At 38.6% G+C, this 101235-nt stretch overlaps 4 protein-coding genes across 13 annotated transcripts; 2 read left to right on the forward strand and 2 right to left on the reverse strand.

Moving 5' to 3' along the window:
• The first annotated feature begins 675 nt into the window (after window positions 1-675).
• Window positions 676-1617, forward strand: LOC114158756 (C-C motif chemokine 4-like). The gene is made up of 3 exons (XM_028040591.1): window positions 676-854; window positions 1054-1165; window positions 1337-1617. Exons 1-3 carry the CDS (start codon window positions 776-778, stop codon window positions 1464-1466), a joined length of 321 nt encoding a protein of 106 aa, XP_027896392.1. The 5' UTR covers window positions 676-775; the 3' UTR covers window positions 1467-1617.
• A 5216-nt stretch (window positions 1618-6833) lies between these two features.
• On the forward strand, window positions 6834-31511 carry stum (stum, mechanosensory transduction mediator homolog). Of its 2 annotated transcripts, XR_003598490.1 has the most exons (5): window positions 6834-7806; window positions 23086-23268; window positions 24818-24923; window positions 25802-25810; window positions 28394-31511. XR_003598490.1 is itself a non-coding variant. In XM_028040787.1 (4 exons), the coding sequence occupies exons 1-4, from the start codon at window positions 7596-7598 to the stop codon at window positions 28426-28428; spliced, it is 438 nt and encodes a 145-aa protein (XP_027896588.1). In that variant the 5' UTR covers window positions 6839-7595; the 3' UTR covers window positions 28429-31511. The 2 variants fall into 2 exon arrangements, 1 of the variants encoding a protein (XP_027896588.1); XM_028040787.1 differs by lacking the exon at window positions 24818-24923 and having other exon boundaries at window positions 6839-7806.
• A 3720-nt stretch (window positions 31512-35231) lies between these two features.
• coq8aa (coenzyme Q8A, genome duplicate a) lies at window positions 35232-54218 on the reverse strand. 5 transcript variants are annotated; one of them, XM_028040425.1, is made up of 18 exons: window positions 54080-54215; window positions 53746-53848; window positions 48855-48955; window positions 47554-47636; window positions 47216-47460; window positions 46932-47124; window positions 46754-46820; window positions 43104-43178; window positions 41854-41982; window positions 40637-40722; window positions 39670-39810; window positions 39314-39395; window positions 38969-39062; window positions 37979-38120; window positions 37697-37804; window positions 36998-37063; window positions 36794-36880; window positions 35232-36684 (listed from the first exon to the last, which is right to left on the reverse strand). In XM_028040425.1, the coding sequence occupies exons 3-18, from the start codon at window positions 48946-48948 to the stop codon at window positions 36394-36396; spliced, it is 1983 nt and encodes a 660-aa protein (XP_027896226.1). In that variant the 5' UTR covers window positions 48949-48955; window positions 53746-53848; window positions 54080-54215; the 3' UTR covers window positions 35232-36393. The 5 variants fall into 5 exon arrangements, with proteins under 5 accessions (XP_027896226.1, XP_027896227.1, XP_027896229.1 ...); XM_028040426.1 differs by lacking the exon at window positions 53746-53848 and having other exon boundaries at window positions 54080-54218; XM_028040428.1 differs by lacking the exons at window positions 53746-53848; window positions 54080-54215 and adding an exon at window positions 53314-53578.
• A 2983-nt stretch (window positions 54219-57201) lies between these two features.
• On the reverse strand, window positions 57202-91151 carry itpkb (inositol-trisphosphate 3-kinase B). Of its 5 annotated transcripts, none has more exons than XM_028040369.1 (12): window positions 91129-91151; window positions 83847-84048; window positions 83504-83654; window positions 81914-82192; window positions 80141-81124; window positions 65427-65526; window positions 65123-65160; window positions 64853-65028; window positions 63723-63927; window positions 61704-61805; window positions 60474-60545; window positions 57202-59821 (listed from the first exon to the last, which is right to left on the reverse strand). In XM_028040369.1, exons 2-12 carry the CDS (start codon window positions 83891-83893, stop codon window positions 59612-59614), a joined length of 2364 nt encoding a protein of 787 aa, XP_027896170.1. In that variant the 5' UTR covers window positions 83894-84048; window positions 91129-91151; the 3' UTR covers window positions 57202-59611. The 5 variants fall into 5 exon arrangements, with proteins under 5 accessions (XP_027896170.1, XP_027896171.1, XP_027896169.1 ...); XM_028040370.1 differs by lacking the exon at window positions 91129-91151 and adding an exon at window positions 88476-88970 and having other exon boundaries at window positions 83504-83651; XM_028040368.1 differs by lacking the exon at window positions 91129-91151 and adding an exon at window positions 88694-88969.
• Between the last annotated feature and the right edge of the window lie 10084 nt (window positions 91152-101235).

Here is a 101235-nt window from a genome sequence, read left to right on the forward strand (position 1 = left end):
TGAGAGAAATCACATCAAACTAGCAGTCAGGTGGTAGTAGTACGGTGGTCTGGGGTTGTCCTGCTGCTTCAGAATCTGGATAACTTACATGAGGTAATCCTGAAGGAGATCATCTGGACAGTAAGACAATGATTCAAAGCACACCAGAAGCCCCATATATGAACGGCCGATTTAAAATTAAAGTAATCTTTCCATCTGACCAGCATGTTTCGCTTGCTTTGGACTGGTCCACCCAGACCAAAGAAACTTTTATTACTGAATATTAGCATTTTCTGTTCAAATTGACCTTTGTTTTTCTTTCTTTGACATTGAAGTTCACCGTGGGCGAAAGCAAACAATTAACGTGAGTAGTAACAGGTGGGGAAGCCACCGTGCATCTGCACACGCTGCACAGACATGCAAATGCTAAAGCATAAATATATTCACCCTTACAGGCGCATAAATGTCTGCATACCCGAAACTGAGATGATGCGGCGTTCTCAGTTTCAAAGAACTTGCCTGAAACCCACAGCACATCGCCCTTCCACCTCCCTTTTCTTTTTTTACCCCGGTGCTTTTTCCCTCTTGAGAAATATTGACCACATGACCGCAGGTTGTTTTTTTTTTTGTTGTTGCTTTTTTTTGCAGGTAAGGTTTTGTCATGGAACCTGTTCTTCTGCAAATACACATGCATGTGAGGTGCAACGCAATAAAAAGGGACTCTGAGTGGAGCAGACACACAGACAACTCAGCCGGACCTGCAAGCACACCTGAGAGACACCAGACGACAGACAACATGGTGATGATGAAGAACTCCGTAATCATGGCGACCTGCCTTCTGCTTCTGTCATCCCTCGCTCTTCAGTCTTATGCCAGTAAGATCGCCAGTTTCTTAACTAAACTATGTTATCATTTAACATCTTTGTGACGAGAGAACTTAATCTTTATTCTAGTTGAATTATTTTTGTCCCAATGAGTCTCGACGATGATGGCATTACTTTTCCAGGTGGAATTATTGTTCTAGGTTTTATTTTTGCATGCAAAGTAAATTTTTATTTACACCAATCTTTTTAGATTCCTTCGGCCCAGATGAATGCTGTTTCAAGTTCTTTCCGAAGCGGCTGCAAAAGTCAGCTGTGGTGAACTTCAGATACACAGATGCTCTTTGTCCCATGGAGGGTGTGCTGTAAGTATCTTTAGATATCAGGAAACACTTTTAAGTTGAATCCAAGTAGTTCATTATTACTTTTTTTTATGTGCCTAATGAAAAACAAATGCATGTTTTTATTGTTTTCAGCATTCACATGGTTTTCAACAATGAGAAACTAATCAGCCTCTTTCCTCGTCTCTGTTGCAGTTTTACAATGAAAGCTGGTAGAGAGGTCTGTGTCGACGCAACTCAGCAGTGGGTGAAGAACATCATCAAAACCAAGGAGCTTAACCGGACCAAAAAAGTGACCAACTCCACCACCACGCCGTCCCAGTAGCCCTACCGACCCCGACCTCTCAATGTTCCCTCAGCCAAGTCAAAGTGCTGGTGGAAATATTTATCTTAAGCTCTCTCTACCTGTGCACTGACAACATTCTATTAATATCTATATCTATATTTTTTTCAATAAATGCAAAAATCCCCCCTGAGAAGACTTGTGTTTTTGTTGTGTTAACTCATTGGCTTCATTTCTGTCAAACCAATTGCTAAGTTACATTTTTAAATGAGGAATTAGGAACTGACAAGCAAAGAAACACAAACAATCTATTTTTATAAACTTTGTTTTATGGCAAAACTACTGAAATGATCTTAAACCGACAAACCAAAGGGTCATGAAGGTCATCCACTTCAATTCATTTGAATTCAGTTGGCTTATTTGTTTCTGATTTACAACAAATATCATGTCAAGAACTTCGTGAGACGTTCAGGAGCAATTTATGCCATTTATATTTAAATTAATCCTGTAAAATGCACCACATCACAATTAATTGCACACTTTTCAGTTCTATCCACTGCTCAGTTATATTCAGTTTATATTGCCAATCGGGAAAAAGTTATCTCCAATAACATCCGGCCTTATGGAAGATTAACCCTTCCTGAACCAAACTGTAAGCATTTGTTTAATAACAAATACACCAATATACATGAGATGTATAATTCGTTTTATGTTCAGAAAGAGAGAAACTCTACCTTGCTCTGATTCACACCATAAAGCATCAAAGTTCCTGTGGTTTCTGGTTGATGAAACCAGAGGAAGTTGTTATCTAAACCACAAAGATTTGACCCAAAAAACTGTTTCTTTTTTTGTTTGTTTGTTTTTTTGTTGTATGTTTTTTTTTTTTTTTTTTTTTTTTACAAAAAATGAGAATTCCAAACCAAACAAGTTGAGTTCTTTGGGAAAACGTGCATGAGTGGATATTATTTAGTTCTCTGTGTTTTATTATGCTTGTGACTCATCATTACTTTTAGCAACTCTGCGTGTGTTTGCAGTATCTTTCCAGCAGGGGTCGCTCTTTTGTCTTGTACTGAAATGTTTCAAATCAGTCGCCACTAGCACGTTTATATTGATCAGAGTGGACAGCATCATAATTAGATTTGCTTAAAATCTCATTTCCAAGCACACTGCCGTCAGCAGAAGCTCAGTAGGGTAATTTTATGAGCATTCTTATCAGACAGGACTGTAATAAAACACATGTGCACAGTCAGTGCTGCATGCAACTCACTGCTAACAATTATTCTCATTTAATTTAAAAATGAAAAACTTACCCATTTCAAAAATCATTTTGTTTGATTTATTCAATAAATTGAAGATAAATAAATACAATATAAGCAACAACAACAAAAAAATCTCTTTTAAGCCCTAGATGTCAGCACAGTGGACATCAACTGATCGTGGACCCAGAGTTTTATTTTTATGCTACACTGATTCCTCCATGCAAGCTATGGAGAGAAGCTTTACTGGCTCCACATGTGACCTATCAGAGGAGATGCTCTGATTAGACTTTGGAGGACCTGCTGCATGGATTTACATAGTAATTAGATTGAAAACAAGAGAGAGACGGAGTGGCTTGAGTGCCTCTTGTTTGCAGTTGTGATGATTCTTTTCTAAACACAAAGAGTACGAAACAGAACAATAAATGCATGACGTATTAGGAAGGACGTTCACAAACCTTATATTAAAGTCAAAGCTAACATAACTCATGTTTCAATGGATTTATTTTGTTCAGAAAGCTCCATTGTGAAGATTTTGTAGAGGTGTCTTATTAAATTTACATAAAACTGAGCAGCTGCGTGACCTACCTGTGGCAGAAGAAAATTAGGACAAGCAGAAGCCGACTGCCTGAGGTTTTTATTTTATTTTCACAGCCGCTGTTGTTGGTCAGAAAATGTCAGCAGAGTAAGAACAAATCTGTGTAAAATGGTCTCCAGTCATGTTGCTTACTGAGAAAAGATTTAGTGGTTAAAGTAACTGGAATGGGAATTTCCATTTGCTTTTCAATTCAGTTTAGCCATTAAGAAATCCAGCATTTCGTAAGCTAATACAGACAAACCCACAGGAAAATAGTTTTTCAAATTGTATTTCCTTTCATTTGTGTCATTTAATGACAGAATTTACTTCAACTGATGGTGTTAATGCTCGTTAGAAATGAAGAGAGAGACTGACTTTTCAAGCAAAGGACAAAATACTGAAATGAGTTAATGAGAATAAATGTTTTTTGCTTTTTCTGCCATTTGTTTATATCCCACTGTGGTGTGAACTCTAGAAATTGCAGTTTAAATTAAAAAAATATATCAGTAAGACAATGTGGTTCTTATTGATCAACTGATCATCTGACTTTAGTCAAATGACTTAGTAATTCAGCAACTTGAACTGAGAAAACTGCACATATTTCATACGTGCCTTTCCTGAAGGTTTGTGCTGCTTCATCCTCTGAGTAAAAGAATGAATGTTCATTATAGCAGAAGCAGAACGAAAACCAATTTCCTGTATTACCCTCGAAGAGGGAATTCATGTGGTGTTGTGGGCAAGTAGAAGACATGAAGGAAGCAAGGAAACAGCAAGTCAAAAATGGTAAAAGAGAGAATTTGTGATGGCTACAGTTTCTGAGACACACACATGTAAAAATAACCAGAATGTGATGTCATCTTTTCCTGACAGATGGGATCAACATAAATTAGGTCTCCTGTGAACCAAACATTGCTGGGGGAGCGGGGAGAGACGTTGTCTGTGAGTTCTCAGCAGTAAAAGGAGGAAGTCAAAACGGACAGCAGAAACAGACACACACACACATATGCATGTACTCTGAATTAACTGCTTGTTATGATGCTTGCAGGGTAATTACACCATAAATCACTGTGGTCACGTCTTGGTTTCTCAAATGTTATGAGCAGAACTTTAATGTAACTTTAATGCAGATTATTGTATGACTTTCTCCAACCCATTCCCATAATAATATGCACAGGAAGCCTATAGCTCGGCAATCGCACAGAGTTTGAGTCCAGATAGTTTAGAGCCCTGTGCTTATTTGCATAATAACAGCAAAACCTCTTTGTGTTCCATATTTTATAGCGATTAAGCAAAATTCAGAGTGGGATTCAAAGGGAAATTATAGGAGAAAGAGAGAGAAGGGATAACCAAAAACTCAAGATCGATATCTTCTGTATAATTACCTACAGCTTCGTCGTTGCTTGGAAACCAAACAGAGAAGAGAGAGGGGGAAGGAGATGAAGATGATGAGAAGGACAGAGACACTATTACAAAGCCTGAAACTAATTCCTGGGTTGAGATGATTTCCACTCTCTCTGCTACTTGTGTTTAAATAGAGCTTTGGATGACAGATGAGGAGGTGAAAAAGTGGGGGAGTCGAAATGAAAGTCGAACATGGAGTTAAAAGGAGTTACAGGGTGAAGAAACGGAGACGTGTCTTATATGTGGGAGAGTGGATGCATGAATAATTACTGAGATATTGACATTGGACGTCTCTTCGTCTTTCACTTTGGCACATTTTTGCGTCATACTTTGTTCTGACTGTCAAGTCATCTCTCATCTTCTTTCTCTACTCTTTCATACTTTATCTCATAGTTTTAATCCTCCTGTCTATTTTGCATCACTCATATGGGCCGTATGGGCGACAGCCCAGGGCGGCATTACAAAGGGAGAGCACAAACCCGGCACAAAATATAACATATATCTGGGGTGCCTTGAAAAAGTTTTCTATTGCTTTAATTTACATCCAGTCAATAATTAGTTAGTACCACCTACCCAACCTAACATCGTTTAGATCAAAAATGTTGAGCTGATATAAATATTAGTCTGCTATGCCCAAAAAGTGAAGAAGGATTTCAAATTTTTTTAGACTCACAGTGGGTCCAGTACAACTAAAGAAAAGCTTCACCAGAAAAAAATAATAATTTTGATTAACCTCAGAAAGGTTCAGAACTAAATCTGACCCATAATGTGTGCAATTCCCTACAGAGAACTCTAGAAATGTCCACAAAAGTCTTATGGGCAGTGTGGCGTATTTGTCAGTGGCAGCTGATGCGGTTTTGCTTCAGGAATAAAAGCTCTGTAAGCCGGACTTCAGTTGAGTATATTGATTTGTATTCAATCAAACTGCAACCCAAATCTAGGCCTAATCATATGAAATTCCCTGTAGAAATCTGGACTCCATCCCTTTCAAAGGGCTCTGAACAACACATCTACCATTCTACAATGTGTGGATTTTACAAAATTATTATCACATGCACACTTTCCACACCAGATCCCCTTCAGCTCCCGATACCAACTACCTCCCCATGTGCTAAAATCCATACATCCATTGTTTGATCAGACTCAGTGTCTCCTCCTCAATGTTTCCTCTGTGTGGTCAGACGCTGTAGCAGTCTTTTTAAGGCAGCGGGCAACTATCACTATATCAATCTGTAGGAGCTGATATATTCCTGCTGAAGAAGAACTGAATGCTGAAATCAGATCAGATGGTGCTTCGGTGAAGTATTTAGTTTAGAGGTGTGTGAACCTCCAAACTAACACAAACAGTTTCTTGCGTCTTTAACTGATTAGTTAGGTTTTCACTTGAATTATACATAATCAATGTCTTGCTGAAAGTGGAAAGTGTCAAGAAGAAATTAGTCATCATGGCCTCAAATATTTAAGTTTCAAAAAGCTAGGATATGTAATGGAGTGTGTACCCCTAATTAGACCAGTTGTTTAAAAAAATAAAGAACATAATGATTAGGTTTAATAATGATAAGTATAACAATTTCGAACCACTGTATGAACTGTGAGCTGTTCAATAGTTCAGCTGGTACCACTGTTGTCTTACATCACAAAAATCCTGGGTTCAAATCCCAGCATGGGGTCTTTTTTTATGTTTGCATGTTTTCCTTGTGCTTGCATGTGTTCTTTCCAGGTACTCCAGATTCCTCCCTCTGTCCAGGAACATGTTAGGTTAACCCAAACTGTCCTTAGGCATGAGTGTGTGCATGTATGAGACTGACCTCTCCACGGTGTGTCTGCTTCTTGCCCAAAGGTTGCATTATATGCTTTTATGATCATTGATTTTTATGATCCTATAGATCAACCTGAGAGCATTTGCATCCTATCCTTCCATTATCTTTCACTTATTTTTGGAAACTCTCTTGTCTCTGTGAACAAATAAACAAACAACATGTAAATATTTTAACATTAAGATAAATAAAACATAAAACAATAGGCACATTAGCTTCATCGACCGGATACGCCTAACTGCTTGATGCATGTGACCTCATTGATGTGAAACACTGGATGGGTGTACTGTTTCTTTAAATGGAGGAAAGACAAGGGAGGAGCAGAGTGAGAGGAGAGAGTGAGAGAGTGAGAAGGAGATGTAGTAAAATAAGCAGAGCTGTATTCATGGTTTCCTCTCCGTAAGAGAAGTGCATTTAGATAAGACAAAAGGATTTTACAGAAAGAAAGAAACAGAAAGAAAGAAGCAAAGGAAGAAAAACGAAGGAAAGAAAAGAGAGGGAGAGAGAAAGAGGCTATACACATTTAGCAGGACTTTTCTAAAAGCATTCCAACAATCTGAGGAGGAGTTATCTCAGATCAGCATCTTGCAAGATGTTTTACAAGGACTCAGCTCACTGACCTCTGATGAAGAGATGGCTTAACATGGAATATTTTTGCTGTTTTAGAGCAAAATTCTTTCTTCCTTTAAGACAGTTTTTTTCCTGATTGAAATAATTTTAAAGTCACTTTTCAAAGAGATTTCAGCACCTCCTTTGCAGGATATGTGAATTTCAAAGATATTTCTTTAATCCTGAAAATCTTTAAGGCAAAGTGCTGAATGTTTTTAAAGTTCACTGGATGTAAACAAACCTCAGAAAAGCATTAACCCTTTACTTTAAATTATAAATGCTTTTGGGCAACTAATTTATCCTTTAATTTATTAAGCTTTGAAAAGACAGCTGTTCACGCTAGCTGTTGAATTTGAAGTTGATCCTGTGTAAATTGAACTTCTGGTCAATGAACAGTTTTTAGGCTTCAGCTGAATTTTCCCACAGATTTGACAAGCTGCTGTTGTACAGTTTGCACATATATTTACCATTTTAGCATCTGGGTGGAAGAGAGAAAAAGAAGGAAAGACAGATGACTCAGAAAGAAGGAGGAACAGAGCAGGGGCGCCTTAAAACTGAGGACAGCCTAGGGACCAAAACCATGGCTGGGGCCCCCATGGCTGGTGGAGGAGTGGTGGTGGAGGTTCGGGAGAAGAAGGGAACTCTCCGGGCTGCAATACCCACAATGCCTTTCCCCGTGGCTGTCATTTGTCTTTTCCTAAACACCTTCATACCTGGGCTTGGTGAGTTCAAAATCGCTCCTACTGTCTTACCGCTATCTGACATTAATGCTACAAGAGTTAGCACCAAAGTTGAAGTTGATCATTGTCTCCCACTGAAATGACTAAATGAAGGTATCATGCATGTGATGTTGTTGTTCATGTGTACAGCCACACCTATAAACTGTATGGTTTACCTTAAACCCTGGGGTTAAGAGCATAAACTTTATGTTCATGCCCATAAACTATCTGGTTACACCTGTAGACCACATCGTTATAGCCACTGAATCAACTGTGGCTCAGTGGGTAGTTGTCTTGCAATTGGAAGGTTGTAGGTTCGATTCCAGCTTCTTCCTGTCACATGTTGATGTAAGCCTGGGGTTAGACTACAGTTGCATTCACACCAGGCCTGTTTAGTCCACTTTAGTTGGCATCTAGTTTGTTTGCTTAAAAAGCCAGGTTTGTTTGGGGAGGTATGCATCAATGTGTCAATGGTCCAAAAGCAAGAAGCAAACTATAGTGCAGAGTTTTCTGGGTAAATGCAACCAAAACAAAGATGTGAGTCTAGGAGAAATGGCTCATTTACCCAAAACCAAAGAGAAATCCTACAACTGCTAAAATCCAATGCCTCTCCATTTTTGTGTACATTTTGCAAAAAGGAAGACGCGTTCGTGTCTTGTTCAGAGGTTTCCATGTCAATTCTTTCATTAGTTCTTGGTGCAGCGCCACCACAGGCGAGGAGGTGAACAGGTTTTTCAAAGAGTTTGGATTGTTTGACTGAATGCAGTGTGAAAGCAAACAGCATCAGCTGAAAATACAACTAACGTAGCAGTTCTGGTCCCCAATCAAACCGAGTCTACTGAGCCATCTGGAGTGAAAACACCCTATGTGTCACATCAACCTTAATTCCACATAAAGTGGGTATTCATTCTTCAACAGAACAATGTCTGTTATAACAAGAAAAAAAAAGTACTCAGTTGAAGCGTTTAGGTAAAAGTGTAATTAGGTTTAGACTGAAATTATAATGGCACTCATAAAACTTTTATTTTATATACATTAGTCTACACCACAAGTTGAATACTTGAATGCTAATGGAAATGTATGACCTCTATTATTAAACACATCTGAAAAAAAAAACCTTTTCGAGTGGTTGAGACCTGGCTAATTATCTGAATAATCCAAAATGGACTCTTTTTGCAGCTAGAATACTTCAAATTTTATATTTGCAAAACCAGGACACTAGACATATTGGACGATGCTTTCACAAAGTTCTCCTTTTTCTCCTGACTTACAAGTTCAAAAACTTGCCAGAGTGTGTCTCTCTCTGTGAAACACCCGTAAGAAAAGGCAAATAAAGGCAGTGAGAGCTCTTTTTCACACCTCTTGAAAAGGGTAAGGTGTTTAAAAACACAACCTGGCTTTGCCAGGTGCTAATGCACTGCAACTAGAAAATGTCACAATCTGGGTGAAGCAGAAATGTCACTCGTGTCATCATTATGGCAGCAATATTCTCACAATGGATGGATAAATCAAGTCAAGTGTGGGCAACATTTGTGTAGGCAGACTCGTCATTTGTTATCAAGACAACAAACCGTGGCACTGTTTGGAGGAATGAACTCTTTATCAGGCTCTTAACCCAGATTAGTCACTAACTCATGCAACGCTGTAAGTTTTACTCTGTGACTGCCGGCTGGCAGGCTAGCAGACAATTGTTTCCATTTTTACAATTTAACAAACCAAACATTTTATGAAATATTTAAATCAAATTATTTTCTCTTTGTGATGACATAAACAATATAAAGAGAATATATGTTTATTTATCACTATTTCATTTCCACCATTTTCAGGCCAATGGAAATAAGTAATAATAGAAAACATGACATGTGAAAGTCCCCCATTTAGAAAAACATTATTTCAGGTCAGGTAGGTGTCTTTTTATGCCTTTCATGCTGTTTATAGCATGTTGCATAGATTCAACAGAAACCATGTATGAAACTTTGATATTTGCAACAGGCTTTAATGATGATATACCAATAAATAATAAAAATCAATTATTGTTATAATCAATTATTGTCTGTTATGTGTAGCTGAGGAAACATTAAGACTCCATAATGCAGTCAGTCTGATTCACTTGCAGTATAAACCCTTTGTACGCTCTGAAGTCCGTCTGATCCTTCATCCATCACTCTGCTGGGCGTCTAGGTTTTTGTGTCACGGTATGCAGCAACATCTGGCCCCTTATGACACACAAACAAATATATGCACGGTCTCAGCAGGCGGCATCATCCACACAAAATGTGTGTCGATCCACATTTTGCTTAGAGCAAAGCTCGGTGAGCTAGAATAATTCTTTTATAAGAAATTTGTAATAAAAAAACTCCCCTGAAATTAGCAGTTATTCAAAGTAAAAAAACAGAAAGAGAACGGAGAAAAATATGGAGAATTTTCATGTGTTTTACTTCAAATTGCTCTGTTTTCACTGAATATTATTCAGCTCTAATATACAATTGTTGTTCTTTTATAATTCTCATTCTGCTCTGAAAGTCACTTTTTGACATAAATATTGACTGACTCTGTCCTAGATGCCTTCTGAAAGCATCAAGGCGACGCTTCACCTCAGTGTGTCTAAGCTTCTTGCTCACACAGTGCGAGTGCGTGCAGGGATTTATTTATTTTTTTTGCCTCAATGCTTTGACATTTCATTGAATAGCTGTGGCTAGTTGCCATGACAACGATGACTAAAATGGCGTGCGCGTGCGCGTGCGTGGGTGTCCGTGTGTGTGTGTGTGGGGGGGGGGGGGGGGGGGGGGGGGGGGGGGGGGTGCGTGTGTGTACATGGCCGTTTGGCTCTAATTGACTTTGACTGAAAACAGCGTATCGTTCTCTATTCAATTTGCGGCCGAAATAATAATAATAAAATGGAACAGTGTGATTGAATTTGGACGATAACCGGAGCCGGGCGCCACCCCCTGGAGGAATTCGTGCACAGGTGCAACAAATTAGGATAAATTTGTGGGGCAACATCCGGAACGCCGGTATTGTTTTGTGGAAAACACAGGCTGAAATTTTAAGGTCAGTCAAAGGTAAACATAAAAAAACAGAATCAAATTTATCCAAAGGTTACTAATTAAATGTAAATTAATTATGAGGGATGAGAAGCCGTATGAAGTTGTGAATCAGCTTGATGTACGGGGGTGAAGAACAGTTGAACCAGAAACACAGGATATAAAGACACACCTTGTTCCCTCACTGTTTTACATTTAATTAAACAAAACACTCTGGTAATAGATAAGTGAGGATTTCTGAAATTATTTCCATTTACTAAATGCAAGATACATGATGGGAACAGAAGCAGTGTGTTTCAGGTGTTTTTAAAAAATGTTTGCCCCCTTTGAAAACACATGTTGTAAGTCGACCTATGAGAAGCTCACAAAGCCATGACGTCATCATCTAGGCTTCACTAAGTTGTTTAAAGGAATAATAATCTTGGTTCATTTTAATTTCTGACTCCCTATTTTGATACTCAGAAAAAAATGAAATAATTTGGTTATTCTATGTGACCTAAAATCAAAACGGTCGAATCAGATTTATTGTCTTTAATTGAGTAAAATGTGTTGTTGGTCTTTTTATACAGGCTCGTAAATCTGCTTCACCTGCATGCAATGCAGACTTGTGCTTTGCAAAGTAGTTCCTAATATTGCTTCCAGTATTTTTTCCTTTTGAAAATAATCTCATTTATCTATTAGGTTCACTATAAATGTTTTAGTCAAGATTTCTACCGTCTTGAACTTCTGGTCTGTGTTGAGTTTCCTACCCTTAGCGTCTCTTACCAGCTTCTCCTTCTTATCCAGACTTGCATGCAGCAGAAAAGGCACAGCAGATTAGAAACACTACTTTCACATATCATGAAAATATTTGGAATTTTTTTATGGTCATTTTGTGTTTTGTTGTGAGGTTTCCCAGTTTGCTCAACTCTTTATTCTTTTTCTCTGTGCCTTGTTATCCTTGACTCTTTATAAGCGGCCTGCCCTGTCCTCTTTAGAAATAAAACTGAACACTCTATTCCAAGGATTATCCCATTCTTCCTCTAGAGCGGTTCTGCCCATACTTGGTGCGGGAACAAAACTCGTACTGTTTCCATGAACTGCCAGGTTGTTGTTTTTTTTTTTAACCAACATAAGAAGGAGGCAGATGCAATTATCAAAACATACTTTCAATACACATGATCCAGTTAATTATCACGTCCTTACTACTGTCTATCCTTGATAAATAAACAATAATCAACATTCTTTGCAAACTGATTCAATAGGACTGCACTCAAAAACTGGTCTCCACTTCATACCTTGCACATGTACAGAGCTAAATAACTTATATTTTACTGTCAATCCTGCACTTTATATTTTATATTCATATTTATATTCATATTTTATACTGTATTTTATTTTATTCTGGAGTAACCTCACAACATTGGAACCTCAAAACATTGTCCTGAGCCGTATGCAACGAAATTTCGTTCTGTATACACCCTGTGCATGCAAAATGACAATAAAGTCAGTCTAAGTCTAAGTCTAAGTCTATCCCTTTCAGCTAATGACAGTTTGAAAAAAAAAAAAGAAAATTAGATAAACAGATTATTTCCTGAAAGTTTTTGGGAAATGGAACCAAATATCAAATTTCTGAGAAATCCAAACAGCAACAGTCCCAGTGTTTCCCTCTCGTTGATATGATAGATATTACACAACAGGATTCTTGGTGACTAATTTAATTCTCATTCAGTTGCCTCTCTTCTGCTCCGAAAACAGGAAGCAGCAGAGGGCAGAAATTAACACGGTTATTAGCACAGTTTTTAACACATTAATAACCAACAACAAAGCCGAGCAGAGACTCTCACTCTGGTCAGAATTAACAAGTGTTTCTGAGTTGATAATTACACTTTCGTTCTCTGTTAATTGAATCTTGAGGCATTAACAGACCAGAACTCGTGTGTGTTTGGCTAAAGAGTGCTTGCTTTTTTTGTAGAGAATTTGAAAGCGTTTATTTTCGGTCTAGCAGGAGCTATGCTAGGCGTTGCAACGCAGGGGATATGCTGTTCAACAGGAACCCATCTGTGCGTATCAGTCACTTCACGTTGGCTTCTGGAGGAGGAAACGACGACTTGCTCTCGCTTGCTGTCGTCTAAGCCATAATTTCCAGGAAGCAATTGAGACATTTTGAAGAGAAAGTTGATGAAAAGTAAATTAATTACTGGTTTTTGACAACTGAAGTGGGCTCAGCTAATGTCAAACAGAGTGGTGTGGTTAAAAGCTCAGATTCGGACGGTTGGGTTGGTATGGTTAATCTCCAATAACGTTAAATCATCCTTCCGCTGTGTGTTTGAGTGTATGGGGGTGAAGGGTATATGGTAGTGTTGATGTCACTCAGTACCTCCAGAACCCCAGCATCTCATCTGCAATTCAGTTTTTCTTGTAATTAGAACCATGTGCTTGTACACAAGAGCCTGCCTTCTTAGACCAATCATGCCGTCACACTTGATGGACAGAGGACTTGCATTTAAGAATTTTACTGAGTATGTTGGCTTCCTAAAACACACTCACTTGAACCAGATCAGAAATGAACCAACCAGCATCAAGCTGTGCAGCTCCTCGGGGTTATTTTAAACCGTCTGCTCTTGCATTTCTTTGTCACCTCAGGAGTGGCCATCAAATGACAAATGTTCAGCTATTTTTACCATGTGCTGATTAGCTCCTTGCACTCTCAATATTGGCAGCACACGCTGAAATCAAGAAACATGTTGAATTAGTTTATTTCAAGCAAGCATGTTCTGAGTTTTAGAGAGGCAGTTAATCACAGCGGCTAATAGCTTTTATTGTCTTAATTTTTCAAGCTGTGACTTTAGAATCAAGGACAAGTGTGAGATGTAACATCCTGACAACCGAAACGGAAAAGAAAGACCGCTTTTATTTTCTTGTGTATTTTTCCTAGATTGTCACCTATTGTGTTTTGTTTGTATGAAAAGGAGAAAAATTCATTCCCACAACAAAATAACCTGCTGCAACATTAGCGCCCAATTAGTGAAAAACATGCAACTTGCACAGCAGGAGTTCTTTGTTCAGCAGCAGGCGAAGGGCAGCTTTTTGTTCCATCAGACTTTTAATGACGTGAAGCTCCGGCAGCTGCATGTGTACCTCACCAGATCCACAGAGTGTGCTTTCAATCGGCAAACATAACGAATGGTGAATATTACACAAATTGGTAGAATTGGAGCTGTAAGCTGAATAAAGCTCTGCTGAGATTTACCTGGCCAGAAACTACCCAGTGCTCTTTCTAATACTATAGTGATATCAGAGAGGTAAATTGGACTCATGTGGGACGCAGCACTCACATGTTTTTGCATCCATGCCTGCAGGGGTGTGTGCGTGTGTGTGTGTGTGTGTGCGTGACTGATGTCATGTGATTACCGCATTGAGGTACTGACTCATGTTGACATTTCACCATGACAGAGTTTGCTCTCACATTGTAGGAAGTTGGTGCCGTTCAATGACTGAAATGACCCTTCTTTGTCAATCATGCACACAAGCAGAGAGCTGACATATTTCCCAAAAACTGAGTTTGCTTTTGCAGCAACATGTTGTGTTGCTGAGTAGCTGTATAAGACCTCTTAACAGATTTGGTGAGCTTGTACTCCATACATAAAAATAAAAAAAAACACTTAACTGTTTTACCTGCATAATTAGAAGTTACCTAAAACAATCTCCCCTTTGGAAATAAGTTTAGATTTCTTATGTCTTTGTCGTCTTCCTCTCCCTTTAAGTCTTCTTCTCTTTTTGTCCTTGACACGCTCACACTCTGTCATTAGCCTCCCACACTGGCAGTGGGTGCCTTGTAGAGCTCTCTGTGTAATTATAGTAATAAGTCTGGCTAATATCTAGGCGCACACATTCAAACTCTCACAATTTTCCTACATGGTACATACAAAAGGAGCTAAGAGCACAGGCGGGACGGCTCAAGGAGATCCCTCTGGAGAAAAAATATGGAAGATTTTTTTTTGGAGTCTATCAATGTCTAGTTCAAGGATTTGTTAAGTTTAAAAGAGATCCCACAAGATAAGCTGTTTTCACAACACAGTCGAATTCAGCCATTGCACAGCATTACGGAACAACTCAAGCATGCTGTGTTTCTCTGCGTTTCATACAAGCAGCACCAGTTTCACACAACCTGTCATTGTCTTTTGCCTAGAAAATACAGCATTTTTAATTATTTTTTTTGCAACACAACAGCTATAGGGACAGAGAGAGAAAGAGCAAACCAAGCGAAGCCAGTAACTAACTGTTGTCATCAAGCAGCAGCTTGGATGTGTCACAGACAGCAAAGGGATTGTTCTGAGTTGAGGAGGCGGTGGTGAAGCTCCAGGAGACGAAAGTCAGTCGTCGCCTGTTGAAGCAAATTAGTGCTGCTTTCTCAAGTTTGGTGTAGATTATCAAATGTCATCCATCACGTTCGCCTCACTGGTTATGAAAGACTTTTTTTTTTCTAAAATGAAAAGCCATTCTTTAAACGTTTTATCTACTGTACTTCCCTAGCCAGACGTAGACTGACTTTAATGAGGAAGTAGTAGGAACAGATAATAAGGAAATCATAACTAAATAACATAAACGTTTAGCAGTCTTTCGGTCAAAACTAAATGAGTTCAAATACGTGGTTTGTGAATATAAACCAGACGTTTCTGTCTGGAGCAGAACTTTATTTAACTGAATTAATGCACAAATATTTTGTTTCCAAATTGATTCCTTGCAAGCATTTATTATGTAAATTAACTGTCTGGTTGAAGTGAGGATGAATCCTTTTATATGAGCAAAACAGAAAATGTTAAGAAAACTACAGCAGAAAAGGTTGCAGTATTCATTAAGTAGACAATTTGCAAAACTTTTTACTTGCACCAAATGTACGTATATCTCCTTAACTTTTAGGATCCTTAAAGATTTAGAATTTTTGGGGGTGTTTTGATCATGTTCCAGTTGTGTATTTATGCTCAGCAGGTCACACCTCATTTCTCTGTGTTCGTTATTGCCAGTGAGGTGTTGCCATATTGGTTTATATTCTGTATATTATGTTTGAATTTACTTCTGCCACATTTGCATTAGTCCTTTCCCCTTGATTTTGTGGATCCTTTTTTTTTTTGTTATGATGAGTTTCTACAAGATATATTGCTTTGTAAATTTCCCCATACGTTTTCCCTGCAATCAAGCTGAAAAGGTACATATGTTAATCCGAGAAAATGAAACAAATGAGTCGATAGGTTTAAAATAGCAGCATGAGTATGAAACTTATTTTATGTAGTTATTCTGTTTTAGTGTTACTGTATAGTTGCTAATAATATGACACAACCTTTAGAGTCTCTAGTGTTTCAAGTTCTGACCTCCACCTCTAATGTGCTGATTTATCACCTTGGCAGCAAATTCAATCATTAATATCATTATTTTTTGTTGTCATGCCAACACACTCAAATGTGCAGCATTCCTGTTTTGTTCCCCTGCTCTTGCTATGTTGTCTTAGGCCTCAACATGAAGCTATTTCTGGCTTTAAAAAATCCAGTGGCCATGAGCCTGTCTCAAAGTAACCGGCTGAGAAAATTCTTCTTGTTTATTGACTTTTTTTGTATTTATAAAGGCAAGAAAGAAATAGCTAAAAATAAATAAATAAATTCTATAGGCAATATGTCCGATTTTAGATTTCAAGAAAACAGAAAAGTCTTTTCCTCATAACTTCCTTTGCCTAGTGGACATAATAGATGATAAACACGTTAACACCAGCTGCTCTGTGAAGGCGACACGTGTTACCTCACAGAGTGAGCAGAAGCTGGAAACCAGACAGGAAAAGTGAAAGTAGCCCGACCGTATAAATCCTGTTCTGGATGCCAAAGCTCAGATGGAAGTGATGCGTAACCATGCAGCTCGCTGTCAGTCACGTCTGAAAGTGGGCGGCTCCGCCAGGCAGCCAGAGCATCTGTTGGTGGGCGAGGCCTCGACGACATGAAGATCCGATCTGAGCGGTTTCTGTTCCTGCTGCTCTTTTATGTGAGAGGCTTTGAAGTGAGTTTGAGGTGAAAGATTGAGCACTTCAAATGCAAGAGGTCAAGGGTGTTTTTCTACATCTTTTAGTCATTTAAGGGTGAAAGCGTGCCGTCCAAGATATGATTTCCCTGCACTTGTTTAAAAGACTGACCTATTTATTTTTCTAGCTTCAAATGAAACACAGAAATAATCTGTGATCAAACTAACTGGAACATGATCAATCTTTGGCATTTCCTTATTTCCAACGAGCAAGATTCAGCTGGAAGCCGGGCCGTTCTCACTCCTCCTTCCTTCCACCTGTTCGGCTTTTTCCTCCTGGTATTTGAATTTCTCCGAAGTGACAAGAACTGAAGCTTGCAGAGAGGAAAGGGCCAAAGTTGCGATGCACATGGCGCCCAGTGGCACTTCTAGTGTGGCTGTCGGCGTTCGCAGAAATCAGTTCAGATTTTGCAAAAGCAGGAAAACAGAAAAGCCCGTAGAGACGATAGCCAGACATCAGCTGACTGTCAGAATGGAAATGTTGATTTGACTTCAAGAAAAGAGTTGCATGGACTGTTTGGTATTTTTAAAATGGTGGTTCAACTTTCTTTTAAAGCTATTTTTCAAATAAAAGATCAATAATTTGCTTCTCTTTATATGAAAAAAAAACGGTCAAAAATTGTATGATTCTCCCTACAAACATGAAGTTATTTTCTTTCCTTTCCTTTTAGTTTGTTACCATTAAAAAAAGAGTTTTCCGTGCTTAAAGAAAACAGCATTGATTAGCAATCTAAACTGCCGAGATTACATTTGTTTTTTCTTTTTCTTCTTTTCTTTTACAGGTACTTTTCACCAAATATATCTAACTAAAGTACACCTGCATAATTCCTGTTGAGCTGCTAACCTCCAACAAACAATAAGATGCTGCCTTGTTCCTTAACGTTTTTGATCAACGAACTCACAAAGTGCACCAGATTTGCATTTTTAGTAAACGTCTTCTGATGCTTTCCTGAACTCAAATCAGGAACTTGGAAAACCACAGAACAGTAATTCTTTTGGAGAAAAGCACTAATTATGTATGACTAAATGTGACTACATGAATAAATAAATGGAAATTGTTGATTCACAATTATAATACCCTGATGTAGCAGGATACACCGAGTGGAAAGCATAACAAGACACATCTTCTCATATGGATGTGCTACATGTTCAGTGTGTTTTTCTCTGCAAGTACCAGAGAAAGGTCATTTAACATTTCTACCTTTGGAGCCCAGAGATGGGTCGACCGACCTGAAGGATTTTAGCTAGCAGGTGCTTTTGTTCTGTAAATAAGGCCATTACTTTATAAGTACCCTGGTAATGGCCTCAACGCATCTCACAGTTGCACAATTGTTCCTTAGACTTAGACTTAGACTGACTTTGTTGTCATTTTGCATTCACAGGGTGTATACAGAATGAAATTTCGTTGCATACGGCTCAGGACAATGTTTGAGGTTCCAATGTTGTGAGGTTACTCCAGAGTAAAATAAAATAGAAGTTATTTAGCTCTGTACATGTGCAAGGTATAAAGGGGAGACCAGTTTTTGAGTGCAGTCCAGTTAAGAGTTCAGCAGTCTGATGGCAAGTGGGAAAAAGCTGTTTCAGAACCAGGTGGACCTGCACCGGATGCTGCGGAACCTCTTTCCAGAGGGCAGCAGGGAGAACAGTCCATGGTGGGGGTGTGAGGGGTCACTGATGATGTTTCAGCCTCAGGACACGCATCCTGCATCGATGGTTGACCTGACACTTCGCCCTTTTGCCTGAGCTGGGTGTGGAAGGTTGTTGCCGAAGCAGTTTCTCCTTGTGTGCCTTCTTCTCACTCACATGAGAGTTACCGAACTCTTTTGCAAGCTCAACCAGGAAGTCCACCCGTCTCTCCTGCACCCCAATGCATGCCTGATAAAGCACATGTGCATTCAGTGCTGCCATGTCAATCATGTTTGCCAGGTTGGCTGACCAGCTGTCACATAGTGATGGAACCTTGGTCACCCCCCGCAAGATAATGACTGAAATAAATGCCATTAGTTCTTGTGAACTAAATAGGTGAAGCAGTCACCTATTTATCCTCCACAGCACAAAAGGCTGCATGCAAATTTGCATGTGCAAAGTCTCCCAGATTTCTTTTGCTTACACTTTTTGCATGATTTTTTGGAGGTGGATCAACACAATTAATTTGGTTAGTTTATTTCTAAACTGTCATTTTAAACCCAATTAGCTTTATTTAAAAGAAAATCATTACTAATTTCTTTTAGAAAAACCTTTGCATATTTCTTGAAACAGATTGTATGTTTTGCAAACTCTGTGTACATTTGGCAAAATGACCTGGATAATGCAGCACAACATCATGGATCAGCTGCAAAAGGTCACATCTCTCCAAAAACACTTCATGTATGCTTCAAAACTAAACTGAAGAGCATTACCTACAGGAGATCTGATCTCATATCATAGATACCATCATAGATCGCACCCACCCCCAACATGGACTATTCACACTCCTACCTTCTGGCCTGACGGTCAACGGCCACATTTACAATTGAAGAAGGGATGTGATAGGTATTTTCCTTTCGAACCTAAATAAAAGAAAGAACCACAGACAACGTATATGAGGATGCTAATTTGAGCCATCAGAGTCGTCAGTTTGGACTCAGGGTCTTTTCACCATGTTTCAGTACGTCAAGGGAGAGGTCGAAAACCCTGGTACTCCCAGTGTTAAGAAATCTTTGTTTTCATTTATTATGTATTTTTAGTTAAAGCTGATTATCTGAACTTAACAATGTGAATCTTTTAAGAATTAGTACAATTCTGACAAGAGAAATTGTGGTTAATGTCATAAGCTCTTGAGCATAACAGCAAGTTTGGACTCAGTATGGGTAGTGGTTTACTCAGATACAAAAGGACAGCTTTAAATTCAGATCTATTAAGGTGTTCTACATGAAAACCTATCCACACAACGGTTTTTATCCGCAAAATTTTAAATAATCTCTTGAACAAGCAACATTTTCTGGGGAAAAAAAATGTTTTCAGCCTTGCAAGAAGACAACAAATTGAGATGAAAGGCTTGTTTGTCCTGCTGTAACGCTGCCACTGATGGGTTCGGAGTTTGATCACATCTGATCGTCGTTTTCAAAAAATGTAACAGTATTTCTTTTCTTTATGGTTTTGAGGCTCCTATTTGTGACCCAAAAAAACACACAGACACACAAGCACACTTATACATTTGTGTGTTCACATAACACCATGTGTCTGCGTGTACAAAACTGAAACCTGAGTTGGCTAATCCAATATCCAATGTATCAGGGCATGTAATATTAATAAGACAGGCCTGTTTAATATGTAGTGTTTCTGTGTAATGATATTCCTGTGTTGTCAGCTAATTAGAAAGAGTGGAGTCTCACTGTATGTTCACACCTGCCATACAAGATAGTTTTCAACACAACAAAAGCTAAAAAGCTACAGAAAGACAGATGAGAGACAGAGGACTAAATTAAATGTGGATTTATCGCAGCTGACGCCGTGTTGTTGTCACAATTTAACAATAACATCACAAGGTCTTCTGAGATTGTCTCTTCCTACTTTAAATGCAGATGAATACGTAGCAACATCACAGCATCGTAGGCCGTCACTCAAGTAGGAAACAGTAACCACATCTACTGACGTTTCAGTAAAATCATCCATGAATTAGTTTTTATTAACATAAGCCACCCTGTTCAAAGCAGTAAACGTCAAGACAGCACACTGACAGGCTGTCAGCTGATTGGTGCGTCACTTCTAAGAAGCAATGATACATCGAACTCCTTAGATTCCTAGTTTTGTGTGTTTATTTTGTCACACCGTTTTAAATCATCCAGGCAAACATGACCCAAGTAAATATAAAATGCCACTTTAGATTAGGATTTTCTTTACAAAGGGAAAAAAATATTTAAGCCAACCTGCTCCAATGGAAAAAGTACCAAGAAAACAACTCGGATACATAAAGTACACACAAGTATAGATTATGTTTATTAGAAAACCCAGTGTTCAGTAGTTTAATACAGTTTACACTAAAACACAAACATACTCTAAGACATAGCCAACTTAGTCTAAACCCCATTCATGACTATAAATGGATGAATAAACACAAGAAGGCGAAATCCAATGCAGTTCATCGCTGGTAAGATAATCCAAAAGAAAAACATGGAGGCTATACAAGAATTATCCATTAACTTCAGATCGAAGAGCAACAGTCATGCCTTTATGCTCAGAAAATGCTATTGATGAGCATCTGTTGTCATGGAAACACAGTGATACAATAATGTGGTTTGTGCGCGCAGACAATGTGACACACATTCACACAGAACGTTTATGGTAACAATAAGTGTGCAGAGGTGTTCTGGGTGAGGAGTGATGGTGCATTCAGGAAAATGACAATTGTCCAGAGAGATGACCCCTTATTTCAGCTCATGCAGTCAGTGGTGGGTTAATATGGCAGTGGGCTTCCAGGGAATGAAGACATGATGCCACAGTGGCTGCAAGCTGAGTGGATGTACTACAGAGACTGTAAAATCCCAGTTAAAACTGGGTGCATATCTACCAGTGGTTTATAATCAATGCAGTTTATGTGGCGACTTGGTCTACAATCACTCTATATGTTTATGATAAATACAGTTTTAACTGGGGTCTGTGCAGTGTTTTGTTTAAATATTCAGACATCTTAAACTTTTTTAAAAATTTGATCTAGTTTCAGCCCCAGACTTCAATGTATTTTATACAATATACCATCAAAAGGCACATGAGGCTGAACAATATCTAGATTTTCCATTTTTTTACAAATAGAAAATATTATAAAGGAGTGGAAGTTTGCTGTGTCCAAATGTTATTTTTGAAGTCTTACCGAAATGAGTTAAGTTTAGACTTTAACTAGGCCGTTGTAAGACGACTGTGCTTTAATTTAAACCATGTTCAGTCCTCATAGAAGGCGAAGCTCTGCAGGGTTTTTACAGCCTTCAACAGGTTCTCCTCCAGGATTGTCCGGTATTTGTTCAGTCCATCCTCCCATCCACTCTGATCGGCTTCTCTGTACCTGCTGAAGAAGTTCATTCGCACAGCATGAATTAGCTGTGCGAATACTCACAGCAGGCTTCCTGCCTGCTGTGAGTATTCTTGAATCATTGTTCTGCACTAATCAGTCCAACTTTGCACAACTGCACTGTGGCACACTTGCTGTACATATATTTACATATACATACTGTATCTGCATTTTTTGAATCTTTGCAAGGACTGCTCTAAGCTGCTTTTTATATTGACAGCATGTTATATTTTATTTTTATTTTATCTTGTCTACAATTGCTACTCAGTGGTGGTTGTTGTGTGTCTTGTCTCTATGCTGCTGTAACTGTGAAATAATTTCCCTGCTGGGATGAATAAAGTAATTCTATTCTATTCTATTCTATTATATTATATGATGCTGCCATTCCACATGCATTCGATTCCAGAAGAAGGAAAACCATGAAAATCATTTTAATCTGAATTGGCCTATCGCATAAAGACCCAATGAAGCATGTTGAACTTTGTGTTTATAACCAGGCCAAGTCTAAAGGGTATAAATACTTTTACAAGGCTTCTTACTCTAAGCAGAAGAAGTGTAGCAGCCTCAAGCAGAGTACTATATGTGTTTGCATTAACTTGTGTGTGTGGTGATCTTGTCTGATAGCTCGGAGTCAGAAGAGTCGGGGGACTGTGAGATATCCTTGAAATTTTATGAGCTTCATAAATCTGAAATTTGTGTCAAGAAGATGAATGCTAACACATTAGATCATACACCAAATGTTAAAACAAAAACTAATTACATTTTCATTGCTTATTGTTTTTTTTTTTTTTATCTTGTAGTAATTATGCTAGATGAGTCTGGAGAAGACTTCCTGCCTGTTTTCCAGCAGCTCCAGGCCCTGCTGTGAGTTTGACTTCAGACTAAATGGTGAATTGTTTTCATCAGAGTGCTCTGGTCTATTTCTCAGGGAAGACAGTTGTTTGATATAACTCACCGGAGATGAACCAGAGGGAGAAACTACTTTAAAAGGCTTTAATCACGCCAGTCTACAAATATCGCAGAGCCAAATACAGGGCAGTGATAAGTGCGGCTGCTTCGGAGACTTCTCAGCGGTGATTACCTTCGTTTTTTTCTTTTTGATAAACTGTGCAGCTCAGGACTTTCTCTTTGCCTCTGTTTCTGTCGCAGGAACCTTCGTCTCAGCGTTCACCGTGCTGTGCGGCGCACGCAGCGAGCTGATCTCAGAGAGAGGCGTGTGCTGCGTGTTCTGGCTCAACGTGGCAGCTGCCCTCATCCAGATCCTGACAGCCGTCATAATGGTTGGATGGATCATGAGCATCTTCTGGGGAATGGACATGGTCATCCTGGCGAGTCAGTGGCTGCATTTATCTCCCCTCTGCTCGCTCTTCTACAGTTTCCCTTTGACGGATTTTAGTGTTAACTTTTCACCTCTTCGTCATTTCACACTTCCTCTGTAATCAAATGCAGCCTGTTTGAATTTAAAGCAGAATTTAAAAGAATTTAAACAGTGTAAATTGGTGCTATGTTGTTATAGTGTGCAGTGATGTCACCCATGAGGCCTAAACGCAGTTCATGTGCATGCGTCTAATAAGTTAAACATGTTTCCTTTTAGGTAAAATGTTGACTCGGGACCTGATTTGGTGGTTTGTACCGTCCTATGTCGTCTTGTCCAAAATGTTTAGCATTTCTAACACTAGCTAGGTTTTAGATTGGTGCTTTGTTTTCATGTTTTTCCTGTTTCACAGTCAGTCCCCCTCCCAGCCTTTATGCCAGTCTGAAAATGATCAATCATTCATTGATATTTATTTTTACAATTCGCTTAAATTCGTAACAAAAGCACAAAAAGGCCAATTTATTCTACTACCCTTATTCTAACTCATTTATTTAACTAAATGCAACAAGTTCTAATATTTTCACCTGAAGCCCCTCAGGGGAGCTGATGAAGGTGACGAAGGTGATGAAGGTGACACAGAGTTTTAGAGTGAAGGGTACACGCTCCTGTCATGGTGTGCTATTTTGGGATTTACCTCCCTCTGGATCGTGCCAGCTCTTCAGATATATATGCAGGCATCGCGTCTCCATTTTCCTGAGTCTGACTACTTGACAGACGTGTCGACCACTCGCAGTGACGGACGTGGAGATGAGCTGCTGCCTTGTGCTCAGGGTCAAACTCCACGTCTTTAAAAGGGAAAAAAAAATAAATAAATCTTTAGGTGAGCAACCAAAATGAGCTGGACACAATGTTATTTAAATAGAATAGTATCCAGACTTGAGCAGTTTCTTTGTGAATATTCTTTGTGAATATTCCTCTACAGATTCGTAGAGGAATACGTGTTTACGTCAGCGGTTGTGATTTGGAGCAATATGGTTTCCGGGTTATTCCACTGTGACACAGTGACGCATATCTTCACTCTGCAATCATCTCGCGTGTTTTAGCTTTCTAATGAGATCAAGATTAGAAATGATGCTGTTGCAGCTTGAAAGATAAACCCACTTTTTTTGAGCAAGAAGGAGTCATACTGGACAGGAGGCTGGAAAAAAATAGGAATCACAAGCAATTCAAAAATGCTAAAATGAATAGCAAACAACATGCTAAATAATTGATTGAAATGCTCACTTTTATGATTGATGCGATGAATACTTGTTTTGATCACTGGGATTTATTCATAGCAACAACAACAAATCTGATTTACACCACTCCTGTTCTTTGGTAGCAATATTACCAAAATAATATAAATCCACTTAAAAACCCACATGTATTCAAGATCTCTTGTATTATTTATAAACATCAGATGCAAGAGCGTGTAGAACAGAGATGGGAAGGTGGGCAAATTTCACCTCCTTCTTCCCTGTCATGAAATGTATTCTTCTTCTTCTTCTTCTTCTCCTTCTTCTTCAGGAGTGACGCCTGAACTGGCTCCAGCACAGAGAAAGAGTCTCTATCCCCCCCAGTGAGCCGAGGCAGCCTTTGAATTAGTGCAGAACTGCCTCCTTTGTGAACATGTGTGAGTGTGCACATGTGAGGTGGTTGCTGCCTGTGTGCGATCAAAGCGCATCAGTTCACACACACACGCCTGGAAGACGGTGTGTGTGCTTGCAGTGCTGTGAACGTTGAGTGTCTGTTCGGAGCCAGCACCCCCGCTGTGGTTTTGTGAACATATCCCGGCTGGTTTTCGGGCCTCCGGGCTCTTGTCTTCCTCGACCATCACTGCTAAAAATTTCTGCTTTCTGCTGGCTGCAGCAGCGCTGGGTGTTTCTGTTGTGTTTTCTGGTTAGCAGGGCTTTTCGAGCCGAACTCGTTCACGCATGTTGGGGTAGAGGATTAATTGTTAGATCATTATTACAGCACACAAGTCTCTGCGGCTTTGGGAGTTAATGCTCCTTTTCAACTGCACTCTTTTTCTTCCTTTCATTCCCCTCCAGCAATTCAATCGGAAATATTGGATTTTTTTTTATCAGTTTTCCTGTTCTCTTGATCAGCCTCCATATCTCTTTTCATGTTCTCTCTCTCTCCATATATGTAATGATTTCGGTGATCCTTTTTCGTCCTTATCTAAAAAATGTGTCTATTTGATCTCTCCACTTTCTTACTTCCCCTCTTTTTTTCTGCCTCTTCACTTCTATTCCCCAGTCTCAGTCTCCCTCTTTCAGTCATTGATCCAGCAAACTAGAGTTGTGTTCCTGTAAATCCTTTCAGTAGCTCATGTAATATATCTGGATTAAGAGATGAGATGATTATATATATATATATATATATATATATATATATATATAAAGGACCAATTTTTTGTGGTATAAGAATGCAGCAATCGGTGTTCTAAAAAATCATTGGCTAACCTTGTCTTTGTCTCTTTTTTCCTTCCTCTGCTCTCCTTTTGGAAAGTTTCTGACGGTAAGTGCATTTGTTGTTTTTCTTCGCTCACTGTCCAAAGTCCCACCAGTTCACAAATACTATGCAAATGATGACAAACGCTTTGCAACAAAACTCCGCTTGCTAGCCATGAATCGGCTTTTAATGATGTTCCATAAGCTGTAAGAATTCCTCAAAGAAAAGCTCACGTTGTCAAATTGCAAGGCTTTGTTGTCATGAAGCTTTTCAGATTACGTTTTCACTTGCAGTCACTTCTCAAACAGGACACCATTGCCCTCCTTATACACAAAGGCTGACAAAATCTGTGAATTTGTGAATAAAAAACATACGTATGTCTTTTCATATATGCTGATCATTTGGTTCTTCACCTGTAATTTGATCTGATAGAAAAATCAGGAGTGTAGAAGTGTGAAAGAGCAGCTTTTTTCAAGTCTTATGCTCCCCTTATATTCCATGAATAAACAATAAACACATGTTAATTTGTTAGTCCTTATGGATAGGACGTTAGCCTTTAGTTTATTTTTGAGTTAGGTAACCTCTGTTGTCCAAACACCTGGAGAAAACAATGGTTTCTGTGGAACCTTTTCTTGTATCTCATCAAAAAGGACTCTAAACCGTAGAATCTAATGAAATTTCAATTTTAGCAGTTCTAAAGCAGTTGTTGTAATCTTCTTTGGACCTTATTATATAAAAGTAGTCACTACATTCACAGTAGAAATGATAATGTGAGGCAGAATCGAACCCACAATTCATTTTAGTGTGAGTTTTTGCTGGTCATGCAAAAGATCTGCTTTAGATTATAATCAAATATTTTTTCCTCAAGTCTGGATGAAAATTTACCATTCATCACTTGATACCATCTACATACTGACAATATATATTTAATAGATTAAAAATGCTAATGTTGCAGCAATGTTGTATCATAGCAACACAGTGAAACACTCGGCATTCATATAGCAAAACATAATTTATCTCTTTCTCTGACAAGAAACATGCAGTTATACAAGATCTGAGATTTACAGTGGAATAATTTTGCAATGTAAACAGTCTAAGCTTTTGTTCCCTCAGTCAGATTAAATCAGATCCCTATTTGTTTGCTGTGTGCAGCTCCAAAAACCGTGTTCGATGTCACCAAAATTTACAATTTAAGATTTCAAAAGCAGTATTGCTCTCACCAGTATGTGTGTCTTTATTGCAACATTCCAACAATTCTGGCCTCTCAGTTTGTTTGTTTGAACCTTCGTGACAACTAGTCAAATGTAACAGAAAATAATATGAATGGATTTAGTCGGATGTTTCCCACACTGATTAAAGCACTAAATAAAGCAAAGCTCCCTCAGCAAGCCCAGCTCGACTCTGCCAACAAAACAACTTCTTGGGCGCAAACTCGGTTCCAAAACTCCCTTTTATGTCACTCTTGTGGATGTGCAGAAGTTGTCGGCACGTTGCTTATTTTTGTGTTACATGCTTGTACCCGCTGCTCACCAAAAACTAAGTTGGAGTCTGCTGTCACTGCTGCTTCTGCAATATTTCACACATCCAACCACCCACTATCTTCACAACCTTTTCTCTGTTTGGCACTTCGAATAAGATACATTTTTTGTGTTGAGTCTGAATGTGTATTAGATTTTTTTTGTTTTTTGTTTCATTTTTTACTGATAGTTCTGGTCAGAGGTTTGTCATGTGATTGAATTTGTTTCATTTGCAATAAAATTTGATTTAATATCCCTGGAAAGTTGCAGTACAACCACATGCTTTTCGTACCAATCGACACGTTTCTGGCATCATTCTGGTTAGATATTTTTACCAATGTTATTGGCAGAATCAGCTTAATTCATATATTTTTTGTCCATTTCTTGCCATTAAGTATGGTCCATGACATTTCAGTTGTCACTCGAAAGGCTTAATGTTAACCAGCTTCATTGTTTCCAAAACCTGCTTTGATGTTTGTCCTCATTGTCCAGTTGGATCCCCATATTGTGTCCAATTCTCAGTCACTTGACCCAAACTGTCCATATCAGATAAAAGCAAACTGTTTAGGATGTTCAAGAACAATCCAAACCACCTCAGCTCCAAACTTAACATCTTCAAGGTCAGCTGAAAGTAGAGGCTCAAATGCCCACGAGTCAAATACCTTTGTGAGAGAAGTTTCTTGATCGGCTGAGGCACAGAGTTAGTTATTTGATCACAGTGGTGTCATGAGTAAATTGAGAAATCAAGCTGAGGCTTTCAAACCTCAGAATACTTTGCCAGCTGTCAAGCATGGTGGTGTTAGCATCCAGCTTGGGGTCTTTTAAGGGGTCAGTGGTAGAGGGATTGCTCATAGTTGATGAAATTAAGAAGGCAGAGGAAAGCCTTCAAACCCTTCAACTTCACCTTATCTTAAAAGTTAGTGACAATAAGCTTCCAGAATGAGCTCAGAAATATATTCTGATTATGATTGTATGCAAACTTTTTACCAGAACTGTAAGCAAATCTAAGAAACCTGATTAGTATTCATGAGCTACTAATCCGCTGAGTGATAACAAGTCTCTGCTTTTTGTCTCTTGTAATGTTTGCATATCAAAATATAAAGTTTTTTTTGTGTGTTTCTTGATTCCTCAGGCTGTAGAGACCAAGGTATCCCTCAAGATGTTTGAGATATGTCTCTCTCACATTCACTGACGGATCGTATGAAGCTGGCCCAACAAAACCACGATGAAGGAAAACTTTTAACGACTTTTAACTTGATATTGAGTTGACAACAGCGTATGGCAGCGACGTGTAAAAAAAATGAATGGATATGAATTGACTGAGGCTGGCTGCTGATTTGGTCGACACCAGACTGCATTTGTGTTTATATTTAAAAAGAATTTGGACATTTAAAAAAAAAAAGATCATTGTGTTTTATCTAAGTGAGAAATGTTTTTCTTGGCTTTTGTTTTTGTCAAAAAGGAATAACTGCTAGTGCTTCAGCATTAGCTTGAAAAAATTGCGAAAATCCAGTGAAATTGTAAATCCAACAACAACAAAACATTACTTCATATGATCATACGCTGTTTGTGAAATTTGACAGGAGGCCAAATTGTTGTTTCCACTGCTCAACTGGAAGCTGAGCAGCTATGTGCTACATTATCTTTGGTTTCTCTTACGAGGTTTACTCTCCGCTTGTAGAGCTTTAGATTAGCACAGGCTAGGGCATTAGCATCTTCTACATGTACATTTTGCAATATTTTTAACCTCCCCATTAAATTTCACCACTGCTTAAAAATCTCTTAGTGCTTTTATTGTTATCATGATTAAAAGAAACAAGCCATTCAGTGGCAAACTAACAGCCAGTGCTAACTTTGTTAGCACAAGCTAATGCTAGCACTTCACAGAAAGTGCTAGCATGGATTCAGTGCATTACCAAACAAACACATCTTTCTCAAATGTGTTTTTTTAAATTTAAAACTATACTCTTTTTTATTTTATTTTAATAAATTCATTACAAAAATGTTTGCTAAGCTGACCTTGGTAGTTCAAATATGCTTGTTTAAGTTTTCTTTCCAAAAGGATTCATCTTTCCTCATTATTTGATTTGAATTTTCACACATCCTAAATGTGTAAATCTGTGCCAATGGGATTTTACACATTATTCAAGCTTCAAATCTAATTAGCAAGTCTTAAAATAGCAGCTCATTGCGCTTGACGAGGCCACAACCCCGTCTGTCACTTTAAAGAAAAGACTAAGCCTGAGAGATTGTGGTTGGTTACAGGTCTGCACTGTCATAAATACAACACTCCCAATGTTGGAGACTGAAGGTGGAACGGTAACCACCAAAGGAATCTGAGAGGGCATTGGGTTAAAAGTGAGAAAAGTCTATAAACTATTCTCAATCATCCACCAGAAGGTTCCCTTGGAATCGTTGCTCTGAACAAGAGCTTTCTCATGGTCGCCAGATAGTGGCCTGCGTTGTTGGCTTGTTTCCAGGAACTTTATCAGAGGTCAAAGAGCATTCTGAAACCAAATAGCTTCACCAAACTTGAGCAGTAAAAACTCCAGGGTCCGGAGCCAGATCAGGGTCAAAAGCTAATAACGTCTGGATCTGCCTCATATTCATACTGTCTTGCTTATTATTTTTGAGTAAGTGAGCCACTGGGTCACTGTGGCTTGACTGCGATCAAAAGGAATGCAACAAATCAAAACCTCTGTGAGCTTGTTTGCTAAAAATGTTTTAAAAGTACATAAAGTGTGCTCAGAGAAGGTCAAGCATGAGCTGACTCGAGCCAAGTGAAAGTTTGGGTTTTGAGTTTACTTAGCAAATTTATTCTAGATAATAGCCTGTTTTTCTTTTTAAATCTATACACAAGCTGAGAATAATGTGATGCACCGTGGACACAGATTATCACAGTTTGCTGCTTTCCAACTCATAGGATCTGATGAAGTTGTAACTACTCCAATTAACACATAGTAACAGTGTGAATGTATTGAAATTTGCTAGTGTTTTATTCAAAATATATTTGTATACTGAACTCAGAGTTCCTTCATTTGGTCAAAGCATAGTGTAATTTTAAAACTGGCTAATAATCCTGGCATTAACAGATATTGCTACATAGTATGTTAAGTAGTGGGGTATTATGCAGGACAGACAAAACGGCTATAAAACATAATGATTAAATTAGTAATTGTGTCAGCTGCATCAAACCTAATGTGAATATTTCAGGTTTAGTTCCTGTACATTTTATGTGCTGTCTGCATTTTTAACCAAATGCCTTTTCAATTATACTGCCGTGTTTTGTATATAAAACAAAACAAAACCGTGTTTTTATGTCTTTTTATGTTGTACAGTGTTTTTATGCAAGAAAATGATAATGACAATAACGATGAATGATGTCTGTGAAGGTGATATTATTCTATGCCTTACAATTGATCCATGTTCTCTTAAGTGAGTGTTACTGACGTGTCTTCATTTTATTTAGATTTAGAAGCAGTTTAAGCATCCAGATCAAACATAACACTGTAAGTATATATTTAGTAACTTCTGGTATGTGTCATGGGAGTTCTTGTATTGTTGTTTAATATTGATGTGCTAGAGTTTTTGGCCATGTAGTGCTGTGAAAAAGTATTTGGCTCCCTCTATCTTTGCTTTTCGGTTACGTTTAAATATTTTAGATGAGCAAATTTTCTATTTTTTTTTTTTTTTGTCAGACAAAGCTAACCTGAGTAATTACAAAATCTTGTTTTTAAATTATTATTTTGTGTTTCAATGGAAGAAAGCTACACAAAACAAGCTGTTGGATTGGACAGCTTTGGTCACTTGGCTCCATAGAATATTTTCTTTATGAGTGGACTTTTTTTTTTTTTGCCATCAAATGAATGCATATAATGATGTGTGCTTGCAAATACAAATGGAGATTTCAGAACTTTAAGTCAGAGTTTCAGCTTATTTCTGTGGCACTAGGATAAACATAAGCAGCTTGAGGAATCATGCAATAAATAGTCACCCTAATATTGAACTTTCGTCATTTGCAGCTCAGTGTGTGTGGACATTAATTACTGAATTATGCATGTTTTTTTTTTCTATTGAAATCACAAATGTATTTGTTTTTCCTGCTCGTAAATTCAACCGCGGTGGGGACGAGAGCGTTTCTGTTTTTCCTGCAGCAACCATGTGGTCAGCCTTAGCTTCATTTGTATGTCCAGTTTTTTATGATTGCAAATAAAGTGTGAGTTTATCTCCGACTCATGAATAAACCTACACGTCTGAACATGCTTGCTCTACAAATGCTTGCCAAAACATTTAAACACCAAATGTGTTGCGCTAAAGCAGTTTCTCAAACAAATTGCCAACCAATTTTTGGTCAAATTTCCAACAGCAAGTCAAACTTATTCTCATGGGCGCAGTTCCACAATTACTCCAAACTACAGAAAGATTATTTCTGTTTTCATGGCAAAAAACAAAACGTAAGAATAGCCTGACTAACGATCTCTACCGCGATCGTGGTTGTGAGGGTATAAAAATAGTACCAAACCACACTGAAGCAAACTGTTGAGGCCTTATTTCTGAGCTGTTTGTCTGAAATGATTGCACTAAGACTCGCTGACTGTCCTGTCTCACCAAATAAGGATTTGTTACTGCCTGCTCTTTGCTACCAGACAGCTCAGAGTGCAACATCCTCCCAACGCTCCCGCTGAGCTCTTAGTCTTGTAAACACAGCCGGATTCAGAAATGCCTTCCAGCTACTTGACTCTGGAAGCATCTCAAAACCCCTTCAATGTCACAAAATACACACACGACTGAAGACATGATAAAAAGAAATATTTGTTAAAAAATAAAATAAAATAGTTTCCACCGCTGTGGATTAAGCACCATGACTCAGGAAGATGTTGGATTTACTACAGGGTTCAAATTACAAGCCACTTTTGCATCTTTTTATCATATGTCTTGTTTAAAATACACATTTACGGTAAGTATTTCCAGTTAATGATTTCATCCATCCATCCATCCATCCATCTTCTTCCGCTTATCCGAGGTCGGGTCGCGGGGGTAGCAGCTTCAGAAGGGAGGCCCAGACTTCCCTCTCCCCAGCCACTTCTTCTAGCTCCTCCGGGGGAATCCCGAGGCGTTCCCAGGCCAGCCGAGAGACATAGTCCCTCCAGCGTGTCCTGGGTCTTCCCCGGGGCCTCCTCCCGGTGGGACGTGCCCGGAACACCTCACCAGGGAGGCGTCCAGGAGGCATCCTGACCAGATGCCCAAGCCACCTCAACTGGCTCCTCTCGATGTGAAGGAGCAGCGGCTCTACTCTGAGTCCCTCCCGGATGACTGAGCTTCTCACCCTATCTCTAAGGGAGAGCCCAGCCACCCTACGGAGAAAACCCATTTCGGCCGCTTGTATCCGCGATCTCGTTCTTTCGGTCATGACCCAAAGCTCATGACCATAGATGAGGGTGGGAACGTAGATCGACCGGTAAATCGAGAGCTTCGCTTTTTGGCTCAGCTCTCTCTTCACCACGACGGACCGGTACAGCGCCCGCTTGACAGCAGACGCTGCGCCAATCCGCCTGTCGATCTCCCGCTCCCTTCTTCCCCCATTCGTGAACAAGATCCCGAGATACTTAAACTCCTCCACTTGGGGCAGGACACCCCCCCTGACCCGGAGAAGGCACTCTACCCTTTTCCGGCTCAAGACCATGGCCTCGGATTTGGAGGCACTGATCCCCATCCCGGCCGCTTCACACTCGGCTGCGAACCGATCCAGCGAGAGCTGCAGATCACGATCTGATGAAGCCAAAAGGACCACATCGTCTGCGAAAAGCAGAGATGAGATCCTAAGGCCACCAAATCGGATCCCCTCAACACCTTGGCTGCGCCTAGAAATTCTGTCCATGAAAGTGATGAACAGAATCGGTGACAAAGGGCAGCCCTGGCGGAGTCCAACTCTCACCGGAAACGAGCCCGACTTACTGCCGCAATGCGACTTACTGCCGGCAATGCGGACCAGACTCTGACACCGGTCATACAGGGACCTGACAGCCCGTATCAAAGGGCCCGGTACCCCATACTCCCGGAGAACCCCCCACAGGGCTCCCCGAGGGACACGGTCGAACGCCTTCTCCAAGTCCACAAAACACATGTAGACTGGTTGGGCGAACTCCCATGCACCCTCCAGGACCCTGCTGAGGGTGTAGAGCTGGTCCAGTGTTCCACGACCAGGACGAAAACCACACTGCTCTTTCCTCGGATTCAGGAAGAGCAATGATTTCATGCTTCAGCTTAATTTTTCTTAATTAAATGACAAAGACAACCCACTATGGAGTGGTTTACCGTTGATTAAAACATTCCCACATGTTAGAATGGCCTAGTTAAAGTCCAAAGGCAAATCAAGCAGTGAAGTGGCAGCTGGTCAAAACATCTCAAGAGGCTTGTGGATGTAATTGCAATGGAAGGCAGTTCAAAGTAGTACCAACTCAAATGCACAGCACTCATTTCTAATTTTTGTTGTAAAAAAAAATAAAGCAAACAAGCTAAACATAAACATACATTTCCTTCCACTCCACAATTAAGACATTTTTTTGTTGTTTTTGTCCCATTAAAACACATTGAGGTTTGTGGTCATAGTGTGACTCTTTTTTAAAATTATATTTAGAGGATGAATACTTTTGGAGGCGACTGTGTAAGAGATTGCTTTCACATTATATTGAACTGGGGAATATTTTCTTTCTCAAAACTGCACCATAATAAAGTTACCAGAATTTGTCTGGATATGCAAAAAGTGTTTGAAATATATAGAAGTTTCAGTCTCTCTCTTTGTGTGTCTCTCTCTCCTTCTTGCTCTCTTTCTCCAGAAATGTTCAACAAATGAGTTTGATGTTAAAGGGCTCCGGTGGATCGTATATGAATCTAATCATGTTTTTTTGTTGTTGTTTTTTTTACCTTCTAAAGCCTCACAGCTCCGACAACAGCATATTGTTTTATAACCAAAAATTTACATATTAAACCTCTTAACGTGCAACTAGCCAGCTGTGCTCCAGATAACCCATCTGGCTGCTTGTGTCTTCTCCAGTCTTGGGGATGCACTTCCATTTAGCTCGTCGTATTCATAAACTTATTCATCATTGCTGCTGTTTGTAAAACATATGGTTGAAAATATAAGTGAAACAAACATCAAAATACACTGCTACATTTCCATCTCACTCCAATACTGCAATAAGATCTGAAATGTTGCTTGAGGCTTCTCATGCAGGTGATAGTGAGACCACAGCGCCCCATGCTGGACAACGATGTGAATTGCAACTAGCTTTGAACGTTTAGGTTTGTAAAAATAAAACTTGCGTTGCCATAAATGTTTCCATTGTGGATGTACTTACATCCAGAGTGAATTTGCAGCAGTGATTTGCCCTAAATGATTGAGTTTCTCTGTTCTTAGTCTGTCTAGTTTATCATTGACATTATCCTAGAGCTTAGTCATCCTGCAGGTTTTTAGCTCATGACATTTTTAATTTCAAAAAGCTAAACTTTCATTCTCCCATACAAACACAGAATTGGAAAATTGTCAAATTAAAATCCAGACTCTGAAGGATTAAAAATCGTGGATTGTAAAAATCATGGATGTATACAAATGGAAAGATCAACAGATGAATCCAATGGTGAGTGGAATGATTATCATGTTGACAATAGGACATGAAACATTTAGAAATAAACATTGTGTTCTATATTTTAATTTGTTTTCGCTTAGTCTTCTTTACTCTGCAAGACTGTAGCAACCACAGTGAAAGGAGATACTACAAGTACCTATAACTGTGGCATCTAAAACTAAAAAAACGAACAAAAAAAAAAAACAGGAAAATAAAATAAATATTTCCTGATTTTGAATTGTCTTCCATTTCAAAATTTAAGGTTGGATTTTTCAGATGTAAACTTTAGCACATCTCTACCGAGCGGAGGCTGCTTTATCTGATAATACCACGCAGACACAAGGCTAGGGCTTAAACATTTAATCTCTCTATACAATATATTGTTCTAACTTTCAGTTGCATTTTGATTATAAAATTGGAAACGGTCATTAGAAACAAAAATCGACATTTTCAGGCTAAAAGCCTTCTGCGGAGAATGACAGGCACATTACCCTTTGCTCCCCCCCCACTTTTTTTCACACCAGGTAGCATTAAAACTGCATTCACACATCAAAACGTTGAGAACGTTTACAGTCACATGGCCGCCAGGTGACGGAGGAGTCTGTCCCCGAGGAGGCGTGGAAAGATCGCCGGCGTGTGGGAAGCAATTTCAGCCCACGGGCGAGTGGATGACGAGCCTCCTGCCCGCCGCGTCGTCTCACGAACATTCATGACTAACCGCAGGAAGGATCTTTCGTTTTGTGTTAGCTACACATACATTTTGTTTTTAGACTTGTAACCGACTGGAATACAACGAAAAGTATGGCTGAAAATCAGAACCAGGACAGAATGTCAATATCAGCTGGTTTAAACAAAATCATGCCTCAAAACAAAACGTTTTGTTTTTTTTTGTTGTGTTTTTTTTTAAATGCGACAAACTATTTTCATCAATGTTAGTCCCATTGAAATTGAAGCAGCTACAGAGTTATAAACCGAGCGAAATATGACCGGTGAGCTAATAATACACTGCGAGTCAGAGCTTGTGCGTAAAAGCTGACGAAACCTCTCGACTTCAACAACAAAACGGTCGCTAAACTATTCTTAATCATCCTTATATTCATAAATCAAAATTACTCACTGTTTCCGACGCAGACAAATTGGTCAAAAGTGAGACCCGAAAAGTCAACAAAGTCTTATTAATGCCATGATTTCTTTCTTTTGTTTTTTACTTTTAGGTGTTTCGAGTTTCTAAAAGTTGAACAACAAAACGAAAACACAGCAACACAAAATGAGAAAATGTTCATAACGAAAATAGCAGAGATTACTCCAACTTTTCTACATTCATCTCCTTCAGATGTTCCTTTGAAACTGTATAATAGCTCCTTGAAACGTCAAACAGGAAACGCATTGTCCTCATATCCTCCACTCTGCAGTTCGTCTAAACTCAACCCCTTCCCCCTCCCGCCCAATCGATCGGCACTTTGCTGTTGGCCCCAGGACGAGTCCGTCGAATCCACACCGGACCAGCTCAGACAGTGGGAGGCGTGCGGCCCTCCCAGTACTTCTCGTATGCCTTCTGGAACATATCCTTGCACTGCAGCTTGGCGTTGAGCCGGGAGCAGATGAGGAAGGAGCCGCCCATCTTGCGGTGCAGCGAGTACGTCTCCTCCGGAGGTGGGGTGAGCCGGTGCTTCAGCATCACCGGGATCAGGTTGTGGATCCTCTCGGTGGTGGACTGGGCGCCGAAGTTGAAGGTCTCGGACGACGCGAACGCCTCGCCGAGGATCATCACCGCGTCCACGTGGGCGTTTATCATCGCCTGATGAAGAAGGCAGTGTAAGGGTGCGTCTCCACATTTTGAGCTATCTCCGGTAATCAGAAGATGTTAAGCTTTAGGAGGTGAAACAGGTGAAGAAAAACATCATTACCTTGGACTCGTATCCTGTCAGGAACTTCATATCAATAGATCTCTTCAGCACTCCCTCTCTGTCGCCTTCGGCGGCGGCACGGATAATCTAGTCGCGTGGGAAAATTAAGAAATGTGGAGAAAATATTTAGCCTCCTAAATGAATTCCTGCCGGAATAACATACCAATAAACACAACTACGAAGAGAAAAAAGTAATGACCTTACCTCTACGTAGACATCTGTGAAACTTTGATCAAAACCCCTAGTAGCGCCAAAGTCCAACAGCGCCACCTAGCGATACATAATGAAACAGTCATTCATTTATTTTACCGTAATCCTCTCCATCTCATCTGCAAATTGCGGAATAAACTTTTCTGCATTGATTATTCAGCAAAACAACCATAAACCTTCATGTATTTTACCGACATTTTATGCGATCGACCAGCACACAAGTAGTGTAGGAGTAAGAAGTGGAAAAAAAACAACCTTTCGAAATAAAACTCGGAAAAGTGTGACGTCTGATATCCCTAAATAAAAACCCAGCGCTTATAATTAATAAATATAAGTCCATAGATGTTTGTTAGCAACATTACAGAACAAACAAGAGAATGAAGCCAGATGACTAATCAGAGAAGAACTGGAGCGCTAAATGAAAATATACACATACCTGCCACACTTTTCAGATTTTTATTTTTAATAAAAATGCTGAGAATGATTTATAATTTTCTTTCACTGCAAATTCATGCATAAGTTCTTTGTGTTGGTCTGTCAGAAACAAGCCCATCAAAACACACTGAGGCCTGTTGCTGGACCAGGACAAAACAGGGCAAAAGTTCGAGGGGGATGAATATTTTTTGCAAGGCACATCATCTCTGGAGACAGTATTATAACTAACTGGCTTATTTAGGCTGTGAGCAGACTCACCCTGTGCGTGTTTGGATCGTAGAAGAAGTTGGACCAGTTTGGATCCGTCTGCATGTACCTGAACTCAAACAGCTCTCTGAGGCACAGGAACAAGATGTTCTGGCAGATCTGAGGGAAGAAACAAACACGTCCTGTGTCTGGTTTGGCTGATTGTTAACACCAAATGCAACGTGTTTATATTTACTTATAGCACACAGATTGTGGTGTTACTGAAATGGGATCAAGTGGAACATAGAAAGCCAGAATGCTCCAGCGGGTCGGGGTGTAAATCATTAGTCTCACCTCGTTCTTCAGCTCCTGCGAGAGGCTCTCTGCCTTGTCCAGGGGAAATCCAGGAACCAGTTCAGTAGTCAGGACGTGGCTGCTGCTCAGCTCGTCGATCACCTCCGGCACGTAGAAGAACGGGTCGTCCTTCAGCAACTCCCTACGCCAGAGGAGGGAGATACAAGCATCCATGAGCCCCAACGAAGCATACAGGCAGTTCGTATTATAAATCTGCATATCACAATTAAATTGTATTGTACTGAGCAAGGTGATTGAGTGCAATCCCATACAAGATTCAATAAATTAGAACATTTAGAAAGCAATGAGAAAAACACATTTATATTTAAGAAAATTTTGTCTGCTAAAGAGATATGATTTATTTGCTATTTGTGCTCATATTTGTTTTTTATTATATATATATATAAACACAACTCACTCCAGAGAAAAGATGTAAAAAAAAATCCAAAAGCAAAACACAGCAGGGGCAACAAATACACACAGAATGACTTAAAAATAGGCCATCTGATATATTTAAGTTGTTTTCTACTGACTAAAGTTTTAGGGCAAACATTAGAGGACAAAAGTGCATAAAGTTTTAAAATAATTTTTCCACAATCCATTTTCAATTTTCTGTACTTATCCAGACATGGAAAATTATCAAATCAAACTTCATACTCTTAAACAGAGCTCTGTGGCATGTTTCCAACTACACCACAAGGTGGCGGTAATGCACCAATCTGAACACAGCAACTACTGTTAATTTCAAAACAAGGGTGCTGTTTTTCTGACTAACCACCTACAACTACCCAAAACTAAAAAAAAAAGAAAGAAAATGGACTGTCCATCCAAAACGCTGCTCTAATGCAGGAGAATTAAGCAGCAGCTGTTATAATATCCACACAGGAAGGCTTGTAAATGTAAAACTACCAAAAGGCAACATGAAGGGGTTTCTGCAGATTAAAATAATAATAATAATAAAATAAAAAATCACATTTTGTTCTGAAGTACCTGAACTTTTTTGCACACTGAGCTTCTCTGATGTAGTCACACTCCAGGGCCAGCTCTCTTCTCATTACATCTATCAGATGCTCTGGAAACAGACCTAAAGACGAGCAAAGAAAAAAACTAATTTAAGAAGAAAAAAAACATTTACCAAATGTCTTAAGTGTGTGTTGATAGCTAGATTTCTTTCCCCTTAACCAAGATGGACTAAGAGTCAAAGAAGTCTCCAACTTGCAATGATACAACGGCTCTCTCAGAGGCCCAGAGGAGATGAAATAAAACAGAAAGGAGGGGAGCAGATTGGAGGAGGTGACCGGCCTGCGTGTTGGGATGGGTTCGGTGAGTGCGTACCCTCAGGCAGAGCGTTGCTCATGTTCAGCACAGTCATCAAGTTGTTGACGTCACTGTTGATGCTCTGAGCCACACCGGGATACTGAGGACAGAAACATACAAAAAAAAAAAGTACCTTTATTTATTTCAACTCAGCAATTTCATTTCTTAAACTCAATCTCTTTAATATAGAGTAGTTCTACTACAATTAGTCCTCCCTCATGTTAGTTGGACTTGTTCTACAGAGACTCTGACCTGTCTGCAAACAGATCAGAGGGATCAGATTATGGATGGTGTACACACTCTCTCTCCAGTAATCCTGTTGGTCCTAATAACATGGGAATATCCTGTGTCCACACACATGTTTACGTCCTAACCTGTATCTTCATGGCCACCTCCCTGCCGTCCTCCATCCTCGCCAGGTGCACCTGCCCGATGGAGGCGGCTGCGAACGGACGATCCTCGAACGATGCCAGCTTGTCCCTCCAGTTTGGACCCAAGTCGCTGTTCAGCGCCTTCTGCAGATGGAGAAAAACAAATGTCTTTTGCTTTTTTCTTCCCTCACTGTACCTTTTTAAGTAATTTTAAATGAATAGTACAAGTACTATTACTTCATCAGGCAATTGAAATTTAAAATCAGATCCCAGATTAAAGAAACAAACTTTGTTTAGGACTTTTTTTAATGTAATACTCAATCTTCTTCTGAGACCTTTACACTTTAACACAGTTCCCATATGAATTAAAATGTCCACTTGGGAATTAGGGATTGATGAATAACTCAGTCAGAAGATAAGCTCAGGTCCCTTGCCATGCTAGCCTATGAGGATTTAGCATGGCGAGTTGAGCAATTCTTCATGAGCGCAGGCAGAGCGTCTAGCACAGATAATGGAATTAAAGTTATCACGTTTTTTTCTGGTAGAAAAGGCAAATACGTGCTACAAGGAAAATTTATTTGCATTTTAACACAAAGATACAATGTTGGAAATGTATATCCATCTTAATAGTAAATGGAAAAAGTCTCATCAATTACAGAAATAAAATCCTTCTTACAATTGCTGAGCGACTTTTAGCTTCTTTCCACTGATATTTTAACTCTTAATCTTAGGGCTCCTTGTCATCGCCCTAATCTTTATGTCCCTACACAGATTCTCCATCCGATTCAAGTCGAGACTCTGGTTCCACCACTTCAAAATGCCAATATTATTTTCAATCATTAGAAACATGATGGTGAATGTAAAAAACTGATTTAAATCTAAATCTTTACGTTTCATGCAAAGCTGGGCGTATGACTAATTTACATTCATCAGGAAATATGTAGGTTTTTGTTGGAGAGACGACACTTACTGTCATTTGTTTGATTGGCATGAAGTCAGCGCTCTGCCTGACACGCTCAAAGATCTTGGCGAGTTGAGGATTGATAAACGCATCATCTGAAACACACAGAAACACAAAATGTTTCTCAGCAAGACATAGAAGCTGAACTAAAAATTTGCAAAGGAAACATTTTTTCAAAAGAGTATTGGACCTAAGGTTTTTTTTAAGATTATTCTTTAAAAAATCCTTATTATATTAAGACAGGCCCACAGAACAACACAAAATCTCATGTCTCTACTGGGAAATAAATCCTGATGTGCAGATTAACTGCGCAGGTAGAGGAGCTCCAGACCTTTTGGTGAAAACTACGATTATTATTAACCTTTGAAACAGTTGGGTCCTCTGAGGGTGAGCACTATTTTGGACTTGTGGTGAAAGGGAACAACGGTTGAACAATCCAAGAGCACCATTCCCGCTGTGACAGATAAATGTCAGCAGAGGGCAGTGAAGCCTGCAGAGATTTTTATTATTTCACTCAGCTTATCTGCACCATTCAGAGTATCTGAGGCTACAGACCTCCTCTGTCATCATTTAGGAATCGCCTTGTTGCCGATTTAAAGATAGGCGTCCCAGCTCTGCCATCCATGACGCACCTGTGCACCAGGTCTAACCTGACTGGAAAACAGTGGGAAGATTATGTCCTTTACTTGAGTACGTAGAGCTATGTTTACTCATTCCCTGAATTGCGCTTTCCAAGTTTGGACCAGCATGTTTATGGTGAACATGAATACCAGAGGAGGGAGCTAACCAGGACAAGGTCAAGCTGTGGGACCGGCAAGAGGTGGTAAACAAATTCAGGATGAGGTGTTTATTGTCGTTACCTGAGCTGGGCTCATAACTTCGCCACTAGCATGTCTGCTGCGGTTAGCGGTGCACTTTAATTACCTGAAGATTGCTTGAAAGCAAATAAAGCGTAATCCACAGGCAGGTCAGTGTCAGTGTAAAAGATCTGACAGAGAAATTATGCAGACATGGCCATAAAACATCTGTGTTTTCTTTCCTTTTGCGCAATCAGTTCAAAAGGAATGCCTCCCGTTGACGAAAAATTATTTTACACACATTTAGGATGGTCTTAGAAAGATATCAAAATCTTCTAAAACACTTTGCGAATCACAAACATTGTCTTGAGGTTTTGAGAATAAAGTTTCCAAGAATAAACGTTATTGATTTAATGTTCTGTAGCTCACCTTGAATACTTAGAGCTTGTCCAAGTTTAAGAGCGGCTCCTCTGACTTTGCACAAGGTCCTGACGATGCGCTCAGCGTTGGCCTCGGACAGGAAGGGGCTGGAGTCCAGAACAGATTTCTTACTTTCACCTGAGAAAAAAAACAACAACAAAAAAAACACCAAACATTTTATTTGGGTTTCATAAACATAGGCTTGAAACAGTAGAGGATTCTGTTTCACATCTGGCAGGTTTTCATTAAAAACAGATGTAATGCAATTGGTTAAATGCACAAAGCGTAACTTTTTTTCGATACGTTTAAGAGCGATTAAACATGTTTTAATCTGAGACCTTCTGAGAAGGTCTCAGATTTTGTTAGAGAACATCAGTGAACAAACAGCGTCATGAAGAGCAAGAAACACAGCTGAGGAGTGAAGGAGAAATCAGTGGAGATGTTTATAGCAGAGTTGTCTTATAAAATAATATCTTTAACCTTCGAACATCTCACAGTTCAATTTCCAGTTTTCCACAAACTACGTAGCAGACACGGTGAACACCCAGGAAACATTGTTGCAAAATGACGCAAAGCTCTGAATGGTCTGATAACTTGGTTGGGCCACAGACAAAATAAGCCAGAGCCTGACAAGATAGATTCTCTAATATTTCTGTAAAAGTAAACAAGGAATGTCCTCAGTTGAAAAAAAAGTGTCTGAACCCAACCAAACATTATAGGTATTTCAAAAGGAGGCGCTTTCTCGCTTCCAACCTCGTCCAGAACAGAACATGACCTGTTGTAGTGTACAACTGTGGGGACAACAGACTGCCGGGTGTTGTTTACAAGACGCGCTGAGGTGGGGGAGTGTTTGTGTGTTTTTATGTCAGTGGGCCGTCAGGTAGACACCTTCGGAGGCTTTAACAAAGATTTACCCGTCGCTCGCTCATGAGTATGTTCGGAGCGTTCTCGCTGGGATTAGAGAATAAATGAAGACAAAAATAGCGGCCAGCATTTGCACAAAAGCCTGGGATTGGTGCCTGGGAGCTCTGTTTCAGCTTAGGATTAGTAGGTCATTGGAACAGAGAAGCAATGCTTGCTTAAGAGGCGAGCTCATCAGGGAGGCGGTTTTTGAAATGTGCGTAACATGTGACAACATGCATGAGAGAAGATGAGATGTTTTCTTCTGGAGTGGAGAAGAATACATAACATACAATACATGCCTAAATACAGACATTCAAAACATTAATATTCACACCAGAATAATTATTTTACTATACCTGCAGCTCCGTTCATTCCGATGCTCTTCTTTGCGACTTCTGCTAGGGCTCCAATACCTAAACCTACAGCTAAACCTGTGTAGAAACAGAGACACACACACACACAGATTTTCCATTAAATTCATTTATAAAGAAGTTAAACATCAATGCATTTTTACACATAGGTAAAGACACACTCAAAGTAGCAGTGTCACTCAAAAACGCCACCATGCAGTGACCTAAAAGAGCATTTCAGTCAACCTGCAAGCATATAAACATTGAGTGTTTCTGTGTGTGCAATGTGCGGCGTTTAACTCTTCAGTAAATGAAAGCTCCGCCGTGGAGCAGAGCAAGGCTAACCGAGCCGCTTCCATTGAGGAGCCTGTCTGTTGATAATAAAAACACGAAGCAGAGGATTGTTTGTGAACAAGTTCCTCCATGTCGAGCTTTCACCTTACGCAACCTCGCATTACATAATCTGTTAGTCAGCGGCTTGCGCGAACAACAAATCTGAGCCGTATCGCTGCGTGGATGAAAAGGAGGACGCTCTGCGTCTTTACTGCCTTACATACAGCCTGATGTCCTCAGCAGTGATCACAGCCTAATTGTACGGAGTCTGAATACATGAATCCAGCAAAATTCTGTTCTTGTAATGCTGAAGTTAAATGCGCAGAGGCAAAACAAACGACGGACTCCTAATCGTGCGATTAGAGGTGAGTATGAATACATCTCTCTAAAGTCAGTGTGTCCTCATCCCTGACTGACAGGTACTTTTCCAACGCGAGCACAAGCGCCTGTCCATCATTTGATCCAACGGAGCAGCAATGTGTTTACAAAAATACTGCTCTATATATGTGCACTGCCAAATGCTGTCAATTGACTATTATTTACACATGCCATTTTAGAATACAGCTGGAAATAAATGAATACATCTATAATTATTTAAACACGGCTACAACTTATGAAACACATTATACAGTAACGTTTTAAATATCTCAATTAAAAATTTTAAATCATACCTTAATAGCACATACAATTATTTCAATATTTATTTTGCATTATTTATTTTGCTGAATTGTGATGAGCTGAAGGTATACTCTTATATCCTCTCATCCATTAGGCTGGAAAAACACTTTTTTTTTGCCCTGGATTATGAAACAATTAGAAACTTGAAATTAAGGGAAGGAACAAGGACACATGCCACAGCTGCAGATAACCAATCAGCTTCTTACGAGCACAAGAAAGAATATGGGCAGGTTTTATTTTAATTATTGTATTTCAAATGAGTTCCCTGTAAGCTAAATAGCTTCATATGTGGGTCTTTTTTTTATCAGTGTAGGCTATTTTGGTGACACCTTGAAATAAACATCAAACTTTTATACCCCAGTCGGGGTTCCTGTTTGCTAGGTTTCCAAGCTACTGAACTCAGACATCACGTAGCGTAATTTCTTTCTCATCACTGGCTTAAGAATCATACAAATCTTCACTTGTGCACTCAGAATTAAGCTGGAGACATGCTGCAACTTTTGTCTTAAACTTACCAAACAATTTCATAATTCTGTTTTTTTGCTTTTAAAATATATTTTGTAGTACATTATTGTATAAATTATACATTTGCTTTCCACAGTGCACAGCTTATGCACTCATTCTCCTGCTGTAAGATGATTTTCTCACCCAAAAAGTCCTCAAAACCCTCAGCAAAATCTTTGGAAGCAGTGAGAATCACGGCAAAGACAAGAAGACATCGGAGCTAGGTTGTAGCCAAGGAAACAAGCCAACCGAGTCATGACTGCAAACCTTGATGCTTCTCCCGATACTAAAATGTGTACAATTTCCACACACAGCTGTGTGAAAGGTAATGAACTTGCTGACGTTTCTTACCGACTGTTACAGGAGAGCGAAGGACGAGCAGAGGCCACGTTTCTAAACCTGCTCTGCCCACACTTTTCAGCACCTTCTAAATGTTACTTAAGACCGTCAACATGCTGAATCGTCGCTCAGCTACCTGCTGCTTCGCGCTGTGGCCCCAGTAGATCCTGCTGGACTGGAAACGAGCTGCGGCTAAATTCTGACGGACGTGTTTGTGTTGGCCGTCCTCTCCCGATTTATCCCAGAACGCTCTGGGTTTACTTTTGTTCGCTGTACAGTCGCTTTCAAAGTTCCAGTTTAAAGTTCACAACACATGGTCAGCATCTTAAATTAAGCTCTCAGCTACAGACTGGATGAGCTGCAATCTGAGATTTTCTCCATTCGACTCTGATTAGTCTGAACGAAATGATCATGTGTAGATAAACTACAGGGTCTTGAGGATTCTCTAACTTTCGCAGCATTTACCCTGGAAGTGATGAGATTAAGAACCGCCATTACAGGACCGTTTTAGACTTGAAGACAAAAAGTTTTTGAACATTAATTTCTATAAATTATCTAGTTTGGCAGCTGACTGGAATATCTCTTGTAACACCGTGACCCCGTCAAGTTATGGTTGTGAAGCCAGTGGCCCAATCTTAAAGGAGTGAAAGACCAACTCAAGTAATAAAATTACTCAGGTGAAGCTTAACCAACGTTTACACAGCCTGTTCAAGACAAAAAGGACCCCATCCTACTGGGTCTAGCAGCCATGACCCAGTTATCGGTATCAGGAAGGAAGGAAATAAGGAAAAAGGAGCAATAGGGCAGAAGGGAGTAAAGACAGAAGGATCCAACAATTACAAGAAAGACAAAGTCTGACATTTGAAAATATTTCGACATGAAGTCATGACGCGGCAACTAAAATTCATCTCCCAGCTCCTCTTCTTACGGTAAAGGCATTTCAAAACTACAGCTGGTGAGCGCCAAACAGCACATTTGTTATTCCAGCCAGCTACCAGCAGGCATGTCGCCTCAGTAATCAACCAGTTAATATCTGCTTGTAGTTCTCATAAACCGAGATCTCAAACTCCAGCCCTCAAGGGCTTGTTAACGGCAACTTTTACATGCGTCTCTGCTTCAGCACGCCTCGTTCTAATAATTGGGCCGTCAGCGGGAGTCCGCAGAACAAACAGGAGGCATGCAGAGTCGGTAATTCGGCCGTTTGTTTTGAGGCTCCATGGACTGCGGTTTGGTGCTCAAAGAGAGGAAGACATCAAAAAGAGATTATTATATTCTTTATTGAAAATTTTTAATTGGGTCTTCTGTCTTCTGAATGTTAAACTCATATACAGAGTAGACTCCAATATACCTGTAATTACCAGTATGTTACATTGTTTCTGTTTGATTAGGAATAATTGTTGCTTTGAAAATAAAAATTTATTAGATTGCCTGCACACTTTTTGTTCAAAATTTCTCCTTAAATACCAGATGTATGAGCCATTTAGTCATGGTTATGACACCTCAAAGGAGTCCACTGATAATAGTTTTATTTTTATTAGTAGATCATTGTGGTTGTGGTACTAATTGTGGTTGTAAACTGCAGAGATTAAATAGTGGGATGGATGCATGTTTGTGGCAGCTGTGAAGCAGGAAAGGACTCAAGCAGTAATATAATCTAGCTCACTTATTGGGTTTTTTGTCATGGTTACAGTCTGCTGCTGATGTACGTGCACACTAGCAGGAGGGCAACCATGACTGCAGATGTAGTCAGACTAACAGCGGATGAATCACCCACAGACTCAGACGCAGTAATGTGGTCGTACCTCCGAAGTTGGCCAATCTGCTGAGCCGGGTCACAGGCACCTTCCTCTCTCTGGCTCGTTCGCTCAGCTGCGGATGACAAAGTGACGAAACCTTCGCATCACGTTGTTAAACCGGGAGCGCAAAGCTGATGTCTACAGGGGGACGAGCGCCAGCTGTTGTTATGGGAACAGGAATTACCATCTGTTTGTGCGGCTTCGAGTCAGCCCTCTTGCTCTGGCTGGTTTTCTCTATGTCCTCAGCTGTCAGTCCTCCCACTGAGGACTGGTCCTGATGGTAGGTCCTGAACCGGCCGACCTGGTGTGGATAATTAACCTCCTGCAACACGTGCCTGCACAGGCTGTGGTTATACCACTGATGTCCAAGGAAATGCCTGTAAAACACGAGGGGACACATCATTACCGTTAAATACGCAATCCGACAGAAATGCCGCTTAAAAATATAAACTGTTAACAGAAACAGACCTGGCATCTTGGTGGTAGGATCTTGTGTGGCCGCTAAACTGGTTGCTTGGATCTTTGTATCCCTCAAACATTGACTTTTTCCCACTCGTGTTGCTAGTCCCTGCTGTTCCGTCAGTACCAGTCTCTGTGTGATCAGCTGTAAAGTCCACGTGCTCTTCCCTGAACGCTGATGCTGTGAACGGCGTCTCTTCCTGAGGAAAATCAAACTCCGACTCCGAGGTGCTTTGCTGTTGGCCGGACAGCTCCTGGAAACAAACGGTAGATGTACACGGGTTACAAATCAACCAGCGAGATGCCGCTCTGCCGCAGATTAACTAATTGATAAAACGGAAACTTGCCTGTATTTTCGACATGGCTACAGACAGGCCTTGCTCTGCGGCTGATTGGGCGCTCTGGACAGCAGCACCAACGCCTGCAACTCCTGAGTAAAAAAAAACACAAAAAAACCCCACAAAGTACAACATTTCATTAGGAATTTAAAGGTGTGTATTTATCCTAAGTTGCTTACAGTTTGGCCTGATATGAATATATATTTTTCCCATCTGCCATAAGCCAAAACAATACTCTCGACTGTGCGGTTTGTTGACTTGCCTGAGCTCCAGGTGTAAAACAGCAGCAGACGCATATTGGCAATTTAACAACTGTCCACCAAATCAAGCACAGATCCCGTGAAAGCTGATCTGACACCATGCATATTTTATACATCATCCAAGCCATATGTTAAGCGTAGCACAAGAGATAGATTTGTACTGATGCAACACAAAAAGGAACCTTTTTAACATAAAAAAAAACATGAACTACATGAATTTTAAACATAATTTTGTACAAAGCTTTGGGTTAAGACGTCCTGTGTGACCCCGAGACATCTTTCTAGTGCGGCTGTTATAAGCTTATGTTGCTAGGGGACTTTCAAAGCTGTAGTGTTTCCTTTCCATTTACCCAATACCTTCAACTAATACCGCCAATAACTATGTGTTGAATTTTTTTTTAAAGTACAGAAATCAGTGAAGAGAAAAGAAGAACCCACTGCTAAGGTACTTGTAAAAGATCAATTTTTTTCCCTCAGATTATCGTGTTATGAATAACAAATTTTTATGCAATCTAGTGAAAACAAAACGTAGCGCATAAATGAAGAGGAAAGCTATGTTCTGGAAAACATAGCTATGCAAATGTTTTCCAGAAGAAAATTGGTGATGGCAGCATAATGCTGAAAGGATATTTTTATTTAGAAGAGTCAGTGGATGGGGAGAAATAATGGAGGCTGGGTTAAAGGTGAACCAGCAGGAACAGAAATCCAATGTCACAATTTCAATGGATTAGATCAAAGCATATTTACATTGTGTTAGAATGTCCCAGTCAAGTCCAGACCTAAACACCAGCTATGAATCTGTGAGAAAACCTGAGAATCACAATTCACAGATGATCTCTGTCCAGTCAAACTAAAACTGGAGCTTTTTTCCAGCCAGCTAACCAACATGGCTAGCGAAGTAGCATCTCAATTCCCCACAATGTTCAATATCTAATATTTGGTTCCAGGTCCACATATGCTCCATAGTTGGCCGTATAAACTGCTAAATAATTAGCAAATTTTAAAAAAAAGTGGGAAAGGTGTTAGAAAGCTGTCACATAGTGTACATACCGGTTCCACTGCGCATGGTGTTGCTCTGGGTCTCCACCACAGCCTGGCTCAACTTGGCCAAGCCTCGCATAAGCAACATCATATCACCCGCCATGATGGTGCTGGACACAGAAAGAACAACAGAGATCAATGCTACTTTATACATTCAGGGAAATATAATAAATTAATATAAAAAAAAAAATTTAAAAAAAAACGCATTCAGATATGTAACCCCGTCCACAGAAACAAAGACCTAACGATGGACAAGAAAGCAAATGGTAAGGGATAAAACTTGTCAACACTCTCGTTCCTGCCAATAAGTGAGCTCGCCAACAAACATACACAGCTGTTCCGACTTTAAATCGTCGCCTAAAAATACACGACCTCCACTCTGTCCCCTGCTTGGATGAACACACACACACACACACACAGACGGGAAATGCGAATCTTGCTCTGGCGAGCTGTGAATATGCAGTCCAAGACTGAATCTGAAAATGTCACTGGAAACGAAAGGGGAGTGCAAAACAAACGCTGCAGCTATTTCAGGACACCAGTCACCGTAGGTGCACGTGTTTGGTTTATGTTCAAGGCCCGACACCGCACTGTACTGCTCTCAGGGTTTGTTTGGTTTTTTTTATACAACTGACAAGCTTTCTATTAACCTTCATCTCAAAGACTTACCACTAAGCAAAACAAATCGGGGTTAATTCAGGCCACAAAGAAAATTAGATCTGCGAGTCTTATCTAAACAGTAGAGCTTTGAACCGCATTCCAGTGTGTTGCAATATTCTACCGCTGTTTTGACACAGGTGATCCACTGATGGTGTGACAACATGCTCTGACACAACACAGTCGAGACCGAGTCCAGTGGAAACAGCTCATGCTGCTGAGTCTTAGCAACATGTGAGCATGCGTGAAGCGCTATACATACACTGGCAGTCAGTAACTAGGTCATCTCCCTACTTCAGGCCTGTTCTGTGTATACTGCAAATCATGTGAACATGGGCAGAGAAAAGGAAAAAAAAAACTTAATCATCTATCTTCTCAGAATATCAGAGTATTATTGTTTAACATGTATTAGTTGGACTTTTGATCACGGCAAGTGGCGGTGGCTTTTGTTTTTGTTTTACAGGACTGGGAGGTAAAAGCAGTGAACCGTCATTTTCACGGAACAAATCTGTTCATTCACAAATGAAAAGCTGACTAATAACCTAAGTTATTATGGGGTTGTATCTTTTGCAAATATCACCAAAAATGGTTGTAAATAAAGGCTGGAATTAGATTCTTAAATTAAGCGATTGTTAATTGTATAGTTGCCTTACTAAGAGTGAATGGTGGCGCTCTTTTAGTCCATTTTTCCACTACAGAAAGTTTGCTCACAAACATATGAATTTGTTTTTTGTAAACAAGTAAACAAACCAACGTTCTTTCAGTCAGCTGACTGGCAGTGGGCAGCAGGAGACGGTGGGGTGGGTGGGGGGCAGTGCTATGTTCCTCTGTGCTCCATGAGAAAAGAGAAAACTTTGATCATGTTGGTATTTTCCCTCTCACCTCATCATAATAATACATTGTTTTCATAGTTGCCAGCATCAAGGTTCCAAAAATTATAGTAAAAAAAAAAACAGTAATATTTGTTTTCAAACATACTGTTTTTATGGTTGGCAGTTATTTTCAGAAAAACCCAGAAAGTGCCAAGAGTGACCAATTTCTGGTCACACTGCAGAGTGAGGCAGCAATGCCCCTCCCCCACCTGTTGCTTGCTGTGTGTTTCAATCAAAGAAGGCTCTCATAGTTTCCCCATGCTTATAAAGGATGATATGAAGCAATAAAGAATGGTACAAAATTAGCATTAGATAACATACATGAGATTGCAATGAGTTCAGCGTTTAGCCTGGCCAAAGCTAGAAGGCTCAGCCCTGTGGAGGGGAAAAAAGGAAACAGGCAGGAAGGGTGTGTTGTCAGGGCAACAGACATGCATGTGGTCTTGGGATCGACCTATCAGGAAAGTGGTAGCAGTAACTTCAACCTAGCAGTTTTATTATTATTATTATTTTATTTTGAGTTTTTTGTCCTCTCTTCAGTCCCATAAAAGAGCAACACATAAAACACAAATAAATACTTGCAGCAAATATTCCTATTGAAGCAATACATTTGTAAAATGATAAGCATCTGCTAAGCAGCCAACAGCAGAGGGGCTACAGATACACTCACTAGTTAGCTAAGATCAACTTGCTGTTTGTTCAGTGTAAATTTAAAAATTATTTTTAATTAAAAAATATATTTTCTAATGAAAAAAGGTTTATTATTCTGCAGAAAATAGCTTGAAAACTACCAGTAAATTTAGCCGGTGTTAGCTCAGCAGTTTTTGGGCTTTTTTTTTTTTTTTTTTTTATTTATCAAGAAAGAGAAATAACACTATATAATATAATAATAATAGGAAATAATAATAGTACAAATTGTAGCTTTTCATTTGAAATAAAAACTATTTGATTATGTTCTAAGTTTTCATTTACAATTGAATTATAAAGATATCACAAAATCATGCTGCTTTCACTCAATCATTATCAAATATTATTAAATCCAATGCAGTCACGTTAATAATAAACCTATAATTGTTATTGACCTCAAAGAATACATAGACAATCAACTTGTCAGACTTTACAAAACAAAAAGCAAACAACTTTAAGAGCTTAATAAAACCATTAATTTAAACACCTTAGAGACAAATCAGCTGTGGGTAAACAGATTGAGGAAATGCTTTTACCCAACTGTAGAGAGGGAGAGGAAAACCTGGAGGCTATTCTTAAAGCTCACACTCTGTGCTAATGCGACGTATTGTGTGCTGAACTTTCTCTGCACAAGGACACACATGTAATCCTCAGCTGTTGTCTGCTCCACAGGATGATGTGGAAATAGCCGAGCAGCTTGAGTCACTGTCTGAATGCTGTTAGCTACACCTCCTGGACCCCTGACGGTAAATCATCGCTGCCCTTGACTACTGAGTCTGAGCCAAAAGTGGGAAACTGACTCCTGATGCTGTGAAGTGGCGAAGCGCCATTGCGGTGGCATCACCACTTCTTAGTGGGGAAAGTTGAATTATATCATGTTCCCAGAAAGATGACGAAGCTGGAGTTAGTCTGGGTTCCATGTTAGTAAATGACCAAGTCAAAGTTTGCTACAAATGGCTTATAACGGGTACGCCATACTGGTGAAATTTGTAATTGTCAATGTCGTGTTATTTATTTATTTTTACAGTTTTTGAATAGACTACAAATCACCTTGCTTTAACGCACGAGTGGATAGTCTTGCAATGCATATTCTGTTGGAGTCAAGAGGGAACTGCGGAACATTAGGAAGACATAAAATTGCTAATTTATTGTTTACTATTGCACTTGGATTATTCAAAATGTCTTTATAGTCATCACAATGTTTCTCATTCACCGACATCTACGTATCTCGGTGAATGAGTTTGATTCCGTATTGAATTAGAGATGCAATACAGAATCTCTAGTTCTTCTTATTGACTTCAATAATGTTTTTTAGGTTAATAGGGGCTTCTAAACAGGACGATTATTATCAAAAAACCCAAACTGAAATGAAGCAAGATACTACTTATTGTTTTAACATAGTTTTGAGAAGACTGGTCATAACAATATCAAGCGCTTTTGGAGGCAATTACCGAAGAACATCAATGTAAACGTTTTGTTTATCTCTGTGGCTTTATTGCATGTTTGTTGCTCCGAATGAACCCCTATTATGGACAAACAAAGTTGCTTCGCCTAATGTTGGAGAAAACTAAGGATTAATTCTTTTTTTTTTTCAGAAATAAAAAATACCAAACCTGTGTTTTGAAGAGTCATACATTAGTCCCAGTTTGACCATTCTAATAGTTTTCATTGACGATGCTATCGTCCCCCGCCCCCCAAAAAAAGCAGAAAAGGCTTTTATAAATGTCCAACAGGATGTAAAATAATTTAATTTCTGTGTAGAACGTTTCAGATCAGATTCATTGAGATGATTAAGTGGAGTAAAAAAAAAAGAAAAGAAAATAGAATAGCCCTCAGTCAGAGGCGCCCTTATTGATATAGCACATTTAATACTGCAATCACAGACTCAAAGTACCTTAAAAAAATAAAAAGTAGATCATATAAACATGAGTAAAACATACAGATAAAAAAGCACAATAAATCAAGGTTGTAGACAATGAGTAAACAATAAACCACATAAAAGAAAAATGAATGAGTCTAGCTAAAAGCTTGGGGAAACAGGTCATTACAACCTCTAAAACGGTTATATTAAATTGTCCACTGTAATAATTAACAAAAATAAACGCATAAATACACGAGTCCTACTTAAAAAAAAAAAAAAAACTTAATACAGTTTTTACTACCTAGCTATTCAATGTTAAGCCATAACATCCTTTCAGAAATACCTTTGCGCAATCCTCAACTTGAGAGTTATTGCAGCAGTTTCACTTCACCTTTAAAGGGTCACGCCACTATATTCTTCACAAAGCGCCCACAGTGGCCTCCTTTTAAAAATCTGTGACTAACGGCGACTCCGTGGAGCCAACGAGACTTGACGGAAACTCACGAGCCGTTTGCAAGCGTGACCTCCGAGTTCACGCTACCATTTTGAGCGTCTTAGCGCATCCGCAGCCGCGTGGTTTGCGTTATCCTACAGTCTGGACAAAGTTTGTATGAGCAGCTCGCTAAGTTTAGCATTAGTGAAGGCGGCCATAGCCATACGTCAGGGACGTCAGCACGCTGGCCAGGAATTTGCAACGTAACCCGTCTCAGGCTGAAGCTGCGGAAAAAATACGACTGTTTCGGCATGAGCTGGGTTATCGGTGTGTTGTTTTGCGCCCACGCGTCGATGCATGGAAATCAATCGTTGGGTTTGAGGAACTCACCAGCCAGCAGCTGTCCTGCAGAGCCTCTGCTGCTGGTTCCTTCCACGTCTATTAGAGGTCAACACTGGCGAGCGTCTCAGAGCAAACACTCCCCTTTTTGCGGCTGCACTGAGATATGGAGAGGATGTTGTTGTTGTTGTTATTATTGATATTATTATTTTGTTGAATCTGTTTGCAAGAATTGATTCCTCTTCTTCTCCTGCAGGCAGCGTTTAATCCAGGCTGTCTGTCAACACGAGGTCAAGCCCTGTTTCCCAACTTCATGTAGCAGCCAGAGCCACTTATTGGCGCAACCTTTATCTTGCGATCAAAAGCAACCTTTCACACGGCTCACCTGAACAGCTTACTTTTCTGGCCCCTCGGTTCTTATTCCTGAAGTCATTCGCTTTCCCCTTTGTTATGCATTTACACGATATAACCTCGTTTTTGCATGGCTCTTGGTGTATTTCTTTTCCTCTATTAAGCTCCGCCCACTCTTTCTCATTGGCTCCTGATAGTTTGTTTACAGTCGGAGGGAGTTATATCCGGGAGGCCCCATGTTGTTCCTGAAGAAAAACTGCAGATAAGCTCTGGCGGCAGGTCATTTACATGTCAGGTGAATGAACTTTACAGACATACAGATTTGCACTCAAAATATACATATGTCCAAGTGCTGTGCCAGCAGATAGCAACATAAAAGCAGCAAAAATAACTTATTACTCACGTTTCTGACTAGCTGGTTCTTTGGTGCCATCTGCTGGTGGTAAGACGACAGCGCGGTGACGTGGACTCTTGTTTTTCCGCTTAACTTGGCTGTGTGCAGAGTTTTTACGTTTCATACGTCTGTAAAGTCACGTCTTTGAAAGATTGGGAAATAATAAAAAGTGCTTGTGTTACCTGCGCAGGATGGTAGATCTGGGCATATACAGTCCTGAAGAATTTTAGGAAGGGGATTTTAAAAAGAGTGTGAGATATATGTAAGTTGCTTCTCTGGAAAGTAATCCAAAATCTAAAGCTTGAACCAAAGTTCCTATTTTGTCTCTTTAGTCTACTTTCTTTATTGGTATATATTTTTACGAATCAAAGAATAAAGTGTAGTGAATTGCGGTTCTGTGTAACTTTATAAAATTGTCGCATGTTGTTTACTTCACACCCTTTTAATTTCTGTTTAGGTCAGTTGATTTATGAAATATATTTTCTATAGTCTACTGTCATTCTACTATAAGGAAATGTTCATGCACAACACAACTATAAATACCGAGGTTGATCTGACTTCTGTTCTGATCATATTGGTTAAGGATTTGAAATAAAACTTATAGAAGAAAGTGTAAAAAAAAAAGTTGTAATTGAATAAAATATAATGCTATTAAATTAAATCGCGATTTCAGCATGTTTATGATTACTCATCTCAATACTTCATAAAAATACTTTATGAACTGACAATAAGCTGACAGCTTTTCAGAAAACCTGTCACTGTAAGTGTTTTCACAGTAGAGGGCGCCACTAACCTACAGTTTTTTTTTTGTTATGCTTCATAAACGTGATGATTTGTCACCTATGTCCAAGTAAAAATACATTTCTGCATCCTCTTAAGTTAGCATGTCTTCTGTAGAACTACGTAGAGAGTACAAAATGTAGTCATGCACTTTATGAGAAATTACTGGTAATAAAAAAAGCACAAAGGAATAATTAATACAAATTTGTTTGATAGATGAAATCAATGTTGAAGTAAAATTGTGATTTCAAATTCTAGAAAACAGTAATCCAGCTCTAATACCTACAATAAATTTGAATAAAAAGGCAAAATGGAATTGCAATCAGCTCAATATGGGAGAAAAAAGTAAAACATCTACAGTTTCTTTCTTTAGCAAACACTCTTGAGGAATGAGCTTGAGTCCATTGCCTCACAAAAAAGAGGTGTGCATGTACAGCTTCTCTGGCCAAAAGCACTCATGAATCACGTCTTTTCTTTCCCAGCAACTCCGGATGCTGCTGCTGTTGTGGACAGGTGTGATTTGAATGGCAAATAAGCTTCATGCAAATACAGCAATTAGTGTGGGGAAGGAGTGCAGCGGGGTCATACCTTCAGAAGAAGTAAAATGCACAGTTTATATGTATGTATGGATGGATGGATTGATGGGTGGATGGATGGATGGATGGATGGATAGATATCACACACAAACATGTTTCACCACAAATGTATTTTTAAAGGAACAGTCCGAAAAATAAATACACAAACCAGCAACACTACAAACCTTTAACACCTACATTAAACATCTGTAAGTACACACAAAGGAAACCAGGCAATATTTATGACTGCTGGCCTGAAATGAATAGTTAGCACATTTCATTAAAACAGCCCAGACATGATTGTGGTGCCATGATGTCCAGCTGTTTCCTTAAGAAGGCACAGTATTAACTTACAGTAATTCCTTATTTACTGTAACAAGCAAATGTTTAATAAAGGTCAGCCTGTGAAGAACATCTTATTTTCTTCTCATCTACCAAATGATTCTAAAATCAACACCAAACATACCAATCTCATATATATGGTTTTAAATGCATATTGGTTTTTCTTTGTCATATCCCCAATTTTTCTACTCTGTGACTACTTCTTTAAATCTAGCATGTTTAATGACAAATCCAGACATACCATTATTCAAAAATTGTAAAGCCTCCACAAAATACATTGTGTTGTTTAAATAAAATCAGAACAATTTACAAAGTAATACACATTTAAGATAATAATAAACAGGCACCCATGTTAGACTAAGCAAAGAAATCCATATTTATACAGTACAGAACCAAAAGTTTGGACACACCTTTTAATTCAATGAGTTTCCTTTATTTTCATGACTATTGACATTGTAGATTCACACTGAAGGCATCAAAACTATGAATAACACCTGTGGAAATATGCACTAAACAAAAAAGTGTAAAACAACTGAAAATACCCCTTATATTCTAGTTTCTTCAAAGTAGCAACCTTTTGCTGTGATTACTGCTTTGCACACACTCTGCATTTTATTGATGAGCTTCAAGAGGTCGTCACCTGAAATGGTTTTCACTTCATAGGTCAACCTGCCCTGTCAGGTTAATAAGTGGGATTTATTGCCTTATAAATAGTCATGAAAATAAAGAAAACCCATTGAATTAGAAGGTGTGTCCAAACGTTTGGTATGTACTGTACCTAAAAACAAAAACCAACATTTTTTTTCCGCTTTCTGACTTGGCTTTGTAATGTCAAGGCACAGTGTAGCTTAAATAGGATTGTTCATGGCTGTAAGTGTTCCACAGGATTTAACAACGACTATGTTACAGTAAAAACCAAACAGAACTACATAAAACTAAATAAATCTGTCTGTACACCGCATGAACTACCCAGAGCAACCAAAGAGAAACGTGTTAAGTGTTATAATTACGTCACAATTCAAAACACTTCAAAAACTACTGGGAAATTCGCTTTGTTTTCCTCTGTTGCGCCTCCTCATGGTGAGTAATTCCCAAACGACTGTGAATCAAACAACATGTTCTAGCTTAACTTTGACTCTGTCTAGGTGTAAACTTGTTGGGATAGTTTTTCTTTATATATAGTTTTTAATGTTTGGACTAAAAAACCCACTTAATTGTACCAACTCTTTCCAACTCTTTGAAATTGATGCTTAAAACTGCATTAAAACAAAAAAGAAAAGAAAATACAATAAAACTGAGTTAAATTTTGTGGTTAAATGGTGTTTAAATTGGCAATCTTGAACATTTTTATTGAATTTAATTTCTTAGATTTGAATTGCTGAACGACGTGGCTCAATAGTGCTTGTGTGTATGCCTCACTGAACAACAGTACCTCTGTGTTTTTCAGTATCGGAAAACCTAGTGGTATTTAAAAATAGCTCTTTTTATTTGAATATAAAGGATCTGCAAACAAGAAACACAATTTGATTATCTGAGCATTTTTTAGCAGTGCAACAACAGCTAAACTTTTTCTCCCTCAAATCATTGGTACTTATTCAAAAACTGTTTCTTTTCTATTATACTATTATTACTATTCACTGGAACGGTTTATCCTGGTCCAAAGTGTATATTCCATTATCTACATACTACATTGCATTTTCAGAAATCCCAAACACACCAATAGCCAGTGCATCAAATTGGAACAACATTCCCTGACAACCTGCCAGTTCTAGTTAATCCTAATGAAAAGTAAACATACCATGCTGCTGCAGTTTCACAGCACAAATATTTAACCTGTTAAACAGGTGCTGAGATCAGATAAGGCAGACACCTTAAACGCAATGTGTGTGTGAGTGAGAAGAATCAACCATTATTATTGGAAGAACTCTAGAAAGTGAAACACTTTGTAGTTGTAAGTTAGTATTGTAACTCACAATCACAATACAATTAGGGAAGAGACTATGTTTTGAGTGCAAATGAATGTGAAATTTAGAGGTTTGACAATAAAGCATGGTTGAAATGTTAAAGATTGCCATTTTAAGCTCCAATATGGACCAGATCATTTTTTTAGCCCTGGTATTATTTTTCTGATTCGACACCATCAAAATACAGCAGGGCAGCACAAGTGGAGGTGTGTTAGAAATCTAGTCAAAATTTTGCCAGAGGAGCAGAATCAGCAAATTTATATAAAATACATTCTTAAAAATTACATTTCTTGGGATTTTCTAAAAAAAAAAACATTAAAGGAAGCCCAAAGCAACAAGCTGTACCAAACTACTACTCTAATAGTGCCTTGCAGAAGTATACGTCCTGAGCTGTTTCACTTTGTGTCACATTACAGCCGCAAAACTTTATGTATTTTATTTAGAGTTTATGTGAAAGACCAAAACAAAGTAGTTGCTAATTATGAATTGGAAGAACGCATGTTTTTAAAAACATTTTTACAAAAACACCCTAAGAAGACGAGCATATGTTTGGATTCAGTCTCCTTTTAAACAAAGAAAGATATTGTTGAAAGAAAGGCTGAGTATAATCTTCCTGCAGAAACTTTAAAAATGCAGTCAGAACTGAAATAGGATCAAAGCAAATACATGTGTTCGAACGGCCCAGTCAAAGTCCTAACCTAAAACAAATTCAGAATCTGTCGCTAGTCTTAGAAATTGACATTTACTGATGCCTCCATCCGGTCAGACTGAGCTTAAGCTATTTTTCACAGAATGGGCAAAACATTAAGTAGTTGAGTAAAGATGTGTTAAGAAGTGGTTCTACAAAGCTTTGAATGATCAAAACTGAATACGTACAGATGGACGTTATTTCATATTTTCATTCGCACAAAATATAAAAAAATATTTCTTTTTCTTACACTTTAGGATTACGTTACTTCATATCGGTCTATTAGATATTCAGATAAAAACACACTGAAGTTTGTGGGTGTAACGTGACAAAATGTTAAAAAGTTCAAGGGGTGTGAATACTTTCATAAAGCACATAATATAATAGAATGCCGAGGCTCTCATTAACAATCAAATATTAGGTAACCTCTTGCTGGTTTAGGCCTTTGCAGAGGATTTATTTATAATATTAAAGTACGTCGACAGGTCTCACTTTGTATTAGGCAACAAGATTCATATCGTTTGCTTTTCAATGGGAATTTCTTAAGTAAAAGGTTATGCTGTCAAAATGAGGTTATATAAGATTGACCCTTTTCCCATGTTTAAACCACAGCACAAAATAACTCAATTATGAGGAACTGAGGCGCTGCTGCTGTTAGTAGTTCCACTTGTGAGGAACTAAGAGGAGCTGGACCATATGGTTTGCGTCGTGAGCTAAAGTGTCAGTGTTTCAAAGGTTTCTCCAGTAGAATGAAGCGTGAATGGAAGCTTTAATGGTGGTGTGTCCAAAAGTTTACTTGGTTCAAAAACAAAACCTGCACACTTCAAGTCTCAGAGTCCACCATGGAGGAAAAGATGTCCACCAAGCTGTCGAGTCCATAAAGGTAGCCGTCCTCTCTGTTGCCTTCTACCCATAAAGCTCGGTGGGTTAGTTCCTCCCCGTCAGGGAGGGGCGTGGTCTTTCCAAAGTCGATCATCCACACTTTGGCTTGCTTCCTGCTGTCATGAACAAATAAGAGGGAGCTGCCAATTACCTGCGAAGACACACAACAGCCAGATGATCCAAGAGAACTGGACACAAAGGCCAGAACCGAACAGGGTTTCCTCCGTTATTTGCTCAGCAGAACAAGCCCGTTTGTTTCTTTTCAAAACATTATTTCACTTCTCGTTTCAGCTTTGTGCCAAATGTCTGTCGGCGTGTGTATGTGTGTGTGTGTGTGAGTGCGTGTTTGCGAAAGTGTGAAAATGTGCGCGAGTGTGTGGTCAGGCAGTTAAGAGTTCTAATTTCCATGATGAGTCTTGCTGTGTCTGAGTAATTTGGTGTGTTTACTTTACATTAACATAAACTGAATAAACAGGTAACTAGGACTGAAACTAATGCACAGATTAAATCCACAACCAGCTTGTGTTTAACTCCCATCAGTTCCAATTGAAATAATAAAGCTGCATAAAGACTTTTGCTATAATCCATACATCAGTGTCAAAGCAAAAAAAAAACATAACGATGCATTCAATAACCATTCAACATATTTTTCAGAAATATAATCTTTCATGCATAAATACACAGAGCATATTTTCAGTGTTTTGTTTCAATGTGAGCAAGAATTTGATGTATATATTTTTTTCTTTTGCAAGTCTTACGAAGCAGCTTTTCAAATGTTTCCCCTACTAACTGTGTGTCTTTACCTCATGACTTCTGAAGAATGGAGAGATTTCCAAAGTGGCTCGGATTTCCTTTAACCTCGTTAGATATTTGTTCTGGAAAATAATACAAATAAAGAACAAAATTAGTCTTAAATGTGCTTAGCAAAGGAGAATCTCATAGCAGCATCCAGGTTTTCCCTGTTTTAAACTTTATTCAGCCTCCGATCAACTCCGACCAGCTTTCTAGTCCCCACTGACGGAAAGCTTCCCCACACCATGACGCTGCCACCACCATGTTTCACTGTCAACATGGTGTAAAAATGTGGTGAGCAGTGTTAGGTGTTAGGCTTTCACCATACTTAACATTTTGTTTGAAGACCAGAAAGCTTTTCTTTCTCAACCAAGCAGAGCATCTTCTTTCTATTTTTCAATTAGGGCAACTGCTTGCTGTAGTTTTTGATTTATTTAGGGTTGCCAGAGTAACCGAGGCTGGAAATAAAACCACTGCACACCTTTCAGATTTGTATTTCTAAAAAAAGTTATAGATAGAAGTTTCCTACTACTTCACAGTTATGTGCTACTTTGAGTTATAATATATTCTTAAATGACCCTGCAAGCACTATGCATAAGTATTATATGCATGATAAAATTAAAATAAGCTCAATCATTTCAATTCTGATGATTAATGTTTATTGAAGGGAAATTTTGTTTACAGAGAAATCATAATCTATTTTATTTTTTGTTCCATTTATTATTTTTGATTGTGTTTTATCTTAGAAATTTAAAATATCATCCAGTAGTAGGTGTTCTTTACAAAAGTAAAGTTTATTGGTTTACGAAAGGGCAAACTTGCATTACTATGCCATTATCAACATATTACTTGAAAATTGACTCAATACCACAATATTAACATTTTTCCCAATAATTACTGGGACAATTTATCATCCAGCAAAGTTTGTTAATAGTTTTGTCATAAAATATGTGAACAAGTTCATGGCATATGAATACTTTAACAAGTAGCTGTGCTTCACAGTGCTCCAGTTGGGAAACGAAACTAAAGCACAGAAATGTTTGACGTCGTCTGAATTGTTGCGGTTCTACATAACTGTAATCCAGATTGTTAAAACGTTCAGACACAGCTTCTGCTTGTTCCTCAGACACAAACTTAATGACAGACATTATACACAACTTCACCTCATCCTCTGATGCTTTTTTATTACTATCGTAATTGGCAGCTTATTGGCTCACTGAGAATTTTAGAAAAACACTCACCAATATCTCCGAATCTCCTCTTACAAAGTCATGGAAGGCTGACACCACTTGTTCCCTTGTCCTTGTTTTCTTAAAATCTCTGTTCACAGTTCCATCTTCTTTCTACAGAAAAAAAAACAAGAGGAAATTAAAGTTAATTGGCTTTATTTGTGACTCGTTAAATATGGTAGGTAATGTTTGGAAGGATATGGCTTACTGTGTAATCTTACGGCCTAGAGTGTTATGAAATTTACACATTTCTTCTGTACCTGCTTTCTTGTAATATTTAAATGTTTGAGGTCGTCAAACTACTTTTTATATTAGACAAAGGTAGCCAGTTAATACAAAATGCATTTCTCAAATCATTTCATTTATTAGGGGAAACAGCTACCTAAACAAACCTGCCCCTATAAGTAAATCAAGACCATTACTACTACCACTACGTTTGTTTTATGCCAAATGTAATAAGCTGCAAACCTTCCAACAATTTTCACTATTATGACTTTAGTCCAAAGAACTTAGGGATCATAAAAGTATTATTTAGAAAATTTATGTCAGACCTTCATAATTCTTTTGGTTAGCAGTGGATTTGGCCATGGCACTCTCTAGAGTTGCAAAATCCAAGAAATGATCTTGCAGCTATTTGCAGACTGACAGTTAATGGATGTGTTTCTCATATGATCTTGTATTTCTATAGATATTTCAAAATATTTTAACCTACTTCAAGTTGTCAGACAGGATAGAAAAAATTATTTCTTAATTTTTACACCCAGGGCAAAGTTGGTTTGGATAACTTTTTTCCATTAAGAAATGAAATTGCCACTTGAAAGCTGCTTCCTTTTTAATTTATTAAGATTATTTAATATTAAAATCAAATAACTTGTTTGACAATCTGAAACATTTAAGTTTGACAAAAAAAGAAAAAAGGCAGAAAAAAATTGAAAATCCTTTTTCAGGCTTCAGTCTTAGGAAAGCAGACAGACAGAAAAGGTAGGAAGGAGTAGAAAAGGAGAACAATGTGTGGAAGGAAGGCAGAAGGGTAAGAGAGATATTTTTAGAAATTTAGCCTTTGAGCAAGAAAATACCTCTTTGTGTTTTTTTAATCTAAATATCCACACAGTAACTATTTTTAAACCTTCAGCTTTCCACTTCATAGATCACAAGTAATTATCATCATCGTAAGTTTCCCACACTCCAAAAAAAGAGCGTGTTTTATGTTTAGAAGCATCACAGATCTGCTGCCAGTGCCTTTGTAGTAAAGAGTCTTCCTAAAATGAACTCATCAATGATTAAAACCATCACAACACACCAAACTGTACACTTCCCTTCTAAAACAGCAAATGTGGAAGTATCAATGTTCAAAGTTGTAACAGAGTGCTGGTGTGTGAAGCCGAAGCTGTGGCAGAAAATGCAACGCTGCAGCAAGCATGTTCTTACATGACGTGAGACCATTGATGGTCACCAGTTAGGTGGTTTAAAAAGGAATAAATTAGCTTTTCTTATTCCGCCCGCTGCCTAGCAACGAGGTAATATTTAGAAGCAAAAGTACTTTTTTTTCCTCTTTATGGCTTAAAGTCTGAAGAGTCTCTGATCCAATCTGCCCTCAACTCACACTTTACCATGTTTTCAGCTTACATAATAGACTCATTGCTATAGGCTTAGCTGTCCTTGGTGACGATCCGTGCATAATTTTCCAAATGAAAAAGCACACACACGTCTTTTTCTGGGGATAATCCTCCGCATCATGGCAGCGGACCACCAGGAGGTTGTGAATGTCCTTATATAGCCATGACTCCCACAGACAAAGGGACTTTTAGTGTGGACACAATATGTCAGAACCGTATGCTGAGTTTGACACAGCTGACACTGACAGAACTCATACAGGACAAGGGTACTCCTGTACCTTGAGAGGAAGTTTCTGGGAAAAACAGGAAGTTAGGTCATATTCCTGAATTAACCACACAGCAGCGCAGGCCGTTGGAAGAAAGAGGGGAAGGAAAGCTGCTCACACACACCTTTGTCCCTCTTTGAGAGTCTTACCTTGACTCCCTCTATCCTGAACCCCAGGGTGGCCGTTGAGCTTATTGTCTCTCTCCACTGCATGTATCTTGGCTTGGTCACTGCCTTCTTGTCATTTTCCTCCAGTGTGGGCGCCTCAGGGTCGACCTCGATCATTTTCTGATACATGTCGGGCCTCGGCGCAGGCTTTCTCCGAGCCTTGGTTAGTTCTTCTTCAAGGTAGGTCCTAAAGAATTAAGAGAATCACAATTGGTGAGGGATGAGGAGGGAAAATATGCAAAGGTTACATGAGAAGAAACACACGTTGCACTGCATATTGTTCCTAAGGTCAGGTTTTTAGTTATAACTGACCTACAGAGGTTATCTGTTTTCCCACAAAATGGGAAAACAGTTTTGTGGGAAAGACTGTTTTCCCACAAAAATTGTCAATTGAGCTGCTTATTGACAAGCAGCTCAATAAAGTTTTTCTAAATTTAACATTCAGTGTTGTAAATAAACATGGTAAAAATGCGTACCTATGTGAGTGCTATTAAAGTTTTGGAGAACTTTGAGCAAAATTCACTCGAGTGAAGAATTCAACAGCAGCATTTGAATGAGAATAAAAGATGAAAAATGCATTTTGAGGGACGCAAACTTTATCTATTTTATGTAGAAAAAAGCTGCAACATTACCCTGCACAGAAGTACCTGGTGACTGGCATATGTGCAAGGCCAGATATCTTACTTTAAGCTTTTGCACCTTGAATTTTCTTTAAACTTAACAATATAAATATAAGGTCAATTTCCTAACCAAAACTGATGTTTTTTACCATTGTAAAGTCAAGTTTAGTCAAATTTAAAGTCAAGTTTCAGACTTTAATGAGTGATAATTTTGACAGATACTCTCAAACATCAACAGGGATTGGAATTATTGTGCTCTTTGATTGTTAAAGGAAAAAGCAGCTTTTTGGGGAGCAGAAGATAATGGTCTCCTGGTCTCAATACTGCACAATGACACAATTATGTTTGTATTTGACACGTAATAAAATAACTTTCCACTTCACATCTCAGACAACAGACGAGCTCCTCTGTAAGATCAAAAACCTGGAGCAGTCAGTGGAATTAAGTACATTATGTAAAACATTTTGTGAAAACAATTTTGCATTCTCTCACCTCACTCCCATCTTACAGTCCATTACACATGGGTAGTCGAACTCTGCCAGCAGATCCTCCATCTGGTTGTATTTCTGGCCATCCTTCTCCACGTCTCCATGATAACCAGGAACATAGGGCTTCAGCACATCCTCCATCAGCCGGGACAAGCAGCGCTGCTCACATTCACAGTGTTTCTAAAAGACATCATTAACAAATGAGCATTTAAATCAGAATTACAAATATGAGGAAGCTGTTAATAACAGAGATGATTTGAAGCTAATTTCTTACTTTTAATATGCGTCCATTTGCACCCGCTTTAAAACTCCCTGTGAAGAGAAAAACCTTTACAGTCAGGCAGCTGCAGAAAGAGCCTGAGGTAATGTAGCTTAGTTTAGCTGACTGAAGTCACTTCAGCTGTGATTTAGATCTCCGTTAAAAAAACAGGTTCCGTGGGGTCCAACATGATGATGTATAGCGCTAACATTGCAGCCAACCACTTTTCAGCTAGATGTGTCAGAGCACTTAGGATTCAACCGTCCCTTTCTTATGTCACCAGAAAGTCGCCTGTGTTCTGCAGCATGTGCATGCATACCTGCATGTCCAGCCAGTTGAATCCAGGGATACTTCTTCTTGAAGGACATAACAAATGGAGACCAGTGGACCATGTTCTTTATCTTCTTCCATGACTTGTGCTGCATAAACACACACAGAGAAACAAAGAGCCTTAGTGGAGTGTTCCTCCCCTGGAGTCTTATCATGTATCTCTACTTTGTTATACTGCAATACTTAGACTTGGAGCATGCTGACATTCAGGATGTGTATTTCTGAGTAGCTACATGGGCAGAGAATCAGCTGCTCTCCAAGAATATATTAAGTGGAATATAAAAAAATAATAATTATTATCATTTAGTAAAAGTAGATAACAGAGCCATAGCTAATAAAGATGAACATCTGGAAGGTTTCAGATTTGAACTACCATAGAGGTTTAAACTACCAGACGACTTTAGGTATACAACCTCACCAGCATGGACTGTGGTCTTATCTGTTCTCAAATAGAAAAACAAAAATTATAAGAAAAACAGAAACTGGTTTTTGATAAGAATGTTTACGACCTTAACAGTAAAAGCAGTTTTCTGACTTATTCAGTTTCCACCCAGTTTAGACTAATATTTGAGACGAGCTTAGAATTTGACACAATTTGCTTCTGGTCTTTGAACAGCTGAGATGCCTGTTGATCTAAATTTTAAACAAAAAAAAATATTTTGAAAGTCATTTGCCGCCACCTAGTGGTATGAGCGTGAAGTACCACTATCTGCAGTATAAAAAGTATACTGTGTTTAATAACTTACTTTCCAAGTCATGTTTCAGCAATACAACAACATACATGCATTAGACTAAAGATTTAGTTCAATATTTTGCACGATTATGTCTCGTTGCACATTTGCATCATACCTATATTTTGCATGGACTGCATGGGCTACATTCAAATAAACAATCTCCATTAGATTTAGTATCTGTTTCACAGCTAAACACAATGAACTTAATTTCTGTACAACTGTTTACAATCTGAGGCAGTAGAAGGTTGTGAAACAGTAGTATATTCAGTTCAATTCACTTACACAGCACCATTTACCAACAAACTTCACTTCAACCCAGTGAACAGGTTCAAATCCAACCCTAATAAACCAACTGGCTGCATTATGTATTTACCCTTGAAATGTCCCACGCTTTCGAACTGAAAAAGGGAAGCAGGCATTCAGTGTGTTGGCCCCCACAGCGTGGAATCAGTTGCAGTCTGAACTTAAGATGTCGGAAATGATTTCACTGCGCTTATTTCGAGCAGTTCTTAAAGATAGGTAACAAGATTCTATGAAACAGTGACATTGTTTTTAAATTGTTTTTATTGTTTTATACTTGTGCATATGTATTAATTGTTTTTATCTTGTAACCAGGTTGCTATGTATTGCAAATTTTTTGCCCAGGTCCCTCTTGAAAATGAGATCTAGATCTCAACGGGGTTTACCTGGTTAAATAATATCAAAATGTAAGTTTAAATAAAGAAGAGAAGCAGCTTTAAAGTCTGTCTTTAAATATGTTGGCTAATTATCTGCTTTTCACTGTTTTCCTAAAAACCTATGAGAGACATAATAAACACGTGCGCCTAAAAACACACACACACATACATTGTGTTGACTATCCGTGACCTCGGGCAGTCATCTTTTCTTTTTTTACATTTGTTGTTTTCTAACATTTTAACTAAACTCTGGAGCCAGGGTTTCCCCTGGTAACTCACACAAACACGAATAGACCCAGCGTTTCAGCAAAGGCTCACCCTGTCCCTGGCAGGGATGCATTGAACTGTGGGAGTCCTGCCTCACAAAGAGACACTCATTCACAAAGTGACACACACACACACACACACACACAAACACACGCAACTACACGTACACACACAGCATTGTTGTTTCAACATAAACAGCTTTTCTCTGATTTAAATCCAACTCTTCCTTCTTTTTTACTAGTTCTCTGGCTTTATAGTGCTCAAGCTGTTCTTCATTAATTGTGTTTTCCATATTCTGTTACAACCATAAGTTTCATTGTATCTTATTGGGCTTTTATGCAATAGACCAAAATAAAGTAGTTCATAACTGTGAAGCGAAAGAACATCTTACAAATAAAAATCAGAAAAGTCTGGTGAGCATTTATATCAAGCACATGTTACTCTGACACACATATATATACAACTCTGTGCAACTGAAATCTTTAGAGGTCATTTGATTAGGAAATGATGTCAGCCTAAGTGTAAATTAGACTCAGTATAAATAAAGTTGCACACAATAAAGCTTGGCCCTTGAGAAAAAGCCGCAAGAACAAAGCTACTATTGAAATAGAATCATAAGAAGTTATGCTTTCATGTGGGGAAGTTGCTCCCTTGTCAGATGAGTCCAACATTAAACTTGTGACATGTGTGGGACTGCGAAACAGTTTGGGACTTGTGTCACAGTCCCCAACTGTGAAACAAGGTGGTGGCAGTATCATGCTGGGAAGCCTAAAATCTGCAGAAAGATTAGTTTAAAAGCTGGTAGAGATATCAAAAACGAATTGCGGCTGTTACTCCAACAAAGGGGGGTTTCTGCAAAAGTACTGACTTAGAGGCCTGAAAACAATGACATGCCACACTTTTCAGATTTATTTCTTGTAAATTATTTAAAAATTATGTAGAACTACTTTCCACCTTACAATTATACACTACTTTGTGTATGCCAATGAAAAAAATTATTACTATTCGCAGAGGTTTGTGGTTGGAATATGGCTTTTGCTGAGAATCCGTTTTTACTCTGCATAAATAAACCCGGTGCACAGCAACTCTGGAAATCTAAAATAGAAATAAAACAGACTTTTAGTGTACAAGCCAGTATTGTACAATGAAAACTCAATCTCCATCCCAGCAATCCAAGACACTTTTTTTTTTTTTGTTAACAGCGGGATCATTACATCAGATGTGGAAAAATTCAGCTCGACTCTGAGAGTTCAAACAAAGCTTGGCTGTTCGACAACAAGGTCACCAGTGATTGCAGCCGAGCTGAAAATATGTGTTGAAAATCCAACTTCCTAAACACCGCTTGACTAATATGACAAAATCCTCTCGCTTCATGTTGCAAATAGAAAGTTAAAGATGACCTCACTGAGAGAAGATTTCCTCCGGTCTGTGAGAATCAGGAGAAATAATATTATGTCTCCAAATAACTTGAGGGAAGAAGAAGAGCAGCAGGAGGAGAAGTGAGGAGAAGAAGGATAAGATAAGAGAGGAGCGAACCATAGAAGGAGACATTTAACCCACGTCCAATAATCTGGACCTGAAGAAAATTCATCAGCTGTTACTATGACTATCTATGGTTAAACATGTCCACACACTTTCATTCAAAGCATTCAAAAGTCACATGATGTTTTTTTCTTCTCTGGATCAGTGAAGGGGTTAGGAAAAAACTCAAGCAGCAAAAGACACCCAAACCCTGGCGTTTATAGAAATCACATGATGGAAACTCATTAAGAGTGAGGTCATCTGAAATGGGTCCCTGAGCAGAAAGTCTAAACTTTTCTCAGTTTGAGAGGTCCAATAAACAGAGAATGTTTTCTTTTATATTTAACAAGAAAAAAAAATCAAAGGAGAGCGGATTGGTTAAAGGGAAAATTATGGCGGCCTGGAGGCAGGAAATTGCTTAGTTTACATGTATTATCAGTAATTAAGGCTGGAAATTAAACAAAGCGGCTAAAACATTCGGTTATCAGTCAACATATTTGTTTTTGTTTTCTAAACACTCATAAAGTTTGGAACTTATCTCATTTTTGTCAACTTGTTTAGCCAATGAGCAGGAAGGAAAAGAGTGGTGGCTACTGGCTGAAGTTAGCGCTTCCTCTGTGAGTTCTGTCATACTTTCTAGCATGCAAGGCAAGAGTCTGCACCAGCTTAACAGAGCAACACCCAACATGGTCTCTATGTGACCTTCGCAGAAAGTACTTCAGAGGTTTTCATAAATTAAAATTAAAACTCAAATCATCGATTATTCCACCTGGAATCACTACTGCTCAGTAAAATCTTGCTAGTTCCAGTTTGTCAAACACGAATCTTTCAGTAGGTGTAGATCTGAGTTGAAAAAAATCTCCTGCGTGGGTTACCTGAGGGCTGCTGCGTCGGTGGATGACAGTGATGATGAAGATGGCTACGAGTGATGCCACAACACTCCACAGTGAACACAGCCATGCAGACCACATCGTGACAGATGGGCTGCCAGTCAACCAGGCAACCTGACAGAAGTGACGACCTGACCGGCCTGCGCTCCTCTCACAGCTGGAAAACCCGGCTCCTCGGGCACCTCTTTCCCAACCTCAGCAACATTTACACCTGTGTGTGTCTGACTGAGCGCAGGCACAAACAACTGCGGGGTCATTTGATTGGCAAAACACAGGGTAAGCATAATCTGGACATGCAAATCTCCACACAGGTCCTGACAATTGAAAAACAGATGGAGCAAAGTGTGTGTGAGTCTGAGAATGCAAAATAATCTAGATTTAATTAGAAGTCAAACAAATTCCTCTTAGATATGTTTTATACTTGAAAGCAGTTAGAGTATTTTTCTTTTTTACTTTTTTTTCTGCGTGAATAATGATGATGACAAAAAAAACCACAACAATAGCTAATATAAACAAAAGGAAGCATTCAAACCAGCATTGCTCACACTCTATGGCAACCTACTCGGGACTTTACTGCAGACTTCATGTGAATTTCAATTACTTAAACTCACAATGCACCTAAGCAATCAAAGGACTGTCTAGTTTATCTACATTTTAAGACAATTCGACTTGGCGACGGTACAGACTAAATATAACAAATTCTATTGACTGTATTACTTCCTGTTTCTGTCAGCAATTCTTAAAGACGTGTAACTAGATAAACTGCAGGTTGTTATTGTTGAATTAGGAAACTGATGTAACACAATGATTCCATTCTCATCTTAAACAGAACTTAATTATATCGCTTGTACTTCCTCCAGCCTATACATGTCAATTCTTTTGTACTTTTAAAACAAGAAAATGTATTCAGAAATTAATTTTTCAATGTGGACTGCACAGTGGTGCAATTTGGCAGCACTGTTGCCTTGCAGCAAGAAGGTGCTGACTGCACCATTCTTACAGTGAAACACGGTGGTGGCATTTTTCCTTCTGAAAGCTCAGGGAAGCTGGTCAGAGTTGATGTGAAGGTCAGTGGCGCAAAATATAGTACAGTCAAGGAAGAAAACCATGTTGGAGGCACAAAGCACCTAAACATGGAGTAAAGGTTCATCTTTCAGCAAGAAAACAGCTCTATACATTCAGTCGGAGCTGCAATTGAATGGTTTGGATCAAAGCATGCTCATGAGTTCATGTGGATCAGTCAAGGTCAAAACTAAATCCAAAATAAAATTTGGGACAAGACTTGAAAATAAATGTTTAAAGATGCTCTCCATTCAATCTGACAGAAAAACAAAACGAAAATGAAGCTCTGACTTAAAAAATTGTGTTAGTTGGTCATAAGAAATGGAATGAAATTCATCAAACGTACTTTAATTATGTGTGTTTACCTTGACAACTTAATAAATTAACTTTGATAAACATAATGTTATTACTTATTAATTAATGCATTTGTTTTTAAGTTGGAGCTGCATTTTCTTATTTTCAGTGTGTGCAAAGTCTTAATATTATTTGTTTCCACATATACACTACTCTTTCCTGTTTGCAATCTGGGATTTTCCCAAAGTGTTTGTGATCCAACAGGACAGACATTTTTTCAGCTTGGCTTCCACTTTGTTGAGAAATTACTGTCTATAAGATGAATGAAAGATGCCTTGTTGCCCTCCTGGCTTTAGATAAGATGTTTTCTACAAAAGGGAGCTTTTCTAGTGAAGCTTAATTACATCTGTTGAAATTTAACGAGAGGCCTCAGACTGTTAAAAAAAAATCCAACAAGTCTTAATTTAATGGTGTTTGATTTAAAGTTTTCAAGTTCTGTTAGATCAGTGTTTGATTTACTCTTCTCAGTGCAAACATCTACAGTGTATTCATATCCCCACAGTGTTGATTGAGGGTTTCTTCTGGATATAATTACCCAAAAAATGATATGTGTGCATACTCATGTCTCTTCATGTCTGCAAAAAGAAAAAGAAAAAAGAAGTAAGACTGCTTTTAGAAAGCCGCTGAAGGCTCAAAAACCTTTTCCCTCTGTCTGTAAGTTCCCTTTGCCGCCAGCTTCGGTCTGTCTCACATCTTTGGCCGCTCAGTGAAAGATTTCTTCTATCTCCGTCCCCAGACTGGCTGAGTGACAGGAGGATAGCAGGAAGAACAGCAAAGTTTCCATTGAGGGAGAGTCGAAGAGAGAGAGAGGAAATTGTAAGCGAAGGAACTTCTTGCAGACAGGAAGTTGAGGAAGGGGGGGTTGCCGCTTGCCTTAGCGACAGTATTTTCCACATCCGCCACTGACTACAAACAAAATAACGCAGAAAAAAAAACTGGCCTTGCCCACTGTAAACAGTAGATAGAGGAAAGACTAAAAAAAAGGGAGAGCCACTAAGCAAGAGAGGTTTTACTGGTCACTGGTCATTACTGGCTCTAAAACATGCATGATTTTCAACACATCAGCTACATGAATTTGCAGAAGCTACAAATTCATTGGTTTTATGTCAAAACTTTTATCTTAAAAATATGCACAGATATATAGGAATATAATGTTTAATTATCAATAAAAAGAAACTGAAGTTATGTGACCTGATATCAGCTGTTTGCATGCGGAAAGTAGTGCAGCAAAAGGTGTTAAATGGTTAAAAAAAGACACTCAGGGCAAAGGGTAACTCTGGGTTACTAATGTGTAATGTGCACAAGCAGGGGAAACACTGATGCACGCTGATGTTTTCAACGGAGAGACTCTGAGGAAACAACAGGCTCGATATCTCTCACCACAAGGTCCCCTTGCAGATACAAATACTGCAACTGTCTGAGTCTGCAAAAGTTTAGACTACGAGGTGCACAAACACAACACAAACACACACTTACTCGCAAGTCAAAGAAGAAAGAAAAATCAAGCACACAGGCACCATTAGGCTGCAGTGAGGGTGACGCAGTTTAAACAACATCCTTGGGGAGAGCATGATTAATCCTTTGGTAACCAAGGTTTGGAAAAACAGCTTTGAAATACTGACTGTGCTGGTGAGCTGGGAAAAGAAAGACCTTACAGTAGAAAGGAGGTTAGATGGTTTGAATGTGGCTGCTGTTCAGTTATGTCGTAACCAAACATCGCAGTTAGATAAGAAGACTTCTTTCCAAATTGAGGTCACTATGGAACATTAAAGAGCCAATCTGAGTTTCGATCTAGGCTTGACTCTGCAAGACTAAAAAAGCCAAAGTGATTCAAGGGGGTCCTTTGCAAATTTGCCAGGGAATGTCAGTGCATTTAATACTCCTACATATTGATCTCTGGCTCACATGCATGAGTGTTTTCTCATAACCGTGTGTCAGAGCCAGCAGGGTTTCCCCCAAGCAGTGGGTCCAGTAAAGGCCGTCTGTCATCTAGGCCACCAAACTTAGAGACAGCAGTTTGACCCGACTTCTTCATGTCATGCATAAAACATGCAGCTGCATTCTCCAAACTCACACAAAAAGCACCAAATAAAGGACTGACCAGTGGTTCCCCTCTCACGGTAAACCAAGTAGGCACTGCAACAAACACACACTTGGGTTAAACACACACCCATAACTTAGAGACTCTGCACAGCTGTAAGAGGGAAACTCGGTTTGACGTCACTGGGCTGCTAGGCAACTTGTGCTGTGGTGGTGAAGATTTTCCACTGCAGTACAAACGGGGTGTGTGTGTGCTTGTGTGCTGATAGTTCAGTTGACTTACAGTGCTGGACATACAGTAAAAATGGCTGTTCACCTCAGTGAAGTACGGCCAAAAGAAATCTCTCATTTTGGTTAAATTCACAGGAAAAAGCATAAAATTGACACGAAAGGTGACGATGTTGGGTTTGGGTCAGAGTGTGACCACATTTATCAGAGACACAGAAAAAGGGATGTGAATGTAGCTTTACCAGGTTACACTTTCTGTGTGTACGCTGATGAATGTGTGATATTTTACTGGCTAAATATGTAGAGAAATGTGTGCATAAGGTGTGCCGATGATGTGTTAGGGTTTACGGTTACTGCAGGACGGGTGTGGCCTTCGCTTCAAAAAGGCCAGCTTGTTTATATAGTCGATCTGTGTATTTAACAGGCGCATCTTTTTCAGCTGCAGAAAGTTTATAGAAATCTTTTCAAGCATCCCGTGCCTTACAAACTCTACATATGGTTTCGTAACACTATGCGTGTATCACTTCGCTTCTAGATGTCCTGCTGTGCATCCTTTTTGCTGCTTCTGCCCAAAATAGCTTCAAAGTCTTGACTGAGTCTGCATAAGATCTGTAAGATGAAGGAGTTTTATTCCAGCCCTGACAAAGTGAGAAGCTAAACAATAAAATAACAGGAAAAGCATTTTTTTGTACATAAAAAAACTATTTAATTCTTAATAAGCCCAATAAAAATATATTATTATTATCAATAATTATTATAGTTAATTTAGCATTCAAAAAAATATTTAGTTAATTTTTTCCCGTGATCATCACAAACATAGCTCTAAGAGAGCCAAACCACATGAATGTCATTCCCCAGCTAACAAAGGACGCAAAGCTAAAGACTGACTGCTGGACAACCGAGTTCTGAAGAAGCCACAAGCTTTTGCTCTTGTAGGACGATGTGTCAAGTGGCTTACAAAGATCTCACGCACAGAAAGATTCTCACGATGGAATGTGAAGAAAGCAAAGTAGCATTCTTTGTCCTGAGACAGACCACGAAAAAGAATCAGAAACAGCAGTTTCACACTGGCTGAAAGATGACACACTTTCTAAAATTGGGGCCACACAATATTGGAAGATCATACGATTTTGACGCTGTTGGCAAAAACTGTGATTGTTTTCTTTAGTACATTTCCCACAACTTGTTTTTAAAATTCACAGCCTGTGCAGTAGAACATTCATAATATTTTGATCAAGCTGGCTTCGTCCACAGAGAACAGCTGAAACACCAGCCAATAAAAGTTATAAAGCTCAAAGCAAAAAACAAAGTTTTGAGTTAGCACTCCAACCTCTGTCTGTATGACTTATCTGACTCAAAATGAACTGGCAAGGCACTGAAATATGTTATAAGCCTAAATATCAATCAGCAGTATAAAAACAAAAAGGGACTATGCTGGCGTTACAACGTCATTTTAACAAATTCGTCCACAGAACCAGCAGGACCGAGATGTCAGCGTGCTTGGGTTAGGAATGCTGTCCTACAGGAACTGCACAGCTGGGTTCACTAATTGTCCAAATGCCACTAATTGATTAAATATGACACATTCACATTTATGTAGAAAATATAGTGTCAATATTAAGCTAATGACAACTCAGGTTTTATTTTTAAAAAATAGTCTATACTTTGTTTTACTATCAAGTAAAATATATGTGAGCTACATTTTTCAATAAAAACTAGTTAGAAATGACTACACTTAACCAAAAATACTTGCGTAACTCTGAACATTTTAAGCGAAAAATTGCCTTGAAATGGTAAAGAATTGAAATGGAAACCTGCAAAATAAGATTTGGGGGAGAAAAAGAAAACTATAAATACTTTTTATAAGTGAAGTAGATTTGTTAAGCAGCCATAAAAATTGTTCTTAAAAGAACAAATTCTGCAAATTGCCCCAACATACTTGAAAAATGTAAAAATGTTTGTATCTCAAACTAAATTTGTACCATTTCACTGTTTTTTCTCTCAGAGTTCACAGAACCAATTGCTCCACATGAGCTTAAGTGAAAAAACCCAGTTTTCTAATTTCTGATTGATTTTGTTTTTTTTAACTAACATATTATTATGAGAATAGATGTAATTTCAAGTCCTAGTTGAGGTTAAATCTGAAGAAAAAAAAGGAAATGACTAAGTTGTGTTAAAGGAACCGCATTTGTGGAATGAGGCGTTTAATATTATACAAAAGTTTTTGATTGAAAACTGCAATATAAAGTAAAGAAAAAAAAAATGTAATATGTGGAAATTATATGCAGAATATTAAAGGCAAATCAACAAAAAATTTGTACTGTCAATTAATTAAGAATAATAAAAACGTTTTTATATCTCCTCAAAAAGCAGAATATTTACCATTTCAAACAAGCCCTGAATAAATTCTTCTGAATGTTACAATAAACGTATCCTATTAATCCAGATGCTTCTTTGAAGTTTTCTTTTGTACCTTTTTTTCCTGAAGACATTTCCCAGCTGCAACAAACAGCTATTATCTCGTCGAAGCTTCATTTTTTTCCTCCACAGAGCTCAACTGAAACACCGATGCCAATCTGTGACAGGTGTCTTTCTGCTGCAAACATTATCAGAACAGGAAAAAAAACTGCCAGCACATTTCTAAGTGACTTGTATTTTAGGAGAGATGCGAGATAGTTAAAATGTCTACCAAATGTCTCTACGTGTACCTTCTGTCGAAAAAAAATGTTTTCAATTCATCTTTATTGTCACAACTCTCTACAAATATTTAGTATTTAACGTCACTCTAAAATGACTTTATTAAAGAAACGGTTGTTTGCAAAAACTTAAAAAATAAATGGACACCAAAGCAGAGCAAAAGGATCAACTCATAACTGAGAAATAATGTGTTTGGATGTGTCTCACATTTGCATTTTTTTACACCTAGCATGCAATAAAAAAATTCCTTTTTCAAGCCCTCGTTTGATTCACGCTCTGGCATTTATAGCTGTGTCAGAGCCATGTTAACACATCTATGCATTTCCTGGAACATTCAATGGTATGACAAACACCTTTTAAAGAGCTGCTTTCAGTTTTTCTTTGTCTTTTCCGCAGACTAAATACTATGAAAATGGTTTCCTTGTTGGTGTTTGTAGCAGCTAAATTCTTATTCACTTCCACTGTGTTTGTATCACTCCTCCTCTCTCTGTCCCTCTACTCTCTCCCACATACCTCCTACACGAGCAAGCACGCTTTATGTGTTTCTGCACGTTTGCCTCTTGCACAAACACATCAGATTTCCTTAAAGGACGGATCAGGAACTGTAACAAGCTAGAGACAAAATCAAGCTACATATTAGACAACGTCATGATGTGCCCATATGTTGCTTGCAAATTGCACCGAGAGCTTTGGCTTCTATCTTTATCCGGACAAATAGAAAAAAACAACAATGAATGGAAACATGCAAAAGACAATACAAACCCTATTCAAATCTTTAAGCCAAATTCATTTAAACAAATGATTTATACAACAGCAGGGTAAGTGGAGAGGTTGGTTTCAATTTGCAATCTTTTAGCAAACTTCTATTAAAAAGATCTTACTGAGAGTTTGCCAAAAAGGTCACTTATAAGGGAGGAAGTTTTAAAACAATGCGAAATCAGTCCCACAATCCTTCCTTTCAAAAGAAAGTCAAGTGATTTTGTAAAAAGCTGCCACCCACATGCTTACACACACACTTCGAACCCGAAAAGGGCCTGGCTTTTAGCTGCATTGACATTCAGGAGGTTTAATGCAATTTCTCATGCCTTCACCTTGTTTTATAACACGCACAATCTCACACGGCTTCAGGACTGCACATTAGCGAGAACAGGGCGCGATCCCTGCTAGTGTTGAGGAAACTCAGGTGGTGGGCTTGACGCAATTTGACAGAGAAGCATTCAGAAACATGCAGAGGCATATTCAGGAACATCAGCAAGGGGCATAAAGAGGGATTCCTGAAGCAAAACACTAAAAGAGAAGCTTATTATTCTGTCTTACATGTAAAACTTGATTTTATGGCACCTGAATCCAGAGCAATTCAGACAATTTACCTGCATGGTGTGATGGGTAAATCACTTATGAGTTGAGCTAATTTATGTTGACTAAATTCTCTGCCCCAACTAAAACCTGTAAGTTCTGTTTGTGAATGAATGCGGATGTTGTGTAAGCTGATTATGTACTACGGATAGTACTTTCTTTTCATTCAGCGTGTGATATACCACCCTGTTGCAATGAACACATAGACAAAGTAAAACAAAAAAAGTCAGGGCAAACTCTTTTCAGGAAAGAAAAAGAACAAAATGCACTTCCAATAATCTCAGTGAAAATATTTTAGACAATAAAACTGGTTTTGTGCTTTAATGGCTCCGTTCAGCAGCTTAGCTAAACAGCCTGCGTGTAGATGACGTTCTATACAGAGACGGATTAAAGAATGGTTTTCTACAAACAAAGTAATGCGACAAACACATGCAATAAGCTCCCAGTTGGGATTGGGGATCAACAAAATGAATAAAAGCTATTGGATGGAAAGAGGAAACAACTATAAAGACATTCCAGTAATCCATCCAGCACCCTTTGAGACCCTTTAGCCAAAGTCAGAAGAATAAAACCAAACAAGAACTTCCTGTCACAGCAGTTAGACAAGCTAATGGAGAAAAACTGCATTAAAAAGCCATGCCATTATGTTATGTTAAGTAGAATAAAACAAAATAAAAATTAAAAAAAAGTGTTGTCATTGCAGTCACATGCACAGCATCCAAAGTGAATATTAACAACAGTCGGTAGTAAATACTTGGCTGACGATAGCACTTTTACAAATTACACTTTCAAAACAAGATATAGCCACAATTACTAATTAGCAGTGTGGTGCATGAACAATTTTTTTGAGGACTTTGAAATGAACAGTGCTTGTTTTTACATGACAAACGCCACATAATTTATTCTACCATCTTTAAAAGGACCCGATATACAGTACAGACCAAAAGTTTGGACACACCTTCTAATTAAAATGGGTTTTCTTTATTTTCATGACTATTATAAGGCAAGAAATCCCACTTATTAACCTGACAGGGCACACCTATGAAGTGAAAACCATTTCAGGTGACGACCTCTTGAAGCTCATCAAGAAAATGCAGAGTGTGTGCAAAGCAGTAATCACAGCAAAAGGTTGCTACTTTGAAGAAACTAGAATATAAGGGCTATTTTCAGTTGTTTTACACTATTTTGTTTAGTGCATATTTCCACATGTGTTATTCATAGTTTTGATGCCTTCAGTGTGAATCTACAATGTCAATAGTCATGAAAATAAAGAAAACTCAATGAATTAAAAGGTGTGTCCAAATTTTGGTCTGTACTGTATGTAGCATATGTCTCTTTTCTTGCTTTCAACTTGACTGTAAAGTCTTCATCCTAACGTAAGAATTTGAACTAATGGCAACTATTCAAACTAATCAACTGTGTTTTGCTTTTTTGTGTGTGTTTTTCATCATGACTATTACTTGTTGGCAGGAGACACAGAAAACTTTTTCTTGAGACCTTTGTGCATATTATAAGTAGCAGAAATAACAGCACCAATGATGTCAGATTTTTACATAACTGCAATTTTTGTCAGCTAAATAAGTTTAGAATGAATCAGAATTTTATTAATAAAGAAAGATTTTAATGCCTTTATGACCACAGTTATGCATAATCCACTTTGAATTATTTTAATTTTATGTCCGTACAATCATAAAAACAACTGACGTAAGTATTTTTGACCATTTGTCCAAGGTAACTTCAACTTTTAGTGTCTGGCAGTAATTCATTATTACTGTGTGTTTTCGACCATGCAATAAATTGAATGTTCAAAAAAGGTGAGTGCTAATAGGAACATCGTCTTACCGTAATAAGCCTTTTTTCACTCAGTATTTTACTCATTTTGCTTATGTATGAATATGAGCGACTTTTTTAGGGAGTTTCACCATTATAAAATACTATTTATGTGAGCAAAGGGAGAACAAAACGCATTTAAGGAAGGTTACAAATGTTAGGCACCAACAAATTCAGTGCCCTAGTTGGTCAATAATGTCATGAAGTACATATAATTATAAGTAATTATAATGTGGACCTGTTAATATTGGAACTGTGACCTGTGAACATGAACCAACTCACGCTGCTAAATAACTGCAGTAATAATTATTTTCACTGTTTCTGCTTCAACCAACAACCAAAGTTGTTGGTTGATCCAACAACTTTGTCACGAATATTTGCGCCTAAGAAAAGCTCTGAAAAGCATTCAATGGATGTTTACCAAATGCTAAATCTGTTGAATGTTGATTTCACACCTCTACTCATCCAGGAAGATCAGATAATTAAATGTCACATCCAATAATAGCACATTAAAATACAGGGCCTAGGGCCTAGGTTTGCAATGAATCTGAAGCAAAAAGACTTTAACACTGTTTATCAATATCTACTAATATTGTACAGCTATTATCCATTTAACCAATATTGTCCTCCACTATGGCATCAACTAAAGATCTCCCTCTTAAGTGTCTGTTTTTCTGCTATGTAGCTGTCTATTTTCTGGGTCCAGTTAGAAACCTGGCTACAAAACTTTGGATCCTGCAGATGGGAATACAGACACCAACTAATCCCTCAATAAACAGAGATAAAACACTTAAACCATAAAGTAATAGAGCAATATACTGCCGCTTAAGTCATTATTAAGAGAGATTTGAGATAAGAAATGTTACTTAGATCTAAAACAACAACTCAATACAACCGAGTTAATCTTTTTATGAAATATAAAGTGCAATCAAAAATAGCTCATTATTCTCATGAAAATAAAAGAAATCCTTAAGGAACTCTGTAAATGACAAGCTTTTGTTCAAGCTGACAAAGACAAAAACCAAAACAAATTTTGGGTCGACTCACCGCTTTCTGCTTAGAACTGAGATGTGCAGGATTCAGGAGATTGTCTCCCTTCTCCGTGTCACTGGAAACATCATCCTCCGACTCTTCCCAAGACGAGGAGAATCCAGCTGAGGAGGCGGAGGAGGAGGACAGCTTCCTGAGAGGGCGAGACGAGGAGTATGGAACAGGACTGGAGCTGGGGCTGGGGGACCGTGACAGTCCCCGCTCCGAGCCAGAGCCGTCGGTAGTTTGAGACCTGCTCTCCAAACCGTGGTCGGTGATTATGACTGCAGGGATGGAGGGAAGCAGGGAGGATAAATGGTCGGATGTTTGATCAGGTGCGTTCAGCGAACTCAGCTTCACGTTATTACTGTTATGTCCTTGAGGTAACGCAGGGGTTTCAGAGATATTGATAAACGTTTTTCCTTCGGTCTGAATCAGCACTTTTGATTCCCACTGATCCTCCTGCTCATCTTTATTTTCTCTGTTTGTCCGTTCTCGCTCATCTCGCTCCATTTCTCTGTTTTCTACCTCCTTTCTAACTTTTTCCTCCTCCCTTTCTCTCAGTTTTTCCTTATTCTCCTCATCTGTAGCTGAATGTTTTACTGACGTCTCAGGCAAACAACGAATAATCCGTTTATCCCCATAAGGAGTTTGTAACGTTGGTTGTGAATGGCAGTCATTTTGATCAATCAGTGTCTTGTTCTCTGTGTTTGACTTCATAGTATTGCTGTTCTTCTCGCGCTCATCCATTCCACTTTCCTTCTTTAGTCTTTCCGTCATCCCTTCCTCCACCTCTCTGCCATTTTGGGCAACAGAAGGTACTTTAGTCACTTGTGGGTGGGTCATTGGATTTTCGAGAAGTGTGTTTCCTTGGCTGGGAGACAAAGAGGACTGGCTAGTCGCTCGTCTTGTCGTCCGAGGACTGCGCTGGAGTTCACTATTCAGGGCCTGGGTGCGGATCCCGGAAATGTGGGCCTCAAAGATGCCCACTTTTCCCCTGACCTAAAAGACAAAAATAATAAAGGAGTATTGGTTTTGAACATTTATTATGATTCCATTTGTTTTTCATTGTCTAACAATAAATTCAGTATAAATATAAGCAAACAAATTGTAATAGGAAACACAACGGCTCACTAATTTCTACATCAACAGAATTTGTATCTATGACCTGCTCGGATGACGCTGTATATAAACTGAGATTATGGGACATTATCCCACTATAACGTGGATAGGTAAATACAGCACTATTTAAAATAAAACTAAGCGTTCCAAGCCAAGTTAAGAACATACGCATGCAGGAAATGTTAGTTTTATACTTAATACAACTTTTAAAACCTTCCAATTGTTTAGGCTAAGTATATTAAAATCTTTTAAAATATTAGTTTAATTTATATTTTTCAGAAATATAATGAGTAGAATGACTCAGAAAGTAAAGACACCACAATTAGCACATTCTAAGAAATAGAGAAAAGAATTACCTGTTTAACAAACCTTAACCCAACAGTTCTTGAAAAATAACTTTACTCCCTTAGCTTTAATCTGTGATAAATATTACACAGATACAATAGCTAAAGAAAGTTTAACCATGTTGCAAAACGGTACACAGATTGCTACGGTGTGTACAGAAAGCTCTTAAAAACATTGTTATTCAATTAACTTAAAAAAATAAAGAAGTAAATTCCTCTGACTTCTCATCCATGACTGAAAATCTTTGCATAATCAAATGTAAACAAAGAGTTGCATAGATGACTATATAAAGATAAATTTCCATTAGAAAGTAGATAAAATCACCTCAACGTTTTGCAGCTCTCTGTGGATCCGGAGCAGATGTTCCTGACGTTTCCTCTCCTCTCGCGCCTCGCTCCCTCTCGTCCCTCCTCCCGTCTCCTCTAGCCCGTCTCCCTCCCCTCTGTCTTCACCGCTCAGGCGTCGGATGCGTTGGCCCACATTGACGCCCAGGCGCTCCGGGCTTCGCGGCGAGGGGGAGCGAGGGCGAGTTGTGTCGCAGGGGGAGAGCAAATTTGGAGGAGGGGGAAAGACAAAGGCTTGGCTAAGAGATCGGGGGCTCGTCTAAGGGAAGAAAGAAAGGACATTAGCAGTCACCATTAATAATTCACAATAATGTAAAGTTACTTTGACGCATTTCTGACAAATTTATTGATATTTGCAGTTGAGTAGCTTTAACTTCTAAACTAAACTCCAGGGAAGAAAACATATTGTGTTTTGACTATTATGGGTTAAAAATCAGAAACAGTGTGCTTTCTACAGCAAGTATTATTTTTTTGTAAATAACTATATTATTTTTTTTATGATTTAAAAATTAAGGATGAAACAAGATCTTATGATATAAAAACACCATCACATCTCTTGTGAAGGTGGAGTGAGCACCTTTAGCCTGACATCAAATCCAAAGATTATTTCCATCCAGGATTAAAACAAAAGTGCTGCTGTTGTGCTATATAGAAAAAAATACTTTAAAATAATTTATTTTTACAAAATTGTGAACACATCCTGATTTTGCATAAATTGAGAGCAAATTAACAATAAAATAAACTGCTATGTTATTCATAACAAAGAATACAATGCCTTGAAATAAATTTTGACACAATAGCAAGTACGCTTCCTATTGTGTTGTATATTTTGTATATTGTGTATATTATATATACACAATATATTGTGTTTATACTTGATAGCAAGTATTTTCTTATTAAAGGCGCCGAGTTGAAGAAAGATGTATCCAAACGCTGCTTTTTGGACCAACCAAACTTGGATTAAATAATTCCATGCAGGTTACAGAAACTTCAGCTTGTGGTTTGTGACTCTAACTCTGTTTTTTGAAAAATCAAAAGAAAGTATTCTTAGGTTGCCCCGATACTTCGCTACACATTGTCTCTTCTTATTCTTGCAGACATAATATCTCCTTAATATATATCATTCTACTCCTTCTACAACCTATTCTCTAGATGTATTATGAAGATAGGAACACTTTTTCTACGTTTTATAGAGGAGATTTTTATCAAGCAAAATTAAACTTTAATAAAAGATAGAACAGAATCAATTGTCCACACTTTACCCAAAAGACGTAACACAATAATGTATTACGTCCAACACATACAGTGGTGGTTTCTGGGGGCATTTCTATCCTCAAGCTAACAAAACCACACACCACCGTCTCCAACGAGTCACAAAAACCAAAGTTTAAAAGTCACTTAAAGACTAGAAGTAATCCAAAGACCCCAGATACATACAAAATATGGTGGTCCACTCTTTTTTAACCATCTATCTAAAGTTAACAGCATATGTTTCTAAATTCACTTCACAGGAGCTGGTGGAAATATAAAGAAATGTTTCCAGATTGACTGGACATGGTCCTGTTGCTACCTTAGGACTCGTTGGGCTGTAGAGGCTTCCTCCCAGTAACGGACAGTAGGTGCTCCGATCCGGAACCGGCAGCACAGGTCGGCCGACTGGGCTGGTGTTTGTTCTAGATGTAGCGTTGGAGGACCCTGGCTGGGAGTGAAACTGATTGCTGCTGCAGAGAGGAGGGAAACATACATCATTAACAAACACCAAAGCTTCAAATAAAAGCAAAACCAAAACAAAAAAAACACACACTTTCAATAAGTAAGATCAATCTCACCACTTTGGTCTAACAGTTTCTTACTAACCATAGTAATAAAACTTGTAGAAATAACTGATTTTTATCAATGAACAGTCCTTGTACCTGTTCATGACTCCAAGGCCGTTCAGGTTCAAGGCAGAGGCTGCCATCCCCACGGCCAGGCCAGGGGCTTTGTGTGCTGGGTACACATCTGACAAAGTCCCCTGAAGCTGCAGGGATGCCTGCCGCGCCAAACAGCTCTCAGGGTTTTGTCTGCATCCACAAAGAAGCAGCAACAGAAGATTGGCAGCAAGAAAATAGGTCCCTGCCGCTGAAAACGAAGAGAAAAAGCCAGATGAGCTTACTATATGCCGTTTAATTCTTATAAATATTCCCACCTGAAGCAAGTGTCACCATAAAAGTTTTGTTTGCAAGTGAAAGATACTGGCTGCGAGATTTTTAAGTAGTGGGAGTCATTGTGAAGTGCGTCACAAACACAAAACATTAATCATGTGATGCTGTTGTTCAAAAATTTAATTACGTTATTAAATCTGTAAATGACTAAATTGAATAGAGAGAAGGGGAATTTAAGGGGCAGACGGAGTTCAATCAGGGAACAAATTCTACAAGACAAAATGTCTTTTACTTCTGTGAGTCTGAAACAAACAGCTGGTCCAGCACAAAGATGCATTTTCCTTCCATCAATAAAAAAAACAAACTATTACTGATGAGTTATTTATTACAAAACCACAAAATGTTTCCTTCATTCTTCTTCCTTCATTTTTACTTAAGAGTGAGTGTATCAGAATTGGAGAAAAGTAAATAAATGTTATGGACAATATTCTTAGACACGCATCAACTAAAATAAACAGATCGCATGTTTACGTGAACACTTTTAAAATGCAATCATTTCAATGACAATAAAACCGGTAAGATTATTGAAAGAAAACAAAAACGACCGGTTATGATCACTGATCAGATGATCAAAAAATGTTTTTTTCTTATTCAATAAATGCATCAAAACCAAGAACACCCAGTAATTTCTTTACATAAATTCATCAACAAAAGGCTCAAGCGTTGATGCACGTATTTGTATCTTTTAAAAAAAAGCAAAGAAAGAAAACAAAGTGCAAAGCACTTTTTTCTTGTATATGTGTTACAAGTCAGCAGTCAAGAAAACCAGCTATCAGTATCAGATGGGAAAAGCTCAATTGGTGCATCAGTAAGTGTCATAAACCTAATAAAGTTAGTATAGTGTATACTTTTAGAAGAAGGTAAAAGTTAAGTTGCAGAAGGTAAAGGTAAAGGCAAAGGTAATTTTATTTATATTGCATATTTTCAGCAACAAGGCAATGCAAAGTGCTAGTGCTAGAAGTGCTAGAAGTCAGAATAAAAGTTTAAATCAAAAAATGTCAGAGGTTTTCACGGTTTTGAAAGCTAATGCAAAGTGTGCATTGGTCTTTACGGCATTCATAGTTTTGTTTTTATATGAATACCATGATTTTCCAAATTACAGCTGAGAATCAGATGCCTGGCTCTTTTACAACTGCTTAGCTGCTTTAAAGTATCATTGTAGAAAACGTTGCTGCGATGACGAAGAGAGAGGAAGAAAAAAAGGAATCCATAAAGATTCAGTGACGTAGACCGGTAAAAACTATCAAAAGTAGCATTTCTTTAACAAAAAACACACTGACTAAAATTTTCTGTAGTTTTGTTTTTTGTGTTTGTTTTCTTTTTATGCAATTCATCAACCTCTGCTCTTTTGCAACCAAATTAAGATGAGTTCACCCCAATTAGAGGTGAACTGTGGCACAATACAGTTTTAGTTCTGCACCGGTCAGTTTAAACACTGCATAACAGCTTGTTTTATCATATCCCGCTGTGAAACAAGCTATGCAAATAAGCTTGACTGAGCAACATGAGTTGAAGACTGGCATTCCATGCACAGATGGTCAGCTGCAGAAAACCTGCTTAATGCTTCGCCTTATTTGCCAGCTACTTGTTAGAGATATCATGCTTCAACTCAAGAGCGCTTCAGTGAAGCTTAAACATCCACAGTATCTGGCAGATGAGTGATTGTGATTAACTGTTTCTGCCGAGCTGTGAGTAATAAGTCTTTGTGTTCAAAAACATTGGTTTCAAGGATATTTCTTTCTAAAGTCAACGTTTTATCAGACTTTAATCGCACCGCAGTCTATTTTTCCACTCTGCTTTATTTATCGGTACACTCAGAGAAACTAAACTGAAGCCGTTATCTCTGCAAATCAAAAGCTTTTCGACTCTTTTGCATTCTGGTTCTGGGGGCTCACTGAAGCAACCAGCTCTTCTTGCCATGTGCAGAGCTAACGGAAAGCAGCCTCAATAATGTGTTTTGATTCCAGATAAGTAAAAACATCAGGTCACGAACCGGGGGGTAAATATGGGATTTCCTTATTGGGTAGTGACGCAGTTAGAGAGAAACTGAAAAGACAATCTGATAGGGCCCCTCTTGACTAGAAAGTGGTCACTGCTGCTTTTTTCTTTTTTCCTTTCTTTAATATAACACACAACTTCATATATTTTGGCTTTGCTTGTGCGAATGCTTATAAAGTTTTAGTGAAAACAAGTAAAAAATTAAAAAAAGAAGGCTGAATGAGTGAGAAGATGGAAAGAGAGGTGTGTAAGAGTTATTTTGGTTCTGTTGTCTGCTCTGAACCCCTCATGCAGAAGGAGCAGATTTACTTTCTGTCAAACAGAGGGAGTGTAATGAAGCAGCACTGGGCACCAAGAACCAATTTCACACTGTGTGGGGCACGTAGTCTTTGCACCCTAGAGAAAAGCTCAGTCTTTTTTTTTTTTTTGTAGCCAAATGTCTCATAAGAAAAACAAAAAAAAACATTGAGCAGCCAAAACCCAAACCCAACCTTTGACTCAGCAGTTAATAACCCATTCAGAGATGTACTGGATAAAATCAGAAGGTACCAACAACCTCTTCAATCCACTAAATCTAAAATTTTTTATATAGGAACAAAGGGACAAAGACTTTAAAAGAGTCAGCACCGTGTATTTGGATCCATCAGTCACAACTTCATTATGCCGGCACAAAAACATGCAAATCCTGTTGCGATCTGAGCGTTTTCTTTTATCGCACTGGCAAAGGTCCAACGGCAACAGCGATTAAACAGAAAGGCAAACAAATACCTGGGCCATGCCTTTAAAATCGCACAGATGAGTCAAGCTTCAAGGCCACAGGCAGACCTGTACTAACTTTAGCGCATCTCAGTCAGCCCCTTCAGTGTTATTTGCGCTAAAGCTAGGGCCTTGCTCGTCAGAGCGAGTAGGACCATGTTAAGACTCCAAACTGTTCACTTGCCCACTCATGCATAAAACAACCAGCTGGTAGAGAGGTTTTTAAAAAGTGCAGTAAGGACAGCAGCGGGGAGACAGCATGCATTTATCTGCTGTGTAACACTTTCACACCAACTCCATTTCATGCGTTTTGTTTGTGGGTGTTTTATTGATAACTTTGACAAGTGCGTATTAGTAGAGATGAACCAATCAGGCTTTTCCTGGCCAATACAGGTTGATGCTTTCTGATTATAATACTGATTTTACACTCGGAGGACTATAACATGTAATTTAAAAAAAAAAAGAGGTTGCAGGGTTTTGTTAAAATAGGTCATTTGAATCCAACAGACAACGAATGAATTACAATAGCATTATTCCCTCTAATTTGTATTAAACTCAAGCACAGGTTGGTGGTGCTTCTGTATTTCTTCATTTGTAGGCTATCAGTTGAACAAATATTTAACTTAGTGCACTCAATTTACCTTGCACAGTGATTAGCACATAAATATTACGAAAGAAAAAAAATCCATCATTAATTTCATCCACATTTCCATCTAATCCTGTCATCCTGTCTAAAGCTCATGAGAAAAGGGCATGAGTTCAAATGCAAAACTTAAATTTGACGTATACTTGTGTAATAATCAGAAATACCTTGATAATAATATTTAAGTTTATTTTCTTCTAAAATGAAAAGTTTTCATGTGCTTATATTATTATTATTATTTTTAAATGCTAACCGACGATAAATCTTCCAAAAAACTTATTTTGCATAATTTGCACTATTTTATCAGCAGTTTAATAGAAAAGAAAATACTAACTGAATTGCTATGCATTTTTCCATTATGAGTGATAGGTTAAAATATTAAAGTGTAAAACCTAGCAAAAAATACTTAATACTGCATATTGCATACAATACAAAAACTGTCAACTTAAAACTTAAAAACTGCATTTAAATTGTATCTTATGTTGCATTTCATGAGGATTTAAAGAGCTTTTTGTACAGTACTTCTAAGCAATATATATATATATATATATATATATATATATATATATATATATATATATATATATATAATGCATATACATAATGTGCACAGATCAACAAACAGTGCCGCTGCTCTTTGCACTGCAGGGACACATCTCCAAAGACGTGTCCCTGTCCCGCCCGTGTAGATCTTAAAAGAAATATGTACGAGGCAGCTTGTGCAAGTCAACATTTCCACGAGGATCGTTTAAAATTCCGCACATTCTTTGACTTTCCCACCATCTTAACTAATGTTTACGCCTGTGTTCCTGAAGGGTCTACTCCGCCACGGCGCTAAATGTGCAGTAAGTGCCAACAAAGTGTAATAAACAACATCCAGCTGCAACGTTCAAAATAATGACGTGCGAAAGCATGTCACAGCGGCCCAGTTGCTGTCTTACCTCCACCCCGTCCCGTCTCCTCCGGGTCTTCTCCGGGACACTTTTTTTTTTGTATTAAACCGAGCAGATGCAATATCTCTATGTGTGAAACATACAAAGAAACCAGCCGTCGTGCACCGTCTTTGTTTTTACTTGTCACGAAGCAACTTTGTTAGACGCACTCGCCGGTTTTCTGCTTTTGCTCCTCCACCTCTTCACTCACATAAAAAAAGACCCACCTCCACTTTTTTTTTTCTATTTAAAAAAAGAGGAAAATTAGCCTTTCGCGACGAAGAGCATCCGCTTGTTTCTCCAGCAGCCTGAACCACGAAAGCCGTCCGGACCGCTGCAGCCCCGTCCTGCCCGGTCCTGTGGAAGGACAGCGGTTTTTTGGGGGGGGGATTGATGTCTGTTATCCTCCGTTGCTCGACTCCTCTCTGAGTGTAGTAAAGCTTTTTGTGTCTGCGAGTGTAAAGGCGGAAGCTCGTGCTCTCTCTCTCTATCTCTCTCTCTCTGTCACTCCCTCGCGTGGACTCGGTTTAGTGGAAAGGGGAGGGGGAGCTGAAAAAGCTGATTGCACGTGAACGCGCAGCATCGGGGAAACCCTCGCACGCACGTGCTCGGACGCGTCCATGAGCTGAGCTAGAGATGAAAAGTTAGAGCCCAAAGTCAAATACTACGGCTACCACTGCAGAGGTGGTGGTACTCTCCTTTAATTATCTTATTCAGAGCCGGTTCTAGTGATTCTGGTGCCCAAGGTGAGATAATCCTTTCAAATCCCCCCCCAGAAACCACCACTGTACTGTATGTGTTGGATATTTGGTGTGTAAACTTCTTGGCCCAAATTCTCTGTTAAAAGTTCCTGTGAACCAGAACTAAAACTTCTTTTTTTTTTTCAAAATAAAAAAATGCAACAGTAGTTCTTTGAACTTAAAAAAATGTATATTTCAATTAAATAACATAGTTAGATTTTGGGGGTTTGTAGTATATTGTAGATCCAAAGCGTAAAAGGGTCTCACATTTACTTTTTTGAAAGAAAGGTCTACAGTGTCCTATTTTATTTTTCTCAAGACAACATTTTCATATTTTTATGCTTCTAGAAAAATGTTTTGGTCTATTGTCTTCAATAAGAACAAGGTGTGTCTCACTTTGGATGTTTGTTGCCCTATTGATGATGGATGAAAAAGAGAAAGCAAATAATTAAAGACATTAAAAATGTTGAGTTGTACATAACTATTTTGATTTTAAGATAAATATAATTCATCAATAAAAAATCTTACCATAAAAATGTTTCTATTGCCATCAAATGTGCTTTGAGGCCAGAGTTTTTCCTATATTCTCAAACTAAAGTCAGAGGGCCACAAATGGCCCTTTGGCTGCAATTTGGACATTCCTCCATTAGAGGTTAATCATGCAGACAAGTTATTCTAGATTTATAATCTCAAGTGCAATTTTTATTTTATTTTGGCGGTTTCAGTCTGGATGCCTATGTAGACTTTACTTACTCTCAAATTAACATTATTGCATAATTTTTAAACAATTTTACTATAATACATAGGATTGTAATGGAGTGTTTATTCATAACAGATACTATAGTCTTCTTAAATGAAGTCTTCTTGAAAAGGCAATATGAGATACAAATGAACATTAGAACCCTTGTGGAAGCTGTGATTGACCTTTAGAAAAGTTAAAAGGCTTAAACAATAAACTACTAAATTAGACTTTTAGAGCCTTTATGTATGAACAAATGTCATAAATATTTCTGCAATGGACCTTTCCAGGACACGTGTAAAAAAGTTCTAGCTGTTGCTGAACAGTACAAACAAAACATGTATTTGCATTGCAGGAGACTACTAAACGTTGTCAACATAACGAATGATCTAGTATGGAGATTAACAGCATCCTATTTTACTATTTTATGAAGTAAAATAGGTTGGAATACAGTTGTATAATTTCACAGCAGCAACAGAAGCATCATTAGGCAACTTAGTGATTTTAATCTAGCTACCCAAAGAAAATAAGACCCTGATCTTCAAAAGCAGATCTGCAACGTTTACCTCCAAAAAGGCACAAATGATCTAGCAAAGAGAGAGACGTTATAACAAGACTAATTGACCCAGTAGTGATGTTTATCGACAGTGGGAGGAAGGAGATAACTCACGCATGCACAAGGAGAACAAACTCTGTGCAGAAAGAGTCCAGGCTGGGACTCAAATCCAAGACCTTCTTGCTGCAAAGCAGCAGCGCTACCAACTGCATCACTGTGCAGCCCAAGATATAAAGTAATTTGATCTACCAACTATTTTCTTGAGAATATTTAAATGACATAAAAAAAAAATACTTTTTACTATTTCATTTTACTGCCTCTTCTTGATCTGTCCACACAGGAAATAAAATCCAACAACTATTCACCAAGTAAGTAAATAAAAAAGCTGTCCTAATATTAGTTTGTGGCTATTTCAGGTGGGAAACACCAATAGTAAAACAGTTCTGTCAGAAGCTACATACTATAAGCTAACTTTCTTTTGTAACAACAGAAGGTCCCTTCGAATATTAGTTACCTTTACTATATCTTAAAAACATGCTAATAAGGGTAGCATTTGCTCTCAGATACTGCTTGAGAATATAATTATAATACACCCTGAAGAGTATAAACCTTTTGTTACATACTTACTTGAATAAGCTGATTGTGGCAGAAACTGGTAGAACAGTTACATTTTTAAAAAACCTTTGTGCCTGGCAGGAGGTCCATCAGATTAAGGAACAAATGACACAGACTGGTTATCGCTCATACTTTTATTTTTTTAAGGAGTTGTGAACAAAGCACCCCCTCAAGCAGTTGACGCCTTAAGCAACCACCCAGGTGGCCAATGCTAACAGACGACTCCAATTTCCCTTTGAGCTTCACCGTTCAGGAATTCAAACATTAATTCACATTTAGTGACATTTACCAATGGGTTGGTTTATTTTTATCTATAAGACTATCAAATAGTTTTAGTCTGGGAACTCATTTGGTTTTTTCTCTCCAAGTTTAATGAGTATCTTTGCTGTGTGACTTGATTATTGTAATAGTACTGCTATTCACTTTTTCCATAAAAAGTAAATAGACTATAGCCTCCTGATGGATAATTACTGAATGTCTGATTATGTTTCAGCTAGTAATAAGTTAGTAAACCCTATTGATGAGAAGTGAGTAGCTTCTCATTGCTTAAATAACCTTGTCAAAAGACATCCTGTGATGTAGACACGCGTAAGGGAAACATCGAAGAAGAAATCCGAAACTTTGAAGATGGGTCGAGAACTCTCAGTCAGGAAGAGGCCATCATATATCTGTTCACAAAAAGTCAGAAGTATAAATTGCCCAACATGTCTTGGCATGCGGAAACATTAAAAGATCCTTCCAAAAGTTCGAAAAGGAATTCCCACTTCTGAAAAACAAACACAATGCTGCCTAGCAAGGTTTTTCTTCTGGCAAATGTCGAACCCAGACTGGATTTCAGAAGTATGATTTAGCAAGCCAGAGAATTTGGGAAGCAGACTTAAAGGGCAGCACACTTCCCAATGCTTTGTGTCATATTAAGGCTTGAACAGACCAGGAAAACGCAGTTTAATGGGGTTTTGTACAGACTGTCCTTGAGCTAATCTCAAGGCCACAGGTGTTTGGAGGGCTCTAGCTATAGCTCTGCAGAAAGGAGGTGACTTCTACTTCCCTCAACATCTACTGACTCTGCTCTGCGATTTTGTCTCCAACTTTGAGTTATTCCCTTGCCCTGTTGCTTCCTCATTCTTTTCCTATGGCGTCAAAACAGAAAGCGGTGTGTTTCAGGTGTGGCTTTAAAATACAATCGCAGGTGTGACTCCAATTAACTCAAATGTGTTTCCAAAATCTGGTATCATCATCTGGGCTTTCCCAAATGATTTAAAGCAATCATTCTTTATGTAAACTTTTGATTCTGAAGACATCAATAAATAAATAATTTTGGTAATTCTAGCTAACATAAAACAAGAGAGGTTTGGTCTGATTTAACTTCAAACAGTGAGAAAAAGAGGTGTATGTGTCTTTCTATTTGGTGCATGTAAACTTCTGGTATCAACTATATGTTCAATTATCAGCTTTTCATAATTAGCCGAATGTAATTTATAACTTAATTCTTCAAAGTTGTTTTCTCAAATTACCTCTGGATTGTCCTCTTTCCAACTCCTCATGTCTATTTTTTAACGAGTTAATAGATTCAATTGATAAATCATGTTAACACTGACAAGTACTAAGATGAACTAAGAGTTTAGTGCTGAAAAATGTTGATTTGAATGTTGTCAGGGTTGCAGCCACAGTAAAATGAATTTGCTGTCCACAAAGAGCAATGAAGCAGCAGGGGATCATTTCACCGAGTCAGAAACCAGATTATTTTGCTTAACTTTTTTCCCCCGATAAATAACAGATAGATAAATTGGGGCATGCTGTGGTGGCGCAGGGGGGTTAGCACGCCCCACATTTGGAGGCCTTAGACCTGTGGACGTCGCGGGTTCAACTCCCGGTCCCGACGACCTTTGCCGCATGTCCTCCTTCAAAAATGGCGCCGGCTCAGCTGGCTGCCTGCAGACGCAGCTCCTGTCGTGTGTATGTTAATCTGTGTATAAAAATTCTTGCTGTAACTGCGAAATAATTTCCCTGCTGGGATGAATAAAGTAATTCTTCTTCTTCTTCTTCTTAGATAAATATGTTTAATTGTCGGTCTGAGGATGGAAACACATAAAAGTTTAAATGTATGAAACCTCAGAACTTTAGTCCTGGTCAAAAGACCTGCTGGAACAAATTGTCCTAATTTTGACCATCTAGCTGCTGCAAAAGTATCAACACTAAAAACTTTGGTGTAGATGATTTTTCTTACAGCATTTGGAACTTAAATCTCATTTGTAAGACACTTATTATAATAATAATAATAATAATAATAATAATAATAATAATAATACCTATGACAGATTGAATTATATTTACCTAAATGTAGAACATACAGACTAAAGTTTGTTGAACATACAGACTAACCCTATTTTTTTTTTCAGTTGTCAAGAAAAGAGGATAAGAAAAACACATTTTAACTCTCTATCAACTTATTTAACAACATATATATAAAAAAATAGAACTCCATATTTCCTGAAATCAAATGAGACTCTGGTAATGCAAGAATTAGTTTTTGCCCCCTAGTGGCTTTTGTATATGCTGCATGTTGTCAGGAGATATCATTTTGTCTAACATTAAGTAAAATTTATGGACTTAACACCACACTGTACTAAAATCAAACCTTAATGGTTGACTTATGAAACCAACTTAAATACTATCATATAAATATGTAAATATATCAATAAAAGACTTGTCACAGTGTTGCCATGCAGTATTTGTAGAGAATTTGCAAGCCAAAGAGAGCTGCTATTCTTAGATTGAAGACACCATTGTTTCACCCTATTAGCTTTAGCTGAAGCTTATCAATCATGATGCAAAGTTATATCTGTTCATCCAAATTGGTTCATAAATGTTGCTTGATGCTCTGTTGGTGTACTAAATACAGGAGCAAAGATGTGAAAATACAAACTGTTGTCTGAAATGCAGAATTCAGTGGGTTGAATTGATGAAAAATCAATAATAATTACGCTGTCATGATTATTATAAATGTTCCCTAATCTCTGGATGTGATGTACTGCAGAAATCTTGGAGTTTGTTTAGACATAACTCTTAAAATGGCTAGTGTCTTTAATGGAAGTCAATAAACAGTATGATGAAAACCTACTGCTGTTTTCAAAGACTGTCACTCAATTACCCAGTTTAGGGTAGTACGTTTTCTTTAATAAGTTAGTATAGGCCTGTGGGCAATACAAAATGTGCTAATTATTATCTTTTTTTTTTTAACAAAAAATAATTTTCATATTATGAGATGTCTCCCAGCTAGTTCTGTCTATTTTGAGATCCTTTAAGAATGCATTTTTAGGGCTACATCACTATTATGCAAATAAGCTGCTGCTGCCCACACCCCACATCTCAATGTTTACACTTTATACAGTTGAGAATGGCTGGAAACAAATACATGTTTGACCCAGAATCAGACCCAGAAGTAGAAGGAGCAAAAGAAGCAGAGCCTGCTGGGCAATCAAGATGCAGCAGCTGTTTCTGAATGATAAGTCAACCCTCTTGCAGTCCCAGAGTGGATAGAGTGTCTGGGAATAGACAAGGCCAATAACTAAACATTCTCCATCTTCTAGTATTAACTTTTTACTTTCCATGAACATAAAAAGTACTCCTACATCTATTTCTTTTCGTGTGTCTTCTCACACTCCCAGTGGATGATGGCAAATGGCTGCTGGTACTGAGCCAGGTTTTGGTTCTGTTAGATGTTTCTTCCTGTTAAAGGGGATTTTTTTCCCCTCACCACTGTAACTACATCCATGCTAGGAATGAGGAATCACTTTAAAGTTAGCGACACAACCCAAGTAATTGTCTGTTGTTAAGTGTTCCTCCTGGAAGTGTGAATGCTCCAAGTCAATTATTTAATGCAGTCTGCTGGGTTTCCTTCGAAAGAGTTACTTTTTAAACTAATTTGAATAATGAACTGAACTTAATGCACTGTTTGATAAATAATATCACTTAGAATGTATGTGTGATTGAACTGAATTGACTTTCTTTTTGAAAAGTGCCTCAAGATGACATGTTGTGATTTGGTCCTACATAAATAAACTGAATTGAGTTTTCTAAAAATTAGTTCTCCAACACTCTGGAGAACAAATTTCTCCAAAATTAGTATGTTTCAGCATTATTCAATGTGATCAATTTAGGAAACACAACTCATAACTTCTTAAAACCCTGTTTTAAACACAGTCCAATTCTTTATCGCTGCATTGTTCTGGATTGTTGACAAACACATAAATACACACGGCATGTGTGTGTGTCCGAAAGACTTGTTTAAAGGGATAGCATTTCATGAGATTAGGTTTCTGGCTCACCGTTCTTAAAACACAACCGAGGCAAGATGTAACAAGCTCACACACAATCACAAAAACTCAAGACCATGAATTAGGCATGCCCAGGCAGGGTCCTAAGAATGCTTCAGATTAGACTAATATTTGATATTTCAGTGTTGTCTCCCATGCTATGTGCTCATGAGAAACAAAACACAAAAGATACCCTTTTATAAATAGCTCCCCCCCCCTGTTGCTCCTGTTTGATACATACCTACATGTTTTTAATCTCTGTCTATCTGTGGTTTTATCTCTGTGCTCATCTGGTTCTTCTTCTCCTCCTTGTGTGACACCTGATCCTTGGGTTTAGACTTACCACTCACACATACAAAGAAGTGTAAGAGGAAGCCAGAGGGCACCGGCGATTGACATTACATCAAGCAAAGAGGTGTGAACTGCTGGGAAATATTTGTTCAGCGTCTTTGTATTTGTTTACCAGCCTGGGAGATAAAGAGAGCAAAAGAAGCGGGTTTGGTTCGAGGAAATACTGTCTCAAGTCGTTCCAGTTGGTTATCGTCGGATTTCCAGGTAAAAGACGCCCAGATGTGTGTGTTCGATTGACTGCGGTGCTCTTAGGAAAGGTGGTAGTGGTGCATGATGTATGGCCTTCGGGTCTAACGTTGTGAAATAACGCCATCTATAGAACCTGACTGCAAACCCTTACAGTTGCTGTTGTTGTTGTCTATCTGCTGAAAATGGGAGGTTTGCTCTGTATAACTAAAAATAAATGGCTACAAAAATAACTACACATCTAAACTTGCCCATATCTGCATTCAGAGCAAATCATTCAATGTTGAAGTACATCATAATCTTATCGAAATTTTGTACTAGAAGATGAATCACTTACACTTTGCAGGAAAAGATTCATTCATTCACACATTAATAGAAAGAACTAGAAAATCCATCCTCTGTGCACCCTTGTCCCTAATGGGGTCGGGAGGGTTGCTGGTGCCTATCTCCAGCTACGTTCCAGGCGGGAGGCGGGGTACACCCTGGACAGGTCGCCAGTCTGTCGCAGGGCAACACAAAGACAGACAGGACAAACAACCATTCACACACAAACACACACCTAGGGAGAATTTAGATAGACCAATTAACCCAACAGTCATGTTTTTGGACTGTGGGAGGAAGCCGGAGTACCCGGAGAGAACCCACGCATGCACAGGGAGAACATGCAAACTCCATGCAGAAAGACCCCGGCCGGGAATCGAACCCAGGACCTTCTTGCTGCAAGGCAACAGTGCTACCAACTGCGCCACTGTGCAGCCCAGAACTAGAAAATTCCTGAAGAAATTTAACCGGGGCCTGCCAAAGTGTGCCCGTCGGTTTGGACCCAGCGTTATGATGCTAGAAATTAGCATCAATGCTAAAGAAAGCTGCAATCATATGAGGACAATGACAAGAATGTTGACTAACATGTACTTGCACCGTTCAGTATGATAAAGTAAGTGTATCAGCTAAAATTAGCAAAAATGCTAATGTTAGCATCATTGCTGTCACTAGCATGTGGGACATCACTAGGATGTTTTCTATAATGGACTTACTCCATTCAGTATACTAAACATGGCTAAAAAGTAAAATAAATAGCTAATAGCTTATTAAAGCTAAAATGCTAATGCTAATGAACTGCCTTGCTGCGCAAGGCAGTTCCCTAACCTCAGAGAAACAGATAATGCAGAATAATATTATTGCACCGCCTGCGGCGGTGCACTAACCTCAGGGGCATGTTGAGGCTTTTATTTTGAAATTTTTGTTAAGCTTAATTTCAAAGGTCCACACTAATCCCATGTGTAATAGTCATTGGGTTAAATCAGTTATATAATGCTCAAAACACAAGTAGTTGATGTAAAAATATTCAAGGCTTTTATTTTGAAATTTTCTTTATGCTTCATTTCAAAAGGCCAAACTAATCCCATGTGTATCAGTGCTTTGGATAGAAAAGTCACATAAAGCCAAAAAGAGCAATATCATGATGTAAAAATATTCAAGGCTTTTATTTTGAAATTTTCAGTATGCTTCATTTTAATGTTCCAAACTAATCCCATGTGTAACGGTGACTGAGTTAAATCAGTTAAATACAGCCCATAGCAGCAAGTAGTTATAAAGGCCAGTTCAGTCCTCCTGGTCTTCCACTATAGTTAGAACTACAGTGATGCGTATTTGTAGTCCTAACCAGCAGCCAATAGCCTCCTGAGTTCCGTTGCTATGGTAAATAATTCTCTCTGCCAACTGTCAGCTGTGAGTGAGACATGCAGGTGGAAACAATTCTGTGAGCCAGCCAGTTTGAACTAAAAAAAGCATTGGAAACAACTCCTAACCGTTCGGGAACCGTAATACATATTCGAAAAGCGTTTGAAGCGTATGAGAGGGCTATTTGTCGTCTCCGATAGTCCCGCAATTCATATCTCTACGTCACTCACAGTATTAACAGTGATAAGAGAAAGAAATGGTGTGCCCAGATCTGAAATTTTTGAGAAATATATGAAAATACATGGGAGAGAGCCTGAGAGAGCGACAGAAAATCCTGTCGCATGACTTTGCTCTGAAGCACCGTGACAGAAAACCGTAAGCCCTAGAGAAATTTCAAAAACATTTTACCGGAGCAGACAGGCGTATCAATGTCAGGACCGAGTTTGATACCAATCGTGCGATATTTGTGGGCGTGACGGCGATTTCAAAATTATTTTGGGCTCAAAAATTCTCTTCATTTCTCACTCTAAAAAAGCGGCAGTTGGTGTCAGTTATGCTCTGCGTTTCGGCAGTTGGAAATTTGGCTCGTTTTTCGCTTTTTATGTCGCCATCGTAAGTCCAATTCCTTATAAAAGTAATAGCTCCCTTCTCGGCATCGAGCCGCACGTTTTGATACCACTTTTGTGGGGGTGCACGCAGCGGTACGAGCCTCATTAACGGTGATGGAAGAAAAATAAATAAATAAAGAGACATTCTATTGGGTGTAGAATAATAGGTGCCTGCCATGCAATGCATGGAGGCAGTACTGACTTGCTTCGCAAGTCAGTACTGCTCTCCTTATGCATTGCTATGGGCAGGCCCCAATGAGAAGACCCTATAGAATAGAGTCCTCCTTTATCTTCCTTATATTTGTTATATTATTATATTTATCCAAAATAAGATTTATTTCCCAATTAAACTAATTACACTAATCAAGAATGTTTATTGATAATTTCTCTAAGGTCTATATCCTACTGATTTAGTTAAAAAATAAAACAATAAAACAAAGATACCAGCTTTAATTCATAGTCTACCACTACTTCTAAAACAAGGAAGTCATTAAAAACAAATTGATAACTATTTTTAAATTTCTTTTATTCATTAACGACTCTCTTTTTTTTTTTTTACGTCATGCAAGAACCATTAGTTAAACAAATACACTATAAACAAATATTTTGGGATTGAATTAGATTTTTTTTTTCAAGATCATCCACTTGCTGATTTATAAGCCATTGTCCCAGTCCAGTTTTGGGAGCCACTAATCTTTAATTATGATAGGTTTTATATAATGGTTTAATAGTGTCATAAACGTTTGAGTGAACTAAACGGTTTCCTAATCTGATGAATTCATCCAGTTTCATCCGTTAAAGTTGCTGGATTGAGTAATTAAAGCTGATTGGTTTAAATGGAGGACTTGTGAGGGACAGTTTACTTAGAGAAAGTGTTTGATCTTACTGTGTTAAAGCACGCCTCCAAAGTCAACAGACTGTTATAAACACTTGGATGCAAAATGTAGATCTTGTTTAAATACCAGGGTTGGATTTAATTAGATTTTCTTTTTTGGGTTATGGAAAGAGTGTCTGATTATATCTCAGTTAAACTCACGATCATGGCTGGACAATAACTATTCTTGTAGGCAATGTTTTCTGTCCAGATGGCTCTGTCGGAGTAATTCTCCTCAGAAGGACCTGACGCTAATCCTCCGGAGAATCTGAACTGCCTTGATCTCGTGCCTGCATGGGAAACTGAACTGCTTGTTCCCTTCTTATTCTGCTATTTTATTATTTTTTTTGCTACATTGAAGCCTCTTGGCTTAAAGATCATAGCATAACGTATTTGTTTATAGCAAGGACATGGATATCCCAGTGTGATGGGCTCTGCAGTAGGAGTAAAACTGGTCTGCACAGGGTGTGGAGCTGCTCTGTAAGCCCGTCACTGAGAGGAGAGAGGTTGTGGTTGGACAGCCGAGGAGAGATAGCAAAGAAAGAGCATTTCAGAACCATAGATTGCAGCAAGCTGAATAGCTGCAGATTCATGATTGTTTTAATCTCATTGGGGATGCTCTTCTTGAAGGATGGGGCTATTACATATCAGGTATATTTTTTCTGATTTCTATGTTAATTGTCATATTTATTGTGTCTTAACTACCCTACAAAGTCCTCTAAGGCATTTTGTCAAAGAGCTGCTCATCCAAATGGTTAAAGAAATGCATGTGACTGTCATTTTCATAACATTGTATGATTTGTGTGCATTAAAAGCTGTGTGTAGATGTCTCTGCTTGGGCTCTTTTAATAATTTCCAGCATAGATATCCTGAAACCTGTCAGTTTGCAAATGCATTAGAGAGCAGATTTGCCACTCTCAAGCGACCAGTTTATAATCCCTTTTATATATATATATATATATAGTCATACAATGTGAATGTAACTGGATGACATTGCCTTTTGAGTCAATCTCCATTGACGTACGTAGTTTTTGCTTGACAAGAGAGCACTAAGACGAGTAGCCTTAGCAGATGCAGTTCATTAAACAAACATGCTGATGTGAGGGTGGTGGTGGTGGGGGAGACAAGGCTTTAAAGCAGCATCTGTGCTAAATATGCTCTCATGTACATTCTCTCTCTCTCTCTCTCTCTCTCTCTCTCTATTTCTCTTTCTGTGTTTGTGCGCATGCTCATACTTGGCCTGCTTTGGATCCATGCTGCATCACTAATGGTGAGTCTGAGGAAACACTCCACACACCTCTTCATTAGGGATCCTACCTGTTTTCCATCAGATTTATTCAGCAAGTATTTTGCTCATTCATTTCCTTCTACAGTCACAGACGATCGGTGTCCCTGTGTGGTTGTTTACTCCTCTTATGTAGATGTCAAATCTGCATGGTTCCTTACACTTTAAGCCAATTACCTGAGCTTCTTTAACAGGCATGTGGTGTGCTTGTATATGTACGGTAATGGTGTTTGTGTGTGTCCACAGCAGCAATGGACAGGCGCTGTTATGCAATGACCTGCCCATGCATTTTATTTATGCAAGTATGAGAAATGAAGGGATAATTCACATTGAAAGTAATATAACAGATCCATAGCTTCTTCATAAACTTAATGAAAATCCTTCTTTGTTTTGTTTTGTTTTTTCTAATACAAATCACTTCATACACCTTTCCTCCTCATGTACCTTTTATTAAGGGTGTTTATAGCAGCCATTATAAAATGTCACACATTATTGTTTATTGCCAAGGCATTCATGCCTCTTGGATTATTTTGACATTGTATAAGGTCACACACACAAAAAAAACAGTACAGAGAAGACGAAAGAAATGAGTAGTGTAGTGTGCATTTAGTGTATTCATTCATTCAGCTTCTGTCCGGAGTCATGGGGGAAGCTTTTAAGGAGTTTTTAATACCCTGATACCTTGAGGAAAGAAACTTTTACACAAGCTGGATAATCTGGCCCAGATGCTATATAACCTCCCTCCAGAGGACCAGAGAAAGAAGTAAGTGGTGCAAGTTGAAAGTGTTTCCAGCAAGATATTTGCCACTTTTTGCATTT

This window comes from Xiphophorus couchianus, chromosome 15, assembly GCF_001444195.1.
Source record: "Xiphophorus couchianus chromosome 15, X_couchianus-1.0, whole genome shotgun sequence".
NCBI classification, from domain to species: Eukaryota; Metazoa; Chordata; class Actinopteri; order Cyprinodontiformes; family Poeciliidae; genus Xiphophorus; species Xiphophorus couchianus.

Excerpts from the sequence above, each read along its gene's own strand:
- LOC114158756 (XM_028040591.1), top strand. The coding sequence starts at position 776 with ATGGTGATGATGAAGAACTCCGTAATCATGGCGACCTGCCTTCTGCTT. Across the intron at positions 855-1,053 it reads CGCTCTTCAGTCTTATGCCA|ATTCCTTCGGCCCAGATGAA; the intron begins GTAAGATCGCCA and ends CAATCTTTTTAG. Across the intron at positions 1,166-1,336 it reads TGTCCCATGGAGGGTGTGCT|TTTTACAATGAAAGCTGGTA; the intron begins GTAAGTATCTTT and ends TCTCTGTTGCAG.
- stum (XM_028040787.1), top strand. The coding sequence starts at position 7,596 with ATGACTCAGAAAGAAGGAGGAACAGAGCAGGGGCGCCTTAAAACTGAG. Across the intron at positions 7,807-23,085 it reads CACCTTCATACCTGGGCTTG|GAACCTTCGTCTCAGCGTTC; the intron begins GTGAGTTCAAAA and ends TTTCTGTCGCAG.
- coq8aa (XM_028040426.1), bottom strand. The coding sequence starts at position 48,948 with ATGGCGGGTGATATGATGTTGCTTATGCGAGGCTTGGCCAAGTTGAGC. Across the intron at positions 47,637-48,854 it reads CACCATGCGCAGTGGAACCG|GAGTTGCAGGCGTTGGTGCT; the intron begins GTATGTACACTA and ends TTTTTTACTCAG. Across the intron at positions 38,121-38,968 it reads CAGTGTGCAAAAAAGTTCAG|GGAGTTGCTGAAGGACGACC; the intron begins GTACTTCAGAAC and ends CCTCTGGCGTAG.
- itpkb (XM_028040369.1), bottom strand. The coding sequence starts at position 83,893 with ATGGCAGCCTCTGCCTTGAACCTGAACGGCCTTGGAGTCATGAACAG. Across the intron at positions 82,193-83,503 it reads ACAGCCCAACGAGTCCTAAG|ACGAGCCCCCGATCTCTTAG; the intron begins GTAGCAACAGGA and ends TTCTTCCCTTAG. Across the intron at positions 65,029-65,122 it reads CAAATGGACGCATATTAAAA|AAACACTGTGAATGTGAGCA; the intron begins GTAAGAAATTAG and ends GATGTCTTTTAG.